Source organism: Pyrus communis, chromosome 5 (genome assembly GCF_963583255.1).
Source record: "Pyrus communis chromosome 5, drPyrComm1.1, whole genome shotgun sequence".
NCBI lineage: Eukaryota > Viridiplantae > Streptophyta > Magnoliopsida > Rosales > Rosaceae > Pyrus > Pyrus communis.
Genome location: NC_084807.1, coordinates 3458725 through 3602340, shown reverse-complemented (window position 1 = coordinate 3602340; position 143616 = coordinate 3458725). Strand labels below are relative to the sequence as shown.

Below are 143616 nucleotides of genomic sequence, written 5' to 3'. Positions count from 1 at the left end.
TGAGAGATGGAAAAAAGGTTGCGTACATGCAGCATTAATGTTAGATTTTAGTAAATCACAAAATATGCTAGATTATTTTAAGTATACCTTAGATAGTTTAGTTTTTTATTATTTTCAATCATGGAAAGTTGATAGTTTAGTTTTTTATTATTTTCAGTCATGGAAAATTCAACATCTAGAACAACATCATGTAGCTAAAACACATTTTAATATTGATGGTTTTGTTACTTTGATTAAACAAGAATTTTTACATCATAATAGGTTAGATGACAGAAGCGAACAAGAACAAATAAGAGCAATTAGAAATTTAAAATAATTACAAATTTGTGATTTACAGTATATAGAGTATACTTCAGATTTCTTCAAATATTTAGGAAGAACAATAGGTGAAAAGATTTGGAATGAATGGTAAAAGCTCCAAAGAAAAATGATATTGCAATAGGACCTAAAGTTAAACATGTATATGATATTCTTAGATAAGAGTGTAGTCAAATAAAAGCTAAGAGATAAATTAGGAAGCAATTTACATGAGTTGTAAAAATATAGATTTACCACAACAGTAGAAGTTGGACATATTAAGCCAAAATATCCAAAATTAGGTAAACAGCCGAGAGAAAATGACACATCCCGACCTAGAATGTCCACTTGGACACCCGAATCGCGATGTGTTGGCCGACACCTGGAAGGTGACGAAGCCATAACATGTAGTGATGTGGAAATGTGAATAAATTAAAACCTTAAAGTGACTAATATAGAGTGTGCATGTGAGCAGGATTGAACCCATATCACACAAGTGATGTCAACATAAATAAATTGCAGTAAAAGAAGAGTAAGGACATTTATATCGAAAAGATAAGTCTCCTACATAACAACTTTTACCAACAATCCTCGTCGTCATGAAACCTCTGCCACTAAAATCCTAATAGGGCAAAAAACAAAGGTGAGTGGATCTGCAAATAAAATTTTGTAAAATTTTTTGGAAAAGTGTAACCTCTCGCTGTAAAACAAGTATGTGGTTTTCCAAAAATATTATAATACTAGAAAGTAATACGGTACGCTACAACAAAAATGAGTCAAAAGATGTAGGGCACAATAAGTTTCCTCAACAATAAATCTCAATTCGACACCATAAGAAATCAATGCTCATTAATTTATGTAGGCACACAAATCCATTGCAGAGATATTCAAACAATGGAACAAGCTGGGTGTAGGTTTTACATTCTAGTACTATATCACATCAGATGCGCTAGTCGTATTACATACGAGTCTAAAACGTCAAACAAAATGACAGGCTGACACCTAACTCTGGATCCAAAGCGAACGTAAACAGTGCATGTGAACTACACATGAAGTTGGTCATTGACCCATGATAGGACAAATAACTAAGAGACAGCGTGCAAACATGTAATAATGAGCAGATAAAACGCAAGGATGTCATGCCACAAGTTTATGCTCACAAATAATATTAAAACATCAAGTGTACTGAAAGTCTATTTGTAAAGCTAAACATGGTATGTCATATCATAATATATAAAAGCAGTTGTTGGGAAAAATCATATATATACACACGAAAAGACCCACTCATAGATACTTGCAATGTCACATCCATTCGAGCTAGGAAAGCTGGAGTCTTCGATAGTAATTGCACCTAAACATAATATTGTGACCTATTAGTAAAACTTAACTTAAACGACTAAATTTGGGAAAACGGAGTACGGATTTGGAATCATAGCATCAAAATACGCTAAGAGGTGTCTTTGGCAAATTTTGCAAAAAGGTTAACGATCAACCTTAAAAAGTCAACTGAGACGCCGTGCCGATCAACTACGTTAAAACTTCAAAATTTCACTAAACAAATGTAAAAAATAGACTCGGAGCATTGATATTAGCCTACGAGGGTTTCCGAGAAAATTTCGAAAAAGTTAACATAAGGAATATTTTAAGCCCATTTCAGAATTGAGCCGGGTTAGGCCAAAGGTTTGGGCTTAGACCTTTTTTTTTCCTATTTCAGTGCGAGTTGGGTTGGCACGTTTGGACTCCCGGATCCAGGTTAGGGTTAACAGGTCATGGGTTTAGGCCGGTTCATGGATCGGGTTTTGGACTTTTTTGTTCTTTTCAAAACAGGTCGACTTGATCCTCATTGCAGGTCTGGTCGTTGATTTCCTGGTTGGTTGGCCAAGATAGCTTGCTAAGCTCCGATTGAGCTCAAATCTCAACCACAACTCACTGTTTAATTACCAAAATAAAGCTAGGAGGGCAGGGATTCGAATTGTACCATTTTGGTTCTCCGTCATGGCCGGAAAACACCTACAACTCACGGGTCCATTGCCGGAAAATTGGAGAGATTTTCCCCAAGTTGATTTCTACACTAGGTTGTCACCAAAACATGTATGCGACTCAAAAATAAAAGTAAAACGTCGAAGAGGAAGAGATCGAAGGTATTTCGAGTCTTACCTCGATTAGAAAATTTGAGAACTCGTCGGAGTTCTCCATCCTCTGTTTCTCTAGTTTGTGTGCGGGCCTGAGGGTTTAGTTCGAATTTCTGGGCTCGAGGAAAGAAATGGGATGAGGTGGTAAGTTTGGGTTGTGGTGGTGGTTTGGGTGGTTCGCTGGAGGAAGAATGGCGAGGTGTGGAGAGAGAGTCCAAAGTTTTAAAGAGATAGAGGGCTGGAAAAAGAAAAAGGAGAGAGTGAGAGGGAAAAAAGAGAGAGAGAGAGAGAGAGAGAGAGAGAGAGATAGAGAAAGAAAGAGAGACATGAGACAGAAAGTTGAGATCGAAGAGATAAGAGTTGAGGGAGTTTGAGAGAGTTACCATGAAAGAGAGGGAACCGGGAAAGTTTGAGAGGGAAGAAAATATATAATTTTTCTTAAAAAAAAAAAAAAAAAAAAAAAAAAAGGAAAAGAATGATGTCAGAGTAGGTAGAGAGTGAGAGAGTCACGTGAGGGAAGAAGGAAAAAGTGATGAAGATTTATGATTTTGATGGAGATGATGTCACAAGAAAGTGGGTTTTAAAACCCAAAATAATTATTTATTTAAAACCACTTGCATGGCCAAGCAGTGATGCACACTGCATGAGGATTTCGAATTTGAAATTGCCTCAGTTATTTTTACACAGTTTCGAACATAACTTGTTCGTTATATCTCCGAAATAAGTTCCGTTTGCGGTTATGTGTTCGTAAAAATGAGTACTACTAAAAAATAGTAAATATGTCACATCCCAATCTTGACCTCGCCATAGCACGATATTGTCCGCTTTGGGCCCCGGTCACGCCTTCACGGTTTTGTTTCTGGGAACTCACACAAGAACTTCCCAGTAGGTCACCCATCCTGAGATTACTCTCGCCCAAACTCGCTTAACTTCGGAGTTCTGATGGAATCCGAAGTCAGTGAGTTCCCAAAAGGCATCGTGCTATAGGGAGGTGGGCTTGTACATATAAAGCATATCACCCCCTATCCGTTGGTCGATGTGGGATGTTACAATCCACCCCCTTAGGGGCCCGACATCCTCGTTGGCACACTCACACCACGTGGCAGAGTGTCTTTGATACTATTTTATCACATCCTAGACTGGCTCCGCCGCAATACAATATTGTCAACTTTGGGCCCCAGCCACGCTCTCACAGTTTTGTTTCTGGGAACTCACACGAGAACTTCCTAGTGGGTCACCCATCCTAGGATTGCTCTACCCCAAACTCGCTTAACTTCGAAGTTCTAATAGAACCTGAAGCCAGTGAGTTCCCAAAAGGCCTCGTACTATATGAAGGTAGGCATGTACATATAAGGCACATCATCCCCTCTCTGTTGATTAATGTGGGATGTTACAATTCATCCCCCTTAGGGGCCCAACATCCTCGTCGGCACACTGACACCGAACGATAGAGTGGCTCTGATACCATTCTGTCACATCCCAGTCTCAGCTTTACCGTAACATGATATTGTCCGCTTTGGGCCCCGGCCACGCACTCACAGTTTTGTTTCTGGTAACTCACAAGAGAACTTTCTAGTCGGTTACCCATCCTGGGATTGCTCTCGCCCGAACTCGCTTAACTTCGGAGTTCTGATGGAATCTAAAGCCCATGAGTTCCTAAAAGGCCTCGTGCTATAGGGAGGTGGGTATGTACATATAAGGCACATCACCCCCTCTCCGTTGGTTAGTGTGGGATGTTACAAAATAAGAGTGGAAAAATGAAAGGAAAAATAAGGTCCACGTGGAAGGCCTATGTGGCATCTCAGAGGTATTTTGATAATTTCATTACTATTGAGAAGAAAATACGATAAATCTCGGGACGGGATGTCACAGAATAAGTATATTTAATGGAGTTGTTTAAGTTATAAGAAGATGAAGATATACAGTCAATATATAGTTTAGATGATTTAAGTGATAATGAAAGTATTTACAGTATAGAAAGTATAAATATGATAGATTTAGACTTAGATGATTCAAGTAGTTCAAATATTGATTTAGAAGAATATATGTGTGCATTCATAGAAGAACAACATGAAGAATAATATAAAAACATTAATTTAGGTTGCCAGAAAAGTGTCATAAGTGTAGTAAGTTAGTTGCAAATAAATATTTTAACACATATTCAATATTGTGTGAAAAATGTTATAGTAATAGGATAGTAGAAGTTAATTCAGCAGAATTAGAAGAGAACACTGAAGTATTAGGAAATACTGTTTATAGTATAGCGAAGCTAAAAAATAGTTCTTTAATTACCATAAATTGTGAAATAGAAATAGCAAAAGAACACAAAATACAAACAACAGTTATGATAGATACAGGAAGTACAAAGAGTGTAATAAGAGAAGAATTAGTACTAGAAAAATATAGACAAAAATTATCAAAACCAGTTAGAATAACACAGTTTGATAAGAGAGCGATTTATTTAACACATTGTATTAATAATGAGTCTATTAAAGTAGAAAAACAAAAATTTAATTTACCATTAACATTTGTTTCACCATTACGATCATACCCTTTCATTTTAGGTTTAAACTTTTTGAAAAGTTTACAAGGATTTTTATTTATAAATCATAACATAACATTTTTTAAGAGAGGTATTACAGTAACTAATCAAAGTAATATTGTAGAAGCATAAAAAAACATAAGTATGAAAGAGGCTAGCAGTCAAAATAGTCATTATTTAGAAAAATCAAAAGAAAATGATAAGCATAATAATATAGAAGAATTTGATGAATAAATATTTGAACATGACTATCCAGTCTTAGAATAAAGAAATCGTATAAAAATATTACAGTTAGATAAATTAAAGAGTTTAGAAAAATTATTACAATTAGCAGAATAAACTAGAATCATAGGATAAGACCCACAGTTACATTGGAGTAAAAATAAAATATGAGCAAAATTAAATATAACTAACCTAGATTTAACCATTAAGACAACTGATATGCCTTGTACTTTGTTAGACAAACAAGAGTTTGAGCACCAAATAAAAGAGTTGTTAAATTTAAAAGTAATTAGACCCTCTAAGTCTAGACATAGTTCATTAGCATTTATTGTGAGAAAACATTCATAGCTAAAGAGAGGTAAGGTTAGAATAATTTATTTTTATAATAAAGTGAGCACCCTATAAAGGTGAAACATTCAATTACAATTACAATTACAATTAAACCAAAAAAAGTTTAATTGATTCACCACTTTTTAATTTTCAATGAATATAAATTTAAAACTTTAGAAAAGAAAAAAAAATCTCCCACGTTAGTAGGTGGTTTGGTTTCATGTTTTTGCGCTTTTTTTTTGAATGATTTTTAATAAAAATATAAATTAGCTATTTAAATAAAAAATTTAAAAAGCGAAACATGGTCTAATATAAAAGGGCCAATTGCCACATGCATATGCGAGTGACAAGAGGCTAATGGTTTATAATTACAAGAAATTAAATGATAATACATATGAAGATAGTTATAAGTTACCAAATAAGGATGAGCTTATAAATAAAATTCAAGAGAGTAAATATTTTAGTAAATTTGTTTGTAAATCAGATTTTTGGAAAATACGATTAGCAAAAGAATCAATTAAGTGGACAACTTTTACTTGTCCAAAATGACATTTTGAGTGGCTTGTTATGTCATTTGGACTTAAAAATGCTCCATCGATCTTTCAAATAAAGATGGATCAAATTTTCAAGAAATATGATAATTTTTGTAGTGTTTATGTAGATGATATTTTAGTACATAGTAAATATAGAAATGAACATAGAAAACACCTAGAGATAGTTTTACAAGAATTTATCAATAATGAAATTGTGATTAGTAAAAATAAAATAACATTAGAAAAGTAAGATATATAATTTTTAGAAATGTATATTAAGTCAGACACAATACATATACATGATCATATAGCTAACTAAGAAAGTTTTAGAATTTTCAAAAGTTAGAAGATAAAAAACAATTACAAACATTTTTAGAATTGTCAAATTCTGCAAGAAATTTTATCCCTGATTTAGGACGAAAAATAGCAGTATTACATATTAAAACTAGCAAAACAGGACAAAAGTATTTTAATAGTGAAGATATCAAATTATTTCTGACACACCCCGACCAAGATCAGGGCGTGCTGGCCATCACACGAAGGTGACGTAACCATGTGCACGTGCGGAAGCTAAGAGAGTAGTAATATAAAAGTACGAATAATTAAAAACTAGCATACAAAGCACTAAAACCAGTGCTAGCGTAAGTAAGATACAAGTTCAGAGCAAGACTACAGCAGTCCAAAAGAAAAGTTGCGATGAAAGTACACCCGAAGGTGACCCTACGCTGGTGAGTATCTGTCAGAAAAGCCGGGAGAATCCTCTGGGAAACCACTGAAACTGCTAATCAACTAGAACCTGGAGGGGCGCAAAACAAAAGCGTGAGTGGGCAAAAACAAATCTTTTCTAAAACCATTTAGCAAAATACATTCTAACCCCTCGCCGTAAAACCTGTATACTTCCCAGAAAATAAACATATACGTATGTATAGATATGCCCAACATGCTCAAGGGTATGCCAATCATGCTCAAGATATGCCATGTCAAAACCTCATAATGAAATGTATGTGCTCAGGTATGAATCATATCAATAACATAACATCTGGCAGCCGGAGTCACCTAACGTGACCTGTACGGCTGCATATAGAGCTCAAATCTCAACTCAATAACTGAACCTGCCCACGAGTCGGAACCACCTAAAGTGGTCTGTACGACAGGCCTGGGTGTAACATATATATACGCTCTAGTGCTACGATCACGTGAAGACTGTGCGAATAATTGCGGGTCACCTACGAGTCGGAACCACCTAAAGTGGCCTAAAGTGGTCTGTACGACAGGACTGTGCACCTAACTTGGATCCAAGCTGAGCGTGTGGTGCGGGAGGTGAACATCACGTGAAGGACTGTGCCCTACTCTGGGCGGGAGCACTAACACCGGGGGTGCAGGTTATGAGCTCTCTAATCATCTCAAACTACTAGTGAATATAAACATGCATACCACTTACCTGGCACTTACCTGTACGTCCACGGCACCCAATACGCATATATAAATGTATGCCACTACTAATGCATGTAATGATGCATAAACAATAATAATATAGTGCATGGCATAACATAAATAACCCTTTTTAATCAATTTCTGGGAATATAAATGTATATAGGTATATACGGAAAACAAAAGCCCACTCACTGGTAAGTGGAAGGGTCGTAGCCCCCCTGCCTCGAGTGCGAACGCTCGTCCTCGGGGTACGTGTCACCTATATGCGAAATAACTATAAAAACGTTAACTTTAAAGCACATAACCAACTTCTCGTAATAACTTTTCATACAATGCTCAAAATGGACAAATGAATAGACCAACGTGCTCTACACAACCTCAGGATCACAACCATATTTTTAGAAAAATTTTCCTCCGCCGCACGCGCCCCCATGCCCCGGCCACGCGCAGGCACGTGCGGCGCACACTGACGGCGTCAACTGACGCCGTGAGGAATATTCCGTCACCTTCTCCGTTCAATCTCCGGCGCCTGGGAAACTTGCAACTCGAGTTTTCTCACTCGTTTCTCAACCGTTTTTCGTGATTTTTGAACCAAAATGAAGCCCTAGACTAATAGAACACATCCATACAAGTTTTAAGGGCTAAAACTCACGGGATCATACCTGTCCACACAAACCAAAACCGGCCAACTTTGAACCAGGCCTTCCCGACGTCCAATTTCGTCCAACTAAGTACTCCGAGACTCCTTGTCACACCACCAAGCTACCTACGACCTTAAAAATCCCAAAAACAAGCTAGATTAAGTTTGCATGAATAGTGCTCGAAACTGCCATTGTCGAATCGACGTGAAAACGATGTATTTCTCACCTGAAAATGGTATGGTTGCACTCGCACGAGCTTCACGAGTTCGAAGGTGTCCTTAGTTTCCTCGATCTGTGATGGTTTGAGGGGTTTTGGGTTTGTCCGTACAAGTTTGAAGGAAGAAGAAGAAGAAATGGGAGTACGGGAGAGAGAGAGAGACAGGGAGAAGACAGAGGGTGAGGGAGAGTGAGACAGTGTGTGTGTGTGTGGCCCTACACCTGCCAACACCACACAAAACAACCAAAAACATGACGAAACAACCTAGGGGCAAATTTGTAATTTCACACGTACGTTTTGATATTTCCGGGACGGGATGTCACAATTTCAAAATATAAAAGAAGAAATTATTAAACTTAAGCCATTAACATTACAATTAGATGATAGTGACAAAATAGTTGAAACAGATGCTTCATCATTAGGACGGGCAAGTATGCTATACCATAAAAAGCATAAGGAGTCACCAAATATTCATCATGAAAATTTAGTGATGTACAATCAAGATTACCATAAACAGATTTAGAAATTTTAGGAATAATTAACTCACTTGAGGCATTTTCTTTATTTTTACATAATAAAGTACTTACAATTAGAATAGACTATCAAAATATAGTTTCTCATTATAATAAGATACATACTAATAAATGGGTAGCCCGAAGATTGGTTAATTTTGTTGTTTCAATTACAAGAAATGGTTTTAAACCAATTTTTGAACATATAAAATGTAGTGACAATACATTAGCTGATATCTTATCAAGACTAATTCTTTGAACATGAATGGAATATCGTGGATCATCATCCTTAAATAGCACAAGACCACAAGTCAGAAGAGCACCTTTCAATAGTATAATGATGCATCATAGACCTCCATCATTCAATGGATTCCAAAATAGCATAAATAGACCAACATCACCACCAGTACCCACTTTTAACTTTAATGGCACCATAGTTGAAGGAATTAGAAATCCAACTGTGAGGTATAGGTCAAGTGTACCAGGACTCACTGATAGGCAATAGATTCTTTTAGATAATTTTAGGAATATTCAAATCAAACAGCCAAACATGAAATTAGGCCATGAAAAATTAATTAGAGCCTTAGACCAAAAGTTTGATAGTTTTAATTTTAATTTCCATCAAAATCAGCATCATATTCATTCTCTTGAACACAACATTCAAGCCCTTTCTAGAGATCATGAGTCATTATTTAAAATGAACTAAGAACTCCAAACTCTTAAAATGCAGTAGAAGGCAAGTGACATCCTAAAAAGATAATTGAAAATAGGTTTAGAAGTTGATCATCATAAGAATAAAGAAAAAGAGGTTATTGAACCCATATAATAAGAGGCTAATGAGCCCATAGAAGAGAGAGATGGAGAGATAAGATTAAGCTCTTACAAGGAGATATTGAAATGGAGCAGTATCAGCATCTAAGTGACAAAGAAAAACAAGAGAGATATGAAAGATTTCTTAAGAATATATCTTTAGACTTAATAATAGATGATATCTTATTAGAAAGAAATTTCAAAAGCAAAATTAAGAATATTACCACCATATATGCAAAATGAGATCCTGAGCAGAGCATCACAGTTTATGAAAAAGTTACAATTACAATTACAATGTGTTTTGTATTAGTCCATCTTTGATCCAAAATCAGAGATGAATATTATTACAAAGATGTATTCACCATTTCTTTGTGATAATACAGAGAATTGTATTTGTAAACCAGAGATTAGCATAGTTGTAGCTAGGTTAACATGAGAGATTTTAGACCATGGCATTTTAGTTATGAGTATCAAAAAAAGCATAATGTAGTAGAAGTTACTCCAGCCTTAGTATTAGAGTTTGGCTATCTTGATAAAATATTCATTAACCATATTTTCTAACTAGAATCATTTTCGAAAAGCTTATAAAAGTAGCAGAAGATTATCTAGAATAATGGAAAGAAATTTGCATAAGTTTTATTAGTAGTCCTCCAGATTGGTATGTACATATACATAAGGAGAAAACTAGGCATATAACCATGATTAATGAAGAGTCCTTTAGACTATCCTCTATCTCCCCACACAAGTGGACTCTTTCATACAAAAATATTTTAAGATTTCAAGGGATCCAAATACTAGCCTTAGATGAGTTTGATGAATTTAGGTATAATATGACACTAGAAGAAGAAGCAATGTATATTTATAGTAAGACAAAAATCAGTCTATCTGCCCTACTGGAAGCCTCAAAATTTCAAAGGAGAAACAACATATATGTATTATAAGGTAAAAGAAGATATTGAAAGAGATGCAGAGCTAGTAGAAGGCGATGAACAGTACCGAAACAATTTGACAGAAGAAGAGCTACATAACATCAACAACATGATGAAAGTATGAAGAGCTGACAACAAATTAGCAAAAGAAAGTAGCATAAGTTGAATAGCATTATACAAAATTCTGTATTTTAATCAGACAGAAATGTCAACATCATTGTGGACCCTGCTACAATAATGAAATAATGGTATAAGAGTAAATAAAGAAAAGAGCTTAATTCATTATAGACTTTTCATACCAAAAATGTCATTTTTATTAAGAATGAATGGTAATAAGCCATTTTTATTAAGACTCCCTAAAATAAATTGGTTGTGAATGTTGGAGAATGGAGTCTCATATCGAGAATATAATAAAACAATATACATTATATATACATTATATATATATATATATAATATTCTATAAAACCCCACACTTAGCTAGCAATACTCAGTTAAGTTGGGGACAATATCGATGATGTTGGTGGATCATACTTGGCCTAAAATTTTATCATTAAATTAGAGCATGTTAATTTTTCAACACATTATGGACTTGATTTACTTGGCTTGAATTATGACTAAGCCTTCAAAAGTCGTGTGTTGCTTCTAGTGAATGAATATTGCATACAACATACTAACTAATAAATATAAAGTTAAGAACAATATCAGTGATGTTAGTGATGGATAACAATGGGCCTAAAAGTTTATCAAAAATGGTAAAAGGGATATAAATAGAATCAACTGTATGTTTGGAAAGTTCCCAAGTTATGTACACAAAACTTTGCCAATTAAAACTCGGGCTTTAAATCCTCAGATCAAATTATTAAGCTAAGTTTGTTAACTATTTATTTGGATCAATTGGACTTGGACTTCTGATTGCTTTGGGCCCAAACTAAAATTGGACAAGACTATGGAGCTTTCCAAAATTATGGAAGATTGATTCGAGTATATTGTCTAATCAGTCAGCCACTAAAACCCCAACCACATTATTGATCCGCGGGCGGTGAATTGATCTGGTGAATAGGATCTTTATTTTTTAATTCAATACGCTTCATATTGAAACTCTCTCTTCTTGTTGTTTAGCTTAAAATCGTAATACCGCTTGTACTAAGAAAAATCAACAATATACTGCACCATTTACTGGTATATCTCTGTGTATTTGCAGCATAAAAAATGGGTACATTCATAATGCTCAATTGCTAATTCAAAATATTGTTGCCAAATACATTGAGTTACTCAAAGTAGATAATCTATACTTGCTAAAATTTGATAAAATTGGGTCATATCTAAACATATCCATAAGCCTTCTTACTTGGTTTTAACTGTTCTTAATCACTTCTGCTAATCCTAGCAAAAATAATAATACCAATAATAATTAAGAGCTACAAAAAATACACTCTCACAGAGCTAGAAAAGAGTTTCTAAAGTAAACAACAAATTAATTTAATTTCTTCATGTGGAGCAACATCTTTATCTTTGAGCAGTTCATGCGACTGTGAAGCTTCAGACCTTCCTAGTTCCTAGGCTTCAACCTGGCACACAAAATTTGTCTTGGAATCAATATATCTCCAGATGAAAGCATAGGAAATAATTGCTTGTTAACAACAGGATAGAAGTAGATTAAGGTAATAAATAATGAAGATTACTTGTTCTGAGTAGGATTTGGAATGCTGGGAGGTATTCTTCGGAGGCTATCGACCACCGGCTCGACGGTGACGGGCATTTTCTTGTCTCTGTGTGTATGTAGGAGAGCTTGAGAGGATGGTGGATGAACTCTTGCTAGGGCTGTATTACTACAAACTAAATGCATGAGTAATAACACAGCAATGATCACCTTAGCCAATGATTTGCAGCAGGATTTCATGGTTTTTGTTGACTCAGAGGATGTCTTCTTGCCAATGCTTGCTCCAATAATTGAGTTTATGGTTATTTATAACCTCATGAGATCTAGAGAGAGAGAGAAAGAGAGAGAGAGAGAGAGAGTAGTTTTCCTTAACAAGATTTGGTAAATGATTTCTGCATCCTTATTCTCTCTTATTTTTGTCGCTTGATTCTTTTCTGATTTATTTCATTTAAAGACTATAACTAAACAGGATGTGCAGAAAAAGAAAAATAATGTGCAGAAATCACCTTCCTAACATTTTGATTTGCTACTGTTAAGTTATATTATTAAATGGAGATTGAATACAGGAGGGTCATGTGATGAATCTTTGACTCGTTTGAGCATCCAAGTTCCAAAGTTAAATCTTCAAAGAAATTTTTGCGCACAACTTTTACTTAAAGAGAGCAGTCATGTGATCAGGCACGTGATTAATTTACAGATAATTGGTTGGCAAGCTTTGGATTCTGCCTTTCTGATGAGTAAATTTCATTAATCTGACTGACTCTGGCCTTAAATATTAGACACTGAACTTAAAACTAAAAGGGTTCGATTACCAATGCAGTGCCAATTGAAAACACAGTTTGAAACTGAATGTGGTGCTTAATATTATAATCCTGTACTTCAACTACCATATGCTGCATTCTCACCTTCACCAGCACCGAACTAAAATGTTTTGCGCAGTTAAACGCACTGAGATCCTGCAAGAGGGTTGTAGCATAAGTGGTTAGAGCGTTTTCTTCTCTATCTGAGGTTTTGTGTTCGATTCCACCCACTCTTAATATCGCTTGTATTATACACAATGAGATAATGTAATAGACCAGGTAGCTTGTGAATCAAGCAATTTTGTATTATCTGCTCCATTCTCTTTTGACCCAAATTTAGGCAAAGAGAAATGGGAATGTCTACAAATAAATAATTGTAACTACACTTTGATAAATGATAAGAACAAAGACACCAGAAATTCACACAATAATCTGTCACCTATGCATCTCTGCCCTTCAACTTGTTAGGAAATCCGAATATCATAAGCCGAGCTTCTTCGCTGTGAGAGAACATCCTTCACATTGCACGCCGGAGAAGTCAACCATTTCGGTACAGTACATATATCACTTGTTGGAGAATTATTTACACCTTAGTACTGCAAAAAAACTCTGCACCATCAAACCTACTTCATCTCATTTGATAAATTAAAGTGGGTATTTCTTCAAACTTTCAGCAAGTTACGGTTAGCTCTTTAGTACCTGACAATACAAGAGGATAGTCAGGGCAAAGACCTTTAACAGTGGACAATCAAAGAAACTACCAAATTTAGCTATGACTTGCATGTTGTTCAGGTATCTCGCAGTTGGTAAGAGCTCTTCAATTTCGATTTTCATATTAGAGCTAGGTGATCCCTTCTTCGTTTCATTCTCATTAACTACAGCATCCACACAAAATGTTGCACACACTGGCCGATGGTCAGAGAACCGGGACTCTCCCCTTATGTAAGAAAGTTGTCTAATCCCATTTCCATGCCATAGTATTCTGTCACACCTGCAATTCTAAACTCGTCAAATAAACTTCTTAGTTAAATGTCAATTGGCCTCCGTAAGTACATTCTTCCAATCGACATACCAGGCCGGTGTTCTTCTTTTCTTTTTCGATGTTTTTATCTCTCCGAAATAAGTGTCTGAGTTATAAAAGTATTTGTAAGTAGGTGCAAAGTAGATTTTTCCCTCCTTCCATCCTTTGAATACTCGCCCTGCTTCTCTCTCAGTTTTGAGCTTTATATGCAGCCAAAAACAAATAAAAAATATGAGTATACCATAAGACAATTAGAATGTGACCTGATATGATTGTAAGATCATTTACCTGGTCTTTGTCAAGAAGTGCATCCCAGTCATTGTCCACCAAAAGCTTTCGGGTTTCAGAGTAGCTCAAAGCAATGCGGTAATTCAAGTCTCCTAACCATATGACCATACTAGATCCATTTGCAAAGAGATTAATCAGATAATCAGCGTCAATAAGTGTGAGAAAATAGTGTTGGATTATGAAAAGGATTCAGTACTCAATAACAAGGTTGAAAGATACTTACTCATGTCCTAGAATTTTATCCGGCATCCTACTATGAGCCGTTTTGCAGATCTTCGGAAACTGAGTGCTTTTAAGTATCTCTAATACATCCAAATTTCTCCTAAGCTCGTCGCCCTCCTTCTCACCAGATGCCAAATGACTGCAGACAAAGCAAAAGCTTGTCTGATGGAATAAAAAGCTCACAGATATACAGCCCTGAAACCAGTGAACAGATAATTAATGTACTGCAAAAAAGTTATTTGATATCTTCAATCATGTCTAACCAACATCTGATGCTTGTAAAAGATTTTAAAGAATACCTTGTTTCCAAGGCATCCCATGATCCCACGACTGATGCAAGAGATTCTCAAGTGACTAACATATTGTATACACTCTTTCCTCGCCCAAATAGTCACGAAAATTCCTACCATTTGCTTACTTGCTATAAGGCTGTACTTCATTTGGTTGGTAGTAGAGGTCATGGAAATTTCTGATATATCAAAGACATTAGATCCGTCCTCATCTGGTTCTGAAGAAAGGTCGTCTTCGCTTATGTTTGGTTGTTGGCATCTAAAACAAAAATCTTTACTGTATTTCCTCTCTAGTTCAAAAGGGCAGTTGCAACTCTTCAACCTCCGTTTGCTCTCTGTCCTAAAAGCCTTACTGACCTTTTTAAGGGAAGGCTTTGATGAAAATCGCAAACCACCTAGGCTGGATTTGCTTGTTGAACACCCCTCAGGTGATTTGTTTAGTGACTGATTGATTAAAGCAAGCCATTTTGCTGCAGGTTCATTTTTATCTAGAACTAGCACATTTCCAGCATTTAATGGAACAATTTCCTGAAAACTGAAGGTAGAAAGCAGAAAAATTAATCACACGAAATATCAATATCTTCTACAGAAGAACTTAAACAATATGGAAATACATTTTCATTTTAAAGGTTCTATAAAATTGATATGACAAAACAGAAACTACACGCAGCGCGTGAAGTCACAGGTTTCTTTTCACAGCGTGTGCGCACGTGTGTCTGTTTGACACACCATCATATACTAAATATTGTGACAGGCACGGAGACTCAAAAAACAAGTCCCCAATTATACTATTTCATTTGAAAAATTTGTCAAAATAATTTATCAATTTGAAACTAAGAAAAATCAGAAGGGAAACACAAAGTAGACGAAAGCAAAAAGAAATGAAGAGACCATATACCCCAAGACATATATGTCTGATTCATTATAAACTTGAAGAAAATCATCCAGATTAAGGCCAATATGAGGAGATTTTCCTCCTACATTCCATGTCGCTACAAAAACCCTGAAACAAACAAAAATAAACGAGAAAACGAAAGTCAAAAGTTAACGCATATGCATTCTTGTCAAAGGGATGGAAAGATGTTAACAAGAACTAGTTGTAGAAAATATTCCAATTACCGAAAGGACTGAGCGTATTGACCAGCAGGCATTTGAGACCCTGTCTCACTTGTAGATTGAATGTCAACTGCTGGAGTAGACTGCTGCGTTTCTGAAAGAGAAAACAATTACGAAAAGACTTCACGGTAAGATGTCAAATTTATAAGAATTGTAGGTTAAGCAAGACAGAAACTTCCTTTGAAAATTAAACAGGAAGCAGAGACAGAGAGGGTATGAGAGGGACACTTTTTATGCTTGCTACCTTTCTTACACTAGATTAGATTTCAAACATGAATATATTCTACGTTCAAACTTCCATCACGCTCTCCCTCTCTCTTAACCATCGATATCTTTCTTACCAAAAACGCCATTTTTAGTCCCCGAATATCTATATGGTTGGAGTTGGACCAATTAATCGTCCCTATCTTACCGGAAAAAGTTAAAAGAAGAAGAACAAAACCTTTCAAAAAAGAAAAGTAAAATCACAATCTTCAAAAAACAGATGGGATTCTCTATTCTGCTATCTGTCAATCCAACAAGAAAGATAATATCAACTACAATATGAGTCCCCAACTGCAAGGAGTATCCTCTCTCTCTCTCTCTCTCTCTCTCTCTCTCTCTCTCTCTCTCTCTCGATTTTCTCCAATAGAAAACCATGGTAATAAGTGATTGCATTGAAACCAGAAAGAAATTCATTAGTCTCACCCGAGAAATCCGATGAGCCGCTTCCTTCTCTCTCCTTTGTGGTGAAAATTTTATGAATGAAAGACTGAAACAGAAGGGTTAAACAAAAAAAATCCAATTAATTAACAAAATCTGATTAAAAACACCATTTTGTTTGCAAAAAGATCCAAAAATATTTATCTACAAAATAGAAAAGAAGAAGAATTGGAAACAAAAATAAGAAAAGAAACCTTCTTTTTCACGTCTTGTTTGCTGACAGTCATTTCTGAAACTGCAAGTTTTTCATCAACTGTGATTCACAGACCTTCACAAACATTCATACAGATAACAGATTAATACTGCAATTAGATCAACACACCCTCCAACAACCAATAATTAGATTGCTCCCACTTCTTTTTAAATGCAAAAAAAAAAAAAGAAGGAAATTTCATGAATTGGAGAAAGATAATTATAGATTGAAAACAAAGAGGAAAACGTGGGTATATTGATAAAATAATAAGATTAAACAAACAAAAATAAATTGCCGGAGTAGAAGAATCTAATTACGCAAACATCCAAAAAATAGCATCAAACACAAACACCAAAATGCAATTCAGTTTCGGATGACAGAAAAAAAAAACATAAATTACCAAACTTTGGAGAAGGAGGAGGGAAGAGATCTCTGTAAACCTATAAATATATATATATATTATAAAGAAAGAGTGGCAATGGCAACAAGAACAACCAACCCATGAAACAAGTTGACAGGCAACATGGGTTTTCTCGAGAAAGTAAACTGGACAAAGCAATTCCCTATTCCTTTCCTTGATAAAATATCTGGAGTTGTTTGTTTAATTTATGTTTTCCAGAAAAAAGGACATGGAGAATTGAAGGTGATAAGGAAGAGACCTGTATATTCCATATGTTGTTGTTTGTGTGAGATTTTGCAGTGGATGGCTTCAAACTTCCACCACTTGTTCTTCTACAGTTGGTTTTTCAAGAAAAGTCCCCTCCCCATGTTGTTGGTGGACAATACAAAGACAAATGCAATATATAACTTCACGACCCAAACTCGTTTGGGTTTTAATACGTTCTTTTAGAAAAATATATTTTATATTTACGAAGTTACAAAAAATTAAATTTTGCTAATTTTAATAAACTATGATATTTTATCTTGGGGGTTTATTTAATTAGGAGTTCGAAGGTTTTTAAAAGAGTTATAGATTTTCCTTAAAAAAAAAAAAAAAAAAAAAAAAAAAAGAGGAGTTATAGATTCAATGAAGTTTGATGGTGTTCTAGTACAGTTTCATGGACTCTGTGTGAATTCATTCAAAATCTTTTGGTTAGATGTTGATTTTCTAAAACCTAAAATACACTATAAATTTGTTCTAAATCATTAAAATTCTTAATATTTTAAAATTAATTTCTAATTGAATACACATGTAGTTTTATGGACTGCTTTAAAATCTTGATTGAAAATTTCAGTTTTTTATATAGTTTTATGAACTCTTTAAATTTTGATTGAAAACTGATGCACTTTCATATGTAAATTTCATCTTGTGGCTTAATTTCTGCATGACCCTTGAAATAAATTTGAACGTTAAGATGATTGTATGTCAAATTGCAATTGACAAGATGTTAAACATTATTATTTTTTCCTTATGAAAAACAATAAATATAAAAGTCATTTAGTATTACAATCTGATGATGTTCTTTTTCATTTATAAATAAGAGGTCTTAGATTCGAATATCGTAGATGAAGAATTCGATACCGAATTAGGTTACTTATTGTGTGACTTAACCAAACTCTTTTTTTTCTTAATGTAAAATATATAGTATACTTAGTGTAAATTATATTGTTGTACTAAAAAAAAATATCAAAGCAAAACAATGATAACGGGCAAAAGATAAAGGGCAGAGAAGAATGTGAAATGTCCCATCGAGCAAAGTCCAAAGACGATAAGTTGGGAAATCGAATTGGGAATTGAGAAGTAAACGTTAGTTTATTATGTCAGTTTGTACTTTGTTTTCTTCTCCGGAAGGATGCTGGTTCTGGCCTTCAACCTTGGCATATTATGATCATGATTTTCGTGCCTCCCGCTTGCAGCTTCATTAACATTTGATGGGAGAGAAAAATAAAAGAAATGAGATTTTTTTTTCAGATGCTACGAAGCACTTGGTATTTTAAATGTTTTTTTTTTAAGTGATTAGTTGGTGGTTTTATTACACGGAAAAAGATCTCAGGATCGTCTTCGTTCATTGTATATCGTACGGTTATTTTTCATTAGGTAATATTTATATTTAATTTAAAATTTAAAATTTAAAATTATTTATGACCCGCACGATATACAATAAACGAACACGTCACCGGATCCTTTTCCTTATTATACAATCATTTTTTTTTGGAGGTAATGAAGACTTACAAATATATTTTAGTCTTCTCCAACACAATCGTGCAATTTATAAGCACAAAAAATCGAACTTAAAAATTTCCATGTCAAATACGCGTGTGAAATTCGTCTCCAATCATTGAATCACCTAATAGGTACTTTAAATGTTTTAATTCTTAAATTTTTATTTTTAAAAATTTAAAATTTAGCTATCTCCAAAATTTTTGAAAGAGATTTATTCAACAAAATAATAAAAATAAGGGGAGTTTTTATATATTGATTTGTGCTCGAGCTAGATGATGAAAAATTATTATGTCCGGTTCTTTTAGGGGATAATCTAGAATAATTCACCTATCCTCATAACAAAAAAACCTGACTTGAATGATCATGTGTTAAGAGTTAAATTGACTAAAGGGATGTGTCATAATTATTACGGAGAGTCTGCCGACTCCAACTATCACCCATGTACGATTCATACTAGTTCTTACCATTGCCCATCCTATCTTCTCTACGTTCTTGGTAGCCCATATTTATCTCAGTAGAGTCTTTCAATGACATATTTTAGTTCTCTTCTCCATTACTTAAAAGAAAAAAAAAAGGAATTATCAGTTCAAATACAAAATACTATTATCACCATCTGAATAATTAAATACCCACGCAACGATTCACTTGCAAGAACGGAGCTCTACCAACTGAGCTATATCTCCAGAGCCAAGTGAAAGAGATTTTATTCAACAAAATAATAAAAATGGAGTTATATATATAAGTTTTCAGTGTGACAGGGTTGCAGGACAGAGATACTTTGGCTTTGGAAGAGGAAAAAGAGGCCCCACGTGTGTATGTGTGTGTCTCTGTCAAACAGTCAAAGCTGGGGATGCTTTCTTTGTGGGTGATGGTTTCCTGACAGTACGGCAGGCGCTACTCCCGCTGGCACCAATTTAATATTATGCACTCGCCCGGTCCCCTGTTTCGACTTTTGGGCTCATCACCACTTTGCCTAGGGGTGAGCTTCTACTCGGTTTCATCCTTAAATTGGAATCGAAAATCGAAAAATTTCAACTATTCGGTTCGATGCAGTTCTGTTTAAATTTATTACTAAAATCGTACGGTTCAGTTTATGACGGTTTCGATTCAGTTCATGCTGATTTACGGTTCTAACCAAAATTATATAAATGTTTTTTCTAATTTTCTACTTCTAATACCAAATACATATTTCAACCATAAATTCAAGTAAATTTGAGTTTCCACTACTAAATCTACAAGATTTGTGATGGAGGATAGAAGTGTGCATATAAATATAAATTAAAAGATAGAAAGACTCATATCAAGACCAAAGTGTAGATCTTAAATTAAAATTTATATAATGCATAATATACTGGAAAAAGAAGGGAGAAAAATAATGTAGAGAAAAAAAAGTGATAAAACAACAAAGGAGGGGTAGAAAAGTGAAGAAAAATATTGGGCTTATGCATATGGTCTTCTTGGAAAAATGTTTTATTTATATAAAAATAATAATAAAACAATAATTTATATTAAAACCGGTTCGATCCGGTTCCTCTGGTTCTTAATATTTCCAAATCGGAATTGGGACCATTTGAAACGGTTCAGTTCGGTTTTTATTCCGGTTTTAACTATTTTGGTCAACACGGTTTTTTACGATTTTTTTTTGTCAAGGTTCGATTCGATTTTTCAGTTTGGCGGTTTTTATGCCCACCCCTAACTTTGCAAATTCTCTTTTTTTTTCTTTTTTTTTTTCCCTTTCAAGAGGGTTATAAGTTATTTTATATTATAGAAATTTAGAGTCAGTTTCACAATGAACAAGGAGGTTTTAATTATTATTTTTTTAAATATTGTTGCTAATATTACTCTCAAGTAATAGTGATGTTCATTACTTTATTTATCATCGTTAGATAATGAGTATGGTGATGAGAAAAAATACACCTTTTTTTTTCATACGCCGTGACAATTTTACAGAATTTCAACAAGTTCAAACCTTTTTGTTTTTGTTTTTGTTTTTTTTTTTTTGGTCAAATGATAGATTTGTTAGATTAAGAAACCGAAGAAGATCGAACTTGCACTGTGCTGCAAGGGCAACACTAGTCTCTATCACTGTAGTAGAAGACCACTTGCTACACTTTTTGTTAGGTTGACCATCATTAATTAAGGACATGGATACGCAAGACTTACCCTAAAGTTTCATAGGTGTTTATTTGGGGTACAATACACTTAGTGGGTTTAGAGGGGTGATTGTTGCTATTATATATGAGCAATTAATGGTTGACCATACAATCAACTAAAAAAGACGTAAGTTGGACAAATATCAAAGGGCTAGGGTGCGATATGAAAAAAATTGGAATCTGGTTGTTTGATTTGAAATTGACTCCAAATTTTGATAGTGTAAAATGTACTTGGCCTCTTTTTTAGTTACGAAGCGAGATTTGAATTTGAATGCAAAAAAAGAATTACAATATTTAAACTAACTTGGCTATGCTTATACCTACGCCAATTGTCAATTTCTTCAATTATTACTTTTTTTTGTTGGCGTTTTCTAGTTTTGGAATTTCAAGTTGAAAACCGTCTAGCCGAACCAATCAGCTAGGTTTGTCATGAATTCGATAACTGACTAATCTCATTCGATATTGTACCAAAATCAATCGGGTCAAAGGTCAAACCGGTTCCCAAATGTTGAATAGATAAAGCAAAACCAATCTTTAAACTATCAATAAAACAAAACCAAATAGCTCGATATTTAGAATTCTTTTCATATTTTAGTGCAGAACTGGAACCTTTTAAACTAAAATTGGCGAAACATAAATTTTCAATCCAACTTGCAATCTTATATATATCGAACCAAAACCATTCTACTTGCAAGGCTCCACTGTATTACTAATCCTTTGTTTTCGTTTGTATCGGTCTTGGGTTAGTTAAAGGCAAAGCATTTGGACCATATAACACAGCTTACAAGAAATGGTTGTCGACAGTATAACCAAAAAATATGCTAGGTACTTGTTTTGGGAAGAAGCTAATTAAGCGTACAACAAATGTGTGAATTTGATGGTACCAAAAACAATGTCGAAAAATGCCTTGACATACGACTATAGTAATAGTATAGAATCCCCAAAATAAAGGAAGACCAATTTCTTTAAGGCTGGCAAAGAGAGGGAGTGGGGGCTAACAGACAACATGTTTTGGACTCAAACATTTTTTGTACTTCAAACTTGAAGCTGTTGGATCTTCACACACAGTCACACACTTCTCAATGGGACACTGTTTTTGTTTTTGTTTTTTGAAGAGATCCTTACATATACCATTGAGATTTGATGGGATAGTATAGTTTCTCTTTGGAAATGGATAAAATCGATAACATTTTGGTAAATGAGCTTAGCGTATCTAAGCAGAAATGAAGGATGGCTGCTCTATGTAGCAGATAATATCGATAACATTCTTTTCATCTGTGCATCCACTATGTCCAAGCAATCTCTGTGCTTTCTTGCCTATCCTTGTCAAGTTTAAACTGAAAAAGAAAGTATAAGTTTTTTACGGTCTTCAAGCACGGTAAAATGTTTGGATCTAATTATCTCTTATCAGAAAAAACACCATTCTCTTACAAGTCGAATTTTAGGGACAAGTTGTACCCATGAAATCTAAATTCTATTTACTTGTGGATCTCTAGTCCCTTCTTTTCCGTTGCTTTTGGACCACAACGCAGCTAACAAGAAAAGGGTGTTCAAAATACGGTTCAATCATGTATGTTATTAAGACTTGCTTGCTTTCTATTTCAAGCGGAAAGGGGCAGATTCCTTGAAAAGCACCAGTCAGCGAGAAGAGTCTTATCTTCTGGTCCCAAAGCATCAAACTTTCTATATATTTATAGATTCGTAACCTATAGTGATAATAATATGCTTACTTTTGGTTCTTGCTAGATCGAACTAATTAAGCGATGCTTACAACAAATTCATGTGGGCCTTTGATGATAACAAAGAATAAAAATCCAAATTTGCCCACAAACCACAAACAACATGTTCGGACTGAATAAATTTGTATGATTTAATATTTACGAGTCGAAATTATTATTCATTAACAACCAATTGTGGATAGTAATTGACATGGAAGTTACTATTTTAAGGAAATTGGTGTTTAACCATAAAATTCATTGATGACACATGGAGTAGTTCAATATCTTATAAGCACATGTAAGATTTCTTCTCTCATCATTGGGAGATTCACTCTCAACATTTTCACAATGACTCATTTTCCTTTTAATGTAGAATTCAATTAGTTATTAATTTTTAAAAGGATAGGATTATGAGACTTCTATAAAATTCATATGGATTTTGGAAGATTTGAGAAGATTCATATAACAGATTTCTGTAGATTTTGATAGATTTTACAGTGTTGAATCTTAACCGTCAAATAAATCAAATGGTGATAAATGTATCTAGGTCATAAATCCACTAAAATGAAACTGAAATGAAAAGTCAAGATTATCACATAAACACAACTACTCAAAAGTCTTCAGCTGCATCCTTTCCAGCTAACCTCTCTCCTCCAATCCTTTTTTTTTTTTGGTCAATACTCCTCTAATCTTGTTTACCACGACTCTCTCTTACTCCTCTTCCTTCACAACCCAATTCCAAATCCCCTTCTCTGCAATGAAGAAAAAATTGCAAAAAGAATTGTAGAAAAATTGCATAGGTGAAATAGAAAAATTGCAGAGATAAAGAAAAAATTGCAGAGATGAAGGAAGAAGATAAAGGGGAGTGTAGTTAAACTAGGATTTGAGAGGATTTTAAAAGACTTCAAAATCCTAGTGTAGTCAATTAAAAGATTTTAATGGATTTTAGAATCCATTCAAATCTAGGTGTAGTCAATTAAAAGATTTTAGAATCCTTTAAAATATAGTTGTAGTCAATTAAAAGATTTTAATGGATTTTAAAATCCATCCAAATCCAGGTGTATTAAAAAATTTAAGAGTATGTTTGGTATTCTACTTGAATCCAATTTTTTAAACTCAAAAACAATTTTTAAGTTTTAGGCCTTAAAAACTTGTTTGGTATGATTATTTTTAAAAACTGAACTCAAGACTAACTTAAAAATATAGTATATTCTCTAAGAACACAAAAAATGAGTTTTTAGAGTTTTTAAACTTAAACTCACTCTTTTTTTTTTCTCCCTCCTCCCCTCTCACTCCAAAGCTATCTCTCTCTTTTCTTCTTTCTCTCTACCCTTCTCCTTTTTTTTTTCCCTTTTTCGTCTCTCCTCCAATCTGCTCTCATTATTTTCTCGGTTTTTTTCTATCATTCCTTTTCCTCTTCCTCTCTATCTCCTCCGGTCCTCCGGTCCTCTCACTTCTTTCTCTTTTCTCCAATCATCTTTTACTTTCTTTCCTCCTCCCTCCTATTTCTCTCTCAATCCTCTCTTTTTAGATCTCTCTTTGTCCAGTTAAAATTGTAAAATTTAAAATTTTTAAACCGCATACAAAACAAGTTTTTGAGTTTTAAAGAAAATTGTTTTCAAGAAAAATTATTAAGAAATGTTTTGAGAAATTATAAAAATTTTCAAATAAGATACCAAACAAGTCCTAAGATTTTGGAGGATTTCAATAAGTTGTGGAATTTGTGAGATTTGAGAGCCAAAAGTATATATAACCAAGACTAAAAAGAATCCAACCTTACCCCCTAGGATTTCAAATCCTTCCACCACAATCCATTCAAATTCTTTAAAAATCCATATGAATTTTGTAAGAGTCCTTAATCCTCTTAAATCCTATCAAATCTATCACTTTTAAATCCCCCAAAAGTGTGAGAGGAAGAGGGAGAGGTTCTTGGATTTGAAATCCTAAGGTGTGAGGTAGGATTTTATTTGGTCTTGGTTATATATATTTCTTACTCTCAAATCCCACAAAATCCACAACTTAATGAAATCCTACAAAATCTTTAATTTTTCAATACCTAGATTTGGATGGAGTTTAAAAATGGCTATTAAAATCTTGATTAACTACACCCAGATTTACATGCATTCTAAAAATCCTTTAAAATCTTTCGGTTGACTACACTAGGATTTTAAAATCTTTTAAAATCCTTCCAAATCCGAGTTTGACTACACCCCTTTTAGATTTTCAAGTAGATTTCGATTTCTCTTGTCACGTCACATGTTCTCATCTCATATTCAATCATATCTATAAGAAATCTTGTTTAGATTTTCGAGTAGATTTCAGTTGCTTATTGTTCCGGCTTCGATGGGAGATGCCATTTTGTAAGAACAAACAAAGTAGGAATGCAGAAAATAAAAGATCGTATAGAAATTTGGTATGGGAAGTGAAAATGAAAAAAAATGATTAACTAGTATTTATAGAAAAGAATTACATGTAACCGTTGGATTTTTTTTTTTCTTCTGCTTTTTGAGATTTTTTTTAACAAAAAGTATTATGAAAAATAATAACAACAGTTCGATTAAAGTAAAAATTTGAAATGGGCATCTGAGATTGGGCCATGTGGCAAGCAGTCATTGGAGTATCCGTTGAAAGCCATTCAACTGTTGTAGGCTTCAGAAATTGTCGTGCCACTCGCCGAGCTAGACGCATGTGGTGCACGTGCCTGGCACAAAAAAACATAGGAGCCCACTTATGCCAGCATGATGTCAAGTTGTCAACGCCAATGATTTAGGCTTGGATTCAGAATTGACATGGGACTAGAAAGGTGGATGAGCCTTGGCGACCCAAAAATGAGTGGAGGTGTGGTTTGGGTTGAATTTCGGATCCAGCTATATCAATTTAACAGGTTAAAACTAAGACTAGGTTTCCGTTTTAAGCGGAAAGGTGCAAAGGTTTTGTAATGAACCAGTCATCACACATCAGCTAGTGAGATTTATAGTTTTCTCTTCTGGTGCTAAAGCATCCGAGATTTTATTACATTCCAAATAGAAGGATTACTTTAAAACCTTAGAGGCGCATTCAAAACATATGGGCATTTGATATAAAAGGAAGAGCATGTTTACTGGATTGTTTATTTTAGGACTTTGGCAACGCACGCTACCAATAAAACTATAGCTTCTAAAAGATAAAGGAAGAGCGTCCTCAATTCTTTTGGTTATAGTACTGGATAGGCCGAAGCATAATAACAAATAAAACGATCTACATATAAATCTTGATCTAGCGACCCTTGTAACATCTTCAATCATCTCACAAAGAGATTCGACTTTCAAAACTATGACAACTCGGTTATAAATTAATCTTAGTAGGCAGAGGAAAAGAAAGCAAAAGCAATTCCTATAGTAGCGGCGAGCGAAATAAGAGCAGCCTAAACCCGTGAAAACGGAGTTGTGGGAGAGCAATACAAGTGTCGTGCTGCTAGGCGAAGTGGTGGAGTGCTGAAGCATCCTCCGGCTACTAAGACGTTTCAGTTTGCTAGGTTGTTTCTTGCCTACCCATGAATTAAGTAGCAGTTCAAAAGGTTAACCTATTCGGAAATCTCTGGATCTACGCTTATTTTCAACTCCCCGAAACATTTCGTCGCTTACTACACCCAAATGAAGCAAAGATTATCCAAAATCTCGTTTATGATAAGTGTACACGATCCAACGCATATATAAGCAGCCATCATGGGTTTGTGTTGACCTTGAAAACTACCTAGTCTACGTGACACATATGTCGAGTAATTAATAAGCTAACTACGTCATTCGGTCTAATGCGGGGCATGCCAACTCGTCGGTCGAACTTGGTCGGGGAGTAAAATGAATGTTGATGTGGCGTTAGGCACACTGCTAACTTCTGCGTCTTGAGATTGCGATCGATGAAGGAACACATCTCAGCCTTCGGATTCTAGAATCTGAAGACAAGGCTGCTAATTCTGCTAAGTTCAATATCAAATTTGACTTTCAGTGTGCCGAATGTAGTAACCTAATAACACCTCACTTTGCCGAGAAGGCTGATGAGATGACCTCTTCCAACAAGGACTCGGAAATCCTTGTTGACAGAGACTTGGATAAATAACTAGTCAGTCTTGAAGCAGTGTTGTTTATCCAAACTGAAAGTGCTCATTGGTCGGCTGATTCTACTACTCCAGTTTTGTTTATCCAAACTGAAGATGTTGTCGGTTGCCTCCACAGCGTTGTTTATCTAAATTGATGTGTTGGCGGCGAAAAAGAAAATAAAAATCTCAAGATATTTGAGAGGTTTGCGCATGTCAATTGTGTGTTGAATTGAAGAGGCTTTGAATAATGCACCCCCACTCTCTATTGATGTGACAAGTGACGTGTACATATTACGTTAATTTATGAATACATCTAATTAGATGCATTACTTTCCACATAAGCTGATAATCCTGATAACATTACTAAAAAAAAATATTTTTAAGTCTAATTGTGCCTTATATTCAGTTTAATGGATACATGGGTGTGATAAGTAATTATATTTTAGGTGCAAGTTTTACCTATAAGCTTCTTAACAAGTAGTATTAGGTAGCGTTTGGTACGCAGACGGGACGGGACGGGACGGAACGGGACGGGACGAGACGGAACAGATGTTCTGTGTTATGTTTGGTACGCGCAGGACGGAACAAGACGGTTGTTCCGTCCTGCGTTTGGTAGCACATGGACGGAACGGAACCAAAAGATTAAAATGACTAAAATACCCATGTTCTGCTGTTGTTTGGTACAATTTTATGGGCGGAACGGGACATGACTCTTTTTTTTTTTTTTTTTTTTTTTTTTTTTTTTAAGTTGTTCAAATTTGAACACTATTATCCATTATTTGTTTTTCTTGGTCCAAATTTAAATAGGTATATGTTGTGTTTCACATGCAAACCCCTTTAAAATTTGTAATTTTTCCCGTTTTCTACACCTCCATTCGAATTTTCACCACAAACCCATCAAATTTTATTGTGCAAATTGCAAAACCCACACCCCAATTCAATTTTTAGTCCCTAATTTTGGTCCTTTCAATTGTGGGTTGTTGTTGTTAAGGATGGATTTATAAGATGTTACAATCCTATCACTAAGGAAATAAATAATTTACATAAAATCATAATAAACTACGAATCCCAAGAATACAAGAATATATACACAAAAGTTAACAAATTGTTGAAGAGAGCTGGAGTATTCAAAGTAGGTGTGGATGGTTGGAGAAATGGCAACAAGAATTAAACTCTTCTAGTGAAAATTTGATGAAATGGAGTAGAAGAAAATTTAACAGAGGAAGGGAGGAAATTGATCATCTAATGCATTATTTGGGTTACCTCCATGATAATTGGGAGGAACATGGTGAGCAGATTAAGGCCTTGATAGAGTGTATTAACAAATTGAAAGAAAGAGAAAAGAAGTTTTAACTAGGTCTCGAATCAAATGGATGCAGGTTGGGATTCTAACTCAAAGTTCTTTCACTAGACCACCATATAGAATAGATGATTTAATACAGTTGAAAAATTGCAAAACATTCAAGGGGTATGGATAGAGGAGGCGAATGTTACATGGTAGACAGTGGAAGAGCATTTCATCAACTTGTTCATGTCTGGGGGTTAGCAAGATTGGGGGGCTATCCTTGACTATGTTATCCTAATAATATCAGAGAAGGTGAACAATGATTATACAAAGCCAATTAGCAATGACGAGATCAAGGATGATTTGTTCCCAATAGGGTGTTTAAAGGCTCTAGGCCTTGACGGTTTTGAAAGAGATTTTTCCCATTCCTTTTTGGATATTATCTCGGAAGAGATCAATGGCCTAGTTCAGGATTTCTCGAGTGGGGGAACAAGCCCCAAGCACCTTAATAGGTTCTACAAACATTAGAATTGGCCTTGTTTAGAAGAACACCCCTCTAAATATTCCCCATTGCAGGAACAAGGCAAACCACATAAGAGCAAAAGAACACCCCTCTAAATATTCCCCATTTTAGGGTTTAAACATTTAGAACTCAAACAAAGAAAATGAAATATGCATAACTTAAACATGAAATATCCGAAATCAAACATTCGTCCTGACTTAAAAAACAAATAATGTCTTGCTAAAGTAATAATGAAAACACTTAGAAGTTCATAAAGTTCCCCATACTAAAACCACAAATACTAAAACCTCAAAGGCTCTCCATAAACACTTTAATGAAATCTGGCTTCTGTGAGTCATCCAAGGTGCTCCAAATACCCATCAGATCGGTATCTTTCACTAACTTCATTGAAATTCTTAACACCTGATCGTATGGGAGACCCATGGCCTGAAGCTCAGAAGGTAGTCTAGCTTTTGCTTCTCTAAAAGTAAAACTTTCACCTAATCGAATCTGGAAAACAAAATGCATCAGACACGCACAATAACGATCCAACAAAAAAAAAAGATCCAAACCATATAAGCTGATAAACATGCAAAACTCACAGATAAATAACGATCTTGGGCTGATTTAGAATCACGATTCGTAATATTAGTCTTCAGACCTGTAAGCGACCAACAATCTGTCAGAGCAATACCATTTTGTTTTTCCAATAATCCACATGAGATCAAACCCAAACATGTCAAAAAAGTTTGTGCCTTTCAACACAGTCAACACATGGATTAGTCCATTGACATTTAGAATGAACCATTGTTCTTTACCACATGGCTGCAATTTTTATATACAAACAATAGTCTTCTAACACAAATTTTCAAGATTGTCTGCGCGTTCACCAAAAACACAAAGGCTTCCAAAATTCCAACAACCCTTTTAATTTCTTCTCAAAAATTCAAAATCCATTTTAATCCAAACTGCACTCACACAGTTTATATCACCAAGAACTGCACTCACACAGTTTAATCAAAATCCATTTTAATCCAAACTGCACTCACACAGTTTATATCCAAACTGCAAAACTATAAAAAACCACATGCAAATAATTTTAAAACAACTGCACTCACACAGTTTATATCACCAAGAACATATAAAAAAAAAAATTTGAATCACAATCTAAACTAATGTTTCCTCTCCTCCTGTCCGTGTTTGTAACCCCCTGTAGTGTATATCACAAAAAAATTTAAACCACAAGTATTCTCATTAATAAATTTTTGAGAGAAAATGTCCAGCATGCAGCAACCATTCAATGCAGGCCAATCCCAAGGCCAGGGCCAGGTATGAGATTGATGTTTTCAATTCAAGCAGGGTGCTATTATTTCCACCCACCTGTCAATTCAAGCAGGTTTGAGAGAAAATTTCTATCTCTCCACCCAGTTTTATACCACTTCATTTTTAGCTCAAGCGAGACCCTTCTAATTTTCCATAACTTATACGCCTTTAAATGACATGACTTGTTAATTAAATCCTAAACCAAAAGCCCAGGACAATAAGATAAAAGGCATTTGCACATACATAATGGAGCCCTATTCTTTCACTGTTAACAAGAAACAATCAGAGTTATAACCTAGCAAACACATTTACGACTTGATATCCAATGATTATACCAAAACTAGAGTATTTGGTCGACTCGGAATCCCAGGAGCACAAAGCAGCCTCTGTATTTTTCCAATATAAACAGGCTGCACTCTGCCATCTCACTTTTGGTAATTATATGTTCAAACACTACTATAAACATCATGCTTGAAAATAAGTCTTGCATAACCGACATCAACCTTTTAATGCTTATAACCGACATCAACTTGAACAGCTAAATCCTGAAATCCACTAAGACCTAAAGGCATTAACAAAACCAGCTCACTCACTTCAAATCAATATCCATACAAATATGATAAAGTCAACAAAACCCAAATTGCTTACCTTTCCTATGAGATAGAAAGGAGAAAGATTTATCTTTCAAGCGAACACCCACAGGAACAACAACCCTGTTGCCCAGAAAGCAAGAAAAGCACCTCAAAGGAGAAAACCTAAATCAGATCAAAGTACCAAAACCCTGATGCCCAAAAATCCCTTTTTTTTTTTCCCATTTCACAAAATACAAATTACAGATTGATATGTATTTACTCAAGAAACAAAATCAGAACCATACAACTCAACAATCAAGAACACAAAGGCATCCAAGAAACACCAAATTGACCAAACTGACCGTTCATTGACTGAAGTTCTAGTAACTGATCCAAGAAATTCACCCAAATTTCAGTCATAGAGAAATTTATCAACCAACCATTCACATATATGGTTGCCATTTCCCACCTTGTCTTGATTACATGACACAACTTAATTTGATAATACTCAATGTTATAGCAGACATTACAGCTAGAAACTATAAAAGGACCGATTTAAGTAATCACCTATTCAAGTCCATCCTTTCTTGGATACTAGCCTCTTTGCACATTGTTTTCATGCTCAAAGCTTTTTTCAGGGGCGAAATTTTTATCTTTATTTTTTCCCAAAGTATAAGCTGAATTTTCCAGGTTTCACTTAATTTCATTTACAAACTAAGCAGGAATCATGGAAATCATCTGCTTTGTTATAAATGCTACTAAACCCTAGAAGCAGAACATCATAAATTAAGCGGCTACAGGCACATAGATGTGATTTAAAATTGGGGTGGGTTGAAATTTAAGCTCCTTACTTTAGAGGAAAGTTTATTCGATCGAAATTTCGACAGACTATCATTGTTTTTATGACATTCCCCAAAAAGTTTGAGATTTTGCAAGAGGCCTAATTTCCTAAATTGAATTTGAGAACAGAAAGACAGATTGAAAGCGGAAACAAAAACCAAAGAAAAAAATGTACCAGACCCAGATGAGAAATCGCCAAAAAAAACTAGTATTTTGCTGCACTCTAGTTGATACAAAATATCAAACACAAACAGAGAACAAATACATAAACAGAGAACAAATAAAAAACATTTGAACAATCGAAGAAAGAGAGACCGAGAGCTACACGAAAACAGATCGAACCTGGAATCGAGATGCAGAGCTGAAGATGCTACGGAAGAGGATGAGGAGGAAGGTTCGCAGAGCTGCTACACGGAAGATGCAGAGGTGAAGAGGCTACAGGGAAGAAGATGAGGAGGAAAGGGAAGATGCAGAGGGAGGAACACGACGGCTGAGAAGAAGAGGGATAGTTTTTAGGGTTTGTTATATGATTTTTGATGTAAATTTTGAAAAAGACAAGGGGCATTTTTGTCTTAAAATTTTGGAAATTTCTGTCCCACAGACGTGGAACAACCCGTTCCAGGGTGGGGGTGTGGAACAGAAAATCATCCAAAATCTGTTCCATGGAACAGCCCGTTCCACTCATTTTAGGCGCACCAAACGCGGGACGGAACGCCTCGTCCCGTCCCGTCCCGCGTACCAAACGCGACCTTAGAGTATGGTTTTATTAAATTATTGGCATCTCTACGTTTCATTGTCCCATCAAATCTCTTTGTTTTATTGTCTCTCACTCTGTAATTCTAAAGCCGAAATAAATGATGGCTCATCTATATACGGAAAAAATCGATCATTCTTTTTTGTCTATATATTCATTATATCATGTCAAATTTCTGTGTTTTCTTGTCTCTTACCGTCAAATCAAAGTCGAAAGAAAGTATAGCTTCTTTCTGGTGGCCTGGGTCCAAACTAATTAAGCAATACTTACAACAAATTAATGTGGGCCCTTTGATGCTAACTTGTTCAGCCTGAACATATTCTTATGATTTAATATTTCAAGTTTATGATTCAATTAAGAGCTTACAGTCTTGCACTTGAGCGCATGCGTTTGAATTTCGTTACTCAAAAATATCATTTTTATAAACTTCGTTTTGACAACCTAACAAAATGAACAGGAAAACCCTTCATTCTTATTCCAACGTCGAGAAAACATGGTGAAGTTGGTCAAACACAAAGCCAAAGCATCAAAAGAGCAAAATAAAGGTTAAAACTAAGACTAGGTTTCCGTTCCACGCGGAAAGGTGCCATTTTTTTTAAGGAACCAGTTGTTGCTCATTAGCTTGTGAGGTTTATAGTCTTCTCTTCTGGTCCCCAAAGCATCCAATATATTATTATATTCCAAACAGTAGGATTACTTTACGCGTTACAGGCAAAGACTAAGCATATAAAAACTATAGCTTCCGAAAGATAAAGGAAGAGCATTTTCATTTCTTTTGGTTACAGTATTGGACTGGCTGAAGCATAAAAATATTAAACGATCTATATATAAATCTGGATCTAATGATCTTTGTAACATCTTTAATCATCCGACCCGCACAAGGAGATTTGAATTTCAAAACCTTGGTAACCCAGCTCTGAATTAAAACTCAAATGAAGCAAGATTATCAACTTCTCGTTGATGATAAGTGTACACAATCCAACACATATAAGTAGGCATCAAGATCATGCACTTAACTGATAATCGTATGAAACAATCAACAAATAAACGTCCTCATGTTTATTCTTCTGAAGCATTCAAGGTTTTGCCAAGTTTGGACTTTGAAGTTTCGAACAATCAGAATAATTTGAAGATAACCATGGTAATTAACTCGTTAGTCCAATCTAATATTTCTTCTCGATTTCAAGATTTGGAGAAGTTTTTAGTTGTGATGGGAATATGAATGGTGTATCACGTATTTTTATGTAAGTAGTGAAAAATTTAATTTTTAAGTTATGAACCTTTTAACACACATATCTCACTATTTATATAAAAGCACGTGGTGTACCACATCGTGTGACAATCACACTGAAAAATCTCTATAGGGGAGGGGGACTTGTCGCCTGTCCACCTGACGCGGCGCTTGCGCGTGGTAGAAGAGCCCACCTTGTTTGAACTTCTTCACCTTTGTAACAAAGCTGTTACTTACAGTTCTTGTGGACCAATTCTTGGCAAACTCAGAATCTCTCTGAGAAATACCGTTGGCTAATCGGAGCAATGGGGCTCTAACCACCGTAGGTCCCGCTCTTCAACCCCCGACCTCCATCTTTCAAAAAAAAAAAAAAAAAAAAAAAAAAAAAAAAAAAAGATTATTAATTATTGTAGATTAATTAGATGTCTATTCGTGATGATATGAAATGGGTGCGAAGAAATATTAAGATCCTGGTCCAACTTTTGACACTCTAAGACCAACTCTAATGGTGGGCTAAAAACCAAATTACCCCTCAAATCAACTCCAATCCAAACGAAAATTTTGGGGTAAATGCTAAATACTAAACCAATGCCAAACTCCCTTCAAAATTTAGTCCAGAAATCAGAGTGGACTTCACCCAATATTTATCAATATTTATCGGAATTTAAATTTTCTTAGATTAAAATGTTTATAAAATTAATTTACGATGGTCTACATATTTTTTTTTAAAATTTAATTTAACAAAAAAAATATCCTAAGTTCATTCTTTAATAATCCCGGGCTAAAATTTTAGGCTAGAACGGTTGGAGCAGAAAAGCTGTTTCTGGGCTAAAAGCTAAATTTTTCGGGCTAAAAAATTTGGTTTTTAGCCTAACCATTGGAGATGGTCTAAAGAAGACTTCAAACCTGCTCCTCTTCGAAGCATTTCATTGCTTTTTATGTTTCTTGTCTCTGGTTTTAACAAATGATATTGCTTATGATAAGAGGAGGGTGGACTTAATCTCACAATAGACTAGCAATAATGTGATTTAAATTGGCATTTGGCAAAAGTCAAACCTAAACCCTCCTACTTAAGAGAAATACTATTAGACCGTTATACTAAATGGTTCTCATCTTTGGATTTAGAAATTTAAGATTTTGGTCGTTAGAATATCCTACGAAAACAAGATAAAAAAAAACTAACAGTACTGAACACCCACTAAAGAGAAGTTGCAACAGAACATCATGAGTTCTCGCATCGTTTGCAACTAATGGATGACAAAAAACAATTAAGAGTTGGATCAAAATATTGGACCAACAAAAAGCGACTATTTGAAAATGGGTTTATTTGGAATAACCGATTAAAAATGAGATGTTTTATTGTGATTATTAATGAAATATTTACTCGTGATTCTTATTTAGATGTTAATCGCGATAATCTGAACATGGGTTAATTGGAATAATCGGATTATTAATAAGATGTTTTATCGCAATGATATGAAAATAGGTTTGTTGGAATAACCGGATTATTAATTAGATGTTTTATCATGATGATCTGAGAATATGTTTGCCAGATAATCGGGATTGAGATTGAATATCCGGTAAAGAAAACTAATCTTTGGACCATTAGTAAAACGGAGCCAGCTTGATGTTTACAATTTGTATACTTTAGTGTAAAACTGGAACCTTTTAGACTGCAATTGGACGGAACAAAAATTTCCAACCAAAACTATTCAACTTGCTTTTGGTTGTCGACAGTGTAACCATAAAATGCTAGGTATTGGTTTTGGGAAGAAGATAATTATGCATACAGGTACCAAAAGCAATGTCCATCGCCTTTGTATTGTGAGGCTTAACCCATTTTTCATCTTTTAGTGTATATAATATCGTATGTATTAGAAAAATAGGAAAATGCTAGAGAGGCCACATGTTGGTACCATATTATGTATATTATCTGATGTGGCAAGTGATGTACACATGCCATACCAATTACTGAACTTATTCCATTGAATGTTGATTATATGCGTCACTTGTCACATGAGATGATGCACTGATATACCACATAAATATGTGATCTCCCTAGCACTACTGAAAAAACTATCTTGAGTCTAGTTGTGCCTTATATGAATGGCTATGTGTGATGAGGATTTATTTACTTATTTTAAAATAAGGTTATTTAGTAAATGTTTGCTGAGTATGTTGCAAATACGATGGACATGATGAGACTCAATAGTAATGTTCGGACTCAATCTTCCCACATTATAAAATTATCATATCATGTAGTGGTTCAAAAGTTACGGGGCATTTTTCTCTTGGAAATTCGTTTTTAGGTGCAACGGGGCTGTTTGGTATAATATCATATTAAAAACATTTCTTAATTTCTTAAAATATTTCTTAAGAACTATTTTTATTAAAATCTAAAAATTTGTTCAGTAAGAAATTTAAATTATTTTTATATTTTAATAACTAAAAAGAAAAAAAATTCTATAGTAACTCTCAGTCGATTCGGTAATTACTACAAAATTTAATTGGACAAACAAAGATGTTCAAAAAAGGGTCGGAAAAGAGGGAGATTAGAGAGAGAGCAGATAGAGGAGAGAGATTCACGTTAATATCGGAAGTGTAGACTTGTTTTCTTAGTCCCACATCGACCAGCTAATCAGAAACTTATCCCTTTATACAGTTGACCCGTGCAATTGCAATTGCTGAGTTCAGTCACGTGAACTTGTGACCCAAGTGGGGGCATTAAGGATGGTTGGAAGGGGTCTTAAAGAGCGGGGTCAAACCAATCCTGCACACGAGGCAATTAGGTCCTACTTATATGTAGGCGTTTGTCGCTCGTCCACCCTGGACGGCACACCTGATCCTACTTATATGTAGGCGTTTGTCGCTCGTCCACCCTGGACGGCACACCTGACACAGGTGTTCGCGCGCGTGGTTGATAAGAAGCCCGCCCTGAAGCGCGATGTTTGTTATGGGCCGCCGGTGGCCGGCTAATAACTGTCTTCATTCCGCCTTGTTAAAGGGACGTTGCTCACAGTCCTTCCCCCAGAAGGAAGCCCCGTTGACTTAATCAGAGCATCGGGGGGCTCTTACCCCGTTGGTCCCCCACTCTTCAAACCCAACCTCATCTTTTTATTTTTATTTTTATTTTTATTTTATTCTTTTACTTTGAAGAAAAATCTTGAATTAACATTAATAAGATGTTTATTTGAGCGATGTATAACCTCGCCAAAACAAGATAAAATAAAAAATAAAAAAAAACAGGACTAAACACCCAATAAAGAGAAAATGCAATAAAACATCACGAGGTTTAGAGGTTTAAGAGTGTTTGAAATTAAGGGATGATGACATAAGATAAGAGTTGGATCAAAATATTCGACTAACAAAATGCATTGAACTCAAATTAGTCAATTCATCAGCTATAGGATTCATCTTACAATGAATATGAAAGAGCTTACAATTCCATTTTTAGTGTAGAAACACATTCGATTTCACCCACTAAAATATTTTATGCAGCAGTTATAGTTCACCATTATTATCACATATTCTATTTATTTCACATTTATAATTTTTATTTTTTCTTTTCTACATCCTATAGGCTTCATTGTCATTTTATTTAATAACCTCTTTTAAATACAATACTGATGTATTTAGTTTGGGTATCCATTTCCCCAAGTTTTACATAAAAGAGCTTGAGATAAGTGAAACATTTTAGCAAATGAATGAAAGAAAACAAAAACATACTGAGATTATTAGAAGACTTAGATATTGTCAATCAACCTTGTATCGTAAATCAATGGGTTTTTTTAATTTTTTTTATTTAGGGTTTTGATAATGAAAGAGGGTCGAGTGTTTACATGTGCTCTCGTTAAAACTTTGATGGAATTTCGACCGCGTGCAAAAGAAAAAGAGTACCATTAAATTTCTAAAGTAAATTTTTATCACCTTGAAATTTGGAAAATTCTCTGTTTCTATACCTGTAACCTGTGCCTGATTTCATTACTGAACGCATAGAGAGGAAAACAAAGAAAATGACATACACCCAACAATACATGAATACACTAAGTTAGTCATTTAGCTAATTTGGTTGCTAAAATGCGCAGCAGGCGAGGCATATCTCGACGAATAAGATAAGCTAGTCATTTAGCTAACCTGTTGAAGCTTATTGTTTTTTTGTATTTTTTTTTTTGCATTTCTTTTTTGGTTAAAGTGGCCAAAAAACCTCATTTAACTAGGTTGTTGGATATGCTTTTATCTTGTCTCTGTGTACGTGTCTGCTAATAGTTTCCCAATGTCTGCCAGAAAAAAAAAAAAAAAGATGTTCAGTAAATCCTTCGAATTCGAGGTTGTAAATTGTAGCATCATTTAATAAAAATATTGGAGCAACAAAACATGAGGTACTTAAATTAGTCAGTTCATTAGTTATAAAATCACAAAATTCATCTTATGATGAACAGTTCAAAAGTTACTCTATATATCCTCTTTTAAATGGCTCATGTATTTAGTTTGGGTATCCATTTCCCCAAGTTTTACATAAAAGAGCTTGAGATAAGCGAAACATTTTAGCAAATGAATGAAGGACAAGGATCATCGCCGAATCTTTTTCTTAAGGATCCCGATAATCCTTTGATCTTGATCGTTCATCGTACATCGTGCGATCATAAATCATTTTAAATTTTAAATTTAAATTTAAATTTAAATAGTATTTAACGAAAACTGACTACACGGTGTACGATAAACGGTCACGATCATGAGATTTTGGGATCCTTTGGAAAAGGATCCTTGAATATGGGAGGATCCTTTTCCTTATATAAAATATGGAGACTTGAAAATATTAATATAATAAAGAGCATGACCAAACCCTCCAAAAAATAGTCGGAAAAAAGACATGATTAAAGCCCATTCCGTAGGTCCAAAGGAACTAGTTTGCAAACCAAGTTAGAGATCTTTTAAAATACAAGCCCGCAAACACACGCACACAACCACACATAAAGTTTGAGATTACTCCATGTATTGCTAATTTTATTTTAACTACAAAGGCTTTAGAGATTTATGATGTAAAACCAGCCGCTATGTTTTGACATTTTATATTAGTATAGACTATACAATATAAAAAACAAGTAAGTCAGCACATAAAACTACATACGAATCAACGCTGTGATAGCATACCACATTTGCTTAAAGTAGAAGTAGATGAAAGCTGCCCATCAACAAACTAATAGCAGAGATAGCGAAGGATTTCAAATGAGAATATAAATGCAATGATACTTGTCACTTTTTGTGACAGATTCACAGGTCCAAAACCCATACAGCCTTCAGTGTAATACATGCCTTTTTTTTTTCAATTTGTAGATATAGAACCACTTTCGACCTAATGAAGGCGAGTCTTCAACAAAAAATCAGATAGCTCTACTAAATTGACAACCATTTTAACTCTCTTGACAAACACCCCAGAGCATTAGGCTTCCACTAAGGCAAAGCCTAGGGAGGGCAAGACATACGCAGGCATAGCCTGTTCTACCTAAGGTAAAAAAAAATACAGCCTAAAGATAATTCACCTAAATTAGACTACTTCTCAACCCCTTCTGGAAATATTGCAAATTCAAAGTTACATGTTGTATTAACAAGGTTCTAAAAGACACTAGGCACTAGTCGAGCGGTGGGCTGGGGCCTAGCGCCTAGGCGGTTAGGCAGAGCTTAGGCGGGCGCCAAGGCAAACTAGACGAATTTAAGTAAATCCATTATGCTTTATGTAAATAAGTGTTTGTTTATTGATTATACTTAAAATATATATAATTTCATCATAAACTACAAAATAGAATGACATATATATTATAAAGTATTGGAACATAATGAAAAAAATGGGGAACAAGCATATAATGTGTGTTCATTTAAGTATTCAACAAGTCTCTTACAATTTATTGAGAAAAATAAAATGCAAAATGAAAGTTATTTATTTTTTGTCCAAGTGAGTCACAATCCATGCCGATTTGGACGGGCTAGGCACCCTTTCTTAATTTTCAAATGCCTAGACAATAATCAGGTGTCAACATAACTAATAACCAAAACAACTTGGTACCAATAGGGTAAACACTTCAAATTTCTGAGAACAATAACTACAATAGATATACTCCTGCATGAAGGTTATTGACTATACATTTCAATCCCACATTTCCTAGCATATTATTGCCTGCAAGATAATACCAACAGACCTTTGAAAAATCTTAAAACAATGTCTACATTTTATTGAATTTGTTACTTTGATGGTTCAAAGCTACTTCTTAATGTGAAGATTGACGGAAGTTAAATGATATCCAGCATGACAAATACAAAAAGATAAAATACACTGAAACAATGCATGAACAAACAAAGACAAAATAGTGAACAAGAGCATGACCTTTTCAACATGTTCCAGAGTGATAGCCTCGGGAATGATGGCAGTCCGCAGATTAGAGAGAGAGTAGACAGAGGAGAGAGATTCACGTTAATATGTGAAGTGTGGACTTGTTTTCGTAGTCCCACATCGACCAGCTAATCAGAAACTTATTCCTTTATATAGCTGACCCGTGCTTTTGCGATTGCCGGGTTCAGTCGCGTGAACTTGTGACCCAAGTGGGGGCATTAAGGATGGTTAGGAGGAGTCTTAAGATGAGAGGTCAGACCGATTCCTACGCGCAACCTGGACGGCACCTGACAGACAGGTGTTCGCGCGCGTGAATTGATAAGAAGCCCGCCCTGAAGCAAGCGCGATGTCGTCATTCCGCCTTGCAAAAGGGGTCGTGTCTTACAGACCTTCCGCCGCGATGGCAGAATTCTGGACCCTCAGAGGTCACTTCTAAGGGGAGCCCCGTTGGCTTAATCAGAGCAACGGGGGGTTCTTACCAGCGTAGGTCTCCTTCTCTTCAACCTCGACCTCCATCTTTTTAATTTTTTAATTTTTTTTTTACAAAAAAGAAAAATCTTGAATGAACATTAATAAGTGTTTATTCGCAGGATGAATAGCCTTGCGAAAACAAGACAAAAAAATAACGGAATTAAACATCCAACAAAGAGAAACTGCAGTAAAACATCACGAGGTTTAAGAGTGTTTGAAACTAAGGAATGATGACAGAAGATAAGAGTTGAATCAAAATATTCAACTAACAAAATGCAATGAACGCAAATTAGTCAATTCATCAGCTATAGGATTCATCTTACGATGAACATGAAAGAGCTCACAATTCCATTTCTAGTGTAGAAACACATTTGATTTCACCCACCAAAATATTTTGAGCAGCAGTTATAGTTGTTCAGGCGAAGATGTCTCCGGAGATGGCTCCTCGGCTCTTAGCACAGCTCCCCAAGGGTTGGCACTTTGGATGTGTAGTCGGGCTTCTTGCTTGCTGATGTGCTGCAAAAAGAGGATAGAGTTTTGAAAGGTGCCTTTGTAAGGCCTTAGTTGTAGGCCTTGAGGCTCGCAATCAAAACTAACTGAGTGCTAGGCGTGCCACTGCTATCTCAGTATAGCAGATGTAGAACAAGTGTGTTTTAGTCGATTACTTGCGCCCCAAGTTACTTGGACTTCTTGTTATCAAAGGATGTCGTGGATGAGTTAAGTCCACATTGAGTTCTTTTTCTTGCCTTGTGACCAAGGACTTTTAGTTTATAGTCTTGTATGTTCAAGTGAGGAAGTCCAGATCTCCTTAAGTCATACACTAGGTTCTTGATTGGTTTTTTATGAAGGCATATTCATTCAGGTAATCAGATCCGGGCACAAATGAGACTCTTAAAGTAGGAAAACAGATGGATATGACTTGAATACATGTTGGAGAATACATTACGCAATAGATCTATTAACTTATAAAACAAAGAAAGAGCTTTGAGCAAGATTTCACCTTGTTGGGTAAGGTTGAACTTCTTGCAATCACTTCTCTTTTGAGTTTACAGGGTCGATATGCTAAGAAGGGATGGATGGTAAACAAGGTTTACAGGAGAGAATCGATAATACGCCACTAGGGGTGATAGCAGAGCTTCTAAACTAGACAAAAGATGGCTTTTTGTGGGGAGTGATCCTAAAAAGGATTGAGATCTGGGCTGATTACAGTTTTTAGATGCAAATCTGGCTTGAGAGCAGAGTTTGTATGTTTTTTTGTTTGATTGGTTGAGTGTCCTTGTCTCTGGGGCCTCTTCCTCCTTTTATAGGTAGATTAACCCAACTACTGTAGCTTTGCTCTTGCCCAAAAATAATTAAAGGGTAGTGAGTCATCATCTTTTTACTTGTATTACCATTGAAAAGTGTTTTTTGGCTGATTTGGGGTTGGTCCCCATCACTTGACACTTAAATCATAGGCACATGACCTATACATTAATGAGAAGCCGCCAATTTGTCTTTGGGCCTAATGCTGGGCTTTGGGCAAGTCTTCTATTAATTGGTGTTTTTAGGCCTCCACACACTTACCGTCCAAAGTTCAAATATTAACCCAAACAATAATTTACCATTATTATCACATATTCTGTTTATTTCACGTTTATAATTTTCATTTTTCTTTTCTACATCCTATAAGCTTCATCTATTAGTAGGCTTCATTGTCATTTTTAGGGCTGGGTTCGGTTGGCAAACCGTGCTAAATTCTTTGTGCCACCTACCAACCATATATACATAATTACCGAAAATTAGTTACCGCTAGCCAACCGTCTTCTTATGGTTGCCAAAAATCAGTTCAACCAAAATTATTGGCTGGTTTGGTTGGTAAATGGCATAACCGATGGTTTGCAAATAAGCTACAAAAACAACAACTCAAGACCATGTATTGACCCGTAAACAACAAATCAAAAAAGAATAAAAGAAGTTGCCAACTTGCCGTTGCAGTTTTTCAATTGATGATAAACCAATATAATCATGACTTAACATATTAAAATGGAAATCAAATTAAAACTTAATAAGCCAACAACAATGTCAGCAAACATAATCCAATAAGTTAAAAAAACATCTTTTTATTTATTTATTTATTTTTACAAAAAAGAAAAATCTTGAATTTACATTAATAAGATGTTTATTCGCGCAATGAATAACCTTGTGAAAACAAGATAAAAAAGATAACATAATTAAGCACCCAACAAAGAGAAACTGCAGTAAAACATCACGAGGTTTAGAGGTTTAAGAGTGTTTGAAACTAAGGAATGACGATAGAAGATAAGAGTTGAATCAAGATATTCGACTAACAAAATGCAATGAACTCAAATTAGTCAATTCATTAGCTATAAGATTCATCTTACGATGAACATGAAATAGCTCACAATTCCATTTCTAGTGTAGAAACACATTCGATTTCACCCACCAAAATATTTTGAGCAGCAATTATAGTTTACCAATATTATCACATATTCTTTTTTATTTTTTTTTTCTACATCCTATAAGCTTCATCTATTAGTAAGCTTCATTGTCATTTTATTTACACGCTAAAAAGTTGTTAAGCGATCGTGAGCTCTTTTATATTTCATACCCATTTTTTCAGTCGTGTAGTAAGTTTGGGTATTCATTTCCTCCAAGTTTTTTTATTGAGATAAATGAAACTTTTTAGCAAGTGAATGAAATAAAATAAAAAAATACGGAGATTATTATTAATTTTTAGCTCTTTGAAGTCCAATTCCACCCTAATTTAAAGTTAAAAAAAATAAAAAATAAAAACTTAAAAGAAAAAATAAAAACTAAATACTATTGGAAAACTAGGAACTGGTCATCGAACGTTGTATCGCAATTATTTGAATTTATTTATTTATTTATTTATCTAAGGTTTCATTATTGTAGCCTGTGCCTGATTTCATTACGGAGCGCATAGAGAGGAAAACAGAGAAAATGACATACACCTAACAATACATGGATACACAATTACTAGTAACACTAAAACATCAAGGAGACAATACACGATTTGGAGAACCCTAGAAACATACCACATCTCAACCTACCAAGCTAGAAATTAAAAGGAGAAAAAAATGAATTCACACTTAATACAAACGTGGCCTGAGAATGCTTCTGCACGAGTATGGTATGGAATGGCACTAACGCTACTGCTGCATGGCCATCATAGAAACAGCATTCGGTTCGTGTCCGTGCACTCTCAATCGATATATGCAAGTATGAGAAGGGCTTCCATGGTTGGATGTGAAGTCCAACCTCACTGTGTCGACAAGGTCAGACACTGCCCAGTCCAAGACATCGAATGTCTGTGCATTGCTTTTTTCAAGGTCATAAGTAAATTCAGCTAGGTGAATCTCTGTATAGACTTCTGGATCATCCCGTCCTCGCAGCCACCCAGAGATCCTGCAGTCCTTAGGAGCACTCGATCTGTCATAAGCAACGCTCTGTTCAAAAATAAAAACAGATATGTTAGCATATTTTTTATGGACGCAACCAATCAAAACAATCAAAAGAAAAGCAAGCACAAGGAGATGCTCAAACACAGAGAGAACGAACGCAATGATGGTGAACTCAAGTCAGAAAAGATTTTGAGAGGGGAAAATGCCTCTTCATGATAGTTGGTTCACATGCTATAATACTCCATCATTGCATTATATGTTCGGTGCAATAAAAGCAACGAAGCGATCAAGCCATAAAAGGAACTCAAACTAATCCTATGGAGTTGCTTTGCGAAGGAAGTATACAAGCAGGTCAAACATTTATTGCAAACAAAGTTAATTTCAGAGTACAGTTTATAAAATCAGTAAGAACTATAAAGTTTATTTTTTATCTTAATGGAGGTCAAAGCTTGCCAGTACCCAAATAATATAGAAATCAACACATGTTTAACTAAAGATAATTAGAGTAATGCTTTCTAAACATAACAGGAAGCAAAATCATGAGAGATATTGGCAAAAGTAACAACATCTGCAACCAATTTTCCTATGCCAGACCATACGACGAAGGATCATGTAAATTTGTTCATATAACTAATCAGAGTGGCAATTGTTTGGTCCATTAAGAACTGGAAAAAGACACAGAATGAAAATACATCCTAAAATAGTAAAAGACAAAAAATGTTCCCACAGACTAACGTTTTCACATATTTAAAATGGTGCCGCCTTACAACTAAATTTCATCACAGCACCTTATTCTTAATTTAATCTGCAGTTAAACCAAAATATCCTGCCCAATAGGATTTAGGGTTTAGTTTACATCACAAGACCACATGTCTAAAGAATAACCGAGCAGAACCATACATAACTGGCACTTGAAGGCATTTAAAACAGGACAGATATACACACACTAGAAACTAAGAAATTCTGCTTGTCTACTAGGTGCTCCCCCAGCAAAATTACTTATTTAGAGTGAAAATTTTCCAATAACTTTTCTAATTTTATGCACTGATAAATTATGAGTTGCAGTTCTAGTAGGCCTCATGATCCACATCAGTCCAGTGTTATAACTAGAGGATTCTGCTTGTTCAATCCTTACCTATTTGCTTGCTGCTTAAGTCTACAGATCCTAAACTCATTTTACAACCCAAGCCTCCCGTCACCTACCATCACAAACATAAGATATCAAACATGCTAACTCCCAAATCAAAAATTTTTCTTTTCAGACAAAGCATTTCCATATATTACACGTAGATCAATTAAAATAAAGGTAACTTGATCACTCTAGTTTGTCCATTAAAGAAATCAAATAAACTTGCAAACATATTCCAGTAAGGACGCCAGGTCAAAACAAAACAACCTAGTGCATAATAGCAAACAGACAAGAAGCATCAGAAGTTTTTCTTGTCAGAAAAGTACACATACAACTCTATCATATGTTTTACCACAAGAATTCAGAGGCAAAGAGCGTAAAAAGCCTTCCTCAACTAATTAAAATAATAACTCTTTCAATTCAAAACCTACATAGACTTCTTACATAAAATAATGAGACTTGAACCATCTATAAATATTAATATAATCAAGAGGATGCAGGCAAACGTTCCGAAAAGATTGTACGAAAAAAGACATGACTAAAGCCGAGTCTGTAGATTCAAAGGTTTCAGTTGTGGAAGTGGTCAGGACCCTAAAAAATCATGGCTTGGGCTTAATTCACAAAATTGCAAACCAAGTTACAGATCTTTTAAGATATAAGTGCGCAAACACCCAAATAACCCCATATAAAGTTTGAGATTACTCCATGTATTGTTAATTTTATTTTAACTACAAAGGCTTTAGAGATTTATGATGTTAAACCAGTTTTTTGAACTTTTACATTAGTATAGATTATACAATATAAAAAACAAGTAAGTCTGCACATAAAACTACATACAAATCAACAGTATGAAAGCATACCACATTGCTCAAAGTAGAAGCAGATGAAAGCTGCCCATCAGTAAACTGATAGCAGAGATAGCAAAGGATTTCAAATGAGAATAGAAATGCAACGAAACTTGTCACTTTTGGTGAGAGATTCACAAGTCCAAAACCCTCTTGTATATGTCTCATAATACAGCCTCCAGTGTAATACATGTTTTTTTCAATTTGTAGATAGAAAACCACTTTAGACCTAACGAAGGCGAGTCTTCAACAAAAAATCAGATCGCTCTACTAAATAGATAACAATTTTAACTCTCTTGACCAACGGCCCAGATCATTAGGCTTCCACTAATGCAGGGTCTAGGGAAGGCAAGATATACGCAGGCATAGCCTGTTCTAAGTGAAGAAAGTTGAGGTTCCACCATAAAACCAATTGGCCATATAAGGAGTAGCCCAACTTACTTATAAGCCCATGCAAGGTCTCTCCTCCCATCAATGTGGGACTCATTCTCAACACACCCCCTCATGTGTGACGAATTTTCAAGCCTAACACGTGGAAAACACAACGGGGTGACGCGGTGCTCTGCTACCATAAAGAAAGTTGAGGTTCCACCATAAAACCAATTAGCAATATAGGGAGTAGCCCAACTTACTTATAAGCCCATGCAAGGTCTCTCCTTCCATCAATGACGGACTCAATCTCAACACTAAGTCATATTACCTAAGGTAAAAAAATCCAGCCTAAAGATAATTCACCTAGACTCTTCACAACCCCTCCCAGAAATTCTGCAAGTTCAAAGTTATATACTGTATTATGGCAAAAACATTAACTATCACCAACAAATTAACTAACATACTTCAAATTAAGAACTGAATCCGCCTAGTTTAGCAGTTTGAAGTCTAACCGTCAACATAACTAATAACCAAAACAACTTGGTACCAGCAGAGTAAACACTTCAAAGTTCTGAGAACAGTAACTACAATTGATCTACTCTTGCATAAAGGTTATTGACTATGCATTTCAATCCCACATTTCCTAGCATATTATTGCCTGCAAGATAATACCAATAGACCTTTGAAAAATCTTAAAACAATGTCTACATTTTATAAAATTTATTACTTTGATGGTTCAAAGCTACTTCTTAATGTGAAGATTGACAGAATTTAAATTATATCCAGCATAAAAATAATGGGAGATAAAATACACTGAAACAATGCATCAATAAACAAAGACAAAATAGTGAACAAGAACGTCACCTTTGCAACATGTTCCAGAGTGATAGCCTCGGGAATGATGGCAGTCCGCAGCTTAATCTGGACAAATCCATTACTCCCCTTCAAGGGAAAACAATGGCCAGGCTCCCCAAAACTGGGTTTCAACATCTTGTCAGCATCGCCATGAACCCCATTTTTGGTACTCTTCAAGAACCAATTGCCCCCGTTCCCCACCAAATATGGCTCTGAATGCTTCACAACGGAAGCCCCACCAGTGGCCAAAGCATAATCCACCCTGCCAAGTCCATCCGCTGCATGCTTCTCTATCTCTTTCTCAACCACATTCCTCGCATAGGCCCTTATGTCATCCAAAGTTGCACCCAATTCACTATCTTCGCTGCCCTTCACCTTCTTCTTCAAATCCTCAAACACCTTTTCAAACTCTTGCTTCGACAACCACTCCACGCTCCTCAAATCGCTCACCGACCTCTCCAACCCTTCATTCTTGGCCTCCAATTTCCTCAACTCACCCTCCAATGCAACCCCTTTATCCTCTATCTTCTTCTCTATTTCTCTCCTCAACCCTCCAACCTCGCTCTCAATCTTCCGGTCCACAACCTCCACTTGAACCTGAACCATCTTTGTAGTGGTCTTCATAAACGCTTCCACCTCCGCTATTCGGCCTTCCAAATCCGAAAACGCCATGGGAACCCCAACCCCAGGCCCAAGAGCCAGTCTCCTGACAATCTGAAACAAACCCACAATCAGAACAAGCAGAATTAAGTTCTTGGAAAAGATTCGGAGGACGGTGACCCATCGAGGCTTGGGATCAGCGTCTAGGGTTTTGCGAGAGCGGCGATTGGAAGGCGGCGAAATGGTGGAATTGGGGCCGGTTTTCTTGGGTTGTGCGGACCGATCAAGACCCGGTTCGCCTCTGATGGAGTGGTGGCTGAGATCTTTGGAATTGGTGGCGGTGTCGTCGGCTTTGTGGGTTTGGGGTTCGGCGGAGACAAGCTCGATGTTGGATGTCTTCTTATCGACGGCCACGACGTGTCGCCGCCGAGTCGTCACCGGGTTCGCCGTTATTGAAACGGTCGACGCCGACATTGGATTTGAGCGTTGGGTTTTCTTGGATTAGATTAAAAAAAACTTGAATTGAAAAGTTGAGGATTGAAAACGAGGGAAAATGGGGGAAAGCAAAAATTTAGAAGATAAAGGGGGAATTTTGGGTTTGATTTGAAATGATTGAGCCAATTAGAGATCGAGCGATCTGAAAGAAATTTAAGAATTAAAAGAATGAGAAATTAGGAGTTTGGGCGAACCGCCGCGACGGTTTTGGGCGCTTTGGGTGTTTGAATCTCTCTCTCGACTGTGGCCAGTTTCGGATATGAGTTTGTTAAAAATTTTTTTTTTTTTGTGTGTAGGAGATTATAGTGCTGCTGTTCGGAAATGGATTTTCTTCGGATCCCTTTCATCAAAATCATCAAATTAAGGGATATAGGTTCTTAAAATTTGATCAAACGGTTAAAAACAAAGGCTCTTTAAAAGTTATTATAACTTTAATGATTTGATTAAATTTTAAGGGTGAATCACCTGATTTGGTGTAAGAGATTCGGAAAGAATCACTTTCTTTGCTGCACCAACTAATGTAATTGGTTTAAAAAAAATTATAAGTTTTCATGTAATTGTATTATTATACTTGTTTATCGGCCATGCTCTCTTGTGATTTTGATGAATAAATTTTTATGGGTACACGTGTGTGACAATTAGATTTTTGTTTATCACATAAGAAAGTTAAGGTTTTTGTATAAAATTAATTGGCAATATGAGGAGTAGATCAATATAAGTTCTTGCGTGGTCTCTTATCGATGTGAATTTTGTCTCACATTCTCACACGCTCTTTAATGTCTAGGTGAACAACACAAACAGAATAACATGGAGCACAGGTGTATCAAACTGCCTCTGATACCCTAAAAATTTGAGACAAATACTTGTGGCAAGAGAACCAAATAACATATCATTCAGCAAGCTTTATTATGTCATCTATGATGACTGGTTCTTCGCCATTAACAACACACAAAAAAAATGATGAAAAATGATGATCTCCTCGAGATCTCATGTTTTGCATGCGTTTCAACATCTTTATTTGTATCTATAATGATGATTGCACCACACTAACTTGAATTAGTTAGGACTAGATAAAAATCTTCCCCAAAAACCACCCAAATGGTATTTCAACATCTAGTGTGTTTATGAAAGTTAATCTACGGCTTCAAATGTCTCTGTAAATCACACGATGATGGTTAGGATGAGGCTAAAATGTCTTTATAAATCTTTTTAGCTCTAAAAAAAATAAATTATGGTGGTGAAGCCACAAGCTAATCTCCTTTTAAAAGAAGAAATAAATAAAAATCTAAGAAAAAATTGCAGCATTGGTCCTTGAACTAAAAATCCATGATCATTGGTCACTCAACTCATCAAAACGTGTAGCTATGATCCTTTTCGTCAACTCTATTAAACTTCTGTCAAAATGAGTCACGTGTAATGCACGTGAGATTGAATCAATGAGCAAATATGGAAAACTAAATGAGAAAATTGTATAAATGGTCTCTTAACTTTAATCCAATTGGAGCAATGGTCTCTCAACCCTTACCCAATTGGAGCAATGGTTCCCCAACTTTAACCATATTGTAGCAATGATTATTCTAACATTACTCGTTTTGATGGAAATTCTGATGGAGTTGATGAAAATGACCGTAATTGCACGTTTTGTGGAGTTAATGGATCAATGGTAGTGAATTTTTAGTTGAAAAACCATTCCAATAAAGTTAAAATTGAAGAATCATTGCTACAATTTCCTCAAAATCTAATGCTTCAAATGCATGGCCACGTGCCATTGTGGATTCATTTGCTTTTGTCTTGTTTATTAGTTTAGCTCAATTATATTTGTTTACTAATTGAACATGTTGATGTTGCATATGGACCAAGTAAAATCTTCAATCTTTAATTTGTACAAACTTTGTGTTTCATTAATCTCTTATGAATTATAAAAATTTATATTTGCATCTTTTGCACTCCATTTAAGGATCTTGAAGTCCTTAATATGATTTGCCGCAAACTTTGGCTCAAGCCATCTATATGCAAGAACAATGTTTGGCACTCAAAGATGAGTATGAACTTCTACTGAAAACTTTTCGTATTTGAATCACAGAGTTTTGTGATTATAATCAAAACTGTTTTTATTATGAATCACTCTGTGAAGATCATCTCTGTAAAAAATGAATTAAAAATAAGGTCGTTTAGTCCATCTGTTGAAGCAAATACATAGACGGTTCATAGTACTTTTACCAATTTCGTTCATATGTTTTTATACTGTTTAATGACTAAACGGCCTTAGTTTTAATTCATTTTCTGCAAAGCCGGTTTTTATAGAATGATTTATAATATGAACGGTTTTAATCAAAAACATGAAGTTTGATACATCAGCAAGGAACAGTTTTGAGTAGGAACTCTTCCTCATTCTTTGAGTGGCCAAGTATTATTCTCTATTGAATACCTTTAAAAATCTTTCTCACTGTTGATGCAAACACTGAAAACATACGATTTTGTATCCAAAATCAATTGTCAAGCATAGAAAGTAGTATTATTAACCCAACCACCCGTTCAATATGTGGGTTGAGTCGGGTTGAAGTATTATTAATTCGAACTAAACTGACTTACCCAAATAACAATTCTTGATCATGCATGTATATTACAAATAAATACATATAAATCTAAAAGTTATTAAACACACTTGTTATTTCAATAGTGAATTTAAAAATTAAGTAACAAGTAGTGATTATACAACACCAAATTCACATAATTTAAGCAAATATGATATGTGTTTGAGTTTTTTTTGTCAATCATACTCACCTTCGGGAGAAGAAAGAAAGCAAATAATCCTAAACTGTGAAACCCACCCAACTCAACCCGCCTTAGAATGGTTTAGGTGCGTTGACTTGACTTACCCATTTTCTTGGGTGGAAATGAGTTTCAATAATGTCAACCCAAGCTTATTGGGTTGGCCAACTGGTTGCAATCCAACCCGACTACCCAATGCCCACCCTTAAAACAAAAGATTGCAAATAAGGATAAAAAGGGTACCTACAATATTTAACTGTCAAATGAATGGACGACCATAAGTTTTTAAATTGTTAAGTGCGGATTTGTAATCTCTTATGATAAATTAAGTAAACTTTTCCTTATCAACCAGTTTTTTTATTTTATAACAAATGATAATACTACTCTAAATTATACTAAGGAAATAGGATGAGCTTGAACCAATGATGCAATGAAGAATATCTTATTCAATAAGGCAATCCACCACTTGCTTATCAACTATTTTTGACAAATCAACAATTTTATCTCTATCTACCGCACTGAGGTTCAAACTCTCTCCTTTCTTGTTTAGTTTAATAATATTACTTGTAATAAAAAATATATAATAAAGGTGAAGTTGTGATTGTACAAATTTTTTATAATTTGTCCATACATATAAAGGAAGCACACTAATTTGGTGAAACTTTTAATATCGAATTAATATCAACACAATAATATCCAAAATAGGTAAAACAAAAATAAAGTAAAACAATTAAAAAAAACGCGTAGGCGTGTAGTAAGAAGTTAGTATATAAATAATTAAAATATCTATTTTTCTTTCCAACCTTTTCTTTTTCCTATTATCGCTTCAACAATAATTGATTCGCATGCATACCATGTGTGAGATTGCTAGTTTGAACTAAGGGAAATGATTTTTGATTCCTATTTTCTCCTTATGCATTTCTCTTTTTTTTGGTTGTAGATTTGCGTTGAAAACTATTAGAAGAAAGGAGTGCAAATGAACAAAAACGAAGCGTTAAAGTCATTTTCATTGAAATAAATGAAGCTATAACCATGTATAGTAGACACTGTAAGTAGACATATCAATAAAATTTGGGTTAGAACGGTCTAATCCAAATCTCATAAGTTTATTGATTAGATTTTGAATTCAAATCGCATTTGTATAATCAGATTTAACTTGTCAATTCATATTTAAATAGAGTCGAATTCGAATTAGAATTAGATTGTTACAAAATAAAGCATCCTTTTATTGATTAGATTTTTAGTTGATTTTTTTTATTTACCAAAAAGCTGCTTTATTTTAAAGTTAAGCAATAAAAAGTGATTGTTTAAAAAAAATATTTAGTGACACACCCCGACCCGAAATGTCCACTTGGAAATCCGTATCGAGATATGCTGGGCGACACCTGGAAGGTGACAAAGTCATAAAGTCTAGTATAGTGGAAAATGTGAATAAATTTAAACTTAGAAGTGCCTAAATATAAGAGTGCGCTGTGAGCAAAAATGAACTCATTTCACACATGATGTCAGAGTATAAGTACATTACAGTAAGATAGGGTGAGAATTATACCTAGGGCTGGTTCGGTACGGGATCCAAACCAAAAATGGGATCTCAAATTCCAAACCGATTTTTTTTCGGGACAAGATTTCAGAAACCAAAACCGATTCGAAATTTCGGGATTCCCAAATTTTTTTCGAGATTTCGGTATGGTTTGGGATTCATATATCTCCTATCTTCACCGCCAGCCCACACTGCCACACCTCGTCCCAGATTCGTCGACCTTTCCACCCCATCTCCATCCATTTCATTCCTGGGCTTGTCTTTGCTGCCTTCGGAAGTCAAAGGGCTTTGCGAAGTGCATCAAACAGAATCAAGTACTGATCATTGTCGATGTGTGAGTTTTTCCATGTCTTACAGAACAAAATTGCCATCGGAGGGCTACTCTGCTTTGCAACGATGGATCTGATGTCTTGGAAGAACGATTGGGTTAGGTATGGGTTGCGGGTGTGGCTGCTGTTGAAGATTAAGAAAGGATTTGGAAGCCTTGGGCTTGCTTCTGCATTTGAGTGAGTCGGTGGAGGGAGAGAGAGAGATGATGGCTCTCTGTGACTCTGTGGGAGTGAGAAAATGATGATGTAATAAAAAAAATAAAAGAAAGGAAATGAATGGTTAGTGAAGATGACATACAAAGAAAGAATTAAAAAAAGGAAAAGGTGGTGGATATAGGTCGGCTATCTTCCAAAAGAAGTTATTAGCCAAATGAACAGCTTGGTTGATTAAACAGTACATATATATATATATATATATCGGTTTGGGATTCCCGAACAAAAGAAACTTAAAGACCGATTCCCGTACCGAACTGTTCGGGATTAGGATTTTTTCGATATGGTTCGAGATTTTAGGGATTTTTTCCAGCCTTAATTATACCATCGAAGGTAATCGTCTACACCAAGATTTTCCAAGAATCCTCATCGATATGCAAGTTTAGCAATAAAACCTGGAGAGGCAAAAAATAAGGGTGAATGGGCCTAGAAACAAATCTTTGTAAAAAGCTTTTCGAAAACATAATAACCCCTCGTTGTAAAATAAGTATAGTTTGCAAAATATACATACTACGTATAGTAAGAAAATACTCACCGTAGCCTACAAAATCTCAAGAATTCATTACAGCACAATATCTCGTAAATAAAGGGATGACATCCATAATCACAAAATCTCACATAAGCAACATATCATATCGGGTGCTCATCGACATATGTTGGCACACGAATTCATGCAGAGGTATTCTGACATGAACTGTACTGGGTGTAATAATAATACACGTTTTAGTACTACAATCACGTGAAGACTGACGCTATGCACAACACATACAAGTCGGAGCTGTCTATTGCAACTTGTACGGCAGGACTGGCACATACAATGGATCCAAAGTGAGCATACGATGCGATGTACTAACACCGATGCAGCAATGATGAGCAAATAACTTAAATATAATCATGCCACAGTGACTCGATAACTCTAGTCAACATCACATTATTCATAAACATAAATATAATTAAGGCATCCCCTTATAGTAAGCTTACCTGAGCATCCCGTAAGATTATTTCATACTTTCCCAACCATAAGGCCTTTCTTATAAACGTTATTTTAATCATGACAATCACGTAGAGAATTTATTTATAAATGTATATATGGAAACTAACCTACACACACACACACACACACATGGCAATCACATAAAGAATTTATTTATAAATGTATATATGGAAACTAATCTATACACACACACACACACACACATGGCAATCACATAAAGAATTTATTTATAAATATATATATACACACACACATGGCAATCACATAAAGAATTTATTTATAAATATAAATATATATATATATATCAAAGAAAAGACCCACTCATAGATCATGTCGCCGAGTCGAACTCGCCTTGTAGCATCGAGAGTCCTTGCGATCCATTTCGCCTAGAAACGAAACCATTTAAGTAAATATAACGTGCTAATGAAATTACGTGTTTTCATATAAAGTACGGCTAATAAAGGAACTATCCTAAAACGGTCGAATTTCAAAAAACAAACGGCGGATTCGGAATCAGCACGTCGAAATACGCCAAGGAAGGTCCCCGTCAAATTTTACAAAAAGTCTACGGTTGACCCTAAAAGTCAACCAATGTATATATTATCTAGGATAACTCACTAATTAATAATTTAATATATGCCCACTAAGCCTTACATAGTCTCTGGTAATATTGATTTTAATATTTGAGATCAATTCATAGCATAATGTCCAAAAGTCAAGTCTCTATCAAAAGTGAGGTCCACAACCCTATACAAGCTAACCTGGAACATTTGCCCATGGATTTCCGATCTGTAACCTCCCATAGTCCACATTATGCTTCTAGAACAACATACTAAAACTTCTTTATGATCCAACGATCGGATCTTCGTCAATTGTTAGAATTAGGTTGCTATCAACGTTTGTTTTATAAACTTAGAAATTCAATTTGGAAAGAACCGTATGTTAGATTCCCAATCTATCAGTTCCTATGGTCCTCAAATATTATGTACTACAACATATTAAGGTTTGGTGATGATCTAATGGTCGGATCGTCAAATCATGAAATGGTTAAGTGGCGTAGTATTCCATACTAGGTTCAAACTGTCGAACTATATCAAACGGTTATCAAATTGAAATTAGAACATCAAATTTAACTTAAAAAGGCAGCATCAGCCAGCTGGCCATTTACCGCCGCGTGTGGTGGTTTCCGACAACCGAAAACTCACTTTTTCGACTAACTCCAAATTCTACCAAAATTTATAGGAAGATAGAGCTCAACAAGAGGAACAAGTTTTATACCTACCACGAAGTCCAAAAGTGGACAGAAAATGGCCAATTTTTTTATAAAGCCAGCGGGTGCTCAAAGCATCTTGGCATCAATTCGTTGCCTACGGTAGTCCAACAGGGTCAAAGCTGGTTGAGATTTACTCCTGGGATGATGGGCTACAAAACCCAAGTGGTGGCATCGGCCATCGTTTTGCTGATTCACCGAAAAAAGGATAAGGGTGGCCGGAGTACCATTGGTTTTCATCGGGTTTTGTGGTCTCACATCATAATGTACGGTGGTTAATCAAGGTAGTTCTTGGTTGGGTTTTGTAGAGGGGAGTGAGAGCTTCAAGATGGTGGTGGTGGCGTCGAAAAAATCCACCGGAGTTGGCCGGAATCGGCGTTGGAAAATAGGAGGTCGCAGGGGTCAATTGGGTTGGGGTTTCTAGACTTTTGGGTCAGTTTCCTCAAATGGAAACTTCCTAATTTTGGCTAACTAATTATAGACTTATAGACTTACTACTAATAGTAAGTCCACATGTCTAAAAGGTCTCATAATTTTCGAGGCTCATAACTTTTCCGTTCTAACTCAGAATTAAGGTTCATTTACGCCCGTGCGTTCGTACCGTCGAGTACTTTGATAATATAGTAAAATAATAGCCCGTTAGCATCACGAATTGACAATCAATGATGGTCAACAATCTCGCCTCAAGGGCATTTTTGTCCATTCACTCTTTTAAAATTAATAAAATCATAAACGTAGGGACAGGTCATCACATTTAGCTTATCTTAAAAGAAGTGACTTCTAGACAGTAACTTTTAAAAGCTACATGTAGATTGCTTTTGAAAACTGTTTTCATAAAAAAAACGAAACTCACCTTTAATTCTTTTAATACCTATTTAGTTCTAGAAAATGACATTGCTTATCCTTGTACACATGCTTTTCTCCCTTGAGGAACAAGGTGACCGCACCAGTTAAAACTGCAACCACCACCCTGACACCACCACCATTACCTTTGTTGTCGCCACCGTCGCCGCCATAATTCCTACCAATGCCACCATCACCTCAATTGTCACCACCTCTAACCGCTACCATTGTCATCATTGTCACAGACATTGTTCCTACCATCATAGCTATCTTTACACGCTCAACATCAACACCTCACTATTGACACCACCACCACAACACTGTCATTAACATTGCCATTACCAACACCACCATCCACCGTTGTTATCCATGCTACCTATATACCTTTTACTAACCACCAACATTATATCCCTGCCATTTCCACTTGTTACCACAACCGTCGCTACTATATATATTTATATATATGTACGTATAAATGAATAAATAGAAATAAAAATGTCTTGAAAAGGTCCCAAAACTTAAAAATAGGCAGATGGAGCATGGAGTGCCATGCGGCCGTTGTCCGTTGCATTTGAGTTTTTAATTTTATTTTGTGCCTACAAAGCATATCCCATATCCCACTTTCACAGCGTTTTAATTTCTTTTGGACAAAACTCTCGTTCGTTGGGTTCACTTTATTCACACCTGCTCCCCTGCCTGCCCTCCCACGCTTATTTCTATGGGACGACCGTATCAGCCAATACAAGTAAATATTTTTTTTTTTTTTTGGGTATAATTTTGGAGTCAAAGACTTAAAAATTACAACCATTATCAAAACTAGTAAACAATTTTAATTTTTTAAATTGATCCGAGCTATGTGACTAAAACATAACGCTCAGTTATGTGACATCTGACATAACGCTCGTTATGTGACACCAAATATAATGCTCCATTATGTGACGTCTGACCTAACGCTTGATTATATGAAGTCTGACATAACGCTCGATTATGTGACGTCTGACCTAACATTTGGTTATGTGACATCTGACATAGCACTCCGTTATGTGACCCTAGTCCCTAGAAATAACACTCGTTTATGTGATGTCTAACATAATGCTCGTTGTGTAACGCAAGACATAACGCTCATTGTAAGAAAAAATGCACTCTCTTAATTCTTTTAGACACAAATTAAATAAATCAAAGAAGACTAAAAATAAGAGTAAGTTGAACAAGTTTCGTCGGACAACCATAGTCAAACCTTATCGAATAACTTTTCTTGACGGTGACATTTATTTGGTCACTTAGTGACTAATGATGCATGATTATGTAATATTTGCAGTTGAATTTGACATCAAATTTAAAATTAAAACATGAAAAACACATCTTATTTAATCTACATATTTAAAATCGAATCTAAGAGTGAGTGACAATGTACATCAACATTTAATTTAAGGGATCAAGCAAATTTGGAAGACCATAATGAAGCCATGAGGGCGCAAGTAGAGGAGCCTAGCAAGGAAAAAAAAAAGCACCAAATTTTATAAAAATGAAATTTGGGAATTTTTGGTTTCTGCAGAAAGCCAGAAATCTCTCTCTCTCTTTCTCTCTCCTCTCTCACAACTGCGCTTTTTGAGTTTTGTTTGTGTTTCTGCAAATTGGATACATTGAAGAAATAGATACAGTTGGTATGTGTGAGTGCTACTGCTGATGATTCCAACCTCAACACTCAAACAAACAGCAATCTCTTCAACCCAAAACTCTCCCTGCGATTCAGATCGGACTCTCTCCCCCTCTCTCTAAAGTGAGTGCTCTCTCTCTCTCTCTCTCTCTCTCTCTCTCTCTCTCTCTCTCTATATATATATATATATATGTATCCGATGCTCTTTATTCAGGCAGACCTCTCAGTCAGTCATTCTTCTTCTTGTAAAAAATTGAATTTGTTGGAACTTTGTTTTTTTCCTGAGGATAAACATTCGTGCATTTGGGAATGAAGTTGGGTCAGTGATTTTTTTCTTCGTTTAATTAAATTTTTTTATTTAAGAAAACACTGATTTCTGTTGCATGCAAATCGAATTTCTGGGATTTGGGGTTTTCTGTGGTGAGGTGATGTGAAATTTTGTTCCTTTTTGGAGGAATAAGGTAATTTCATTTTTCATTTTTCATGGTGTTGCTCATTGATTTTCTGGGAAAATTGGATTTTTGGGGTTTTTCTTTGTGAGATTTTGATGGTGGGTTTAGGGTTTGAAAGCATTGGGTCAAATGGAGGCTCTGCAACTCCTTCAATCACTTGCATGCAAGAGTTCACAGCTTTTTCTGGCAAATCCTTTTGTTAGTTTAGACCCTTATTTTTTACCTTTTTTGATTTTAAATATCTTTATGTGCTTGATTAGATTTGGGTTTCAATCACTTAGACCCTGATTTATTAGATTTCCTTTTTCTCTATATAGAGGTTCATGATTTTGAGTTGAATTTGCAAGTTAGTAATCTTTTGGTTTTTGTTTATATTTTCGAATAAATTGGACTGTTCTTAATTCTTATCCATTTAAGGGAGAAAGCTGTAATTTTATGGGCATTAATCTAGCTTTTTTTTTTTTTTTTTTTTTCTCTTCATTTTTTCCGTCTTGTGAATGTCAGCTTATGGCTCTACTGATTGCATGCCTCCATGTTTTATTCCATGGAACTGATGAAATCATTCTAACCGTCATTCAACTTTGTATTCATTTGCAAATCATGTTGATATGTACTCACCGTCGTTGTCATTCTTCGTCTAGTTACTTGGTATTTTGACCATGCATGATCTTGTTAAATGCTAGAAAATTCGGAGTCTGAGCCATCGATGTTTTTTTGATATAGGTTTCTGATATTCAGGTTGATTGAAGATTGCGTCTTGTGGGTTTAAGGCTGAACTATGGTATCGTTTAGTATATTTGAAAATTTAGACTTTCAGTGTAACTGACAATTTCTTATTAAGAATTGGTGAATGGGGATACAGACAATGGGATCTCAAGGTGGGGCTGATGGTAATTGCAAACAGTCACAGTTTCAGCCTTTGGGACGGCAAAACTCAATGTATAGTCTCACATTGGATGAGGTACAGAATCAGTTAGGTGACTTGGGGAAGCCACTCAGCAGCATGAACCTTGACGAGCTTCTAAAAAATGTATGGAGTGTGGAAGCAAATCAGACCATGGGCATAGACATTGAAGGCACGACACTGGTCAATCAAGCTCAACTGCAGCGTCAGGCAAGCCTGTCATTAACTAGTGCATTGAGCAAGAAGACAGTCGATGAGGTTTGGAGAGATATTCAACAAAGCAAAGATGAAGAAGAAAAGAAATCTCAAGAAAGACAACGGACTTTGGGAGAGATGACTTTGGAGGATTTCTTGGTCAAGGCCGGAGTTGTTGCTGAAGCCGAAGCATCTTCGGACAAACAGTGTGCTGGTCCTCTTGTTGGGGTTGATGCGAATATGGCAGCACAGTTTCCACAAGGTCCGTGGATGCAGTACTCACAACCACAATATCAGCATCCACAACAAAGTATGATGGGGGTATACATGCCAAGCCAACCTATACCACCGCCAATGCACGTAGGGGCTGGAGCTATGATGGAAGTCCCGTATCCTGACAACCAAGTTCCATTGCCTTCACCCTTAATGGGTGCTCTATCAGATACGCAGACACCTGGGAGGAAAAGAGGCAACTCTGAGGACATTGTTGAGAAGACTGTTGAGCGAAGGCAAAAGAGAATGATAAAGAACCGGGAATCTGCTGCCCGTTCACGAGCAAGGAAGCAGGTCAATATTTCCTATCTTTCGGTTTATAAGTCCACCACAAGGTTTTCTTTTTGCAATTTTAGCTGAATTTTGTAAACTGTTAACAGGCGTATACAAATGAACTGGAGAACAAAGTTTCACGCCTGGAGGAGGAAAATGAAAGGCTAAGGAAACAGAAGGTCAGGTTTCTTTTTGTCTGTTGTATATTTGTATTTGCTTCATTTGATTTCTTTAATACATCTTGAATTGTTGACTGATGATTGTAGCTTGCTTTAATACAACTACAATTAGTAAAACATTTTATTTCCTCGTTAGAAAAGAGAGAATCTAAGTTGGCTTCTTTTCTTTCATTTGGTAGTAGGAAGTTGTTTGTTTTGCATCAGATTTAATTATTCAGATACAAGCCTGCAAGTAATTGAGACAAACGCACACAGACACCACTAACATAAATTCATGGTTTCAATGGATGATTATTATGTTTCTTGATTTTGGATATTGGCATATTGCTGAAATCAGATTAATCTGATGCAGAGTCATTGATTGTAGAGAAATAGTGATGTAGGAATTAGGATAGGTTTGAAAACCATTGTATAAAAGGTTTAACTGGTAATTTGGTAGCTAGAGTTTGATAATATTACGGATTGGTAGCTGCATGATCAAAAAACATGATTTTAAAACCTCCGTTCACCCTCTTGAACATCATCTTTTTTTAAAGGAAAACAAAAACTAAACTGCTTCTGCTGCCGGCTCTGGTATCGGCGTGCCTTCCTGCAACAGCAGGGGAGCCAGCAGGGAAGACACTTCTTTTCATTTTTTTAAAGGTTTTTTTTTTTCGGTTTTGCTCTCTTAAGCTTTTTCAAATTGTAAAGATAGGAAGTTTCAGGAAAATAAGGTGCGTGGGTAATACTGAGTAAAATGTTGGGTACCCCTATTGAATTTTCCGTGATGTCATGACTTATTATCAATGTTTTTACTCTACGTGCTTTCAAGACTTGTGATCCAGAGTTAGTAGTTTAGAGTTTTAGCATTGTAAGTTTAGGTAGTAGTTTGTGTAGTAGCCGATGAATGTTCTTACTACTGGTTCCACCTTGCATATTTGGATCCACCTTGAATATTGGGATTGTTTCCTGCTCCCTCAATATGCTTTTGTTGACAAGCAGATACTCCTAGTTGCTAATGAATGTTCAAGTTCAAGGACAAAGTTGGACATGGCATGATTTTTCGGAAAGTGGTGATAGATTGTGGATGAGGTGTAGAGTTGTGTGTGGGTTTATTTTTCAACTTTGCTTTAGGTTTGGGGAATGGGTCTGAGCATTTAGCATAAAAATATCTCTAGTGATATCCCTTTGAGGAGCACTTGATTCTTTGAAAGTTTGGCCATAAAAAAGATTTCAGGTCCAAGTATTATGGTGAAAGTGCAAGATTGCAAGGATTGATATGCCACCAATTTTTAAGTTAAATATGACTGAATTACCCACATGTTAGGGCATTGCTGTACCAGTTGTTAGTGATGCAACCCATTCCGACACGTGTTAACTCAAATTACCTCCTAGAAATTACTATAGAAGAGAGAGTGGAGAAACTTTAACTTCATTGAGGACTCAAAATGGGCAGCAATGGTGCAAACAGAATTGTACCTTAAAATGATAGTTGGGAAGCCAAATGCTACATTTGTTGGACTTCACGCTTGTGTTTGAAGTGGACTTTTTGTCCACTGCCATTTTACTTAATAAAATGTTCGTTTCCCCCCGCATATGTAATTAAAAGAATGCTGCTTAAGATGTCCCAGTTTTTAATTTTCATCTGTAGTTTGGACTTCATTATCTACTAGTGTTGTTTTGGAGGATCTACTTCCTCCAATAGTAGAAAACTTGTTGCCTAGTTTGTTCTTGACTTTGCAAGATGTTGAGATAACGCCATGATTAAATGATCATTTTCTACCTCATTTCTCTTTCTCCATTACTCAAATATAATTGAAAATAAAGAAATTTCGCAGACCAGGCTTGAGAATTTTCTGAATTTTAAATTAGTAACGAAAGAAATTATCGTTAATTTTTATATCGTTGCAGGAGCTAGAGAAGGTGTTGCCGAGTGCACCACCTCCGGAGCCAAAGTACCAGCTTCGTAGAACATCATCAGCTCCCCTCTGAAATTTGTATCTATATGCATCAGCTGCTTGTGCTTTCCTTTCTTTTCACTTTGTGACATTAGTCGCGTTAGGAATTTTCGTCGAACCATTTTACTCAATTGTCTGTAAGACTTGTCCAGAAAATCTTAGAGTTGTGTTTTCGAAATTGTTGTGTTCATGGTCTCTCTCTGCCTGCTGCAACCCATGCCATTTGGAAACCATGTTCTTTGCTGGGGTTAGGGTTCTGGTTCTGGTTCTAGTAAATCTAACTCGTAGTACAAATATATCTGGTGAGGGTAAGTGATGACTCTTCGACATCAGGGGTTGAGGGTTGGCACGAAGCGCCATTTTCAGGTTTTATTCGGGGTGGAGCTACATACATTAAATTTATGCGCTAAATGATGTCGCACAATCTACATTATATCATTTTTTATTACAATTATTAGTCAAATTCTAACAAACAAATTTGATTGGTGCTGCATCATTTGGTGTACTATTATTCCTTTATTGGAGCTGTATAAATTCTCGTGGGGATGTTAATTCTGCATCGGAAAGTTAAGAAACCATGTTTGGGTTTATAAGGAGTGAGTCACCATTCTATTGTCAATTCTTCCCAGAAGATGTAACAAGAACAGAAGAAGGTAGGGCAGAAATAACTCTAGGAAAAATGACCTCTGAAATCCATAGGGCATCCAATATTTTTCAACAGAAAAACAATGGGGTCATCACATTCTTATTTATCTTGGGGCTGCCACACTGCCACCACCGTCACCACCGTCACTTCACGGTGTCTCGGACATTGCATCTGAGCGGCTACCAATATGGCCGCAGCGTACTGGTTCGACTGCGATAAAGAGAGAACAGCAAACTATTAGAAACTTTCACTCGCACTTCGAAATGGTTGGTTAGAGAATTTTGGCTGGCTAGCATCTCCCTTCCACCACCTCCTCCCCAGTGCCACTTGAATGCAGAGTCTGCAGTTACGCTTACGAAATATGTAGGCAAGTTTTATGTTTATGCATATGGTGCGAAAATTCTCATCCACACATTTTTTTCTTCACAAGTGAACGGTTGAGATTTAACTAATTGAGCAAAGCTCGCGTAAGGTGCACCAGTCTTCTTAATCAAAGACATATACGACAAGTATCAGAGGGACAAATTCTGAATGTTTGTCTGGAAATTTACGAAAGTAAAGAACGTCAAACATCAATGCCACAAGTAGTTTCCGAAATAGTATCTGAACATAAATATCACACGAGTTCATATGCTACTGTAAGGCCAAAATATCTTCAACAAAAGAACATGTAGTTCTTGACATCTTCATGCAGCTTTGGCAATTCAGGCACCGCCACACCACCAGCTACTGTAACACTACCACCTCGGCTTGAGGAAGTCTCCGATATTTCATCGAAGTCAATGAACTGCGACATCTGGGCGGCTGCCAGATGAGCATAGCGTATCGGAGCAACTGTGGGAAAGAGAAAACAGCAACCACCAACAACTTCATCAAACACCAAGCAGAAAAAAGAAAAAAAAAAAATAACCGGAAGAGAATATATTACCTACTGATATAGCTGTAGTACTCCTTTGGAACCTGTATATAAATTATAGCAGGGTTTCAGGTCTGAAGCAAACTCATACTTCGGAAAACATAACGTCCCAACGTAAGATTTTTTACGCGAAACCAGAATATGAGTATACTTACACATACGATAAAGAGTGAACAAGTTCTTGCAAGTCATCTGTTGAATAGCCAAGTTGATCAAGTAGAACATGATAATGAGTAGGTCGTGTAGTCCCCTACATAAACAATCCAAAGTCAACTGAATGATTTCTCTTCAACGTAGCTCAATCAGATAGTTACAGTAGACAAACATAATCCAGTAAACAGATTATTAGACATAAGTTAAAATTTCTTGATTCCATTACATTAGCAGATAAAAATCGTTCTGGGGACGACCAACTTGCATCGCAGGAAACACATTCTCTAGTTTATCTGCTGAGGTGTCTTATCTTCAATAAGAAAGAGCAACGGGTTCTTAAGAATACTCACAATCATCCCAGCATGAGCACACAGGTAGAAATCATTGTTAGTTGGATGACAAACTGTTCTGTCAATGATAGTCCCTGCATTCAAGTTATGAAAGGATACTTCTGATTATGGGACAATTAACGAAAGCACATTTCCTTCTGGTTTTCTGTTCAAAAATTCATGCAGCGATGGGAAAATGACTAACCCGGTGGAACATTATGAGGAGAACCAGTCTGGAAGAATTTTGTATGGTGATTCTTTTGTGCTACAATTACCATGAACTTTGGAGACCACCCCTCATCAAGAAACTTGCAGGCCTGAAATACATATATAAATACATATAACAAAATTTAGATATGAACATTTTCTATTTCCAGGAAAGAATTAGAAAGAAAATTTAAATTGACTAAGAGAGACCTGAATGATCTGGCTCATTTCATCATTCAAGACTTGGTCGAACTGTGATTCGCTCGTTCCATCCCTAAGCAAAAGAAAACCAAAACAAGTTCAGCAAGAATTGTACACGACCTTTGTGAAACTATTCAATGAATGATTCAACATTGTTAGACAAAAATGAACCAGAGCTAATTTGAAGATTCATTTAAATGGGAATGGGATGTCATCAACACCGATCGCTTGAGATGCTAACCTTTCAAGATATGATACTAATAAAAATTGGATACAAGGATGAAACGCATAAAAACTCTTAGACTTAATCACAGAGAACATTAACAAAATTTTATTTTATTTCTCTACTCATTGTTGTAGGACATTGCCTAAACAGGCAGAGAACAATACCACAGAGAGCCTGCAGTTGTAGATCTGTGATTATATATGTCAGAATAATTGTTGTAAAATGTCAATATAACGATACTACTATACCTCAAGAAAATTTTCTAGCTTTTTATTGAAAGTACAAAAAACGACTCACAATAGTTTGCTGGTGACGATCAAGGGCATAATCAAAATGAATTTTGTAACTCCTTACATATGTGGCATTACTCTTATACTACACCTGAAGATTATTATCTGAGCCGGCTTACTGCCGTTGGATGTACGATAAAAGTCTAGTAGCAGTTCCCTGAAAAGAGCACATATGTTACAGAATTGATTGAAACAAGTATAACAGAAGTAAGTTTTAAATAATCAAATAACAGATAACTGGATGCAAAAATATCAAAGCGGCGACGTCAATGTAAGTGGTGAGAGAGGCCAACCTGATTATGCCCTCATCATCTTTATCCGACACAGGCTTGAACAGAGAAGCAATCATTTCTACTTTCGGTGATTGAGTACGAACTGAGGCACGATAATGAGAAATTGAGGGCCATTTCCTCGAACCAACCACCTACAAACCTCCAACTTACAATATGTAAAGAGGTATGCATCCACAAATGCACATGACATGATACAGCAGCAAACTTTCCGGGTGACATCAATTCCAGACAAAATAGAGTAGTACTTTGGAAAAGAATATGAATGAAAAAAAAAATCAGTTTAGAGGTTGAAATGGTTACAGCTGCAATAGAAGGAACATCTGACCGCCCAGGTGAGCCATGGGACACATCCATACCCAAAATCATAGTAGGAGACCTAGAAGCCATAGGTATAGAGCGAGAATACTCCGCTGTTAGATAGGTGTTCATTCCACCAAGCTGCATATGCGACATTAAGACAAGTTAACGCATGACTAATAACTAAAACCAAACCATAGACGAGATGACACGAGACAATTTCCACAAGTACCTTAGCATTGATTTTGAGGAGCACATTTGTGATATACTGATCATTCATCCTTTTACCCTTCCAGATAATGCACTGTGTTATAACCCCGACCTCGGAGAGACATTTCCTTTTCCATGGACCTTTAAGTGTGTAAGGAATTGTTAGTACAGAATACATACTCAAACTAAAATGTTAAAACAATAAATAGATGAAAAAAAAAATTGCGATCTGATTTTGACCATATATGTTATTCCTCTCTGGAAGAATACACAGCAGAAGCTTTGGTATTTCTTTCTTAATTCTCAATCCTCTTTCTTCAAACACCTTGTCCACTCGGACCGCAGCTGGCTCGCGCTTATGCTGATTTTTCTCTTGAAATACATGACTTGGAGGATGTATGGCCTACCGAAAAACAACAACAAATGTTTAGAACAAAGAATTAAGGGATCAGATGTACATCCTGGAGTAGATCTCATAATATAATTCAGAGGAAAGAGAAAATCTCACGATTCCTCTCATATCTCCACACTTCAACATAGTCTTGATCAGGAAATCAATGTCACGGAAATCAGAGAAGTTGACAATTGCCCATGTCTCAATTTTTACCGGTTCCACAAAACTCTACATGCAGGTAAGCAAGCTAAATTCAGTACAAGAAATTCAGAATTTGATAGTGGTGCAACAAGAAGGCACAAGAAAAGAAGAGCACCATATTGCTGAAATTCCAGCGCCCATTCCGGGGGAAAAAATCATTCCCATTGCCCACTTTTAACTGCAACAAAAGAGAGATGATAAAAATGAAATACATCAATAAAATAATAGTAGAGACATGAGAAGAAAGGATCCAAAATTGTCACACAAGTCTTACCCTTGGGGCTGACAGCACACGGCCTTCAACCTGCATAAATTCAGGACTGATTGATATTCCAGAAGATTGAAGCATCCGGTCAGCATTGTAGTTACTACTTCTCAGCTCCTGCAAGAATATAACATATGAGATGAAAGAAAGTGTTAGATTCAAAATTTCAAAGTATAAACTATAACACATGGAGAGAAGAATTAACTTACACGTTGCAAAACTGAAATCCGCTCCTGGGGCTTCTGCCGGGACTCCCCCACTAGTGTAGACCTTTGCTTAGTGGACAAAGCTTTGGTATAGCGTTGCAATGGAACCAAGGTACAAAGCTACACAGGCAAAGTAGCATGAAAAATAATTCCAATAGTAACCATAGTAGTTATCATTTGAAGTTAATGTATCACCTCAAGTGGAAAGAAAGATGGCCGCTTTGCTTTCCCAACATTGATGCATGGAAAATCTGCTGACTCACGTACAGGTATGTGTTTATGGCGAACAAAGTAGTCATAAACAGTAACTTCTTCTCCGTCACCATCTTGTCCTTTACTCTTTTTTAGAAAAAATCTTCACATAGAGAAAACATGGTGAAATATTTCAGATAAACAGGTTCGTACATATTAGAATACAAGAACTTGAGATGATGTTTAGATGGCATTGGTAATGCAGAGAAAGAACTTACGTCTGCTCTTTGCAGGAATCGTCACTCAATCCAGTGATTTTGTACTCCATACCAGAGGATTCGATCCTGATCCGTAGATTTTTGAGCGTCCTTTTAGCCTATGATCAAATAAAGAAGCTCAGAGCCTAAGACTCATGAATGAAGTCATATCAATGCAATGCCAATACTGTATGAAATCACTTTTAAGTACCTTGATCCAATCAATATGGCGAAGGTGATTAACTTTTTGGTTCTCCAAGAGGAAGTTCAAAACGGGACCTGGTTTTATGATCACTGTAGTGGATACATCTGCATTCAGGCAGGGATAGTGATTAATGTGGCAGTAAAATGACAGAGAACAAATGAAAGCTTAGAAACTTACCCATGTTCAGGGACAGACCCGCTTGGGTAGCTCGGAAACTTGAATGGAAGCCCGAGCAGCCTGACAAGCCTTCTCCCAAGTCTGGGTTCCTTGGATTGTTCCGGAAGAAAGACTGTCGGACAAGGAGACAACCCCTGGACAGAAACAGTCTATGATGAACCAACAAGGGAAGACTGATCGAGGGAAAGATACAACATTCAACTGCTTACTGCTTGACTGCATGCTGCCTTAGAATGATGTCCAGAACTCTAACTGCTTCCTGAAACTCCTTTGAAGCCTGACCTCGTGATCCATTTACGATCGCTTGCATTGGGATTTTAGCAGCATAATTTATCAGCACCTTTATTGTTTTGGATCGAAATGAACGCTTAAGTCTCTTCCTATCGCTTCCACTCTCAGCTGGGTCGTAACTACTACTACCTCCGACATTCCCAATTCGCCTAGACCAGCGTGAAAAATAGCCACTGAGACAATGATCTCAAGAGAAAATGAGAGCAAGATAAATTCAACATGATGATCCACAAATCAGTACCTGCTTGACGAGATGTTGTCCAATACTACCACAAAGTCGAGTCTTTTATGAGGGAGGGAGCCAACAGTGAACAAGTTCTTCTGTCCATCATAAGCAAATTCTTTTCGTCCTAGATCCCTGTCATATGTCTCCTTAACTTTTTCAACAACTTTGCGCCCAATAGCGTTTGCTGTAACTGGGGTTCCATCCTCATAAAACATTTCAATCTGTAACAACATATCTATAACATCAAAATATTATACAAACATTAAGCTGTAAAATGGATGCTAATTAAAATATGTAGGGACGAGCAAGTTACACTGTAATGGAAAAAGTAGCCATCAGAAATTTTCACTCCCACTTTGAAATGGTTAGTTGTTAGTTGGATGCTTTTTCCTCTAGATCCAAAGCCTGGCCTTGACATGGGAACAAGTTTAGAAGTTGATGGTTTCTTAACCACTTCAACAGATTTTCCTTCTGCCACAGTTGGGACAACATTTGGAGGAATAATGGCGGGAGGAGGAGGAAGCTCAGCTCCTTTGGGATCGGAAGACTCCATTACCTTATACCTGCCAACCCCGCAGTTGATAAACAATGTAGGTGTAACAAATTCAAACTTGAGACAGTTTCTCTTACAAAACAAACTGTCCTGCCACTAACTCATCAGGAGGAATACACATGGAAAGCACTAAAAATTAAATCAGGGAGAATACATACAACAGCTAAGAACAGAAGACGAGAACTGAAATAACCAATTCATGCACAGCATATGAATAAGATGACGGTTTCAAGGATTTAAATAACAAATAAATTGCAGTTTGGATCATACTCAAGCATTCTTCAAACTATAATCTTAATCTGTTAATTTATTGATTGCCGAGAAATGGTAATTTTTTTTTTTTAAAATAGTCCATTATTTCATCATTTGTTTCTTATATAAAAGCAAAAAACTTAAAACATTTAGGGGTCTTTTGATAATTATTTCATTCTCAGTTTCAGTTTTTGCAGTCACTTTTTTCTTAAAACTTATTAAATACCTAATTGTAGTTTTCAATTTTCAGAAAAATGAAAAACGAAAAAAAATGAAAAAAAATTGAACTGGTTATCAAACAGGCCCTTAAATTTTTCAAGACCAAAAATCTCAATACAAACAAGAAAATAGATAAAGAAAAGAAACAATTCATCTAATACTCAAATCTAAAGCCAGCCAACGAACATTACATCACAAAGAAACGGTGGTTTCTGACGGAAATGCAGACAAGCACAAAGAAAAAAAAAACAAGCTACATATAACAAAAAACCCTAAGAAAATAAGGGAAAAACAAACCTTTAAAAATATTGCTCCACTACCGAGCAGATCTGTTGTACAAACTACAAACACACTTTTAAATAAAATAAAAAAAGAAAAAAAAAGAAACAGCCTTTAGAAAAAAGATTGCACTTTAATGTTGCACTAAATTAAGAAATAACAGGATCAACCTCGACGCAAGCCCGATCAAGTAGCGAGGAAGAGTATAGTATTATAGATCAACAGTTCATCATCGACAGAAATGAAACTACTTCGCCTGTGAGACTGGAGTATCGGGTTAGGATTTACTATAATAAAGGTTAACGCTTCATCAACAAAAATGAAAAAAAAAAAAATGAAACTAATTGTTTCTTTGGGAGAAAAAAGGGAACTTTTTAGTGTAAAATTAAGTATGAAGCAAGTAAACTCTGATTATAAAAGCAAAATAAAACCCACAAATTAGCACAAGTTTAGAAATGTACCCTCTTCTCACTCAGACTTATAAACCAAAAGGTATAACCCACAAACACAAAACTAAGAAAATCACATACAAACCATACAAACCCAGATCTACTTTATTAACTAATGGCTTTCACCAAGATAAACAGAAGTTGAGAGAGAGAGAGAGAGAGAAAGAAAGAGACCTGTTTGTGATTCTGTGAGTAAGAGAGAGAGAGAGAGAGAGAGAAAGGGAGGATGGTTTCTGTGTGAGCGAGAGATGAGAGAGAGAGAGAGTGTTTTCTGTGTGAGCAAGAGAGAGAAAGGGTGTATGGTGTGAGAGAGAGAGAGAGAGAGAGAGAGAGAGAGAGAGAGAGAGAGAGCTGGGTGTGTGTTCCTTGCGCAATAAGGCAAAGAGCATTTAAAAATGCAGGCTACTACAAATGGATATATGTGGGGTTCCGCCCAATTGTCTAGTGCCGCGTGTCTCTGCTGCTCGTTTGCCTTCCCAACGCCAAGCCGCTCTGTTTTCTACTTTCCCTTATTGACCCTGCCTTTTCATTTCCTTTCCGGTTTTGTCATCTTAACGCCGTTTGGGCCTCAGTTATCATTTCCGTTTTGAAATTTACAATCTTTCGCTTTCCTTACTTTTGCCTGGCTCATGCGAAAAGAACAAAAAAAAAAAAAAAAAAAAAACTTTAATAAAAAGATTCTGGTATTATTCACTTTAATAAAAAAGTACATTTTTACATTAAAAAATCAATTATATTACTATTCACTTTACCCTTTATTTTGCATTTATCGTTAAAATTCAAAGTTTTCAAATCATTTTCATTAGTTTTCCTAAAAAAAAAAATTAAAAATTAATTGGAGGTGTAATGTGAGCCTTCTCATCAATCAACCCAAATAAATTTATGATTAGACTTCACCTACTTTACTTATTTTTTAACCCACTTTATAAGTACTTGTAATCCTGCACATTAAGGGCTAATTTGAGATTATAGTGCTTCTAAAACAAATAATTTAGGATAAATTACACAGAATTACCTTAACTATTGGGCCATTAACAATTTCATACCTCATCTTTAAAAAGTTTCAATGTCATACCTTATATACAAATTTATTGCAATGTTCTACCTCTGTTACATTGTCTGTCAATTCTTTCGTTATATGATGATGTGACTGAAGCTAGGTCCCACCCTCTCCACATATGAACTTCCACGTATATTTCCCGCCAAAATTAATTTTCACGTCAACATAATTTTTTCCTGCTAAAAGTAGTCAACGTCAGCTAAAAAAAATTAATTTTTTAAATGATCCAATTTTGGAAGATAATACAACCTAAAAAAACCAAATGGAAATTCTACATAAACACATGATCCCATATCAACACATGATGTAAGCTAGAGATGAACACAAATCCTACATAAACACATGATATAACCAAAAGATGAACACAAAGTCCACTTCAAACAAAACATTTGCAAAAACCAAAAGTTGAACTGTAATTCATATAGCATCGTTAATCCATCTAACATTTACAAAGATATGCATTAGACACCCTTAAATATCCCAAAATGCACAGTGCACTGATTCAAAAAACCTACTGAAATCCATCTAGCAAAACAGTGCATATTCAGGGTTACAAATTAGTTCAAAAAACCAAAAGAAATTCAATGTTTGTGATGTCTAATTCCAGAACCCATGTACCATAATTTCAGTTCCTATTGCACATAAAACAATAATTTGTTACAATTTCTAGCATCTTTAGGTCTTGGTTTACCTTGTCTGTCTCTGCTTGGTGGCTCTCGGTGAATGAGTGTGAGATCCCACATCGCCCGGGGGAGAAGAGGTGATGTGCCTTATATATACATGTCCACCTCCCTATAGTAAGACACGTTTTGGATGGAAACCCAAGAACAAATCCGTGAGAGCGTGGCTCAAAGCAGACAATATCTTACTATGCAGACTAGGATGTGACAATTTGGTATCAGAGTCACTCCCCACCCGGAAGTGTGCCGACGAGGGCGTTGAGCCCCTAAAGAGGGTGGATTGTGAGATCCCATATCGCCCGGGAGAGAGGAGGTGATGTGTCTTATATGTGCATACCTACCTCCTTATAATAAGACGCATTTTGGTTGGAAACCCTATAACAAATCCGTGAGGGCGTGGCCTAAAGCAGACAATATCTTATTATGAGGATTGGGATGTGACAATGAGCTTCAGGATTTGCAGATGAACCATCCTCTGTTTGTGATGCCTAATTTCAATGTTCATTACAAAAGGTCAGATGCAAAGCAAGGTTCTAAACTAAACTTGCTGTTGTAAACTACAAAAGAGAGGAAAAGGTTTAGGTTTTTACCTTAGATTTCCTTGTCCTCTTTCTAGGTGCAGCTTCGGTTGATGATAATGCTCTCCCTTGTGCTGATGTGGATGCCTATAACAAAGTATAAAATCATTCATTAAAGGATTAAAGGATTAAATGATTAAGGATGAAAGGATTAAAGAAAGTACAAAATGTTACCTTTTGTCCATTAGAGGAAGATGTCAATGATAGGTCCTTGAATTATGTCCTTCTTGCTTGTATATAGTACACTTCAAAGCACCTTGCCATTTCCTTCAAAGCTTAAGTGGCTTAGGAGGACTTTAGGATTATTTGATGGGTTGGTGGGGGTTTGTTCACCATATTTCTCTAATCCAGCAACTTCTTTGTTTCTCTTCTTCTTTGGTCTTCCAGGTTGCCTTGTATATAATGGAGGCAAGATTGGTGGGTTTTCAGTATCTTCCCATAATGACATACCATTCATTGGCATTATTAAGTGAGAATAAACTTCCAAGTACTGTGCATTTGAATGGTAAGCATCCATATAATCCTCAGGTTTTTCTCTCTTGAAATAGATGGCAAATATTGCATGGTTGCAAGGTATTCTCGTCAAATCATACTTCATACAAGAGCATGTCTTCTCAACCAAGTCCAACACATATTATTCCTCACCTCTAGCATCCACTTGAAATTTGGTCTTTCCTGACCATTGTGCAATGCACCTGCCACTTAAGAGTTTGGCTTCCTCCAACTTCTTCTTAATCTTAGGGCAGAGATCTCCTAGTTGTTTCATCATTATACCTTGCCTTATTTGAATTCTCTTCATCAACATAGTGTGAATCATTTGCAGTATAGTTATAATAGGCTTTTGCCTTGACACTAGTATGACTACACACATAAATTAGTCAGCAACACGTCACACTTTGGATAGGTTTCAAAGTGGGACTTGCTCAATTGAGTTGCAGGCTTCTTCACTAGTCATTTGTAGGCCTTCTCATCTAGTTTCTTAACCTCCTCCATCGCCTTTTTGAAGTGTGAACCATTGTTGTTTTGGCAACTGCCCATAGATCATCATTCAAAGTTTTCCCCTTGAATAAATTCTTATAGTTTGTGTACAAATGCCTCACACAGAATCTGTGGTGGCATTTGGGGAGAATTTTTTGAAATGCTGGAATTAACCCCTTTTACTTGTCACTAATGAATGTCCACCCATTTTGGTTTTCTATACCCATATCATCAACTAACAATTGTAAGAACCATATCCAAGTTGCCTTATTTTCTCTTTCCACCACTGCATAAGCAATAACCCATGTATCATCGTTTGAATCAATGCCAACAACACATAACAACTGCCTTTCATGTTAAAGCTTTAAGTGGCACTCATATAAACTTATCAAAATGTCTACATCCTACCTTAAAGCCTTCTTTGCATGGCCCTATGTAAACATATATCCTTTGAAACCTTTACTCATTCAACTTTAACTTCATAGTGTTTCCATGGTTAGTCCTTCTTACTTCCTCAGCAAAATCCCACAGTTTTGTATATTGCTCTGCATCTTTCCCTTCAATAATCTTGAAAGCTTTATTCAATGCCCTATAAGCCTTTATCTTTGTACACCCATGATTCCACTTGGATTCCACAATGGATAAAAAGATTCGACATGCCATGTGGGATTGAGCTTACCCGATCCAAGTACAAATTTGTGAGTAAAGAAGCAGTTATGTTCTTATTTGCTCAAGTCCTCCCACATGTGTGGTGATCAAGGATTATCTTGATTTGGATGTTGTTTGATCCATGCATCTTGCCAGCAGCACAAATCCAATGGCAATTCTTTGCACACTTAGCAGTAATATTCAATTTCTCATTCCTATGAAAATGAATTTCCCCATATCCATTCACTAAGGAATACATCATGATGGCTCTTTTGAATTGCGCACTGTCTCTAAAATTAAGCCCTAGAGTAAGTTATGGATTTTTCATGTCTGTTTTCTCATTAAACTCTGGATAATGCTCTCTTTTTTTGCCTCCTTCCTCATCTTCAGAGTGTACACTTTCCAGATCATCAGAATTATAATCTGGTTCATGAACCAGATTCACCTCCCCATCTCCAGCTTCTTCAACCTCTTGTTGTCCTTCCTCTTCTTGTCTCTCCCCTTCTCCTTCATTTACTTGCCCTTCTTATCCTTCACTGATCTTCTCAGTTTGCCTTTTTTTTCTTTTCTCAAATTGCCTTCCTGTTCTTTGCTCATATTGCACCTCATGTGCTTCCTGAATCATATCATACTTAGCAAATTTGTGTTATCATCATCACTCCCATAATCACTCTCTACAAAGTCACTGTCTTCTTCAAGATCTTCTTTATCACTTTCTCCTTGGTCTCTTTCAAAATCGACAGGTACATCAAAGAAGGTATCATTGTGTTCCCCTTCACCTTCTTCACCAACTTGTACACCTTGTTCATCAACGTGTACATCTTGTAAACCTCATTCTCGAGCAACTTGTACATCTTCAACCTTAGCCACACTTGTACCAGCCACCTCTTCTTGGTGAAAACCATCATCTAAGCATATAACAGTCACCTCATCTTCAACAGACACCCCATTATTATGTGATGGTCCTTCAATAGCTAGCAATATCTTTCGTTTTCTTGATTTACAAGTTATTGCCATAACATCCCCATCCTCATCACTTAATTCCTCAATAACCAATGTGCGTGGACCGGTGCACCTTATAGACTCCATAAAATGTTGTTCCTTGGTAAGGGCTTATTCTGTAGACAATTATTCAATGTACATGTCTAACACTCGAGCCTTTGGAACAAAGTTGCATATCTTCTGTACATCAGCATCACTCTGAATGGGCTTTAAACCATTACTAATGTCCATGTTGGGAATCTGGTAATAGTAGTTCACAAACATCTCACTATATCCTAGAGCTTCCACCATATCATCTATCACAAAGAGTGACATTAAGTCATTGTCGCAATAATCTATATATGCAATTCCCCCCTCTCGCCCAATGGTAGTATTCATGACCGAGCTCCCCACCATGATGCAAACGAATGGAAAATAGTTCTGGATAACTTGAAATTCAAAAAAAAAAAAAAAAAAAAAAAAAAAAAAAAAAAAAAAAGTTTAAACCCTAGTTAATGCAGCCAAGAAACCGTAGGACCACAACCCACCTAAAATGTAAACAATTGCAATTCAACATATTCAACAACCAATAACAAATCAAAGGAAAGGCACAAGAGGACCTAAAAAGACCCCATTATCCAACAAATCGGTAAGCATTTTGAATAAACAAAGAAAACACTACATTTTCTTTACCAACAAACAAAGCACAAAAAAGACCTTAGTTAGTGCAGCCAACAAACCGTAAGACCACAACCCACCCCAAATGTAAACAGTTGCAATTCAACATATTCAACAGCTAACAACAAAGCAAAGGAAAAAACACATCATAGAAAAAAGCACAAGAGGACTCAAAATGACCCTAGTTAGTGCAGCCAAGAAACTGTAGAACCATAACCCACCCCAAATGCAAACAATTGCAACTCAACATATTCAACAGCCAACAACAAAGCAAAGGAAAAAGCACATCACAAAAAAAAGCACAAGAAGACCCAAAAAGACCCCATTATCCAACAAATTAGTAAGCATTTTGAATAAACAAAGAAAACACTACATCTTTTTCACCAACAAACAAAGCACCAAAAGCACCCTCCATTATCCAACATTAGAATAAACAAAATAAAATCACCTAAATTTGAACTTTTGTTAAACAATTATCCAAATGAACCCCAGGTCCACCAGCACCCAAACTACCTTTTCCCCGACAACAATACACAAAGCACCCACCAGACCCCATGGACCACCAGCACCCAAACTACCTTTTTCCCAACAACAATAAACAAAGCACCCACAGGACCCCCATTCTACAACATACAAGTAAGCATTTCAAATCAACAATCAACAAAACCCACAAATCGCCAACAAAGATTTTGGAATCAACAAACCCAGAATAACGGGAATAAAAAAAAAGAACCAACAAAGCACAAAACGAACTAAAATTTGTACTTACAATAGGCGTCGTTTGCTCAGGATCCTCGTGCAGATTCCACCCAATTTCGAATCCTTTGAAATATTGTCAAATCCTTCGAAAACCAGAAGAACTAAGGGTTTTCAACAAAAAACGAACAAAGGGAAGGTAGGTGGTGACAAGACGAACTTAGGGTTTTTGCTGAATGAACTATTGATCGCAATTTGGGGCGGGTGATATGAAATTAAGGTTAGGGTTCTTGGATTTGGGAACTGAAATGAAACTGAAATGGAATGGAATTAATTGCACGATTTGGGCTTTAGGCTTCAATTCAAATTGCACGATTCACGATGGAATATTTTTTTACTTTCTTTTTTGTACATGTGTCACCTTTTTAGATGATCCACATGTATCAGAAACCAACATGGAAGTTCATATGTGGAAGGGGTAGGACCCAGCATAAGCCACTTTAGCATATAACGAAGGAATTGACAGACAATGTAACAGAGGTAGAACATTGCAACAAATTTGTAAGAAAATGTATGACGTTGAAACTTTTTAAAGATGAGGTATGAAACTGTTAACAACCTAATAATTAAGGTAGTTTTTTGTAATTTACCCAATAATTTATTAAAAAATTTGGAACACTAAATGTGTTTGATAAAACATAAAAAAAAGAGTTTGTTTTTCAAAGAATAGTGAACAATTCCCATGTAATGAAATTTTGAGATGGCAAGTATACCTTGCATATTTTGCAAATTACAATCTTTGTCCCTGTATTATTTTCTTTGATAATTAATATATCATATCCAATACCATATGCTTTCTTCTTATTTAACATATCCACAGTATTTTAATATAAAAATTTATCAGACACTCAGACACTATTCTTTTTGTTAAAAGCACTTTTACAAAAATAAGTTTACCGAACACTCAGTAACTTTATTTTACAGCTTTTTATTCTTACAGAACATCAGAAACAATTTTTTTTAAAGCATAATAATATTATTATGAGATTTAGCTCACTTCTCTTTAGTACATAATTATCATTTGTTAAAAAAAAAACAAAAAACACCAAACTTGCTTTTACATTAGTTGAGTTCGTAAAAAAGAAAAAGAGTGGATGGGCACAAAATCAGTCATTAAATTATGCAACTATTATCTCAACTTTTCACATGACGTGGGGCATACAGAGTTGTGAAATCATTTAGGATCATGTAAATGCATGATTTCTTTCAAAAAAGAAAATGTAGATGCATGATTTATTTTAAAGGCGGGTACAGTTTGGGTTAGTTCAGTTTAAGCACACCATCGAACGACAATGGTTTAGAACTGATTAGATCGGTTCACTAAGTGTTGGTTTGGTTTGATTTGGTTATATTTTAACATGTGCTTATTACCAAATTAAAATTAAAGAAATATTTTAAAAGAAACATTAGGAAGAAAAATATAAACATATTAACTGAATAACCATTCATCATCAACTGTGATGTGATCACGGCCCAACTTTTAAGAATAAGGATCCTCTTCGGATTATTTTTGTGAGAATCCTGAAGATCCTCAAATCTTGTCTGTTTATCATACATCGTACAGTTAGTTTTTGTCAAGTACTATTTATATTTAATTTGAAATAAAAGTATTGTCAAGTACTATTTATATTTAATTTTAAATAAAAGTATTTAAAATGATATATTACTGTAAGATGTACGATGAACAAACACGATTTGAAAATCCCAGGATCCTCAACTCAAAAGCCTAAACCTATAGGCCCTGTTTGGCACACCGTATAAGACACCGAATAGTACTAATAATATGGAATACGATATTTGATGTCCGTTTGGATTAAATAGCTACCGGATTAAATAATCCGGCCCCACCTCCTTTATCTGGCTAATACCTGCTTAGTTGTACCGCCCAAAACCACGGTATTATTTAGTCGGGTAGAAACATGCCTCTCTTTGTTCCGCCCTCCTACAACTTCTCATCCTCCTACTTCTCTGATCACAGCGAACGGCGTAAGCGGAAAGAGGAGAGTCTCGATGGACTGACAAAACTCGAATGGTTGTAGTCGTCCTGCATCAACGGCGGCAGTGACCGAGATTATCTGTATCTTCTCTGCGTTTCCCTTCACTGCGGCTGCTGCACGCTGTTGTTCTGATACTTCTATGGCTGCTGCATTCCCGTTTTGGCTTTCGTTTAACATCGGCGGTTATGCTTCAAATGACAAAGAGGTGGAGATATGAGAGGCTTCGGTGTAGGACTCGATGAGAGAGAGGACACAAACGGGCTTTTGGGTATGCTTCTACATCTAAGGGCGTTGATGGTCCTTGTAGAGTGCCCGTCTCCATTTCATTTTGCTTCGGGAATGGGAGAAGCAAAGTGCTTCTTTTCTGCAAAGTGAAGAAACAACTGTATAAATATTTTGAATTCCATTAATCATCAAAGTGCTTTATTTTGAATTCCATAAATATTTCTGCAAAGTGCTTTTTTTTCCATTAATCATCAATTTTTATTTTAAAAGTAGTAATATTTTGAATTCCTTCTATCTGGTATAATATCAAACATAGTATAAATAATACGGTTATTAGTCTGATAATGCACCAAACGCCCGACTGATTTAGTCAGTACTATCTAGTGGCTATTTATCCTATCTGATATAAATAGTTAGTACAATCCGAGCTGCCAAACAAGGTTATAGGGTGTGTTTCTTTCCTTTCAAAAGCCCTCATTGGATTGGACTAGACTAATAGTTAGTCCAATCCCATATTTGTTGCTTCATTGGACTAACTGGGAGTAAGCCGGACTCGTCTCGACTAAGGACTGTACTAGACGGTCTTGGCGAGAGACGTTGCGAACCATGGGACTAGCTAATCCCTTCGATCGCTCTTTGCTCGCGTTCTCTCCCTCTCCTTGTCCCTAACCCTGAATCATGAACAAAGACCTCTATTCGAACTTCAATTGGAGAACTCACGAACTCTGTCGTTCGATTCACCTCTGCTTAGACCAAGCTCATTGGTTGAAGTACATATTCACAATTTCCTAAATTGTTGATAGGAAATGAAATGAAAAGAAGAAGAAAAGTTCTCGGCGGTGCGAAGAAGACACGGATGAAAAGAAAAGAAAGGTAAAGAGATGGGAGAGAGAGTGAGCCAAATAAAAAAGCATAGAATAATAATAATGAAATATCAACAAGATAAATTAAAATTTGACAAAAAAAAAAATATTTGAATTCCAATAATAATTTAATCCGTGATTTAGTCCGATACTGCACCAAACACTTTACTATTTTTATCTTGCTTAGTCCAAGCCAAGCCAGTCTAATTTAGTCCCTAAAGTTAGTCCAGTCCAAAATAGTTCAATGCAACAAACACACCCATAAATTCCTAACTTAAAGTCTCAAAACTTTCAATCTAACAGTTTCAAAATTCAAAATTAAAAAAAAAAAAAAAAAAAATTCACAAGTGGTCCATGAAATTAATTCATAACATTAAGATGATCCGTCAAAACGAAAATTAATATGCGTGTGTTGATGTGCTTCTTTTGACAAAATTTAATAGACTTATGGGTCCACATATATGCCACATCAGCACACTAACAAAAATTATGACGGATAGAGTGACGGTGAATCTGTTATTATTCCGAGGAGAAGGTCCCGATCCGATAATTACAATGACATGTGTTGACGTGCTTCTTTTGACAAAATTCACCGCCACTAAGTGTCCCGATCCGATAATTACAATGACATGTGTTGAAAAACTTACACGTCATTATTTTGTTAAAACAAGATGATAGAGTGACAGTGAATCCGTTTCATACAAGTCATTCTCACGAGGAGAAGGCCAATTTATGATTAAGCATATATAGGAGTATAGGTAACAAGTAAGATAATAAACTCCAAGATTAATTCTCAGAAACAGAAATCATCCATACATAATTTCTGAAGTGTTCCAGCACCAGATATTCTCAAAATACTGGTGAACGTCAAACACCAGGCCAGACATAAAAAATATATATATATATATATATGTATGTTATATCAGCACGGATATATTAGTGAAAGTTCCTGCCAAAATTCCCCAAAGCTTAAATAGTTGCTGTCAAAACCATTAGTCAAAGTTCATATGTTATTCTAACGGCATCGAGCCGTGGGGGATAAGAAACTGAAGTCTGCAACCATTCTTTAACAGAAGAACATGGAGTTGATCACATTTTTATGCAGCTTGGGTAACTCGGGCACGGGCACAGCACCTGGAACTGTGACTCCACCACCATGGCTTGAGGCAGTCTCCGACATTTCATCAAACTTGATGAACTGGGAAATCTGGGCAGCAGCTAGATGGGCGTAGCAGATTGGAGCAACTGCGGCATAGAGAAACCGAAAAAAAAACTTATCAAGGATCTGATAAAACACCGTGCGGAAAACAGAGCAAAGGAGAAAATAAAGAGCAACTTCTGAAGACCGGCTCGTAACCCTTTACTTAATTTTCTAGTCATTACTACTATTTAACTGTTCAAAAAACTACATGTACAAAAGACAGCATGTTCTGTGATTTCCTTTGCAGAACAAGGTGTGAATGTGAAGTGACTAAAATCATTACTAGTGCAGCAACGAAGAACTCATACAGGCGTATTGGAACATTAATCAGTGTAGTCACGCTAGCAAGAATGAAGTCAATTAGACATTGGAGCAGAAAACAAAACAGGACAGATTATATTACCTACGGATATGGCTGTCGTGCTTCTTTGGTACCTGTACAAAATTCAAAGTAAGGAGTCAGGTTTGAAACTCGCGCTAACTACTTGACAGATAAAAATACAAAAAGATATTGTTTCCTGGGATCGAATTCATTGTGCAAACTCTAAAAAGATGTGACTTGAGAGAAAACTTACACATAAGACAGAGAATGAACCAGTTCTTGCAAGTCATCTGCTGAAAACCCAAGTTCGTCATACAGAACATGATAATGGGTAGGCCGAGTAGTCCCCTACATGAACACAATCCAAAGTCAGTTGAACCTCCATTCAGAGTAGCTGAATCAGAGAACAATACTGTCTAAAACAAATCAATAGAAAGGGACTCAGGACTCGATTTTTGTTTATTCCTTTCCGTAATAAGCAATAATGTCCAAGAAACATGGAGTAAATTTGTTCGATAATAAGTGGCAGGTTCTGGTTTAGGATACTCACAATCATCCCAGCATGAGAGCACAAGTAGAAATCATTGTTCTTGGGGTGACACACTTTGTTGTCTATGATGGTTCCTGAGTTCAAGTAATCAAAGAAAAAGCTTTATTTAGAAACAAAAGAACGTTAACTTTGTTCTTTACTATTCTGAAATCCAATTGATGGTAAAATGACTAACCCGGTGGAACATTGTCAGGTGAATGCGTCTGGAAGAACTTGGTGTGATGATTCTTTTGTGCAACAATCAACATGAACTTTGGAGACCAAGTCTCATCAAGAAATTTGCAGGCCTGCAAAAAGATTAAAAACACCAAATTACAGTTAAGACATTTCCCCTCTTGCAAGTAAAGAATGTAAAAACTAATAAGAAAAATGTGGATTCGCATCGTGAAAACCTCAATAATCTGATCCAGTTCCACATTCAAGACTTGGTTGAACTGTGATTCACTCACTCCATCCCTAAATAGGAGAAAAACCAAGTGACAGGAAGATCAGCAAGAGGTGAGTGTTAATGTGCAATCTTTTCAAAACCATTACAAGTGATACAACATTTTAACTGTTGAAACCACTTGTCTTTTAGACTTTTAGTTAATAAATGTGAAATTGAAAGTTCATTGATTTGTTGCAAAACGTATCACGTTGAGAAGCCTGTTTTGAAACTACAAAACAAGCATCAAAAAGACGTTGGCAAATTGGTACAGAAAATAATGTACGGCACATGTACACATACAGAAACTAGAGTTAATCGGAACATGCATTTAAATGGTAAGTTCTAATTAAATGCAAACAATAAGAGATAAAATACGCATTAGAGGATTAATGAATTGTTGAAAGAGTGATAAGAGGGTAACACTAGCTGATATTCATAGTATTACAAAGCATTTCTAGTGACTAACATTAACGGGTTCCTCGGCCTTCGATTTTATAGGAAATTAGGCCATATTGATTGGGGTATGAAATGATAACGATATGAGATTAATAACAAAGAAGAGAAGACACAAACTAGAAATGCAGTTGTTCCTTTGTGGCTCATTTATTACTCCTTGAATATATTAGGAATACCACACCTGAAAATAATTATCTGATCCGGCTTCCTGCTTCCTGAAGTAGCATAAAAGTCCATCAACAGTTCCCTGAAAAGAACACAAACGTTGCAAGATTGATTGAAACATATATTGTAAAATTTTAATAATAATCGGATAAGAAAAACTGGATGCAAAAATATCGAAGTGGCAGTTTGAATGTAGTGGTGAAAGCCACAGGGGACCCAACCTGATTATGCCGTCGTCCTCTTTATCTGACACAGGCTTGAACAGAGAAGCAATCATTTCTACTTTTGGTGATTGAGTACGCACAGCAGCTCGGTAACGAGAAATCAAGGGCCAGTGCCTGGAACTCACCACCTACAAAATTCCAAAGATAAGCAGAGAAATGTTGTATAATTATGTTGACGGTACACAGTGATACAGCAAAAGTGATACAGTGATTTCACTGGCCCTTGATTACCGCCAACCTGGTAGTTGCTGCTACACGTTAAATAGACACTTACAACATGATACAGCAGCAACTACCAGGTTGACAGTATACAGTGAAGTTCTCTAACTAGTCCAAAAAGAATAGTAACAATTATGGCAGAGAACATAATTATAACAAGTTCAGTGTCAAGGGAAAATATTACCGCTGCAATAGAAGGCACGTCTGATCGCCCAGGTGAGCCGTGTGACACATCCATACCGAGAATCAGAGTGGGGCGCTTGGAAACCAATGGAATAGAAGGAGAATGCTCCACACTTAGCAACGAATTCATTCCACCCATCTGCACAAGCTCATATAAAGCAAGGAAGACAAAATTAATGCATGAGTCATAAACTACAAGACAATTCCACAAATTAGATTTGTAAATTTCCATTTACCTTTGCATTGATTTTAAGGAGCACATTTGTGACGTACTGATCATTCACTTTTGTAGGAGCAATGCACTGTGTTACAATCCCAAGCTCAGAAAGATTTTTCCTTTTCCATGGACCTTGAATTTGAAGAATAATCAATACATGAATCCTCAACCTAAAGGTGCAGATAAAATGATATAAGAAAAGAATAATGAGCTAACCATATATGTCAGAATTCTTCCTCTCGGGAAGAATACACAACAGAAGTTGAGGTGGTCCTGGAAGTTTTGACTTTATGTATTCAAACATCTTATCCACTCTAACGGGAGCTGGTTCACGTCTGTGCTGGTTACTCTCATCAAATAGCATAAATGGTTCCTTTATGGCCTGTATTAAAGAATTTTTTTTTAGAACAACAAATAACCAAAGGAATTGATTTACAGTAAAGTAATAGTTCTTTTATAATATAGTTCAGAGAGAGAGATTCTTACAATTCCTTTCATATTTCCGCACTTCATCATATTGCTGACCAGGTTCCGAGTGTCACAGCGAGCAGAGAAATTGACAATAGCCCAACGATCTATAGTCACAGGTTGTACCAGTTTCTGCACACAAAAAATAAAGGTGAATTGAGGTGAAAAATAAATCTTGATTCTGGTGAAACAGAAAATAAATAGGAGGAGTGGTACCTTGTTGTTAAAATTCCACCTCCCGTTGCGTGGAAAAAAGTCCTCTCCGTTCCCAACTTTTAGCTGCAGGGAAGTATCAATAAACAGAGAAAATCAGAACATAAGAACTTCTACAGCACCCCAAAAGACAAGTCAGATCAATTATGAAGGAAACAAAAATGAAAATAAAAGATGTCTACCTTTGGAGCTGGCAATACACGGCCTTCAACATGCACAAAGTCAGCACCAATTGACACTCCAGAAGAACGAAGCATCAGGTCAGCATCATAATTACTAGTCCTCAGTGCCTGAGAGAATCAAAATTTGAGGAGTCAGTGAGTTTTAAATATGAAGATAGAATACCATATAGATGGCACACATAACTTTACTTACATCACGCAAAACTGACATCCTCTCCTGGGGCTTCTGCCGAGACTTCTCCACTAGTGAAGCTCTTTGCAAATTGGTTAAAGATTTTGTATAGCGTTGCAGTGAAACCAAGTCACAAAGCTACAGAGGCAAATAAGAATGAGAAAAATTCTAGAATTAAGCTTAACAATAAATAGTCGAAAGTTAAAAGTATCACCTCAAGTGGAAAGTAAGATGGCTTCTTTGGTTTCCCAACATTGATGCATGGGAAGTCTGCTGAATCCCGCAATGGTAGGTTCTTATAGACAGCAAAATATTTAGAAACCGTAATTTCTTCTCCATCACCATCCTGTCCTTTTTTCGATTTCAGGAAGAACCTAGACAAAAATGTGTAGAAGCAAATTATTAGATTAAACAAGAAACCAGAAATTGAGATGATCTATAAAGCCTACTTCTCATATGGCATGGATATAAGAATAAAGAAATAGATCACCTCTGCTCTTTGCATGGTCTATCACTCAGTCCAGTGATTTTGTACTCCATCTTAGATGAATAGGTTGTGATCCTTAGATTTTTCAGCATTCTCTTAGCCTATATTATGAGATTAAAGAAAGCTCAGATCTTGAACAATGCCACACCAGTGTAATATAAAAAAAGTAAGCAACCAATATTACCTTCGTCCAATCGATCTGGTAAGGAGTCTTAACGTTCTGGTTTAGCATCAGAAAGTCTAGAACGGGGCCAGGTTTTACAATCATTGTAGTGGATACGTCTGCATGGAAACAAGGTGTCAAGGACAGAGATTAGATTGACAGTAGAGTAACATAAACAATCCAAGCATTCTCGCTTAGAAGCTTACCCATATTAAGAGATAGACCCCCTTGGGTGGCTCGGAAACTTGAATGAAAACCCCTGCAGCCTAACACACCTGATCCCAAGTCTGCAAAGTTCCTTGGATTGTTGTGGAAGAAAGACTGTCGGACAAGAAGACAACCCCTGTAGAAAAACACATCATTATACACCAAATGAAATAGTAGACAATCACTGAGGAAAGATACAACAACAGTCAAGTACTTACTGTTTTGCTGCATTCTGCCTTAGTACGATATCAAGAACCCTCACCGCTTCCTGAAAATGTTCTGAATCCTGGCCACGTATTGCATTCACGATTGCTTGCATTGGGATTTTAGTAGCATAATTGATCAGCACATTTAATTGTTTGGATTGAAATTGCTTCTTAACTCTCTTCCGATCTCCCTCACTGTCAGCACGGTTGGAGCCACCTCCTGGGCTTGCAGTCCTCCTAGACATTTGTGCAAAAGGACCAATGAGACAATTTCCTGATCGGAAACAAGAGCAGGAAAAATACATAATAAACAACATGTTAGTACCTGGTTGATGAGACGTCATCCAATACAACTGTGAACTCAAGTCTGTTGTGAGGAAGAGGGCCAACGGTAAACAAGCTTTTCTCTCCGTCATAAGCAAATTCTTTATTGGCAAGCTCCATTGCGTATGTCTGTTTGACTTTATCAAGAACCTTGCGTCCAATGCCTTTACCATCAACTGGAGTTCCATCTTCATACGACATCGCAATCTGTACCACCATTTAAGTATTTAACACCAACACAATTATACAAACATAAACTTATCTTCAAAGTACAAAGCAAGAGACATCAAGTAGAGGTAATTACACTGTAATGGAAAAAGTAATCATCAGACTTGTTTACTGCCACTTTGAAATGGTTGGTCAGAAGAGGGATCTTTTGCCCTTTGGTTCCATTCCCAGTCCTTGCCATGGGAACACGTTTTGGAGCTGATGCTTTCTTAAATAGTTCAAGAGACTTTTCCTCTGCCACAATTGGGACAACATTTGGAGGAATAATGGGTGGAGGTGGAGGTAGTTCAAGTCCATCGGGATTCAAGCGCTCCATTTCCTAAGACCTGCTCAACCACAAGTCAATTCCACCAAAGGACGTCGATACAAATCAACAAATCATGACTTTCTTATTAACAGTATCAAGAACTGAGACAGAAAAGGAACACAAGAAAGCATTCAAGAAAATACAGAGAATGAAATTCTCACACCAGTTAGAGCTAAACACATTAATCAACCATATTCTCTAACGGCCTAACTAAATATTAGTTAGAGCGCCGACGTGTAATACGCTGCAGTGGCAATCATGGCAGGCAAGTACGGTGACGTGCTCTCTGTCAATATTTCTTAGATGCAGGGGAAAACAGGAGAGGAGTTGAGAGATCCTTACTTCTCTAATTAGATAACTTCACTAAATTTAATGAACAGGAAACCAGGAGTTTTCTGAATTCTAAAAAGGTTACTCATCTATAAACGTGATGCTACAAGTTGAATCCACATTTATAAACTTGATGAGCTCCGTTAAAAGGAAAATCATCGAAAGAGAGGAAACAAATCGTTATGAAAACAAATCTTGTGTAGATACTATTCGTTAGGAACAGTATAGGACAAAATAGATAAATTAACGGAAAAACGTTCTACCAAATGTATTCAAACGCGATTCTTCAAATATAAATGTTCGTTAGAGTAATGTTTTCTTGTCTCACTCATTTACTTCATTTTCAGTCTGAAGACTTCACATAAAGGAATTCTCAAACATTCGAAAAACCAACTATTGTGTGTCATTCAAGCAAAAGGAATTTTCGTATAGGAAAACGTTATAAAAACTTGTACCATACTGGCCTACCACAGTATCAAATGCGTACGGAAAGAATTTCATAAACCAAGAATCGGAACTTCGCAAATAGAGTAATGTATCGACAGTAAAATTAAAAAAAAAAATATATATATATATATATATATATACAAACATGAAAACTGTATGCTCAAGGCTTCTTAATTAAATGGTTACATGTAATCAAAACACAGCATTAATGAAGAGAAAAGAACGATAATGGTGTTATGGAAACATAAAAAATAAAATAAAAAAGAAGCTAATTAAAGCCGAATATTAAGCCAATGGAAGTAAGAAAATGGCAGCAGAACAATAAAAAATTCATACAAAACGTTGCAGTAACTGTAAAACAGAAAAAAACATCCACACAGATTTTCATAAGAAAAAAAAAAAAAACCATTTTCTTCTTCAGAAAAATTTCAGATCTTTTTACATACACAAAAGAATATGCCAAAAACCCAAGAAAATACATATTTACAAACACACACATAAATATTTATGTGCTTTATTACTCAGATCTAAGCTCCATAAACCAAAAGGCAAACCTCTAAAATGGCATTTAAAGAGAGACCCTTGAGAGTACAGAATTAATAGTAGCACCCAAAAATATAAAATTACAAAAATCAAACTCAATTTGTTCGAACTCTTCTTCTTCTAGTATAACAATATCGATGTATTAAAAAAACAAAAGCAAAAAAACTCAATTTGAGAAGAAAAAAAACGTCGAGCCCTAAAATAATAAAAATATTATTATTTGCTTTCACGTAGGAAGCAAAGAGACAAAAGGTTTAAAATAATAAAAAGGAATCAGAAAAACCCAAACTTGTGAAACCCCAAAAGCAAAATCCCAGTCGTCAGAAGCAACAAAAACAATCCACAAGCGCAGATTCAGAGAAATCAGAGACGACCCAGCTCTGAACCAACGTCTAGCTTTCACGTATTTGGCTAAGCGTGAAGCCAGAGAGAAAACAAAAACGAAAACCCAAAAGCATGCAATAATATGACCAAAAGTTTCAAATTCCAAAAGCAATTCCCAGTCGTCCGATGTCTCATACGGTTTCTGTAGCAGTAAGTCCGCAAAATTTATAATAAATAAATAAATAAATAAAATAAAAGCAAAAATACCCACTGTTGAAAGAAGCATGAGAGCTCTGAAAATCTGGCTTAGTGAGCGTATCTGAGCTTTTCAGCGGGAGTAAAAACATACCAAAATCAAAAACTAAAAACCCAAAAATCCTAATCTTTCTCAGAAAGCAAAGAAACCCAGAATCTAAACGCACAAATCAAAGAAAAAAAATGTGATCACTGCTGAAATAAGCATGTGAGAGCTCTGAAAATTGTCTTTTTAACGCAGTGAGCTTATCAGAGCTCCCCTTGGGAGTGAAAAAAAAACTAAAACCAAAAAACTCGAAATCCCAATCGTTTTAATAAACGCAAAAAAATCCAGAAAGCTACAAATACAGACAACAAAAATCAAAGAAAGAAGACGATCCACTGCTGATATAAGCATGATAGCTCTAAAAATCGCTTTTTAGCGTAGTGAGCATATCAGAGCTTTTCAGTGGGAGTCAACAATACCATAACCAAAATCTAAAAAAGCAAAATGCCAATCGTTCTCTGAAACCCACAAAAATCCATAAGTTTAAAGAGACTAAGAAAAATCAAAGAAAGTAGAAGACCACTGCTTGAACGAGCATTTCAGAGCTCAATAGTAAGTGGGATTTCACATAGCAAGCACATTGAGGCCTATCAGAGGCCTAAACCAGAACAAACAGTACGAAGAAGATGGAGAGAGAGACCCACCAGAAGAGAGAGAAACTCAAAACCCAGCAAAGCAAAATCGCAGAGTGATTAGGGTTTTCTGCTTGCAAGCTATGGCTTTTGGAGTCCTTGGAAATAAGAGTATATCTATATATCCTACACTGTATTTATATGCGAATGGAAATCCCAGCAAACGGAGAGAGTGGTCTCACAAAAGGCTGCTGCTTCCTGCAACGTTTGTTTTGTCTGTTTTGTGCGCGCTCTCTTCGTGACGCGGCAGCCGTACGGACGCAAGGGCATGATCGCATTGTACGTCGTCCAAATCCAATGCGATGGGGCCGCGTGTCCTGCTTGCCTTTCGATGCCCCAGCTCCTGATTTTTTGATTCCGATATTGTCCCTGGCTTTTCATTTTATTCCCGCTTTGTCTCTCGTTAACGACGTTAAGACGCTGTTCGGTAGGGTTCGGTTTTTTGTCCTGATCCGGATTTTAATGAAGAGAAAAAAAAGCCGAATAAATAAAATCTTTTTTCTTATTTTGTGATCTTTTGGATAAATGCGTAATTACATTTTTTGTTGTTGGTAATTATTTAGTTTTGCCAAAATTTGCAATTTTTTTTTTCAAGCACAATTAGTTTCAACTGATAAAAACCTAATACAAGGCAAAAAAAAAAAGCCCAAAAAAGCAGCTCAAAACAAAAGCACAGCACAACATAAAAGGAAATGAGACAATGGCAGCCGCATCATAAAGACAATTAGGGGTGATTTTCAGAAGGATCGGACGCAACATTTCTAATTTTCATTTTAAAATTTCAGGATCAGATCAGAAATAACATTCCAAGTTTCATTCTAATTTGGGATTAGATCATATCGGAAACAACGTTTTTAATTTTCATTCTAAAATTAAGAATCGGATCATGTCATAATTTTCAAATTCGAAATTTTGAAGTTTGGAATCAGAGTAATCTCGAAATTTCGGAACATGCTTTGGTAGTTCATATATTTTACAATTTTTTTAATATTCTTGAACTTTACCGCACATAAAATTTATTGCTCTTTCTTAATAGTTGATATGATTACGTATAAATTTAATTAATTTTATTGTATACTATATTCTTGTCCTTTTTAATATATAAGTATATTTGATTCCGAGAAATTTTATATTATAAAATGAACAAAATATATTCAAATTTAAAATGTACAAAATACATAATTTTAGTTAATAACTATAATTAAAGGGGAATATTTCGAAATTGGTTTGATCAGAATATAACTAACATAAAATAAAAATGAGGAAATTTTTTTTTTTTTTTTTTTTTTTTTTTTTTTTTTTTTTTTAAGGGGAGAGGCGATCGAACTGCCAAGCCTAATGGAATCAGTTTGATATTTCTGCTCTGGCAGTGACGTGCACCGCCACCAGTTGGCAGTGACGTGCACCGCCACCAGTGGCTTGTATCACATCATTGCATGAGCAAAATCCATCAAAGACTAAGGCACCAAACAACTGTACATGGCGGATCGAGGTCGCGAAGTTATATTGCCACCACGCGTTTCTCGATGATTTTGATTGTTTTCGACCACTTTCGCTAGTTGACACAAGTATGAAATTCACTTCCCTTTTTGTGATTTACCTATCCATGTAGAAATATTGGGTATATGTTGTGTTTTGGAAATTGGATTTCAAACACACAACCACCTCGGTTGCCAATGCGTTTGGGGTCGAAGTTTGTGGCTTGTTTTTAGAACACATCATTCTTTACATTGTTGTGAGTCTAACCCTTGCTCGGTTTATAAGATTCTTTATGTTTGGGTTAATATTTGAACATTTGATTTGAATGAAGAAAAGCCTAATAATGCCAACTAAAAAGGGACTTGCCCGAACCCCAGCACCGAGCCCAAAGGCAAATTGAAGCCTTCTCAGCCAAGATATAAGCCTCGTGCTTACCATTGAAGTGACAAGTGATGGAGACTAACCTACTAGCAGCCAAAGAACACTTTTCAGTGGCATTACAAGTAAAAAGTTGATGACTCACTACCCTCCAAGTGCTTTCGGGCAAGAACAAAGTTACAACAATCGGGCTAAATTGCCTACAAAATGAGAAAGAGGCCCTAGAGATAAGGACACTTAACCAATCAAACAAACATACAAACCCTGCTCTCAAGTCAGATTTGCATCCAAAAGCTGAAATCAACCTATATTCAGTCATTTTTTAGCGACAACCTATCTGTTGTTTAGTTTAAAGCTCTGTTATCTCCCTTAGTGGCGCAATATCGATTCCCTTGTGTAAACTTGTTTACCATTCATCCCTTTTTAGCATATAAACCCTGTAATTTCAAAGATAAGTAACTGCAAGAAGTTCAACCTTGCCATACAAGGTGAAATCTTGCCCAAAGCTCTTTGTTTGTTTTCTAAGTTAATAGATCTATTACTTAATGCATTCTCCAATATGTATTCAAGTCATATCCACCTACTTTCCTACTTTAAGAGTCTTATTTGTTTCTGGATCTGATTAGTTTAATGAATATGTCTTCATTAAAAGCAATCTAAGACCAAACAAATGACTTAAGGGGATTTGGACTTTCTTCATTCGAACATACAAGACTATGAACTAAAAGTCATTGTTTACAAGGCAAGAAAAAAAACTTAATCTAGACTTAACCCATCTGCGACAATCCTTTGATAACAAGAAGTCCGAGTAACTTGGGGCGCAAGTAACCGACTAAAAACACACTTGTTCTACATCTGCTATACTGAGATAGCAGTGGCACGCCTAGCACTTAGTTAGTTTTGATTGCAAGCATCAAGGCCTACACCTAAGGCCCCACAAAGGCACTTTTCAAAACTAACTTTGTCCTCTTCTTGTAGCACATCACAAGTAAGAGCCCAACTACACATCCAAAGTGCCAATCCTTGGGGAGCTGTACTGAGGTCCGAGGATCCTTCTCCAGAGAAATCCTCGCCCAAACACTTTCATTTGATCATAAATTATGTTTAGCCACCGATTTCATGATCGGTAGAGATATTCTAGGGTTTAGGACCTTACTGGGAATGACTTTGACTAAGATTTGGCTTTTTGATCAAAGTTTCGTAAAATCATCCTATTATTAAGTTATGCAATTCATATTCGACAAGCGCAATTAAATTGACCATTTGATCGTCGATTGGCCTTAAGAGTATTTTTGTCATTTCGCTCATTTTAGTTCTCTAACTCGTCATTGATCCAAAAACCTTAGAATGAGCTCATCTAGGTGTATAAAGGTTAGATTAAACTTGGCTAACTCATCTTCTTGAGCGTGCATCTCAATTTACTTGCAAATACAAACTTTCGCCAAACGTTCTATAATTTTTGGTAGTGCCATAAATTATTCACACCATTTTTTTTGTAAAAAGGGATTAGATTTAAGGGTTCCAATTTGCACTTCTTAGTATTTATTTTAGGCTTATTAGTCAAAATGCCTATTGAAACTGCCATTGAGTCTCAGTTTATCCTTTGAAACTGGTTTTGTCTCACTTTGCCCCCTGAAACTGACATTTTCAACTCTTTTGTCTCACTTTATCCATTTCTGTTAATGGATTGTTAAATTTAAGGGTATTTTAGACATTTCAATTTTTACACATTTATTTACATTTTGCCTACACACTAAACAAGTCTCAATTTTATTTTTGACAACTCTAATTCAAACGCATAAATTTTGGGCATTTTGAAACATAAATTATTCAATCAATAGAAAAATTCCCAGCAACAAAATCCTTGTATCAACCAAAATAAGGGTTACATTTGTTCGTAGAGTCATTTCACTTGTAAGACATCCATGTATTTGCTCGAAGCTTTGCAATTGAAAAATATTCATTACAACAAAATCATTATACGATTAAGCTATCCTACCCAAAATACTTCCCAAACCAAAAAAATCATTTAAAACAAATCTGCACAGTTTGAATAAGCTCATGCCTAGTGGAATCAGTGCTCAACAATGTGAAATTTTTTGTTTCAAACTGTGCACATTTGCTTTAAATGATTTTTTTGGTTTGGGAAGTATTTTGGATTGGATAGCTTGATGGTATAGTGATTTTGTTGTAATGAATATTTTTCAATTGCAAAGTTTCGAGCCAATACATCGATGTTTTGCAAGTGATGCCCTACGAACAAATGTAAATCTTTTTTTGGTTGATACAATGATTTTGTTGCTTGGAAATTTTCTATTGATTGAATAATTTATTTTTTAAAATGCCCAAAATTTATACGTTTGAATTAGAGTTGTCAAAAATAAAATTGAGACTTGTTTAGTGAGTAGTATAGAGGTAAATAAATGTGTAAAAATTGAAATGTCTAAAATACCCTTAAATTTAACAATCCATTAACGGAAGTGGGTAAAGTGAGACAAAAAAGTTGAAAATGTCAATTTCAGAGGGCAAAGTGAGACAAAACCAATTTAAAAGGGTAACTAAGACTCAATGGCAATTTCAAAAGGCATTTCAACTAATAAGCCTTTAATTTATGGCACAACAATGACTATATATATATATCAATTTTTGCCTCTTAATTAAAGGCGTTTATTCCTTGTACATTCTAAAAAAAATTAAGGATTTTAAGCCTTATTAAAATAAAAATACGATTTTTTTTAAAAGAAAATCATAGTATAAAATTGAAAATCATGGCAATTACTTGCATCGATAACCTCATTGGTTCGGTTATAACCTCCTCGTAAGAACACGAGAAAAGCCTAATGCAAGGGACTCACGTTTTTCTTACTTGGATAACGACAAATACAATCTAGCTACATTAAATATTCAATTCAATCTCTCTCTTTTTTTTTTTCCCTCCTTTTCTTTTTATTCAAGGGGGTTAGCAAATATAAAAATAAGTAAAAAAGTTGAAATGTTTGAATTTAATCCACTATGTATAAATCTTGTATATAACAATATATTTTCACTAAAAGAATGAAGGATATGGATTGAGCCACATAATATGTTAGATACAATAATTCAGTTCAAATCCAGAGGTTCAATCAAGATTTTAAGTGATTACCTGGAAGTCTAGGTGTATTCAATCAGAATTTCAAAAGCGTTTATAACATTTTAGATGTATTCAATTAGAAATTGATTTTAAATGATTTTTAAAAATTTAGAAATTTGAGAGAATTAGAGAGATTTCGTAGTATATTTTCAGCATTCTCAAATCTCACCTCACTCCCTGAAAATTTGAGAGAATTCAATCAAAATTTTGCATAAAATTGATAGAAATTAATTAAATTCTGTCCAAATTCACAAATGTATAAATTCATTAAATTTTTTTAAAATTCCAATTAAATACACTCTGAGTTTGTGGATTTGTTTTAAAGCAAGAAGCCCATAGATTTGTTTTAATTAGTTAGATAAGAACAAAATCATAAAAGCTGGCTCCATTAAATATCCACTTGAACATTTCGTTTCATATATATTTTTCTTTTTAAAAAGCGTTACATATATATTTTCTTCCATAATTATTTTACGACTTTACCAAAAAGACAAATATATTATTTATTGCATGGCTTTCATGCGTCCAATGACAACCAAACCAACCTTCCCTAACCAAAATCTCACAAATGGAAGGTCTGCAATTACACAGCTCGGATTTTTTACCTGGATTTCTTACCATACTTGCATGCTTCCCATATGTAACATATTCACACTTGGCGGTAAAAATAAATTAACCAAAACTTCATCAAACTCTAGTAACTTAATCTTACCAGCTTCCTTTCCTCTCTCTCTCTCTCTCTCTCTCTCTCTCTCTCTACATGTATAGATACACACACACACACACACACCAACCCTTAACATTTACTCGTTTCTGCTAGTCACTATTCTCATACACCAGCCCTTGAATCCTTGATCATGGCCCCTTACCAAGCCCTGAAGATCCATGCTTCCAACGCCGTTGTGTGGGACTACCGCACAGGGCGGCTAGTGGCTCCCCCAAGGCCGCCGCCACCGCCACCGCGGGATTTAGTACGCTATGTTATGCCCAACGGAGAAGAGGCAATTGCATCGCTTGTGAATGGAAATATAAACGGGCACGATCATCTCTTACATCAAGAAACTATTGATACATGTTATGCCCTTCGCAGAAGGGCGAGAAGAACAAAAGGGAGGAGAAGAATTTCTGTCTACTATGATAGATTCTCTGCTGACCATGAATGGCTTTTGGATGGGTGGGTGGCTGAAAAGAGGACTACGCCATCGGGCCAACATTGGGTACGTAACATTCTCTACTCTGGTGTCCAAATAAATTCTTTCATATTAAGTGATTCTATATATTTTTTGCCCATTTATATTATTTTTCTAGACTGCATTTCTATATATTGTAGATTTAAATTAAAATTACTTCTCTATATGTAGATGTTATACTCTTCTAGCTTAAATTGCAAATTTTTTTTCTTAATTAGTTCTCTATTTGTGGATTTGTGATTTTTTTTTTCTTTTTAGTTTAGGTTATAGTTTCATATCTGGATTTTAAGCCAAAATAGTTTATGAGATTATCATAACTTCTCAATTTGGTTCCTAATATTTAAAATTGATAGAAGTGAGATTGTCCACCGTTAATCATCTTGGTCATTATGTAATATTTTTTAATTTGAATAAACCACTAGTTTAAAGGGAGAAGTTGATTTGACAAAAAAAAAAAAAAAAAAAAAAAAAAAAAAAACCCTCAATTTAACAGAATTTTCTTACAAAATAACCAAAATGATTGACGGTAATCTCGAGACCGCTTCTATCAATTTTAAATCTCAAGAACCAAAATAAAGAGTAATATTAATCTCAAAAATCATTTTACATAAAAAGGCCTCTTATATTCATAGTAAATTATTAGGCACTTACCATAGACATAAGCCATTAAATTGCCCGACTTTTTTATGTGTCGAGTATGGAGGTATTAAATTTGGGAATTTTATCACCAGTAGTCGTCCTCGTATTATTCCAAACTCGTCAAATTAGTCCATATTCTTCCGATTCAGTCGATGTCAACCCATTATATTTCCAAGCTAAAAAATAAAAATTAAAAACAAAAACAAAAAAACAAAACAACACAACCCATTTATGAAACACCCAAGCCCAATTAACTAAAAAAAGCCCAAGCCCAAGCTGAAGACCAAGACTAATCTCAAGCCCAAGAATAAGCATATGTTTTTTTAGGAAGTAAGTTAGCCTCACAATGAGCTAGCAATAATATGGTTCAAATTCACATTTGATGAGAATTGAACCTAAGACCTCTCACTTACAAGTGAAGAGGAATATCAATAAACCGTAGTACTAAATAGAAAAATAAGTATACGTTTTAAACAACTCCCAAAAGCGTAAAAAACTCAGCACGGCCCTATGACCCCTACCCTACCCAACTCATCCATATCAAGTCATTCTCCCTCCCATGCTCTCCATTTTTGCATTGAAGATCTCCTACAAAGTTTCCACCAAAAAACTTTCAGATCTTCATGCAATTATTACAATGTAAAGAATAATTTATTAGATAAAATTGTCAATATTCACATTGAATATTGAAAGAAAAACATCTATCGCAACTAATTACCGAAGAACATCGCGACTCCAAATCACCTTATGATCCTGAAGTACCATTTAATAGTAAATCCATCAAAACTCAAGTAACTCACCTAAGTACTATGATGAAAATACTAAATCAACCTCATACGACCAAACTCGCCTAGTGCCAGACTAACAAAGCTTGCCTAAAGCGAGACTACCAAACTTCCATATGACAAAGCCAAACAACTCACCGAGTTTTTGGAATTATTACACTACAAAACTAAAATAAAATAATAAATCAAATAACAGTACTCAATTTTATTTGGCAAGAGCCAAGCTTAGTTTTACTATGCATGGTCGAATCGAGAAGTCCAGCACATCATATTGCTTGAACATAGACTACTCTCATGACTTGAAAGCCTCAAGTGCTTGTGAGATCCGAAATGGAAAATTTGATAATTCGTCGAGACGATAAGGAATCAAGACTAAACAACATCAAAGAAATGAAGATCTCACCATGATGAATGAGATGGCGGAGGTTCAACCGTGAAAGGCCGCCGAATAGAGCTACCAGGCGCCAAAAGCAATATCATAATGAAGATCTTACCATGATGAAAGAGATGACAGAGGTTCAACCGTGAAAGGCCGCCGAATAGAGCCACCAGGTGCCTTTCACGGTTGGAATTATTATAACTTTCCATTTTTGTGTCATGATGATCAAATGATCACGATACCAACTTAATTGTCTTGTCACTGTGTATATCAAATCGTTTATATATGTAAGGTGTAAGTTTGAGAATGGCTCTTGAAAACCGTTCCACTCCGTTTACAGTTATTACTTCTGTGAACGTAATAGTAATTGTATGGATAAAAAGAGAAATATCGGCAAGGATACAACAACATATTGGACCTGAATACGCCGACCCCTTGGGAGTTCTTCAAGCTCTAGCAGATGGGACAAAACTACGTTTCAAAGAAAATCTTTTTCCAAAAATTTGAAGATGGATGTTAATGTAACGTCACTTAGGGTTGTTGCTGTTGAGACACGAAGGATCACTGTGATTAGTCCATGGGTTCCCCTTCAAGGACGGATTTGGAGACACTATTTTTGTCTAGCTATGGTAAAAGACATATGTCGGCCTAACTAGGTTCAAAACAACATATCTTCGTGGTACAATATACTTTATGTGTCAATGGGAGAGATCATCTGAATCCGGCCCGTAAAAGTGATCGACTGGGGCCCTATTGATGAATGAAAGAAAGGGTTTATGAGTCCTAGCCTTCTAAGCCCACACCTGTGCAGAGTAGGTCGTTCAACACTTGAGATCAATGGTTTCAATAAACTCCCCGCATTAGTTCGTTTTAGACGGCCAAATCTAGAACTACCTTCAATGGTTTGTGTAGCAATAATATTTTATATTCACTAAAATATGTTGACTTTGTAACCATTCATTCCGTTGTAAATAAATGATCTTATCATAGATCCATTGTGGTCTTAAAACTATATAATAATGGAAACATCAACCCTAGTTGATGGTTGTTTAGCAATTCCATCCATCTCTACTACAGAACCAGACACTAGAGTCTATTCTCATCCAACTTCTCGCGAATTAAACAATTAAAAACAATTAAACAATACTATATGGAATTGTGGGATTCTTTGAAATTTGATATAATCAATTATAAATTAGGAATTTTTTATGTTTTAGTATATAATTTAACACGTATTATATTTATAGATAATTTCGTTTTGGTAGACTCTCCAGACCATACAAGTGCACGGCGAGCCCATGCAAAGATTTTGGTTAAGATATGCTAGATTCCACCAAGTACACAAATGGAGCCTAACCATACATGCCCTTCAATTATATCTTCCAGAGCGTCTACACTGATGATCCACCCTTCTCCGCCAAAGGGGGATTTGAGTAAATAACCAATTGCAATACTTGGACTAAGGGTCAAGTTGGTACGTTCGCTCTATAGGACTCGAATTCAATCACTGAAACCGATTAAAGCATGTTAAGAGCATACTCGCGAATGAGCAGGTCAACATGTTGATCGGTTCTTCTAGGGAGTTCCCTACTTCGCTAACACTATAATCCGGTAGGGTGAATGAATGTAGTGAAGTTACCATTTACTACTTAAGATATGACTTCAAGGGTTAGTCACCAAGAATGGTAGAGAAAGTTCCTTTTTTGTTCATCTGACCCAGAGAAAATGCTCTTTATTGGTCTCTCAATCTAGCACTAGCAATGAGGAAAAAGAGGTCTTTTGCCTAGAAGTTGCCCTTCTCATGTCCAGATCACTAAGAAATGTCCCAAAATTAATCTTGGTCCATTTGACATTGTTCCTTTCGATCGTAATCAAAGATGTTTTCTTGTCTCTCGTTTCTTCCCTAAACAAATTGAAGAACCTAAAGTCTTTATGAGCAGCATACCAGTGTATTTAATGAATCCTAGTGATGAATATATTCTAACTACCTTTCTTCGGCTAATGCGTATCCGTTGTATTGCTTTTAAGAGTTCCTTACTCACAAATAGTACGGGAATAAGATCTTCTTTTTTTTTAATATAAATATCGCTTAACCGTTAACTAATACAAAAAGAGCTTAACTGATTGCTCGAAAGCCTTCCCTTCCAAAAAAGATAAAACGAGAATATATTGCAAATTTCGTACACATTGTATTCCAAATTTCATAGGTTGTTTGTCATTCACTCTCCACTACAAGAAAAAGGGAAATAGGTACAAAAATGTGTGGCTATTGTTGAGGTAATAATGGTGTTACTAACATAAAATTAATGATTAAGGATCAATGCTCAAAAAGTGTCAAATTTAGTGTGTTAGCCACGATTGTCAACGACGATTTCGTTGTTAGTAACACCATGTACCAATAACTTGTATGGCGATATGCAACATTGTATTACCCATAATAGGTTGGATGAATCCTCTTGAAAGGGAAAGGATCCTTTCCGGACCCAATCCCACCGGATCCTCCAAATCCTTTTTCTTTAAGGGCTGAGTCGGCATCGTGGCTTCCCTGGAGTCGGCGTTGTGGCTTCCCTTGAGTCAGCGTCGGTCCAGAGTTGACTTCGTGGTCTCCCCGGAGCTAGTTGTCGACAACATCGTAATAGTCGTTGACGACTCGCAGTAAGCAGAAGAAAAACTACAAAGAACAATGCAGAAGAAGGAGGATCCAAAGGGATTGGGTCAGGAGAATGGGTCCATCAACCCTAGAGGACTCGATAGCTTAACAGCCGAGTGAATAACCTGATTCACAGATATGACCGGTAATTGCTGAGAGTTAGACTCTACTTTTAGTCAGCACGAATAAGTGGATGTGCGACATGCTCCTTTATTCTAATATTTGAATTTCATCTCTAAGCTTCCCCTTTACTGCCAGCTGAGACTTATTTCCTCTCGACTATAGTTGAGCATGGATTACCTCCATAGCTGGTCCACAGATAAATAGGTCCATTATCCGCCAGCTCTGAATCCAAAAGACATAACTTTTTAATAGATTCTTCAATCTATCCACAAAATCTTTATCCATGAAATCAAATTGGAAGTCGCGAAATCTTTTTAATAGATCCTTCCTTTTATTCTGACGTGAGATCACTAATTAACAGTTATGTTCTCTTAGGTCTTAAATTCGGAATCTCGAGTGTAAAGATAAATGTTCTTAACCAACTAAATTAATTACAGTTACTTCTTGTTATTATCATACCAAGCAAAACTCATTGAAATCAAATTTCTTTCTTTTAGAAGAAACACTATGTTCATCTATTTCTTATGTTATTGTTTGACGACTTGATAATTTAGATTTCAGTGTTTTTTTAAGTGAAGACTCTTGAATTGGACTTTAAATTTGAACAATTCGGTCATTGAACTACATTGATTGGTGGTTCTTATGCAATATCTTCAGAAAATGATTCCTGATCTTAATATATATATATATATATATATATATAGTGTTTTATTTATTTCAAGATTAATTATTCTACTTTGCATGTATGTGCAGCTGTATTATGACTCCCTGGGAAAGCAGTACAAATCCAAAAAGGAAGTCTTGAAATTCTGGCAAGACCAGCGACGCTATGAAAGATGAAAAGGCAACTTGAAGACTAGCCATCGATCCAAAGCATTTGAATGATATGATGAACCAAATCATGAAATTATTATCTTCTTTTCCCAAAAGTGTTATTTTAATTGGATATTTTTAAGTGAAACAAAAAAATCATGTTGCAACTTTGAAACTGCACCGTTTTGATGAGGAATGTATGTTAACTATTTACATTTTCTGCACCATTTCTTTTGGTTTGGAGAGAAGGTGATGCAGAATAATGAATTTGGAGCTTTATTAATTTTAGTTTGGGTTCTATTTTATTTGTTAGTTTTGAGTTCTCGAATTTTGGTTAATTAGACGGGAAGCAAGTGATTTTGTTTGAGATTGTTTAAGGATGGGCTAAAAGTGCTTTAGACTGCTGGACATAAAATATTTAAAGTGCTTTTTGTTGTGGTCTATTTTATCTGACAACGTTAAAGGGGGGGCCGGTGGTAGAGGGAAAGAGATTGAGAGATGTGTTTGTAGAATTGTAGGAGAATGTGTATTGTTATCCCTCCTATATTATGCCTTTATTTATAGTAGTAAAAGAATAGAAGGTATTACTTCTTCCCCAAGTAATACAAGTTGTAATAGGAAATGATAACTAGAATCAAATCTAATCTAGGATTTACACAATCACTCTTAAACTAGGAATGTTTACAACACTCCCCCTTGAGTGTGTAAATACTTTAGGTAGATTTAATATCATGCAGAAGTTGAGGAAGTCGACTCATCGGCACTGATTCTAAGGAACAAAGCTTATTCTCAATAAGGTAGGAACTTGCATATGTGTGAGAAATGCAAAGTCAAAAGAAACGTCTACGAGACGTCATCAGGGATATGACCAGCCCAAGGTGGGTGCTTTTTTAAAACCTAGTTAGGTAGTAAAAACCCAATGGGAAAAATGCTCCTAATCATAGGGAAAAAAAGTACATTAAGATCAAGCAAGTATCTTCAGGATACTCCCCCTGAGTTTGACACAATTCCAAAGAGAAATAGCAAAGTTACAACTCAGAAAGTTTACGCATACCAATTCCAAGAATAGGCTTTTAAAACGTTGTCTTCGACAGTGATTTGGTCAAGGAGTCGGCTAGATTGTCTTGTGAACGGATTTGCGTGACTTCAATATTCTGATGCTCTTGTTATTGATGTGAAAAGAAAAACTTCGGTGCAATGTGCTCGGTGTTGTCTCCTTTGATATGAACTTGAGCTGTTCGATGCATATTGCATTGTCTTCAAAGATCGTCGTTGGGACATCAATGGCAGGATAAAGATTGCAGGAGCTTCGAATATGGCCCACGATTGCTCTTAACCAAAAGCATTCTCAAGTTACTTCATGTAAGGCTAGAATTTCAGCATGGTTAGAAAAAGTGGCAACTAAGGTCTGTTTAGTTGACCTCCAAGAGATTGCGGTGCCTCCAACAGTAAAGACATAAACCGTTTGAGAACGCGCCTTGTGTGAATCAGATAAGTATCCTGTGTCGGCATAACCAACAAGGCGAGAATCGACTCAAGAAGCAAAGGGAGTAGCATAACTCGAGGATTCATAGGGATAGAACAAGCCCAAATCCATAGTACTCTTAAGGTAACGGAAGATGGCTTCCAGTGTCTGCGTGTAGGTGCATTACTATATCTTGCCAAAAGATTAAAGGCGAATAACATGGATTGTTGATCTGAAATCCAACAGCTAATATTGTGCCATGTCATCTAGCCGTTGGGGGGACATTTGAATTTTTTTTTTTACCGTTGGAAATCCAACGGTCCAAAAATTTTAACCGTTGAAATCCAACAATCAAGAAGATGCCACATGTCCCCATAAACAATAACACTCCAGAAATCAAACACCAGGCCCCACCTCCTAAAAAGTTGTCGGGGACGCGCCCTCACGTGCCCGTGTTATGCACGCGCCTAACGAAATTTTTTTTAAATTGTGGCTGACGTCAGCCTGGCATCAGTTGGCCCTCAGGCTCTCAAGTTATTGATTCCCCGCCTGGCTTATCCACCAGGCCTCCCCTGAGCCTAATCACCCACATGGGCTGGAGCAGGGGAGGGAGGCTATTTGGTTTTTTGGGTTGCATTCCATCAGGCTATAGCCTTCGGTGGAGTTGCTCTTATACGATTGTGGAAGTGAGGCTACTTCATATGAGAGCCTAGGTGTGCACTCTTTTGGTAAAATGTCATTCGAATGAGTATCCTCAACGGATCAAATTGTGTTTGTTTATCATACATTGTGCAATTAGTTTTTGTTTGGTACTGTTCATTTTAAAATAATTTCTAATTGCACAATGTACAATAAGCAGACACAATTTGAGGATTCACATGATCCTCACAAAGAGGATCCTCCTTCCTGGCAGTCAGGCTTGACATTTTGGCTTCTGGCATAATCCAATGTGGTTTCTTAGTTGCCTTATTCACGCTTGGAATTTTTTTTTTCATAAATTTTTTTTTTCTTTAAATTTTGTGGGTTACTGCTAGCGAACATTATGGATTGTTCATTGTAAATTATATGAAAATTTCACGAGATATGATGGGGTATTTTTTTTCTCTAACGATTATTCTCTTTCTTTTTTTTTCTCTTCAAATTAAATATATTAAATTTTTTTAACAAACGATATTATCTACACTAAAAAAAAGGGGCAATTACTTAGCTTCATTATACCACTAGACCGTAGTACTAAATAACAATATATTGAGTTTTAATGCCATGATTTTATGCAAGTGACCCTTTATCACAGTGATGGAAATGTATTGTGCCCTTACATGACGATTTGAGTTCAAACCCTATCGATGACTAATATAACATCTAATAAAATCTATTATTTGACAAAAAAAAAAACAGAGTTCTAGGAAAATTTTAGATGACATGTAAATCTTTGTTAATTTTATTTTAACAAATAAGGACACAGTTTAAAAAAAGTATGTGGAAAAGTTTTGGAAATCGTGTATCAACCTTTAAAGCTGTTTTAATGGTTTTTGTCTTTGATTGTGTGGATAATTTTGTTACAAGTTTTGAGGGAAGTTAAAATTATGGGTAAACTATATTTTATCATCTCAATTTTAGATCAAATTACAAATTCATACCTTATTTTTTACAGATTGTAATGTTACATCTGAACTTATGAATTTGTTGTAATATCAGACCTCTTTATGTTTGTCAGTTTGTTTGTTAACTCCTGACATGACAGGCGCAGGGCATACTCCCTCGTCTAACTTGAACTCCATGTAGCTTTATAAAGTACGTGGATCCTATCATTAATTGACAAGTGTATTGATATTTAAACTAAAAAATATATATAGAAAAGTTAAAAAATTAAATAATGAAAAAGGGTCTAACAAGACTAATTATTTTTAATGAAATTTTATTAATACTAGGCGGTGATAGTATTGTAAATAAGTCGAAGTTTAGGTTCAGTAGCAGGATCATAAATAAGTTGAAGTTTGTTGGCACAAACAACTGTTTCTTATGACACAATCAATATTTATTAAAAAAATACTCAGTTATGAAGAAGTAATCACGCCCAAAGTTTAATTTATTTACGATACTACAATTAAACTTTAACTTTTATGTGATACAGTACAGCCGTCAAACCTTAACTTATTTACAATATTGTCACAGCCGCCTTACTTCAATTTACACACAATACTACAACTACCTAGGGGTGCAACTCAGACGGGTTTGACGGGTTGGAAGGTCAACTCAATCTTAACCCAACTTTTACAATTCGGGCTCGAGTTCAGGTTGGGTTTCATTCAGGTTCATTTGTGATTGGGTTTAATTGGGTTAGGGTTTACTTAGGTTGGGTTCGAGCTGCCCAACTTTTTCAAGTTTAATCTTGTAAGTTTTCTTTTTGTCAATTAATTATAAGTCGGATGCCCATTTTTTAATATATTATAACTATATTCGGAGTGATCAAACATAACACCTTCCTTAAATAAATAAATATTTTAACAACTTGAGTTATAAATTTTTTCTTCAATAAAAGTAGAAAAGCTTCTAAAAAAATTATTGTCAATAAAAGTAGGACATAACACCTTCCTTAAAAAATAATTGCCAATAAAAGTAGAAAAGCAGAAGTACGTGCTTTTAAAAAAAGCATAACAATTACTGTTCATTTAATAAAAAATTTAAATAGCAAGTATACCTCTACAAGTTTTACAAAATTGTAATTTTTGTCCCTACATTATTGTTTTTGACAATTATTATATCACCCAACGTTATTATCTTTGACAATTATTATATCACATTAAATACTATATTCTTTTTTGTTATTAACATACTCAAAGTAATTCATATAAAAGTTTATCAAACACTTTGAATATGTTGAGTTTCACCACTTCATCAACAAAACTTAGCCCAACAACAGTCCCTACTCCGCTAATTACAATCCTAATGGTGTTTTGTTTTCTTTCCTTGTCGTGTAAATAGTAACAGTCAACGCAAATCTCATTATTTTATCCTGATAGATCTACACCACATATTTTATTTCTTATACTGGAAATTTTGCAGTTCACTGGATCTTGATTCCATCCCATTAATATTAGTATTTTATTTTTATTCACATTTAATTTTTGTCATATTTTCCATGCTGGTTCTCGTCCCTGACTTCAATGATCATGATTTTACTGCATCTGTAGCTGTGGGTGGACAATTTTAATGCTATGGCACACCGTGACGTGACGTCCACGCTAATGAAACAAGATATACGGAAACAAACTTACTCATGTCTTTATTATTGATAGGAGACTTCATGACCAATAATTGTCAGGACACCATGGAAGTGATCTACGGTGTCATATAGTACCGTTTGATACGTGGAACGAGACGGAACATAGTGAAACAAGACGTTCCGTCCCATGTTTGATGCGCCTAAAACGGGTGGAACGAGCTGTTCTACGGAACAAGTTTTGGGTGAGTTTTCGTTTCACCTCATCCCGTTTGGAACAACTCGTTCCACATCCGTGGAACACAAAATTATAACCTCTCCGTCTTCTTCTTCTTCCTCCTTGTTTCCATCCGAGGGCATCTTTACTCCCATTCCGTTCCGTCCCATCCCGTCCCATTCCGTTCCGTCCCATCCCGTCCCATTCCGTTCCGTCCTATCCCGTCTGCATACTAAACGATACCTATAAGTCCCTGCAGGTGGCGCATGCATTGATGTTAATTTAATTTTCCTGTTAATATTAATCCTGACGCATACAAAAACCAAAAGTTTAACATCTCCCTCTCCTCCTCCTCAGTCAGCTTGAAACAGGATCAAACAGATTCAGAGAGCCATTTTTCGCGTTTTGGGTTCGAAGCGATTGATTGTCGAATGGCTGAGGAGCGCAGAGAGACGCTGTTGAAGAAGGATTACTATGACGATTGTCCCGGCTGTGTGATGGAACAGCGCAAAGAGCTGCAGAGAGGCCCTCCTTTTAAAATGCTTGTTTCTATATGGATTATTGTTCTTTCAGCTTGTAAGAAAAGCAATTTTTTTTCCTTTTGGATTTTGTTTACATTTTTTCTTGAACCAAATCCAAAATTAGTTTTCGAATTCATCCTCATTACACTTCAGTTTTCTTGTGAATGATTTTGACATGTATGTATGAATGTATAACTCATTGGAGAGACTAATTTTACATAACATGTTGAAATTAATTGAAAACGTGAAAAGGAAATTCAGATGTATGCTTTTTAGAGGTTTAAGCCGTTAAAAGTGCTTTTAGAAAAAGCTACTACTAGGGCAATGTGAAATTAGTGAAAGACTTGCTGCATGATGATCTTACAGTTTGATTGCTTCGTCACTCTCGAAATCATTAATCGATTATGTGAAGTAATGTTTATGTCTGCACCGTCTTCTAATTTCTTTCAAATGTTTTGGTCCTGATTTGTTTCGTGATCGCTTTCCAGCGCTGCCAATATCATCTCTCTTTCCATTCCTTTATTTTATGGTGAGTGCATACTTATTAATACTGTTGTTACTTTCACTTCTTAAATTTTATGAAAAATACAACCTTCAAAACCCATTGAAGTCGACTTGGTATCTCAAATTTCCAAATTATTGTCTGCAGATTAGGGATTTGCATATTGCTAAAAGAGAGGAAGACATTGGCTACTATGCTGGATATGTAGGTGAGTTGATGATTGTCACTACTTACCTTTCTTATTCTTCACCATTTTGTTCCTTAACAAGTGTCTTGACGAACTTTCCTATGTTGTGAAGGGGCTTCATATATGATTGGCAGAGCTCTGACATCAATTTTTTGGGGAATGGTGGCTGATCGCTATGGTCGGAAACCTGTCATAATTATAGGGACTGTTGCAGTGTTAGTAACTTCTGTTCTGCAATTGAGTTTCAATTTGATAACTTGGCTCCTCAACGCTCTTCTCAGTGTATTTACAAATTATTTTTACTATTTATTGGCTCAGGGTTATTTTCAACACTCTATTCGGACTCAGTTTTAACTTTTGGATGGCCATTTCTACACGATTTCTTCTTGGAAGTTTGAATGGTTTACTTGGTCCGATTAAGGTACTATATTGTGTCATATACGATCACTAATAATGTCAATGCAAGTGTACAACCATGTATCTAATGTCCCGGTTACTTAGAATATACAATTTAACTGCATGACCAGGCATACGCAAGTGAAGCCTTCCGAGAAGAACACCAAGCTTTAGGCATGTCAACAGTAAGCTACATTGGCCTCTGGATTCTGCAACTTCTTCTAATAGATGTTGTACATCATCAACATTGAGAGTTATCCTCTTTTTTCAGGTTAGTGTAGCCTGGGGTATCGGATTGATCATTGGCCCAGCTTTGGGAGGTTTCTTGGCCCAGGTAATTCTACTTGCTGCAGTGAAAGTCATGGGGAGTAGATCATTTTACGCTAGCACACGGTACAATAACACTTGGGAATTAATTTGAAGGCTTAAAGCAAGCATGAGGTGTAACAGTCGTTTTTATTAAGCTTAATATTTCTGTTGTATTATTCTTGGTAACTGCTGTAATAGCAGTTGATGTTTTTATATACATCTTACATACACGCATGCATTTAAACAATTGCATGTAATAAACAAATATTGTAAAAGGTGGCGCTGCCCATGCTGCAACACATCAGAGCATGGGTTCTTTCTGCTGTAAAGGTGGCGTGCTGTCTGACAAGGAATAATGCAGTATTCCTTCTGTCCAAGTCACATGGCAAGTTCTCTCAACACTCCCCCTCAAGTTTGGAATGAATGTTGATTATTCCTAACTTGCAAAGCAAAGTCGTAAACTGGTATAAGCTCAGTGGCTTTGTGAAGATGTCGGCTGGTTGTTTCATGGTTGAGATGTGAGATGTCTCGATCATTCCACTTTGAACCCTTTCTCGTACAAGGTGGCAGTCAATCTCTATGTGTTTGGTTCTTTCGTGAAAGACCGGATTCGAAGCGATGTGAAGTGCCGCTTGATTATCACAATATAGCTTGACTGGACGTTTATGTTTGATACCCAAGTCTTGTAGAACAGATTTCAACCAAGTGACTTCACAACAAGTTGCTGCCATTGAACGATACTCTGCCTCTGCACTAGAACGTGACACGGTATTTTGTTTCTTGCTTTTCCAAGAGATCAAAGATTCTCCAAGAAATACACAGTATCCGGTGGTAGAACGTCGTGTGTCTCGACATCTGGCCCAATCCGCATCACAAAAAGCATTCAATTGAATTGGACTTCTTGCAGAAAGAAAAATACCTTGCCCTGGTGTGTGCTTAACGTATCGTAAGACTCGCTGGGCTGCTTCCAAGTGTGGAGTTCGAGGCTTCTCCATAAATTGACTAAGAGTATGGACAGCATACACCAAATCAGGGCGCGTGATTGTCAGGTAGATTAGTCTCCCAACAAGTCGTCGATAAGAGGAAGGATCAGTAATACATTGTCCTTCGTCCTTTCTGAGTGATAAGTTTTGCTCCATAGGAGAGGTGGCTGGTTTTGCGCCAAGATGACCTGCATCCTCAAGTATTTCAAGGGCATATTTTCGCTGTGAGAGGGTGATCCCCTTGCTAGAGCGAGCAATTTCAATGCCCAAGAAATATCTTAATTGGCCAAGATCTTTCAACTTGAATTGCTTCATAAGAAAAGACTTGGTATCTTCAATTGCTTGTATGTTATTTCCTGCCAAGATAATATCATCAACATAGACAAGGAGGGCAGTGAATTTACCATCATGGTTTCGGACGAACAATGAATAATCTGCCTTGGATTGTTGATAACCGGCCTTTCGAAGAGCACAAGAGAGTTTGATAAACCATTGACGAGAGGCTTGCTTAAGCCCATACAAAGATTTATGAAGTTTACAAACTCGTGTCTCCCCCTTTCGTCCGAAACCAGGAGGCAAGGACATGTAGACATCTTCTTCAAGATCACCATGGAGGAAAGCGTTATTAACATCAAGCTGGTGGAGGTGCCATTGTTGGACCGAGGCAACAGCAAGGAGTAGACGAACTGTAGTCAATTTTGCAACCGGAGCAAAGGTCTCTCGATAGTCTAAGCCTTCAATTTGGCTATAACCTTTGGCAACCAATCGTGCTTTATATCGCTCAATGGATCCATCGGAGCGAAATTTGATTTTGTAAACCCATTTACATCCAACTGGCTTCTTGCCAGGGGGCAGTGGTTGCAGAGACCATGTCCTATTCGCAGCAAGGGCTGCCAGTTCTTCTTCCATAGCGAAACGCCAGTGAGGGTCGCGTATAGCCTGTGAGAATGAGCTGGGTTCTGTGGCAGCTGAAATGGAAGTGGTGAAAGCACGATGTCGAGCAGATAAACGATCGTATGTGAGGACATCAGACAAAGGGTAAGGAGTACCTGGTACTTTGGTCAACGCCGAGTGAGATGAAGGGACGGACCGAGAAGGGAGGTTGATGTCGATGTGATATTGTTGAAGATAACCAGGTGCATGAGTGGGTCGTTTAAGACGAGGTGGTGAGGTGGAAAGAAAAGGAGATGAAACCGAAACAGGACTCACCGGCGAAGAAGAGGATGGATCGATGGAATCCTGCTCCGGTAGAATGGACGGATGAATGATGGGATCATCATAGGCAGTATCTTGAGTATGTGGAAACACAAGTGGTGAAACTGCAGCAGAAGATGAAAAAGGGAACACATGTTCATGGAAAATAACATCACGGGAGATAAAGATTTTACCCGTGTGAAGGTCGTAAACTCGATATCCCTTTGTGCCATATGGATACCCAAGAAAAAGACACTGTGTGGCTCTTGCATCAAATTTTGTGGGACGATGGTGGTGGGTGGAAGAAAAACATAAGCAACCAAACACTCGTAAATGGGCATACGCTGGCTGTTTGTGGTGAAGTATTTCATAGGGTGATTTGCTTTGAAGAAGAGGAGTGGGAGTCCGATTTATGAGATAAGTGGCAGTGAGGATAGCATCACCCCAAAATTTCTTAGGAAGATGAGATTGAAAAAGTAAGGCTCTAGCAACATTGAGTAAGTGGCGGTGTTTGCGCTCTGCTACCCCATTTTGTTGGGGAGTAGAGACACAACTTGTTTGATGGAGAATCCCCTTATCTGAAAAAAATTGGGTCATAAAAAATTCTGGACCGTTATCACTACGAAGAACCTTGACTCGTGTGGAAAATTGTGTTTCAACAAGGTGGATGAAAGTGATGAGATAAGATCGTGCATCTGATTTGTGATTCATTAAATAAACCCATGTGCATCTTGAGAAATCATCCACAATAGTTAAGAAATATTGTGCCCCTGTGATAGTGGGAACATGGTAACCTCCCCAAATGTCAACATGAATTAACTCAAAAGGAGCTTTTGTGGTGATAGAACTCAAAGGAAAAGGAGCACGTGTTTGTTTGGCTAATGGACAGATCAAACAATCATCAATGCTACAAAAATTCAAATTTTTAATGCAAGTAGAGAGATGCCGTAAGGTATTGTTGGAAAGATGGCCAAGGCGTTGATGCCAAAGCTGGGAAGGAGAGGCAAAAATTGACGCTGAATTGCACCTGGTTTTCATCACATTATCAAGGTAGTAGAGTCCTTCTCGTTCAGTTCCCGTCCCAATCATCTTCCCCGATCGTTGGCCCTGAAGTAGACACATTTTATCAGTGAAGATGACAAAGCAAGATGAGGTATTAGTAAGTTTGCTGACAGAAATTAAATTCAGTTTAAATGATGGAACACAAAGCACGTTGTGAAGGGTGAGATCATTCGAGAGATGAACTGTGCCAATATGTGTGACATCGGCAAGTGCATGATTGGGTAAGTGCACTTGTCGATTGTATACCGGAACACTTGTGGTCATTAAGCTTGGTGAGCAGACCATGTGATCTGTGGCGCCTGTATCGAAAATCCAGTCCATTCCCTTATTGAGAGCAGAAGCACAAAAAACTCTACCTGACAAGTTATTCATAGTAGAGGTGGTACCGACATGATTAGATGTGGAGTTGGATTGACTCTTATCAAGGAGTGCAAGCAGATTGTGATATTGCTCGGAAGTGAGGCTGTAGGACGAAGAAAATGTTGCTGGAGGCGTTGGCTGGGTATCAACATGATTAGCCTTGGAATTGGAACCCCTGCGATCCTGATAATCTCCCCTATTGCTGTTGTCTTTCGCCTTTTTCATTTTGCGGCATTGATCAATGGTGTGACCTTTCCAATTACAATAGTCGCACTTGAGGTGTGCACGACAGGTATCTGAAGTGTGTCCAGTTGCATCACAACGACCACATTTTAGATGGGAATTTCTTGGAGAAAAATTCCTACCAAAGTTGCGCATGTTATCCCGCACGGCAAAAGCTGCAGTGTCGGTGACTGAGGACCTTCCAGGAGCATGTATTGAAACTGTTCTTTGCTTCTCATCTTGAATAATAAGTGAGAAAGCTTTGTTGACAACAGGGAGGGGATCCATAAGTAAAAGTTGCCCACGAACCGCAGCGTAGGATTCATTGAGGCCCATAAGAAACTTCATGGTTTTCTGACTTTGCTGAAACTGCATTAATTCTTTTGCAGCTCCACATGTACAGGTTGGGAGAGTGCACATGGCATCACGTTCATCCCAAAAACTTTTCAGTTTGGTATAATATGCACCAATGTTCAAATTTCCTTGAACACTTCCATGTATCTCTTGTTCAATATGGAAGAGATGTACACTGTTTGTGTGAGAGAAACGTTCCTTCAACTCATTCCAAATATCAGCTGCAACATTGTTGTAGATGACACTTGCTCCGATATCTTTCGAGACAGAGTTGAGCAGCCAGGATTTCACGAGGTTGTTGCAACGAGTCCACTGTTGGAATTCACTTGTGGATGCAGACTCGGGCCTTTTAATGGATCCATTGATGAATCCTTCCTTGTTCTTGGCATTGAGGGCCATGACCATGGCTCGGCTCCAAGTGGAGTAATTTTCGTCATTCAAAGGGTGTGTGACGAGGATCGCTCCAGGTTGATCAGAGTGATGAAGATAAAGAGGATCGCTGGGATCTTCGTATTTGGTGTGTTTGCTGGAAGAATCAGTTGCCATGTCGGCAGGCAGTGTGCACTGTGCAGTGGCTGTGCTTGGCTGTGCTCTGCGGCTGTGCTTAATGGCTGTGTATGTTCTTCTGCGAGTGTGCAGTTTGCAGTGCACTGGTTGCTGCAGTAACAGATCACAGTATAGCAGCGGAAGAGTGAAGGCAGAGCAGAGCAAAGGATTGCCTAAGCTCTGATACCATATTAAGCTTAATATTTCTGTTGTATTATTCTTGGTAACTGCTGTAATAGCAGTTGATGTTTTTATATACATCTTACATACACGCATGCATTTAAACAATTGCATGTAATAAACAAATATTGTAAAAGGTGGCGCTGCCCATGCTGCAACACATCAGAGCATGGGTTCTTTCTGCTGTAAAGGTGGCGTGCTGTCTGACAAGGAATAATGCAGTATTCCTTCTGTCCAAGTCACATGGCAAGTTCTCTCAACAGTTTTGTATTAATCCTGGGGTTAGAGTACGAGAAGGTTGGTTTTCGAAGTAATAGGCTAAATAGAGCAATTAATGGCTCATTGGCGAGAGTACGCTGAGTGAAAATCATGGTGCAGCAGATGATTTTAGTATTTGAAGGCTGTTTCCTGCGAGTTTAAGGTTGTGGGATACCAAAATGATCTAATTCCACCATGTCTATAATATGATGACTATTCAGAGCTATTGGACACTAAAGAAGAAATTATTCTATTTCTTTGTTATTTTTTCTGGTTGAACTCTCTCTCTCTCTCTCTCTCTCTCTCTCTTATCGTTTTGTTTTCTAGATTATTAATGGGACGCTCCTAACAATTTTATGCAGCCAGCAGACAAATTTCCAAGTATATTTTCCCAAAACTCTATATTTGGGAGGTAAAGTTGGGCTACTTATTTAAGTATACTGCAGTGGGATTGTCAAGTTTCAGCAGATTTCTTATTGTTTGTTTGTTGCACTATGATGTTTGTGAAATTCTTATGCAGGTTTCCGTATTTCTTGCCTTGCCTATGTATATCAGTATTTGCATTTGGAGTAGCCGTTGCTTCTTTCTGGCTTCCGGTACACATCTTAGTATATATTCCCTTATGATGATGAGTTTCTTTTATTTTTATTCTCGTTGTTTTGGCCTCTTATATTTCTTAGCTTATCACAAGCTTACTGCCCTGCAGTACATCTAGACGCCGTTCCTAGATAATAAGTACCTGCTAATACCGAGTTCCATTCTTATAATGTCCAATTATATACCCCGTGCGTTCTACACTCATTCATCCTAGCATGCCTTAACTTTGTTTTTACGTGAATGAGAAGATTTCAGACATCTTGTTCTTTATATTTCGTACTCTTTAAGTCTTTATTTGAATTTAACTTCTTGAGGATCCTCAAGAAAAGAGAAACTAGTAATGCTTGGTTCATCTTCAGCAGATGTTTACCTTCAGTACACTTTGAAAATGTACGTATTAACAGAAAATGTCCATACCTTGATGGTTGCAGGAAACTTTACACAAGCACGACAGAAAAGCTAGATTACACGATGATCCTTATGAAGCATTGGAAACTGCATCCGGTGGGTCTGATGCAAATGAAAAGCAAAATACTGAAGAACGAACACCTAAAGAAAACCTCTTCAAGAATTGGCCCTTAATGTCTTCAATCATTGTTTTTTCCATTTTCGCACTTCATGACATGGCTTATACAGAGGTAACTCCCGTGCATTTTTCATGTTAACCCAGTGTAGCATAATTTGCAGCATCTTTCCTTTTCCTTTTGCTCTCTTTCACTCGAAGTGATATACTATGTGTTTCTTATGATTCATTAAACAGATATTCTCATTATGGGCCGTAAGTCCTCGGAAGTTTGGGGGTTTGAGTTTTTCAACTGAGGACGTTGGTGTAGTTCTTGCAATTTCTGGTAATACTTGATATTCACACATGTTCCTATGTTAAACACATTATGATCTGCATAACATATCTGGGATATTTGCTTAATATGCAGTCTCTGTTTGTTTCGATTTGTACCTAACTACATATGGAGAATAATGGCTGATAACTTAATCAACTTGTAGGTTTTGGTCTTTTTTTATTCCAAATTACTCTATATCCATACGTTGAAAGGCTTCTTGGTCCTGTTATGATTGCTCGCATTGGAGGGGTAAGTTTTCGGCTCCTCCCTGTGCATTATACTACCTTCTGCAGTTTAATTCTTTTTGCAAATATTTGTCCTTTGACCTAACTTCTGGTGACCGATATTATTTTTTTTCTTCGTGTTTTGTTTTGCACATGATTCGTGTGCAGATTATATCCATACCTCTGTTGTCAAGTTACCCGTTTATAGCAATGTTGTCCGGGCTCTCCCTTTCCGCGCTGTTAAACTGTGCATCTGTGCTGAAGAATGTCTTATCCGTATGTGCATCCATGACTCTAGAGCTCGTTTACTTAACACACTCTATGCACCATTATATATTATCTACCAGAAACTGATATAAATTGTTCTACAATTTTATCTACAATAATCATAATATGTTACGAAAGCGAAACTCTACTTTTATCGATCCATAGAAATTGATAGTTTATCAATTTTTATTTCCTTTTTCTTCCAAAGGAATACTATCTGTTTACCATTTTCTTCTCTAATACCGTAATACGTATCAATGTTTTAAAAGGCTCGCCTCAGGGCGCACCTAGGCGCCCTGTGAGGCCGGGCTTGAGGGTTGCCGCCTTTGTTTTGAGGGAGTGGGCGGAAGGCGCCGTTGGAGCCTCCTAGGTGCGCCTCAGGGGAATTTTTTTTTTTTTTTTTTTTTTTTTTACACTCTCAAACCCAAATTTTGGGTAGGGTTTTAACTGCCTCATACCTCTTCCTTGCACTATCATCTCTCTGCCTTTTTTTTCTAATTTTTATCTTCTTATATAATGGATGTGTGTGTTGTTTGTGTGCATTGTTATATGTGTGCTCATTGTGCTTTTCATCCTCTATTATATATATATATAATATAATATATGTATATATATGTGTGTATATGTATTTATAAAATATGTGTGTGCTCAGGTTGATTATTGATTAATAAATTTTTTTTTTAATGTAATATATGTGTACGCTCATTGTATATATTAAAAATTTTAGGTCCCGTGAGGTTTCGCCTCACGCCTAGGCTGGACTATCCCTCGGACGCCTCGCCCACACCTCACGCTTTTAATACATTGATACGTATTGTGCTCTAACTTTTAAATTTTTTCTGTACAATTAGGTCACGATTGTGACTGGCCTGTCCATCCTTCAAAACAAAGCTGTGGTAATTTTATTCTCGGATTAACTATTTAATTCATGTGATTATTGGCTTTGAATAGAGAATGTGTTGTAACTTAACCGTGATGACACAACAGGACCAAAAACAAAGAGGTGCTGCAAACGGACTTGCTATGACAGCAATGTCAATGTTCAAGGCAATTGGTCCAGCTGGTGGCGGTGCATTGTAAGTTTAGCTGTCTTTTACTTAAAGGCGATGCTTGAATCAATATTTGCGTATACCTTGTACGTTTTGTTCTTCATATAGTTTGAAGATTACTAGTAGTATTGCATACTGTAAATCGGAGAAGGCGAGTTTACAAGCCTTACAACAGTATACTTTTTTCGGTGTACATATTGCCCTGCACTTTACCAACAATATGATTTCGTTTCAACAGGTTTTCTTGGGCACAAAAACGTCGGGATGCTGCTATCCTACCTGGTATCATACTTGACCAACTTCTCATCCTGTATTTACTGACAGCTCGCATGGTTTAGAAACATAATCGTTTCAAATTTCGATTGCAGGAAGCCAGATGATATTCTTCATCTTGAATGTGGTCGAGGCAATCGCAGTTCTGATGACATTCAAGCCATTTCTTACTCTACATGAGTAGATCGAGATCAATGTAAACGGAAGTTCATGTCGATGTCTCAGGAAAATCCCTGGCCACACTGATCTTGTAGCAAGGATATAGCTTAGTTGGAATATTAGACACGATCCTCATTATTCAAAGGGAAAACATTCTTGGCATTGGAGTTACATGTATCATAATCCTTTTAGGAAAAATATTAGGGTTGCAATCGAGCGATTTTGAGTGTATTCGGTATGCTCAGAGTCTTATCAATTTCAAAGTACTGTGTATCTTGTATCGAACAGAAACCGGAAACGGCTCGTCGACGTTGAACCGAGTTGATAGTGGATATAAGCATGGACTTGTTTCGGGGTCTGAAATGTCCTGGCAATATTGTGTATGGTGTATGCAGCACCAAACCTGAAGAAGAAAATGAAAGAGTGGATGCATGGTTGTACTATTCATACCATATTTTTGTACCATATTTCTATACCGTCTTAGGTGGCAAGATGACATCTGATGTGGACAGCCACATCATTTGAAACATTTTGCAAAACCCAAGGAAAAGAAGGAGAAAAACTCTTTGTATACCACAATCATCATTTAATTAACTAGTTTTTCTTAATTATTAGTTTATTAAATAATGAACTAAATTTAAAAATCTGATTAATTCAAATGATGTGACTGTTCATGTCAAATGTCACCTAAGGTGGTATGAAAATGTAGTACAAAAATATGGTATGAATATCATTACTTATGGGATTTTGATGGGTGCGAATCGGAAGAGCGAGGTTTGAGGGAAGAAAGCTAGAATTATGAACTTGTTTGGAAATGTTGTTAAAGTAACTGAAAGTGCTTTTGGTGAAAATATTTTCACTAAAGAGCTTTCAGTTCTTTTAAATGCATTTCCAAATAAGTCTAAGACTTTTGGTGAGATTCTCCTAATCCTTTTTCAGTGGTGGACTGAAACTACAAAGATTTGTGATGTAACAAATACAATGCATGGTCACCACTTTTAGGGTTAGCTTTTTGAAAGCCTGTGGTCACTAAAAATGGGTTAGCTAGCTTTTTGAAAGCCTGTGCTCACTAAAAATACAGTGCATGGTCACCACTTTTAGGGTTAGCTTTTTGAAAGCAAATGCAACGATGATTTTTGTAGGGGATGTTTTGTGATTAACGTACTTATTTTTTTATTAATAATACATCATTTAATTTGTAAATTTAATTTAAAATTTGATATGTTTAACTTTATTTTTTTATCTGGACACACATTCTTCATAATAATTGCACACTAACCATTAAAATTTCACTCCAATGATTGGCTATGGGTTAAATTTTTCCTAAACTCAGTCTAACCCAAAGGAAAATTTTGGGCTATAAGCTAAATGGAGAAATTTTGTCCATTTATGTGATTGAAGAATAAATAGAAGAAGAGCTACATGGGCTTTTGCTTTTGCATCATGGAAATATATAAACTCCAACTGTTCTTATTTATCGAATTTGTAAATTCCAACATGAATTTTGCTAAAAAATATTTTCAATAACAGAACATCTATTAGGAGCACTACAATTTTTTTTATAATAAAAATACAAGTACTTCTGAAAAAGTATACAAGGGTTTTTTTGAACACTTATAACTTTTTAAAAGCATTTTGGACGGTTTTAAGAGTTTGTTTGGATATACTTTTAAAATAATTGAAAGCGTTTTTAGAGAAAATATTTTTGGGTTTCAAAGCATTTGAAGTGCTTTCTGCAAGAAGTTATGTGCTTCTTTTAGGAGGCACTTTAAGTGCTTTTTCAAGATTTACTTGCATTTTGCCTAAGGATTAGTTCCAAAATATTTTTCCCAAAAGCACTTTCAGTTATTTTAAAAGTACATCCAAATGAGTTATAAGTTAATTATGGTCATAAGTAATTTTAGTGATCTATGAAACTCATTTGAAACTGTTTTTTTTTTTTTAACAAACGATAATATTTACATTAAGGGAATAAGGAAATAAGTTAAACCATACAATGGGCCAGCCATAGTAATAAGGTTCAAATTCACTTTTAGCGAAAATCGAATTTAATACCTCTTATTTACAAGTAATATTATCTACACTAAGGAAGTGAAGAAATGAGTTAAGCTACATAATAGGCCAACCATAATAATAAGGTTCAAATTCGCCTTTGGTGAAAATCGAATCCAACACCTCTCACTTACAAGTGAAGAGGAATACTACTTGCAAGTGAGAGATCTTAGGTTTGATTCTCACCAAGGGTGAATTTGACCTATATTATTGCTAACTCATTACGAGGCTAAGCTAATCGTCTCCCTTTTAGTGTAAATAATATCGTTTGTTTAAAAAATAAAAAATAAAAAACAACCCGTTTAGTATTTTATCCAAATGTTGATTTTAATGAGTGAATTGGATCGGGTTAGCGGGGTTGGGTCTAAAATGCCACCCGTACACAAACGAGTCACGACACCCTCTGTCTCTCCAGAATCAGATCTACCCACAGGACAGGAGGAGACACCACCACACCCAACACCACCACCACCCCCAATTCTCGATCCAAAACCCTAACATTCAAACCCTCAATCATCAATGGAGCAGCTCAAGACCATCGGCCGGGAGCTCGCGATGGGCTCCCAGGGCGGCTTCGGCCAATCCAAGGAGTTCCTCGACCTCGTCAAGTCCATCGGCGAAGCTCGATCCAAGGCGGAGGAGGAGCGCATCGTCCTCCTCGAGATCGAAACCCTTAAACGACGTCTCTCCGAGCCCGATATCCCCAAGCGCAAGATGAAGGAGTACATCATCCGCCTCGTCTACGTCGAAATGCTCGGCCACGACGGCTCCTTCGCCTACATTCACGCCGTTAAGATGACTCACGACGATAACCTCCTCCTCAAGCGCACCGGTTACCTCGCCGTCTCCCTCTTCCTCAGCGACGATCACGATTTGATCATCTTGATCGTCAACACCATCCAGAAGGATCTCAGGTCTGACAATTACCTTGTCGTTTGCGCCGCCCTCAATGCCGTTTGCAAGCTCATCAACGACGAGACTGTGCCTGCCGTTTTGCCCCAGGTCGTCGACCTCCTCGGCCATCCCAAGGAGGCTGTCAGGAAGAAGGCCATCATGGCGCTTCACCGATTTTATCAGAAATCGCCCTCTTCTGTTTCGCATCTGGTGTCAAATTTTCGGAAGCGGCTCTGCGATAACGATCCGGGCGTCATGGGTGCCACGCTCTGCTCGCTGTTCGATCTAATTACCATCGATGCAAATTCTTTTAAGGATTTGGTGGTCAGCTTTGTCAGCATTCTCAAGCAGGTCGCCGAGCGCAGGTTGCCCAAGGCCTACGATTACCATCAGCTTCCGGCGCCTTTTATCCAGGTTTTACTTACTCTGATTGAAGCTGAGCCGCTCAGTGTGTGAATTTAGCTTTTTTGGTATGATTAAGTAATTGACATAATGAGTTCTCTTCGTTGTAAAGCGATGTAATTTAGTGATTGAATTTGACAATGCAGATTAGGTTGTTGAAAATTCTAGCATTGTTGGGGAGTGGTGATAAGCAATCGAGTGAGCAGATGTATACTGTAGTTGGCGATATATTTCGGAAGTGCGATTCCTCAAGTAATATTGGGAATGCTGTTCTTTATGAGTGCATTTGTTGCGTTTCTTCCATATATCCCAATCCTAGGTTGTTAGAACAGGCTGCTCAAGTCATCTCAAGATTTTTGAAGGTTCGACTTATCTGTACTTTTCATTGTGATTTTGTACAAATTATGGTTTGCATGTAGATCGTTTAGAGGGTTAAACAACAATTCCTTGTTATCTATGTTGTGGACAGAGTGACAGTCATAATCTGAAATATATGGGCATTGATGCCCTTGGTCGACTGATAAAGATTAGTCCAGAGATAGCTGAGCAACACCAACTAGCCGTCATCGATTGCTTAGAGGTGGGAGATTCCCTTTTAGTTTAAGGTATTCTCTTTTAGAGTTTTGCTTGTAACTTTTTAAGTTAGTAGAAGTTTGGTGCATGCAGGACCCAGATGATACTCTGAAACGAAAAACGTTTGAACTATTGTACAAGATGACCAAGTCCTCCAATGTGGAAGTGATTGTGGATCGTATGATTGATTACATGATTAGCATTAATGACAACCATTACAAAACTTACATAGCTTCGAGATGCGTGGAGCTTGCAGAGCAATTTGCCCCAAGTAATCAATGGTTTATCCTGGTAAGAGTAATGCATTTTTCTTTTTAGATTCTAGTTCTATCAAGGATCAATTTTGTCAATGCTTATTGAACATCCAATGTCATTGCCTGATGTGTTTTCACTGCAGACCATGAATAAAGTCTTTGAACATGCGGGGGATCTAGTGAATGTTAAGGTGGCACATAACTTGATGAAGTTGATCGCCGAGGGATTTGGAGAGGATGATGATAATGCAGATAGTCAGCTGAGATCATCTGCAGTATGTGACTTTGATTTTGCTCTTATGTTCATAACTGGTTTACTCAATATCAATAAAAATATGTCCTCCTAAATTTGACTTCAAAGGTTTCTGTTAAACTCTAAAAGAAATTTGTCCCTTAAATTGTTAGATTCCTCATAGTTCCATAAAGACCATCTACAGTTGATGGGAAAAGCATGGAGACATCATTTTGGAAGAATCCGTTGTTACTTCAAAAAATTTGATATTTAAACCTACAGGGCCATGTGTTCTAATTTGTATGAAATTATGTAATGACCTTCAAGCTTCTGTCTCTTTGTACTCATATTTCTCCATTATTTCTTAATATTGATCTGTGCCACCACACTACCACCACCTCCTTGTCTACCATTGAACTGATGGGGGGGGGACAATGAGCAATTTAGTTGTACCAAGACCAAATTAAGTTTAGGGCGATGGACTGTATTTCAGGGGCATTAGCAAACTATCCCATATAATGTATATTGTAGCCAACAGTGGGTTAGCTGATTTCTGTCGCCAAAGAGTTTGTTCTTTGAACCAAGTTGTAGTTATTATGTAGAGGGATAATGGGTTGGTTTTGCAAAACAACCACTGGATCTATGTTTTTATTTTTTTATTTTTTTATTTTTTAATTCTGTTCTTTTCACCTGTCTTTGCATATCTCCTGTTCTTTGAAAACTTCAGAGTTAGATTTTCTTTGAGATGTAGTTTACCTTATTGAGAAAGAAGCATTACTTGTTACTACCATGTGCTTTGAGATTATATGATAGTAGCATGTTTACAACACTTGTGCATTGCTTGCTTCTGCACTCTGTCATAAACCAGCTCCTTTCTTTTTTTCTTGTTGCGTATGGTAAAGAAAAATCTTCTTTATGTGCAGGTGGAGTCATATTTGCGTATAATTGGTGAGCCAAAGCTTCCATCTGTATTTCTTCAGGTACATTATGTCCTCTGTACTTTTGTTCTTTTACATTAATTTTTTTAACGAACTTTCCTGTCGATATCTTACTTTTTGGTTGTGATCTCAGGTCATTTGTTGGGTTTTGGGAGAATATGGAACTGCTGATGGAAAATATTCTGCTTCCTATATCACTGGGAAGTTATGTGATGTTGCAGAGGCATATTCAAATGATGAATCCGTCAAGGTACTCCTCGAACTCAGATTTCTGTAACTAGAATTTGCATTATCTGAATTTGTATTTTAGTTTGAGTCGAAGGTATTTCCATGCATCTTAAATTGGATATTAGTTCATGGTATAATTGTATAAAAATTGATACAATTTGGTTTGTACCAAATATTTAAGATGAATATAAGGCTCTGTTCCATTTCCTTTTCTCAATAATATATTTTTAAATTGAGGTCCTTCTTGTTCTGAATAAGGTATACATGGTGGCAAGCTGTTAACATCTACGAAACTGAATGATTGGATTGTCATTTTCGTAGTTTTAATAACTATGCTTCCCTTGTGAACATTTATGCACTGTGCTCGTTATTTTCTTTTTGGAGTTTTAATTAATTTTCTATGAAGGGACTGTCAGCCTTCTTCTGTTTATGGGTTTGGATTTTATTTTTCTGCTACCTTTTGTTAATACTATCCTACTCCTAAACTGCATGTTTTGGGCATTGGATTCGTTCTGGTAACTGGATGATGATTTTATAGTTTTTCACTTGACTGGGGAAGCAAAATGCTCAGTAAGATGCACTTAACATGATTCTTTAATTTTGGGTTAGAAAAAAAGTCCCCAATCTGCCAAAAGTGCGCATAAAGCTTTTGAAAAAAATTCCTCAAGTGCTAAAAGAAAATTGTGCTCTGGCGTGGTTTGGAACGGTCCAGCTGTGGCCTGTATGCCTGTGGATCTTCAAAGGGAGGCCCACAACGGGGCCTGTTGGCTCAGTGGTAACAAGAATTGAAATCAAAAGAATATGTTTGATCACAATTAAAACAAATATATATTTTTTAAAGAAATTAAAAGGTATTTTAAATAAGTAGGTTCTCATGTGTAGCTGTAGAAGCATGAGAGCTTTTGGAAAAAATATAGACGACAAGGTAGGGAACAAACCTTTTATTTTCCATTTGAATAAGTAAACAAATGTAATTTTAATCCTCTACTTAGATTTTCATGGACTGAAGGGCGTTTCTTCTCTTTTCCTTTTTGTTGAAGTTTAAAGAAAAATTTATGCAAAGAATTCTATTCTGTATGCTATGTTACCTGGTTTAACTTTTCTTCGCTCATTTTGATATTTGGTTATCTATTCATAGAAAACTCACCATTCATGTTGTGTTTATTTTATGTTTATGCTTGTTTCTTATTTGTTGAAACTAAAGTGATTATGTTCTTCTTTTACAGGCTTATGCCGTTACAGCAATCATGAAAATATATGCATTTGAAATATCAGCTCGGAGAAAAGTCGATATCCTACCTGAGGTGCATTTAATGAACTCTTTAATCCTAAGTTCACATTTATGAGAATATCAATGACCATGCTTCTAGTGTCTGCTTAGGTTTGAACATCATCTCATATTGATCTTGATTTTGTAGCATGAAGTGAAATTGTATGTCAGGCTGCATGTAGTCATACCTTTCCTATCCTTTTAACAATTAAAAGGCTATCTGACAAGAAACTGAATCAGTGTAATTTTCTTTTCTAATCAGTGTTTTTTTTCTAAATTTATATATTTGTTTGCCTTAATTTTAAGTATGTGTACTCTCTCTGTTTTGAAGAAATTATAATTAGATGGTTTGACTTGGATAAGTTCCAAGATAAATCTGAAAAAGAAGTTTTAGAGTTGTAGTGATAAATGAATATTTGTACATTGAGTTCTTTGGACAGAACTTACAAGATCACATTTATCTAATCAATGGTTAGCTAATAGCTATAATGTTGTCATGTTCATTTTGTTTTGCCTCGTCATGGAGGTACTTTTGATTGAAAAAACAATCTTTATTCTCTTGCAGTGTCAATCTTTGGTGGAAGAACTATCAGCTTCTCACTCAACAGATCTGCAGCAGCGTGCATATGAATTGCAAGCTGTCATTAGCTTAGATGCTCCTGCTGTTGAGAGTATAATTCCGCCAGACGCAAGTTGTGAAGATATTGAGGTCATATTTGTTGGCATTAACAAATATTAATTATTACAGTAACCCTGCATTTCTTCTTTTCCCTCTTATTTTGCTATTCTAATAGTCAGGTCTAATGGTTATTTAGCCTTGTGATTGCATTAAGATTGGTGAGCCTTTTACTGTTATATGCCAAATGATTTTTTCCATTTGTTATCGACTCTTATGTTTTCTGATATATTTACATGTTGGGTCATTGGATTGTTCAAGAGATTTGTTCACGTGGAACCATAAAGATATATGTCATTTCCTTTAAACAAACATTTTTCAGAGTCTGGTCCTGATATTCTCTGACTACTCAAAAACATTGCATCATTTCCATTATTTTCAGGTTTGTTTTACTGAATTATTATGCTTGGTAAACATTTTTTGAGATCTATTAGATATAACCCTTGATTAGTTTTACGTGGGGTATATCAAAAGTGAACTATGTATTTGTCTCATAAAAATGTATCTCAGAGCTTTTGTAATGCGACATAATTCACTTTTCCAAGTCACAATAATATCTTTCTTGTGTTTATAATTATCTTGATGAAACGTAATTCACTTTTTGACATCATGATGAGGCATGTGGTATGTGTTTCATGGATGCATTATCAAAAAACATGATGCAACATTATTCATTTTCGACAAGAATGCAACGTAATATATAGATCCAGAAGAATGCTACTCAAGGTACAAATACTATGAAAAATGAACATGTATCCTACACGAGACTGCTAGCTTTGCTTTCTATTTAAATATACCCTATATGTCTTACTAATGAGATAAAGTTTGAGAGAATGTAGCAGCCATGTGTTAAGAAGTGTGACAATTGTAATGCCATTAACTATATCTTTTAAACACCGAACAGTCAGCGCAACCTTTATTAAATTGTACATTGAAAAACATTGTGGAAAAGATCGTGGTTTAGATGAAAAATTCACAATCAGTTTTGGACTTAAATTTCTTACTTGACTAACATGGGTGAACCTTGGTACTATCTGGATACTGATCGAGTGATTCAACTTGGTATTGTACGACATGCTGTAGTTAGTTTCTTGACTTCGGTCCTCCCCGGTCTTTGCATCTTATTTCTTCCCTTTAGTTGTGGCCCTGTGGGTGCTCTTTTGAAAGGTTTTGCATATTTCTCTAGTATTCCGGAAAACCTAGATTTTGGATTATGCCTTGCATGTACACCATCTCTTGTAGAGGTGATTTATCGTAAATGAGAATTAAATTTATAATTATAGATATATACAAACTAATATCTTCATCTTCTTTTGCAGATTGATAAAAACCTTTCATTCCTCAATGGCTATGTCCAAGAAGCACTAGAAAAAGGCGCTCAGCCCTATATTCCTGAGAATGAGCGCTCTGGAGTGTTAGATATCAGCAATTTCGGAAACCAAGATCACCATGAAGCTTTAACCCATAGTCTTAGGTTTGAGGCATATGAGCTTCCAAAGCCAGTAATGCCATCAAGAGTTCCTCCAGCTGCAGTTGCTTCCTCAACTGAGCTTGTTCCAGTGCCTGAACCATCTTATGCGAGGGAGACCCGCCAGCCTGCATCATTGCCATCTGCATCAGACGCAGGATCATCAGAACTTAAGCTACGACTTGACGGTGTTCAAAAAAAATGGGGCAGGCCAACATATTCTTCTTCTGCATCGCCGAGCACGAATTCTTCAAGTTCTACTTCCCACAAAACAACGAATGGGGTTACTCAAGTAGATAGTGTGGGCACTTCAAATTCAAAAGCCCGTGATACTTATGATTCAAGGCGGCCACAGGTTGAAATTTCTCCAGAAAAGCAGAAGCTTGCCTCTTCACTGTTTGGAGGTCCATCAAAAACCGAGAAGAGGCCATCTTCTGCCAACCATAAGGCGTCTAAGGCGAGTACCCATACTTCAGAGAAGTCCCAAGCGCCAAAGGCAGCAGCTGCACACACTGAAGTTAATCGTGAACCTGCTCCAGACTTGCTCGACTTGGGTGACTCAACTAGTAGTAGTTCTGCTCCGGCCATAGACCCTTTCAAGCAGTTAGAAGGGCTTCTTGATCAAACTGATGTCGCTTCGAATGTGAACCATGGTACAGCAGGTGCTGCTAAGACACCTGATTTTATGGGATTATATGCAGATACACCTGTCAGTGGGCTCGGTAGCAGTGTTGGGGATCTTTTGCCGACCAACAGAGATGAGTTTAATCTTACATCTGAGTTATCAAATGCCACAAGGACTGCTCAAGGCGGGGTAACACAGTTTAATAAGGGTCCTAACCCTAAAGATGCCTTGGAAAAGGATTCACTTGTAAGGCAGATGGGTGTGACGCCAACAAGTCCGAATCCCAACTTGTTTCGAGATTTGCTTGGCTAAACTGTTCAAATAGCGGAACTTTGGTCATGATTGCTGGTGAATATTTTCTTTATGGTCTTTTGGAGTGGCTTGCTGTATGATAGGAAACGCTACTCATTCATGAGTATCAAGGCCACATGCAGAGTTGTAGAGACACCCATATGGAGTGCTTTAATCTCCAGGAGCGGTGGGGAAAGAAAAAAAAAATCAGGTACAGGTTTGTATTTGCTTGGATGCCGTTGAGACAATTCAACGTGGAGCTTTTTCTTTGCTGCTTGTAGGAAATACGGATCTGTCGTGCATGTTTGTGTACATTTACACTGCTCTGGCTTGTTATAATGTTGTATGAAGTGAGTTTGTGTTCTTGTTTTAGGGACATTTGTTCCTCCTTTTAGTAAGTTTTACGTGGCATCGGTTCAAATTGTAAGTTGTAGACTCTAGTTGTTTGTCCTTTTGACATTATTGAGCCCCTTTTGTATTTTTTTTTGGTGGATGGAATTGAACATTCAAACATCTATAGCACCCACTCATATGCAATGACAGTAAGTAATAATGCTCCTTGGGAGAATTGAGAAGCTTTCCTCCCTTCCTTTTCCGTCTCTTATCCAAGCTCTATCACATAAAATGGACAACCATCGTTAGATCTTAATTCAATGGTCAGGATCTTAATTCAACTGTTAGGGCCTGTTTGATGAACGTTTCTTTTTTGGGAGTTTTAACGAAACACTATCGGTATTATTCACTTCTAACGAAAAATATGTTTTTACTCCAAAAAGTCACTCTTGATATTATTCACTTACAATATATTTTTGTCATTTTGATTAAAACTTAGTTTTCAAACATTTTTTATTAGTTTTCTTTTGTTTTTTAGATGTAATGATGCTGAAAGCGCTGAGGTTGCAATTGCTTGGGATATATAGATTAATGCTACATTAATCACATATTTATATCATTTATCTAATACAGGTAGAGTCAATCTATTAAAAGATGATACTGTAGTATTTTTTAAAGATATACCTGACGATCACATCAAACCATACACGACTCTTTTGTTTATCCCTTTTTTTTTTTTTTTTTTTTTTTTTTTTTTTTTGTAGGAAACTTTTTATCCTTCAAAACACTTCATTAAGAAGACCAACCTAACCCAAGTACATTATTTATCCTTCATTCATTTTATTTTATTACCAATATAAAAAAAATAATGCTATTCACTCACCTTTGTTAATTTTTGTTCATTGAGCTTCTTTAATTCATTCAATCCGATAATCAAAAATTAAGAGAGGCATGTGAAAGATAAAAAATGATGTATAAATAACACCACGCCACCACCCTTAAAAAAAAAACCTAAAAGTATTGAATGAAAACCTTCAAATCTCCGGAACCAAAATTCCCAATACCACCAGAAAGAAATTTTGGAGAGTAAAAAAACGAAATGAGAGACTAAAATGTGGAGCATCCTTCCTCCCTTCCAAAAATCCTGCATGCATTACCAAGCCTGCCTCTTCGAAGGGCTATACCGCATAAGGAAGCTATGCTAGGAAATCTACCAACCCTATTAACAAGGAAGCTAGACTCTGAAGCACATCCTCCACCAAATTGTAAGCATGTATGACAACGCCAATGAACTAGGAATCAACAACCCTAAGATTAATCCACGTGTTGCCCTATGATTGGACAAGTTGACCCGCTCAGCGCCTCTCCATCGCCAGAAATCAGCAGCAGAGAAATGGGTTTAGTTTAGTTTTGGTAGGCTGAATATGTCATGCAAAGAAGTTTTCGGTTTGGTTGTACGAGGATGATATAAACAAGGATAACTTGTAAACAAGAATGTAAATGAACCTCCAAACTTGAGTACGATCAGAGCAAACGCGAATAATGAACAGTCAAGCAATAACTAAACTATAATTCCATCCATTTGTTTCCTTCCTAACAAAAGTACATGACTTGCTGAGTTCTATAACATAATCTCGCAATATTATTTATTAGAAATTCATGCAGACTCCAAATACAAAGTTTCATGAATCCGTAGCATAAGCCTTCTTACACATATATCCAAGATTGCATTTATGAACTGCCATGCACAGAGCTTTTATATAAGAAATACAAATAAAAGACGGGAACTTAAAGTTCGCAAGCATGTCTCCCCTAGAGACTGAAAGATAAAACAAAATCAGAGTCATGCTAAGTTCAGAAGCATATAAACATGATAGAGATTCCAGACTTCTTAACCAGGATCATGTTTGTCGGCACCATGATGGTCTGTTGGTGGAACCTAAACCATCGACCATAGATAGAAAGATAAAACAACAATACTACAGCTATGCTACGTTAAAAAACATTTAAACAAGACGAAGTTCCAGTCATTCTCACCAGGATCATGTTTGTTGGCACTGGAGCAGCATGTTTTAGAACCTACATGATCAACCAAAATAACCCCGGCATTTTGACGATCCACATAAGCATTTATTTTTCCTGTTGGGTCCACTGTTACTGCCAGCTTCATTAGAACTTGTCCCATAATCATATGTCAACTCTGTCATAGGGGCAATGTGTCTGATGGCATAAAAAGCAATATGGACAAAAGACTGATTGTTGTGTTCATATACAACTGGTTGCCAAAAAACATTTGGTGAGCAACTGTGATTAATGAACCGACCTACATTCCCAACATTCTTGGCACTTATGATCAGGCGATATGGAATGTTATAATCCTCATTAACATCATGAGGACTCTCCTCTAGTAATCCAGGTTCATAACTCCACTTGAACGATTCATAATCACGGCCTGTGTCAAAAATATATTCATCATTTTCCCCTCCATCCTCTTTCTGTTTTAACTTCGCTTCATCTATAACTTCACCAGCATACTCACAAATAAAAGCACCAGCACGAATAGAATCCCATGACCGGAGGCCCCAACCCCTATCCTTTGTCTTAAACACTTCCAGCCGCAATTTTACACCAGTTTGGGATACCCGGTTTTTGCAGTTGGGAGTGCATGGACACGTAGGACTACATTCATGTAACAATTGTTTACGGCTGACTAGAATCCCATTGCTAGTATAAGGAAAATCACCTCCATTTTTCTGAATGCAAGAGCAATTCGTATCACCTGGCTGGCATGCACTGCGGCAATTGCAGCCAAAAGAAGGTGGCATGAGACTGAATGATTTAGTATATTTGAGTGTAGGGAAATAAGTGAAAGATGCCAGCCCCTTTTCATTATCAACCTCATTTACAAGGGAAACAGGTACAGGTTCAGTCCCTGATGTGAGGTCTTGAAGAACAAGTCCAGCCCTTGAGGAAAAACCGTCCTTCCACTTACGAAGAGTTTGCCAAACTGCAAAAGCTGGTGGCTGTCCAGGCACCCTTAACAGCTTGTACTTGAATATGTTACAACCAGCTTTCCCCCTCTCTGTCCATGACTCATGAACTTTATATAGGCCATCATAGACATAGATCTTTGTAATTGCATTAACATCTTCTTTCATGCCCCGAATCACTCGTACTTCATTGCCATGATGCAAATTTCTCTGAAGAGCAAGATTACCCCTTTCAAGCTTCTGATCAGCCACCTCCCTATCTTTGTCTTTGTTGTTGCTATTTCCACCCTGGCCACTGTATATCAAGACATCGCTGTCCTCTGCCTCATCATCATAGCCTCCTGAAGAAACAATGCTTAAAGCCACCGGATCTTTTTCACCATCACCCTTGCCAGTCATGTAGTCAATTCCAGCCATCGATGGAGCATGTAATCCAACCGCACACATTTCCATTCGGAAAAAGAAAATGTCGCCAATCTCAACTCCAGGGACAACCCCAATTCTCCTCCTCATGTTTGTCCTAACCTTTTTGCTCATCAAAATGTTACCAGCTTTCAAATCTGCACGCTTAATAAGCCCAGTTTTCGTTTCCTTGTTCTCTTCAATTTGGCAGATCCTTCTCCGGAGTGCATCGAAATTCATGAGTACATAATTAACCAACTCCCTGTTACCATCTTCAATTTGAAATGAACTCATAACAGGAACAAAGGTCACGCCTGACCCATTGTTTGTTACTGAACCGCCATCTCCATTTTTCTTGGTCTTCTTTCGAGATGAACTAGCTTTTGAGGTCTTCTTTCGAGATGCACTAGAACCTACATGAGGATCAAAGAACCCTTCTCCATTGGAATCCTCTGGAAAGTCATCGGAGCCAGATGGGGCAGGAGCTCTATATGACCGGATAGGAGCGGGCATGGAACCGCTTGGTGTCCTCATCTCACTATTTAGATCAGGTGAGGCCTGAGATAGTGGTACGTTAAACGGGTAAAACGGAGGAAACCCATTAGGGGTATGGCCAAAGGGAGGCATGCCCGGAAAGGATGGGGCTTGAGATGTAGCTGGGAACACCGGCATCAAACTACGCAGAGGTCTAACATCCAAAACCCTTGACTTATCAATCCCAGCTGAAGGAGGAACAAAGTTGTGGCTTGACCCTCCTTCCATCACGAACCCTTGTCCACAAATCAACCCTAAACTAAAGTTTTTCGCTTTTCCGACAAACCTGAAAAACCCTAATTTCTCTTCAACTTCTGGGTGATTGTTGTCTAAACCCTAATTTCATTTCTCATTTTTTTTCAGAGAAACAAAAGTTTTCACTTGAAACATGTACATCTGCAAGACAATATCACAAACGACGCTACACATTACTTAAAAGTTTCATAATTTAAACAGGACAGCAAATCTCGAGCTGAAATCTACAGAAAACGAGATCTAGAACATGATATTGAAATGGGTATTAGGCTAAGATTTAGAAAAATTCGAAATTAAGCAGCAGATTTCCATGCACGAAAGCTTGAAGGGGAAAACAAGAAGTATACAGCCGTTCTGACCTCTTTGCATTTTCGGTTGATAGCTGCGTATTTCTCCTTTGGCGACTTTCAGACACAGAAGGAGAGAGAGAGGAGAGAGAGGAGAGAGAGGAGAGCGTACTACTTCAGTTCCGGATGCTACCTGTTTTTTTACCGGGTCTAACTTTAAATCGTCGCATGTTACTACGTTTGGCCAAGTGTTGTCCATCTAGCCCAATTTATACATTTAAAAATTATAAGTTCCTCATTTTTCACTTTTTTGTTTGGACCCTCTTTTTGACTTGAATTTTAAATTTTAACTTTCTTGAAAATATCCAATAAAATTTATGAAATAGGCAAATTTAGAGGTGTGGCTTCAATACTATGTAATCCTCGGTGCAACATTAGATTAGATTTTTACAATTTTTGAATTTTCTATTTTAATCTTGACCACTTATTTTTACGTACCATTAAAGAATAATTGCAAATTTAGTATTGAAATTAACTTTTGGAGTAAATTACTGATTTGGCCTTGAAATATTACCTGAGTGAAAAAGTTTTTAAACTATTTTTTTTGGAAAATAAGTCCTTTGAGTGCTATGGAAGCATTAGTCGTTAGATTTGATTTCCACAACTGTTAAATGATCTATTTTTTAACTCAACAATTTATTTTTCATATTATTTAGTGTTGCACGTACAATTTAAGAGAAATTGAAATTTTAGTTTCAAAATTACATTTGGAGTAAATTGCTAATTTGATCCCTGGAATATTACCTAAGTAAAAATCAAGTCTCTAAACTACTTCTTTTTTTTTTTTTTTGAGAAAAAGTTCCTTTGAGTGTTGTGGGGGCATTAATCGTCAGATTCGATTTCCACAACTATTAGATGTTCAACTCAACAATTTATTTTTCATATGTGTTACACGTACATTTAAGAAAATTTGAAAATTTAGTTTCAAATTAACTTTTTGAGTAAATTGCTAATTTGGTCCCTGAAATATTACCCAAGTAAAAATCAAGTCTCTAAACTATTTTTTTTTTCAAGAAAAGGTCATTTGAGTGCTGCTGGTGTATTAGTTGTTAGGTTCGATTTCCACAACTGTTAGATTTTCTATTTTTTAGCTTAGATATTTATTTTTTCGTATTAGTCATTAGATTCGATTTCCACTCTGATCATCCTCCAACTTCTGACCTCTATCGACCATACGTACAAATTACAATCCTTCCTCCAAGCTCAAACTGCCAACTCCACCCTGCTTCCCCCTCCAACCATCACACCCACCCCCCCCACCCCCCACTCCCCCCCTCCCCGGCGGGCTCCCTCCTCCAACATTAAGCTCAAAGCCCAACCACATCCCCTCCCCGCGGCCCCCGGTGGGCTTCCTCCTCCAACATTGTTGTCATAAGACTCAAAACTCAAATTGACAATAAAGATATGTGCAACGACGACGATTGGAGTCAAAACTCAAGTAGTTCTTTTAGTTGACATTTGGCAAGAACTCTACCAAACCAAACCAAAAGCCAAGCATCGAACGTGGTAACTGAGTGTCTATCAACTCTGTAATTTAATTACCCCAAACCAAACCAAATCCACCTATGGACAAAGGAGGAGATCTTCGAAAAAGCCCCACCTTTGTCACTACTGCTCGTCCAATGACTCCACATAAAGTTTTGAACTTTTGGCGGAACCTCCACTTTCTAAATCCGCTCCCAAATTTTTGTGTAGATGATTATGGAGGAGGAAGGCCATCGGACTCGACTTTGTCATCGTTTGTCAACTGGCCAAATCAGCCTATCATTCCTTCTTGGGTCACCAATCTGGATCTGTCTGATAGCCGAGCATTCATCCTGATCGTGCATCAAACGCCAATAATGCTCAGCAAGGAGGGCTAAGCCGACAGCACTACCTGATTTTGCCTTGTAGAGAAGATGTTGCTTCCATCCCTGTGCCTTGGCCATAATTTTGCCTTGTAGAGAGGTGTGGACTCAAATATAAGATTTGAGTTTGAGACGGTCCATTTTTACTTGTTTAATCTATATCGACTTAAAAATGAAAATGTCTGATCATGCAAAATATTTTTTTTCTTAGACTGTTAGATTCGAACTTGAGATCTCTTCTTCTAGCATGCAGAAGAGAAGCACCAATAAGACCAAGAGCTAACTGGCATTGTTGAGAGAAATGAACTCGAGAAATATTGCCAAATCGACTTAGATATATGATAGAAACAATGAACTATTCGCATAAATCCTTGCACAGACAGCATATAAGAGTAAATCAGCAAGAATCCGGTACCCAGAAGAAAGAAGAAGCAAAGTCTAGGAAGTCTTTCTAGCAATTGCAAGAATATTCCAAATTTTACAATGTTCCAATCCAAAACAAAACGATGACATATGAAAGGCGCAACTTGAAACATCATGCAAAATCTTAAGAGTTCAATATAAAAGTAAACTGAAAAGATGTATTTTTGACGAAAGTACATTCAAGTACCTCACTTGAACAGAAGCATACCTATCAAAACGGACATCCTGCCTGATCGATCATACCAGGGAGTTGATGGAGGTGCACCAAATTAGTCCTAAACCATGAAATATATATCCCCGCACATCTGTCCTATTGCTCATACCTCAGATAACTTCTAGAATAAGGCAAACGGTTCCTATAACTCACTCACTACCCATGTCTATCTCTCTCATATGTCTGTCCTACAACTTATATCAAAGAGAAACTTCTACAATAAGGTTAAATCACCACAGCTAGCTCAGAATCCATATCTTTCTCGTTGAAGCCCTCTTCCTCCTTTGCCAACTCTCTCTTTGCTTCCTCAAGCTCTACCTCTGTAACAGCAAGTGCAGCACTCCGCCTTTTCTTCTCATTATCCAAAACTTCAACATCATCCCTCAGCCTTTTCACTCTCCTTGCCCTTTCCAGAAACTTCTTCTTACCCAAAGCAGATTGGACACGTGGTTCCAGCCAACCCAAGTCAAATCTGAACATCTCGACATCCTCCCATAAACTTCGAAGCTGAGCAAAGGCATCCTCATTCATATCCTTCACCTTTGTTGTTTTAAGAAAATGCAAGAGCCCTCCAAGAGCTGTCAAAGCACATTCAATAACTTTGCGATTCTTCTTACGTAAGCACTCAATCAACGAAGGATGCACTGTACAAGCTTCCTCCAGCAGTGGGACGAAAGCTTTCTCTATTAGTCCCAACCCACAAAAATCCATAAGCTCACCTGTTGGTTCGGTGGGAACTTCCGCAAGCTCCTTGACTTCCCCCGCTGGTTCGGTGGGAACATCCCCAAGCTCCTTGACTTCCCCCGTTGGTTTGGTGGGAACTTCGCCAAGCTCCTTGACCTTGACTTCTCCCATTGGTTTGGTGGGAACTTCACCAAGCTCCTTGACCTTGACTTCCCCCATTGGTTTGGTGGGAACTTCCCCAAGCTCCTTAACTCCCCCTGTTGGTTTGGTGGGAACTTCCCCAAACTCCTTGACTAGAGTAGGGTCAGGAAGGCTTTCAATAATAGCCTTAGCGCAAACTTGTTCAGGACCTGATGTTTCTTGGAAAGGAGTCAGTGGTTCTGAACTTGGCATAATAGGTGCTGGAGAAGACTCTACAGTTTGCACAGAATGCGCATGTGAACGTTCCTGCCCAACATGCTCTTTCTTTATGGACCGCATACGTGCAGATTCTGCAGAACTATTAGCTCGCTGGTCTATTGGAATATGGACCTTCACTTCAACAATGCACGTATCATTCACAAGATAACCTGCAGTCTCGTCATAAAGTTCACTAAGCAGCATGAATGATCTGAAGCCCCACTCACTCGTGTGTTCTTTGAACTCTTTATAAGGGCCTGCGAACAAAAAATTAAGGAATACAAAACCTTAATCAAGAATGCAAAGCACATCACCAGGTAATGCGGAAACAACAATAAAGGAAGTCCATTTCAGAGTTTACTACAGAAGCAAATTGTCAACAAAGATGACCCGAATCAATGATCAAGAACTAATGCTGATAAGATATTTGCAGATGGACTTCCTTCCATGTGTAAACGTCCTTAAGCCAGGCATAACTCCGTTAGCTTTAAAAACAGAAAGTTCTAAGAAAAAATAAAAGCTAAGCTGCCACCAGTGTCCCAATGCGTTAGCAAATCTCATATAATATCGGCAACAATACATACAAAACTGATCAGAGTCTGGGATTCACGAAATATTATCAGCACCGAAGCTTAAAGGAAGAGAAATTCTAGACTTTTTCTTGACGACACATTCAAACTAACAGAGAAAATCAAAATTACAGTTTCGTTGATAGCGATCAGTTACACAATTTTACTAGAAGCTCACTCCAAGTCCCTTGTTTGAAATCTTTCTGTCCAAATGCACCATAACTTGTTACAACTAATGACGCGTGTCGCATGAATGATAATGATCTGGTAAACAATTTATACTAGAAACACACTCCAAATCCCTTGTTTTAATTCTATCCAAATGCACGATGCTTGTTGCATATATCAATCCAAATGCACCATAACTTATTACAACCAACAACGTGTGTCGCATCAGTGATTACTATCAGTTAAACAATTTATACTAAGAACTCCAAATCCCTTGTTTTAACTCTTTCTATCCAAATGCACCTTCACTTGATACAATGCCGCGTGTTGTGTAAATGATAACGATCAGTTAAACAACGTAAGGTGTTATACTAGAAACACACTCTAATTCCCTTGTTTTAAATCATTCTATCCAAATGCATCATAACTTGTTACAACCAACCAACGACGCTTGTCATATATAAACAACAAACAAAAACAGAATCAGGATGGAAAGCGCAAGGGAATCCATTGAATGAGTTTCAATTGCCACAATGAAAAGATCACATAGAAAGAACAGAAACATGATTCACGAAGAGTAAAAGAAATACCCTTGGTAAACTTTGTGATTGTCTTGTTGCTGTCCAGTTGATTGAGCACACTCAAGCTGAAGTGGGCAAATCTAGTCCAACCAGGTTCCAAAGTTGAAGCACTTGGGATACCCAAATACATGGAGAACTGCATTTTGGAATTTACTTTGTTGCCCTTCGGCCATACAAGGATCCTCCTGGCCAAATCAAAATTATCAAACCAAAAGAGCACAATGTTAAAATTGCAGGTCATGACCCTAAAGTCTTAGGGCATCTATTGGGCTTCTATCAGACCATCTCCAACTTTTTGGTTGAAAACTCTAAAATTTAGGTTTTAAACTAACCCAATCATTATCCAATGATTGAGCCTAAAATATGTTTTGGGTTAAAACCTTAATTTTGGGCAAATGTAACCCAAAATTTAGGCTAGCGTTAAAGTTGGCCCACCAAAATTTAGGTTTTAAACTAACTTAATCCTTCTCAATAGTTGGGTTTAAAATAAGTTTTGGGTTAAAACCTATAATTTGGCCAATTTTAAATTTTAAATACATTAAATCCAGCATCTGTAATTGAATATGATCAAATCTAATAGCCCAAATTAAATTGAACGGCTAAAACAATAAAAAAAATATTTAATATTTTTAGGTTAAAATGTTCATAAAAATAAATAATGATAATCTACATAAATTTTATTTTGCAAAAAGTTACCGCAAAAACTTAAATTTATTCTTTAATAATCTTGGGAATTTTAATTCATAACCATTGAAACAAAAAAATTGTTTCCGAGTTAAAATCCAAATTTTCTGAGTTAAAAATTTTCTATCGAAGGATCGGAGATGGTCCAAGTGAAAAAGGTCGCTGGTGGGACCTTCTAGATGATTCCTATTTTCATTTTTTTTATTTCTTTGTTTTTTAATCTGGAAATTTTCTCTCTTTCTTTCATTTTTTATATTGGAATGGAGTTTCTAAATAGTAGGTACCATGACAAATTGTACAAAAAAAAAAAAAAAAAAGAGTTAAAAAAACTAAATTAAATTAACAAAATTAAGAAAAATAAACCATGACAAGTGAATCTAAAGCTGCTCTTGGGTCGATGGACTCATAAAAAGGCGATCTTGAAGGATCTAAAAAGAAGCAAAATTAAAATTAATTAAACAAATTTTAAAAAAATTATAAAAATAATACCATTTGAAACCAGCGATGGTGAAAACGTTAGAGTAATGCTTGTCGTTCTGGAGCTTAGAGAAGTTTTCGATCACCCATGTAAATGTCTCAGATACAACCTCTTCATCTTCCCTGCTGTTGCTCGTCATCTACAAAACAAAATATTCAAATTATTAAATAATACCCATATAAAAAGTTTCATGTAAATGCTCCCCGTCCATCACACGAAACCAACCATGATCGACGGTGAGAGAGATAGAAAGAGAGAGAGAGAGAGAGAGAGAGAGAGAGACGTACCTTCAACCCCCACCCCACGGTTCTAGAGAGAGATGAAAATACTCACTCCCTTGCACTGCAGCACGGGGGACTGTGCGGACAACAACAAAAAAACCTCCAATTTATAATGGCCCCAGTCTGTCAAAAATGTCCAAAGTGAGTTTCCAAAGGAAAAAAAAAAAAAAAAAAAACCAATGTCCAAAGGTACTGTTTGGTACGTGGGACGGGATGGAACAGAGTGGGACAAGGCGTTCCGTCCCACGTTTGGTGCGCCTAAAACGGGTGGAACGAGCTGTTCCACGGGACGAGTTTTGGGTGAATTTTCGTTCCACCTCACTCCCTGGAACGACTCGTTCCACATCCGTGGAACACAAAATTATAACCTCTCCGTCTCCATCTTCTTCCTCCTTGTTTCCATCCGAGGGCATCTTTGCTCTCGCTCCGTTCCGTTCCATCCTGTCCCGTCCCGTCTGCATACCAAACGATACCAAAGTGATCCTACCCTGATTTTCGTTGTCTAACATAACGTGAGACTCATAAAATATTGGATAAGAACAAAGATGTGTTTAATCTTTATCACATTCATGTACCACATATGTGGCAAATGATGTATATTTGTTAGCTCAATTAATGATTTTATCTCATTCGATGTCAGATATATGTTAATTTGTCGCAACACGTGGTATATGAATGTGGTCAGAAAATGTAATCTTCCTAGCATTATCATTTTTTTGACTAATTTTTTTTCCACAGTCCATGTGGTAATACTACTGCATTTTTAAAATATTAGTATAGGTGAGAATATTGATATACAAATTTATAGAAATATCGATATCGATACTAATATTGGTTGTTTTCAATGGAAATCTAAAATTAAGCTTTAAGGAATGTCAAATTCTAATTTAAATGAAATATAAGTGTTTCTTCGATAGTCAATCAATTTTTCGAAAATATCAACAAAATTTGTCGATTTTATTTGAAATTTAAGAATTTTTCCTATGTGGTGTGAAATTTTGACTTTGATCCCTTTTTCATATCTTTTTGTAATTTTTTAATTGAAAAAATTTCAAACACTGCCCTTATTGTAAAAATAAAAAAATAAAAAAAATGTTAAATTGAACACATTGTTAACAATTACGATCTACATCAAAATTTATGTTAGTCTTTCATTGAAAACACACACGTGAAGTTTCAAATAGTTGACTTAAATCATAAGCCCAGAAGATAAACTACATAGTTGGGGGATGACTTGGAGTGAAACCCAAGTCACTCCAAATCAAGATAACAAGCAGAGTAAAACCCAGCAGCAGCCCAAACACTAGCAAATCAAGATCCACCAGCTCAATCACATCGTCAGAGGTAAAACTATTTAGTGTTTTTTAAGTCATGGTACAATACACACATATTGTCGAGATTATTTGGTAAAACTTCATACCCTTTTCTTTTTGGTGGCTAAAGTGGCCAAATATCGGCACTACCGACTTGTGAGTGCAGGGACCGTTTGAGTCATACGTGACAAGCAATCTAAGATCCTCAAGATATTCTTAATATCAATAAAATCAAGAAACATGAAGCGCAATTTTAAGAAACAGTAAGGCTTTCAATTTTATAGAAACATATCCGAGCACTACGCATTTTCAACACAAGAAAATTCAAGTACAGCTTCAACAAATGCATAATACCTATCAACCATGGCATCCCACCTAATCGATTATACCGGGAGTTGATGAAGGTCACCAAATTATAGTCCTGCAACCTTCAAAAATATTATATATATATATATATATGTATTCGACATATCTGTCCTGCAACTTATACTAACTGTCCTACAGGATGAGAAGCTTCAATAAGGCTAACGCATCCCATAACCTAGCTCGCTATCCATATCTATCGTGGCGATGCCCTTTTCCTCCTTTTCCAAGTCTCTTTTCGCTATCTCAAGATCCACCTCTGTCACAGCTAGCGCAGCACTCCGCCTCTTCATCTCATTATCCAATATATCCACATCTTCTCTCAGTCTTTTCACTCTCCTTGACCTTTCCATAAGCTTCTTCATGTCCAAAGCTGATTGAACATGAGGCTCCAGCCACGCCAAGTCAAATTTGAACATATGAACATCCTCCCATAAGCTTTGAAGGTGTGCACGGGCATCCTCAGTCATATCCTTGACTTTCGTAGTCTTTAGAAAATGCAACACTCCACCTAAAGCTGTGAATGCACATTCAACAACCATACGGTTTCTCTTATGCAGGCACTCTATCAATGAAGGATGCAACGAACAAACTTCCTCTAGCAGCGGAATATAAGCTTTCTCAATTTGTCCTAAACCCCTAAATTCTATAAGCTCACCCGTTAGATTCGTGGGTACTTCCCCGAGTTCCTTGACCAGAGAAGGCTCAGTAGGGTCAACATCAGCAGGCTCAGTGCAAACTTTTCCAGAACCTGGAGTATGCTGGAATTTAGAACATGGTGTCTTAGGCGCCGGTGAAGAGTTTTCAGCTTGCACAGAAGTCACAATCGAAGGTTCCTGTCCCTTATGTTCTTTCTCTGAGTGCTCCATACTTGCATAAACATTACTTCCTTGGTCTCCAATCCTAATTGAGACTTTAAGCTGGGCTTCAACAATACATGTATCATTCACAAGATAACCCGCAGCGCTGTCATAAAGCTTGATGAGAGGGATGAAGGATTTGAAGCCCCACTCCTTGTGGTTTTCTGTGAACTCTTTTACAGATCCTGTTATCGAGGAAACAAAAGCAAATAATCAAGAATGCAGACCAAGTAATTAATTAAGGGTGAAGTACATTTCGAGGTTACAATAGAAGTCGATTATCGACATAGAGGAATTCAATCAATGATTAATGCTATCAGCAACAATAGCCACATTTATATTCACACACACAAACACAGAAACTCTTCGGAGAAAAACCAAATCACATATTCAAACTTATTAACTAATAAACCAAATATTATCTGACCCCAATATCTCAAAACTTTCGATTTATTCTCCAACAGTTCCCAAGAAGGAGTATAAATGCCCAGCTCAGTCGTTCTTTGTATCTGTACGATGCCATGTCTGAGCGAGCAGGAAAGGAAAAACATGTTGTGCTTGGCATGATTAGCATGACATACTATCACCCCTGTTTTGAATTTAAATTGTATCGTTTTGAATTACTCGTCATGCATGTCTTCTAGAGCCTTGAGTATGGTTTCAAAACCTTCAATACTCTAAATAATCCCCTCTTGAATTTGTAGGGGGTTAATTTGTCATAAACTTAGAGCCAAAGAACATCAACTAAAAATTATTAATTCCTGCTACATCAACATTATATTTCTACAAACCGCATGGCATTACACGCCCTAACGATATGAAGAAATATGTCGTCAAAATGCAAATCAGGTGGATATCACATGAATGTCTCTCCAAAATGGGAACGGATGAGTAAAAAAAAATGCGTATATGGTTCACCACTCCATGAGGGATGAAAGTTAGAAAATCAATCCAAATCCCTCGTTTTAATCTTTCTATCCATAGGTATCCTAATTTGTTCTGAAAATGTTATACAAACATGAATGTGAATGAAAAGAGATGCACTCGAGATTATAACAATACCGGTTGCAGGCTTTGTGATTGACTTGTTGGTGTCAAGTCGATTGACCAGGGTCAACCTAAAGCTGGAATATCTACTCCATCCAGGTGCCAAGCTTGAAGCATCGGCAATGCCCAAATATATGGCCAACTGGACTAGGCCATTAGGATCTTGGTCAGATAACCACTTTGGACGTACAACAAGGATCCTCCTGTTCAAATCAAACCAAACTAAAGCTAGTAAAAAACTGAAAACATCATTGACCCTTGCACCTGAGTTTCGAGTTCGAATCCCCGCCTCTCAATATTTGCTTATAATTAGAGGGAAAAGAACTGCAAACACATGCATGATATGGCACAATGCCTTATGGGCCGTGCTAGGTTAGATTACCTGGTTCCTGTTTCCCTTTTCGTTTTTTTCTTCTTTTAGTTCAGCCTGTAGTTTTTTATTTTTATTGAACGATTAACGATATATTTATGATAAGGAATGATGAATTTTGATTAAGCCACACAATAGGTCAATCAAAATAAACTGGTATTAACGTGCCGTTATCAGGAGTTGAATCTAAAACCTCTCTCTTACTTATGGAAAAGAATATTACCAGACATTAGTATTAAATGGCTATATTGAGAAATAAAATTAGCTTTTTTAGGTTAAAATAAATAATAACTTGTAGTTTGTTTGAACAAATCCATGGACTTGTAAAGAGAAAAATGATAACCGCACACTTTTTTCTCTTTTACTAAATAATCGAATTGAATAAATCAAATATAACAACGATAGAAATATATATATATATATATATATATATAATGGTGTGTGTTTATTATATAAAAAATGGAGGAAATGTAAATAGAAGAAGCTCCAAAAGAACAAAAAATAATAATAATAATACCATTTGAAACCAGCGATGGTGAAAACATCAGAGAAAAGCTTGTTGTTGTTGAGCTTAGAGAAGTTTTCGATCACCCATGTGAATGTCCCAGACACAACCTCTTCTTCTTTATCTTCCCTGTTGTTGCTCGTCATCTACAATACAAAAAATACAGAATAAAATAACCAGACCTCGAAAAAGAAAACAAATTTAAATAAAACCCATAAATGTTAACAATAATGTGTGACAGTGTGAGACTGAGAAGCATACCTTCCTTCCAAATTTCTAATGCAAGTGTCTCTGAAGAGAGAGAGAGAGAGAGAGGAAAATCCGAGCCGGGGAAGCACTAGGCTAATTCAGCATTTGGGGAAGAACAGACATCTAAAAGCGAGAGAGAGAGAGAGAGAGAGAGAGAGGAAAATCCGAGCCGGCGAAGTACTAGGCTAGTCCAGCATTTGGGGCAGTACAGACATCTAAAGGCTCCATTTCTATTTCACATGCCCGGATCAAAGGCAAAGGGAGCGTCCATTTCTTCTACTATTATTTAATTGACTGTCAAATGTGTCCTTTACTTATTTATTTTAAGAATAAATTGTAACAATGGTCCTTCAATCAAATTGGACAATAAACCCTCAACTAAAAATTATCATTGGTCCATTAACTCATCAAAACGTATAGCTATGGTCTTTTTCATCAACTCCGTCAGAATTCTGTCAAAATGAATTACGTTGGAAGGATCATTGCCACAATTAGATTGATTTAAAGTTGAACGACCATTACTCTAATTTGAAGTTAACGGACCATTTCTCCAGTTGGATTAAAGTTGAGGGACAATTGATACAATTTTTCTTATTTGATTTTCCATATTTACCTCTTAATTTAGCCTCATGTGCATGAAATGTGACTCATTTTGACGGAAGTTCTAACGGAGTTGGTGAAAATGACAATAGTTGCACGTTTTGATGAGTTCAGGGAATATTGGTAATAGTTTTTTAGTTGAGGAACCATTGCTCCAAAAAAATTTTTTTTTTTTTTTTTGAGAGAGAGAGAGAGAGAGATTTTTTTTTTTTTGAGAGAGGTTAAAATTGAGGGATCATCTACAATTTACTCTTATTTTAAATACTAATTTTCTTACCAATTAACAATCTAATATTGTTCAAAAAAAAAAATTGTACAATCTAATATTCTTTTTACAGGTATCCATATAGTTAACGAGGATGTTTAATATTTGTCTTCAATCCGATACTTAATTTTGACTCACATATTGTGTGCCTTGAGCAATTCCTTTCTCTTTGACTGCCCTTGGCACACCGAAAAAAAAATTGTGAAAATGATTTCTCATGTCTTTTCATATTCATGTAGAAAGTATGTTGGTTTTTTTCATGCACAAAGTATGTTGAAAATACACTAATCATCGTAAAAACAAAACAATAAATGTTTTTTATTTCATAAAAAAAACACACACACACAAACAAACAAACAAACAAACATACAAACAACCAATTTCCAAAATAGTGGTTCGCTTCACTCTTCCCTCTATTTTTCCACAGTCAAGGAGTCATTTCAATTCTCAAGTATAGGCGGACTTTAGTTTTCCCTCCTCGGACACAGGGCCGCTATTGAACTACAAGCATGAGCGGGTATGGGATAACAAAATTTACAAGCCTCCACCACCCGTTTATAATTGGATTTCGAATGCATTATTGTCTGGTTTTTTTTGTTTTTTTTGTTTTTAACAAACGATATTATATACATTAAAGAATGGGGAAATTTGTTTAGCTTCATTATGGACTAGCAATAATGTGACTCAAATTCGTTTTTGGTGAAAATCGAACTAAATACCTCTCATTTACAAATGAAGAAGAATATGTTATTGTCTGTTTTTTTATTCTAACATTTGTCTATGTTTGATTGATTCATAATTGTTTTCCAACACAGATTCTTACTCCCCTCTTCTACCATTTTGATCTCAACTGACGAGCATAACAATTTGATATCGTGCCCAAAAGTTTACTTGTTAACATAGTTGAAGTTGTGATATGTTGTGTTCTAAAACCCATTTGGTATCCTACTAAATAAAATTCATTATTGCTAAAAAATTAAAGAACAAAATTTTTGAGTTCTTCATAAGGCTAATGTTAGGGAGACCAAAATTTTAAACCAAATTTGTAAATGAAATGATATGTCACCAATAGAAAATAAGACCGTTAATCAACACTTATGTAATAATCCAATCATCAACAACCACATCATTTTGTTTATAAATTTGGTTTCAAAATAATCCTACCAAACAAGGATCATTAACTCGGGACTCAAAAATTATTTTTGGT

At 36.4% G+C, this 143616-nt stretch overlaps 10 protein-coding genes across 13 annotated transcripts; 3 read left to right on the top strand and 7 right to left on the bottom strand.

Moving 5' to 3' along the window:
• Positions 1-13379: 13379 nt before the first annotated feature.
• On the bottom strand, positions 13380-17669 carry LOC137735255 (type I inositol polyphosphate 5-phosphatase 10-like). 2 transcript variants are annotated; one of them, XM_068474664.1, is made up of 11 exons: positions 17554-17669; positions 16896-16969; positions 16687-16750; positions 16003-16093; positions 15782-15886; positions 14893-15418; positions 14595-14788; positions 14372-14480; positions 14135-14283; positions 13762-14053; positions 13380-13658 (listed from the first exon to the last, which is right to left on the bottom strand). In XM_068474664.1, exons 2-11 carry the CDS (start codon positions 16926-16928, stop codon positions 13653-13655), a joined length of 1569 nt encoding a protein of 522 aa, XP_068330765.1. In that variant the 5' UTR covers positions 16929-16969; positions 17554-17669; the 3' UTR covers positions 13380-13652. The 2 variants fall into 2 exon arrangements, with proteins under 2 accessions (XP_068330765.1, XP_068330764.1); XM_068474663.1 differs by having other exon boundaries at positions 13380-14053.
• A 25643-nt stretch (positions 17670-43312) lies between these two features.
• On the bottom strand, positions 43313-48209 carry LOC137733983 (SUN domain-containing protein 1-like). Its single transcript, XM_068473209.1, has 2 exons — positions 47000-48209; positions 43313-43834 (listed from the first exon to the last, which is right to left on the bottom strand). The coding sequence occupies exons 1-2, from the start codon at positions 48062-48064 to the stop codon at positions 43538-43540; spliced, it is 1362 nt and encodes a 453-aa protein (XP_068329310.1). The 5' UTR covers positions 48065-48209; the 3' UTR covers positions 43313-43537.
• A 9395-nt stretch (positions 48210-57604) lies between these two features.
• Positions 57605-62373, top strand: LOC137734102 (ABSCISIC ACID-INSENSITIVE 5-like protein 2). 2 transcript variants are annotated; one of them, XM_068473385.1, is made up of 5 exons: positions 57605-57826; positions 58879-58936; positions 59018-59821; positions 59908-59979; positions 61870-62373. In XM_068473385.1, the coding sequence occupies exons 2-5, from the start codon at positions 58934-58936 to the stop codon at positions 61948-61950; spliced, it is 960 nt and encodes a 319-aa protein (XP_068329486.1). In that variant the 5' UTR covers positions 57605-57826; positions 58879-58933; the 3' UTR covers positions 61951-62373. The 2 variants fall into 2 exon arrangements, with proteins under 2 accessions (XP_068329486.1, XP_068329485.1); XM_068473384.1 differs by having other exon boundaries at positions 58879-59821.
• A 626-nt stretch (positions 62374-62999) lies between these two features.
• LOC137734616 (protein argonaute 4A-like) lies at positions 63000-70142 on the bottom strand. The gene is made up of 23 exons (XM_068473859.1): positions 70025-70142; positions 68412-68661; positions 68114-68319; positions 67791-68021; positions 67582-67715; positions 67411-67508; positions 67221-67318; positions 66946-67105; positions 66754-66870; positions 66554-66661; positions 66395-66457; positions 66193-66306; positions 65925-66087; positions 65707-65825; positions 65478-65615; positions 65178-65308; positions 64976-65041; positions 64378-64441; positions 64166-64277; positions 63982-64055; positions 63634-63728; positions 63491-63522; positions 63000-63396 (listed from the first exon to the last, which is right to left on the bottom strand). The coding sequence occupies exons 2-23, from the start codon at positions 68649-68651 to the stop codon at positions 63218-63220; spliced, it is 2742 nt and encodes a 913-aa protein (XP_068329960.1). The 5' UTR covers positions 68652-68661; positions 70025-70142; the 3' UTR covers positions 63000-63217.
• Positions 70143-80062: 9920 nt separating this feature from the next.
• LOC137734272 (protein argonaute 4A-like) lies at positions 80063-88886 on the bottom strand. Its single transcript, XM_068473566.1, has 23 exons — positions 88805-88886; positions 85985-86234; positions 85682-85887; positions 85369-85593; positions 85150-85286; positions 84965-85062; positions 84784-84881; positions 84508-84667; positions 84315-84431; positions 84122-84229; positions 83943-84005; positions 83745-83858; positions 83475-83640; positions 83278-83390; positions 83043-83180; positions 82637-82767; positions 82432-82497; positions 81760-81823; positions 81543-81654; positions 81368-81441; positions 81071-81165; positions 80899-80930; positions 80063-80539 (listed from the first exon to the last, which is right to left on the bottom strand). The coding sequence occupies exons 2-23, from the start codon at positions 86222-86224 to the stop codon at positions 80361-80363; spliced, it is 2736 nt and encodes a 911-aa protein (XP_068329667.1). The 5' UTR covers positions 86225-86234; positions 88805-88886; the 3' UTR covers positions 80063-80360.
• A 16648-nt stretch (positions 88887-105534) lies between these two features.
• Positions 105535-116312, top strand: LOC137734662 (protein ZINC INDUCED FACILITATOR 1-like). The gene is made up of 17 exons (XM_068473921.1): positions 105535-105839; positions 106273-106313; positions 106434-106494; positions 106586-106688; positions 106792-106894; positions 107001-107054; positions 107141-107203; positions 112700-112749; positions 112858-112933; positions 113366-113572; positions 113695-113782; positions 113937-114022; positions 114166-114273; positions 115116-115160; positions 115252-115340; positions 115552-115595; positions 115682-116312. Exons 1-17 carry the CDS (start codon positions 105695-105697, stop codon positions 115768-115770), a joined length of 1452 nt encoding a protein of 483 aa, XP_068330022.1. The 5' UTR covers positions 105535-105694; the 3' UTR covers positions 115771-116312.
• A 1872-nt stretch (positions 116313-118184) lies between these two features.
• Positions 118185-126178, top strand: LOC137733902 (AP-4 complex subunit epsilon-like). The gene is made up of 10 exons (XM_068473119.1): positions 118185-119105; positions 119240-119455; positions 119563-119673; positions 119760-119957; positions 120064-120195; positions 121076-121132; positions 121224-121340; positions 122545-122622; positions 123154-123297; positions 124584-126178. Exons 1-10 carry the CDS (start codon positions 118317-118319, stop codon positions 125667-125669), a joined length of 2928 nt encoding a protein of 975 aa, XP_068329220.1. The 5' UTR covers positions 118185-118316; the 3' UTR covers positions 125670-126178.
• Positions 126179-127600: 1422 nt separating this feature from the next.
• LOC137734723 (histone-lysine N-methyltransferase, H3 lysine-9 specific SUVH1-like) lies at positions 127601-130665 on the bottom strand. 2 transcript variants are annotated; one of them, XR_011068582.1, is made up of 3 exons: positions 130522-130665; positions 128019-130303; positions 127601-127920 (listed from the first exon to the last, which is right to left on the bottom strand). XR_011068582.1 is itself a non-coding variant. In XM_068473989.1 (2 exons), the coding sequence occupies exon 2, from the start codon at positions 130133-130135 to the stop codon at positions 128069-128071; it is 2067 nt and encodes a 688-aa protein (XP_068330090.1). In that variant the 5' UTR covers positions 130136-130303; positions 130522-130665; the 3' UTR covers positions 127601-128068. The 2 variants fall into 2 exon arrangements, 1 of the variants encoding a protein (XP_068330090.1); XM_068473989.1 differs by having other exon boundaries at positions 127601-130303.
• Positions 130666-132778: 2113 nt separating this feature from the next.
• LOC137735196 (uncharacterized) lies at positions 132779-136973 on the bottom strand. Its single transcript, XM_068474597.1, has 4 exons — positions 136844-136973; positions 136568-136695; positions 135404-135579; positions 132779-134333 (listed from the first exon to the last, which is right to left on the bottom strand). The coding sequence occupies exons 2-4, from the start codon at positions 136693-136695 to the stop codon at positions 133219-133221; spliced, it is 1419 nt and encodes a 472-aa protein (XP_068330698.1). The 5' UTR covers positions 136844-136973; the 3' UTR covers positions 132779-133218.
• A 1572-nt stretch (positions 136974-138545) lies between these two features.
• LOC137733308 (MATH domain and coiled-coil domain-containing protein At3g58370-like) lies at positions 138546-141441 on the bottom strand. The gene is made up of 3 exons (XM_068472468.1): positions 141308-141441; positions 140436-140623; positions 138546-139558 (listed from the first exon to the last, which is right to left on the bottom strand). Exons 1-3 carry the CDS (start codon positions 141439-141441, stop codon positions 138675-138677), a joined length of 1206 nt encoding a protein of 401 aa, XP_068328569.1. The 3' UTR covers positions 138546-138674.
• Between the last annotated feature and the right edge of the window lie 2175 nt (positions 141442-143616).

Excerpts from the sequence above, each read along its gene's own strand:
- LOC137734102 (XM_068473384.1), top strand. The coding sequence starts at position 59,006 with ATGGGGATACAGACAATGGGATCTCAAGGTGGGGCTGATGGTAATTGC. Across the intron at positions 59,822-59,907 it reads GTTCACGAGCAAGGAAGCAG|GCGTATACAAATGAACTGGA; the intron begins GTCAATATTTCC and ends AACTGTTAACAG. Across the intron at positions 59,980-61,869 it reads AAAGGCTAAGGAAACAGAAG|GAGCTAGAGAAGGTGTTGCC; the intron begins GTCAGGTTTCTT and ends ATATCGTTGCAG.
- LOC137734616 (XM_068473859.1), bottom strand. The coding sequence starts at position 68,651 with ATGGAGTCTTCCGATCCCAAAGGAGCTGAGCTTCCTCCTCCTCCCGCC. Across the intron at positions 66,871-66,945 it reads CATCTTTCTTTCCACTTGAG|CTTTGTACCTTGGTTCCATT; the intron begins GTGATACATTAA and ends TTGCCTGTGTAG. Across the intron at positions 66,088-66,192 it reads GTGGAGATATGAGAGGAATC|GCCATACATCCTCCAAGTCA; the intron begins GTGAGATTTTCT and ends GTTTTTCGGTAG.
- LOC137733983 (XM_068473209.1), bottom strand. The coding sequence starts at position 48,064 with ATGTCGGCGTCGACCGTTTCAATAACGGCGAACCCGGTGACGACTCGG. Across the intron at positions 43,835-46,999 it reads CTCTGGAACATGTTGCAAAG|AGCGTTGCTTATGACAGATC; the intron begins GTGACGTTCTTG and ends ATTTTTGAACAG.
- LOC137733902 (XM_068473119.1), top strand. The coding sequence starts at position 118,317 with ATGGAGCAGCTCAAGACCATCGGCCGGGAGCTCGCGATGGGCTCCCAG. Across the intron at positions 119,674-119,759 it reads CCGTCATCGATTGCTTAGAG|GACCCAGATGATACTCTGAA; the intron begins GTGGGAGATTCC and ends TGGTGCATGCAG. Across the intron at positions 119,958-120,063 it reads GTAATCAATGGTTTATCCTG|ACCATGAATAAAGTCTTTGA; the intron begins GTAAGAGTAATG and ends TTTTCACTGCAG.
- LOC137733308 (XM_068472468.1), bottom strand. The coding sequence starts at position 141,441 with ATGACGAGCAACAACAGGGAAGATAAAGAAGAAGAGGTTGTGTCTGGG. Across the intron at positions 140,624-141,307 it reads ACCATCGCTGGTTTCAAATG|GAGGATCCTTGTTGTACGTC; the intron begins GTATTATTATTA and ends TGATTTGAACAG. Across the intron at positions 139,559-140,435 it reads AATCACAAAGCCTGCAACCG|GATCTGTAAAAGAGTTCACA; the intron begins GTATTGTTATAA and ends CCTCGATAACAG.
- LOC137734662 (XM_068473921.1), top strand. The coding sequence starts at position 105,695 with ATGGCTGAGGAGCGCAGAGAGACGCTGTTGAAGAAGGATTACTATGAC. Across the intron at positions 106,689-106,791 it reads ATTATAGGGACTGTTGCAGT|GGTTATTTTCAACACTCTAT; the intron begins GTTAGTAACTTC and ends TTATTGGCTCAG. Across the intron at positions 107,204-112,699 it reads TGGGAGGTTTCTTGGCCCAG|CCAGCAGACAAATTTCCAAG; the intron begins GTAATTCTACTT and ends AATTTTATGCAG.
- LOC137734723 (XM_068473989.1), bottom strand. The coding sequence starts at position 130,135 with ATGGAAGGAGGGTCAAGCCACAACTTTGTTCCTCCTTCAGCTGGGATT.
- LOC137734272 (XM_068473566.1), bottom strand. The coding sequence starts at position 86,224 with ATGGAGCGCTTGAATCCCGATGGACTTGAACTACCTCCACCTCCACCC. Across the intron at positions 84,230-84,314 it reads GGATGTCAGTTTTGCGTGAT|GCACTGAGGACTAGTAATTA; the intron begins GTAAGTAAAGTT and ends TGATTCTCTCAG. Across the intron at positions 82,498-82,636 it reads GAGGACGACGGCATAATCAG|GGAACTGTTGATGGACTTTT; the intron begins GTTGGGTCCCCT and ends TGTTCTTTTCAG.
- LOC137735255 (XM_068474663.1), bottom strand. The coding sequence starts at position 16,928 with ATGACTGTCAGCAAACAAGACGTGAAAAAGAAG. Across the intron at positions 14,789-14,892 it reads TGGGATGCCTTGGAAACAAG|GGCTGTATATCTGTGAGCTT; the intron begins GTATTCTTTAAA and ends CACTGGTTTCAG. Across the intron at positions 14,284-14,371 it reads CACTTCTTGACAAAGACCAG|CTCAAAACTGAGAGAGAAGC; the intron begins GTAAATGATCTT and ends CTGCATATAAAG.
- LOC137735196 (XM_068474597.1), bottom strand. The coding sequence starts at position 136,695 with ATGACGAGCAACAGCAGGGAAGATGAAGAGGTTGTATCTGAGACATTT. Across the intron at positions 135,580-136,567 it reads ACCATCGCTGGTTTCAAATG|GAGGATCCTTGTATGGCCGA; the intron begins GTATTATTTTTA and ends TGATTTGGCCAG. Across the intron at positions 134,334-135,403 it reads AATCACAAAGTTTACCAAGG|GCCCTTATAAAGAGTTCAAA; the intron begins GTATTTCTTTTA and ends TTTTGTTCGCAG.